Raw genomic sequence first — 138,604 nt, forward strand, 5'->3', positions numbered from 1 at the left:
TTAACTCATGGTTTGACTTTTTGGTTTGCAGGTGGCATCAATTTACAAAGTACATATACACTACTGTGAGTAAGAACTAACTTGTATTTCTCACATAATTCTGTAGAAAACTGAGATTAAGAGAGTGATATTGCAGCCTGTGTCATGTTCTGCATGAGAGCTACAGAAAACTACAAACCACATTTGATAAGAGCATCCTTCCTGCGTGTTCAGATTCAGCACCTGATAAACATGCAACAACACATTGCTTAAGGTCAGATCACAGTGAGACTTCTCTGTGTTTGCACCATCTTTCTAAATGGAGTTGATTAATTTTCTTGCTTACTCGATTTTAGCTTTTCCACCTGTGATGTGGAGCTGCACAAGAATGATCCACGTTCCTTTCATCTGCTTTTGTTTGACTACCGGACTCTCTGTGTCGTCTTCTCTTAGGATTCTGGACAATCGTACGGACTGCAGCCAGATGGTAAAAGTCAATCTGTTAAAAAAGAAACACAAGTGATCTTATGAAAGTAAACTGGGAGGAATTTATGCTCCTAGATTCACTTTTTAAATACTTTTATCTTGTGCTTTTTTCCAGGGTCTTAAGAACTGCAAAATTAGTGAGTATCTACTTTCTGAAATCAGTAGAATAACATTAAAATACATATATAGAGAGTAAAATCAACCAATATGTTAAGGGCGTATTTTGGGCAATAGTCCATATCTTTGCATTGTAATTCCAAAACTTATATGTAGATTTATATTTATTTATATATATATTTATATAGTTTATTCTTAGCACATTGGAATAATTTGTGCTGTAAATTATAATTCTTATTTGGCATGTATGTGATTCATCTGTCCAGGTACCTTTTAACATATGTTTAATATTTTCACATTATTATAATAAATACACTGTTTTCTAAATGTCAGATAACTGCTCAGTCAAGCATAGAGATGTCCTACGTAGAGATGCTCCTCTTGGCCCAGACTGGGAGCCTGAGCATGTGGGAGTCTGGATGGACCAACATGGGCCTGTTCCTGTTGTGAATGTAACATGGAAAATAAAGTCTGATAGTAAGTAATGTTATAATCGTTTGTTTTAAAAAATACAGTATTGTTTATTGTTAATTAAGACTTTATACTTTATATTGCATTTATATAAAACAAACATTCTCTTCTTTTCACAGGAGGTGCCCTGATCCTTAATGGATCAGAGATACATATTCTGGATGAAAGTACAAATCAAAGTTTTTGTTTCCAGTTTTCTTACAAACTTGACCATCAGGTGAATCCATACCAAGAGAAGGTGAGATTGCCACATATGTTCTTATTTATCCATTGCATTAACAGGAGCAAGCAGCATAGTTGTTACAGATCTGCTTTTCTTTGTTAGTGGAACTTTTCCTTGGCTGGAGTCGTGGTTGAGCCTGGGCATACATACAACGTGTCTATTTTCAATCTGCCAGAACCTGTAACTAAAGACTACAGGATTAATGAGCCAATTACAATCCCAGGTGAGTTACTACCAGATCCTAGCCTGGCTAACACCAGACTAATCTCAAAAGAGATTAGCAGCCATGTTGGATCTGTAAGAAAACTACAAGCTTCCAAGTGCCGAGTAGTACGCGTCATCGTCTTGCCGTCCCTCCCCGCTCTGTGATTGGATCCCTAAAACAGGGCTAAGAAACGGTCCTGGTTGCCAGACTGGATGGAGGTTCGAAATTAAATTTGAGCGCGCAAGGCAGTCTGGGTATACCCAGGCTAACCAGATCCAGAGACTTGACTTAGAATCTAGTATTAGATTACATTACATTACATTACATTACAATGTAAATAGTAGTGGTGTGAATGAAAAATGAAAATATAAATACAGATCAAGATCATTTAAAAGCTATGGTGAGTAGTGTAATGATAAGTGCTAACAAAGGTGTGGTGGTGATCTGAACAGAAACTACAACATGGTCAGGTGGTGCAGGTGTTGTAGAGTCTGACAGCGGCAGGGATATATATTTAAGTATAACTATATATACTTTTAGTATATATATAACTGTATAAGTTATAAAAGTTTGCTGTACAAACATGGATATAAGCTATATTGATATTTGTGTTGCTACAGGGTGGTGTAGTGGTAGTAGAGCACTCTTCTGTGTGGAGTTTGCATGTTCTCCCCTTGTCAGCGTGGGTTCTCACCTGGTCTTCCAGCTTCCTCCAACAGTCCAAAAACATGCAGCTTAGGTTATATTGGTGAATCTAAATTGTCCATAGGAGTGAATGAGAGTGTGAACGGTCTGTCTCTATGTGTCAGCCCTGTGACAGTCTGGCGTCCTGTCCACAGTGTACCCCGCCTCTCGCCCAATCAGCTGGGATCAGCTCCAGCCCCCTGCGACCCAAGTGCGGATTAACGGTTAAGGAAAATGAATGAATCTGTGTTGTTGTGTAACAACATTGTGCCTGACGTTGGCTGCGATATTATTATTACAGTGAAAATATGTAATGTGAAAAGATTTGAATCAGGAAGAAGTAACAACATAAACCATCCCCAAAAAGAATATGGTTAATATATAATGTGACAGTGCCTGTTTTACCAAAGCTATCACTGTTCGCATTTGTCACACGTGCCATACTTTTTTGCTTCTTAAAGCGTCCAATCAGAGTTCGGTGTGATTGCCACAATTCACAGATTGATTTGATGCTTCTTGTAAATCCAATACAAAAGAAAACATAAAGATATAATATATAACACTTCTGCATTAGAATGTCAAACACTAGACCTATGTTATATATTTTGTTGAGGTCTTACATTATCCGAAATGTTTCGGACAATATTCAAACCCAAACGCAACTTTAATATATAAACTCATCTGTGAACATTATTTATGCATGAGTCATATCCGAAAGTTTTTCATTGGCAGTGGAGGTTTTTTATCAATGAAGACAAAAACTCCCATGATCCTATGCTACTGCACGGCATCATCAAAGTCTGTCGTTTGTAATTGTTTAGACTGGGAGACCCCTAGTGGCGGATTATTAACATACTGTGCCTTAAAAATGCTCTAATGATCTGTAATATTTTCTGTCATGGTCAGGATGTGATGATGAGAGAATCAAAATGGCCCGAACGTGCCAGGAGAATGGTAAATTTTACATAATTTACATCTCACATGGGGTAATGGACCATTGTAAAGAGATCCTGGACTATTTAAGCATTGTGCTCTGCATGTTTTGTTCTTTCAGGTAGCCTATGGGATCCTCAGCTGACCACTAATGTGTTTCTTAATAGTAAACGTAAAACCTTTTCCATTGTTGTGGGTTTTGAGGCAGCACAGTATTCAGAGAGGTATCTGGTCTCCATCAAGAACCATGATATCCCTTACTCAAAAAATGTCTCAAAGGTAATTAAAATTAATTTGTCACTTAAATATAACTAATTGTGACTATTTTGTGAGACCACCAGCATATACTGCTTTTTTTCATTGTTGTTTCCTTCCTCCGTAGGCAAACAGAACATCGCTGAATGTGACATTTGAGATAAGTTGGCAGCAGCTCTCACAATGTGAAATGTTGGTCATGGTAAGTTGATTTTTTTCTTCAATGTTCCCATCCCTGTAGTTGATAAAGTAGTGTTATGTGGAAATATATAACATTAAAGTCTCACTTTACCCTGCTTGTGTTTAAGGTTCAGCCATTTTTTGTTCGATGCAAGAATGACTGTCAGCTTTCCGAGAAAACACATAATTTTCACCCTTGTAAGTACAGTCGTTCATTGGTTTGTGGACTACCGCCTTGACGGGGTTTTTTTTGTTTGTTTTTTTGTTTGTTTGTTTGTTTTGGTGGTTGTTGTTTTTTTTTTTGGGGGGGGGGGGGTGGATGAGAGGGTGGAGCACAGCAGGACGACAGTAACTTTCCAACTACTGCTAGCACTAGCTGGCTAGCTTGAGTAGCAAGATTCATCCATAATTCATGCTGACTGTTATATCAATAGCTTTTTCTGCTAGCAGAATTAGGGTGTAAACAAAAGGCACTTACTTGGAAAAATGAACATACAACTCCTTAGAGTGTCTGTAATGCAACCAAATGACATCAAGACATTTTAAGGTGAGCAAAATGTTGCAATTAATTTTCATTAACTGAAAACACAAAGGGAAAGGCTCACTGTGGTATCAACTTCTCAATCACAAGGTTGACATACCCGAAAGTATCAACTTGGCCATTAGAAAGAAGGCAGGTTTAGGGCACTTCAGCATTGGCTTCACCTGGTCTCATGTTGGTCCCAACCCCCGGGGAGGGATCCCCTGAATATTATTATTTGAGTTCCATTTTTGTATTTGTTGAGGTATTTAACAAATTATATGTATTTGTTTGTTTTTAGGTTATCCAACACGGACTTTTATTATAAAGGCAACTGTGGGGCTACTTGTCCTTGGGTGTCTTGCTTATTTACTGTGGAGAGCCTCTTATAAAGGTTTGCCTTCTTATAAATGCACAGTATTGATTAGAAAACGCAGCATGAATTGATTATCAATCAACACCCTTCTATCTCTCTCTCTCTCTCTCTCTCTCTCAGATCCTGTGAACACATCCACATCTGATGCTCAACAACAACAACAAGAAGGTTTTCAACTGCAAGAGAGGAGAAGAGTCTTCGTCATCTACTCCCTTGATCACCCATTATACAAAAACATTGTCCTCAAGCTTTGTGCTTTCCTGGCAACCAAATGTGGCACTGAAGTGGTCCTGGATCTGCTGGACTCTAGAAGACTGGGCGTGTTGGGAAGCATCCAGTGGTTGGATTGGCACAGAGAGCAAATAGAAAGCTCCTCAGATAAGATACTAATCCTGTGCTCACAAGGAGTGCAAGCCAAATGGAGAGCCATGTGTGGTGACAGACATGTTTTTCTCAGAGAGGACGCCCGCTCAACTTCAGGTGACATGCTCAGTCCAGCCCTCAGCCTCATGGTCCCACACTTTATCCGATCTGCGTCATTTGAAAAATACATTGTTGCTTATTTTGACGATGTGTGCTCTGATGAAGACGTTCCTTCACCTTTCAACATCACAGTGCGATACAAGCTGATGAAACAGTTCGAGGAGCTCTTTTTCAGAATCTTGGATGCTGAGAAGCACGAGCCAGGCAGAGTGAATCACATTGTAGGGCTTTCAGAGGACGAGTACTATCGCTGTCCCTCAGGTGGAGCCCTGCGGGACGCCATAGAGGCTTTTCATGCACACCAGCTGGAACATCCACAGTGGTTTGAGGAGGAATTACTGGAAATCTCAAAGACCTCAGCTGAAATCTGTGGCGATGCAAAAACAACCACAAGCCTCATCACGTATTGTGTACCTGACTCAACCCAAGTCACCAGTCATGCAAAAACTCAAGAAAGTGATTCTACTGTGGACCGAACAGTACTTTGTGACTAAAGAATTTCAAATGTGAACCTTAGCTGAGTTCACCTTGCTTATTATTGCTTAAAACATGGCCACCCCTTTGACACAATTGCATTAGTTTTTTTGAGACAAATCATTGTCAATCATCAAAGCAGTACATCAGATGTTCAATTTGAAGTGATTCAAGTTCTACAATTACCATCAACAATATTGATACATAAATCTGAGAGAACTCACCATTGGACACAAGCCGATATTAAACTCATATTAAAGAAAATCAGCTGGTATGTGGCTAAAGGATGTAGATGGATGATTCTGTGTGACAGTACAAATTCATGGTTTCCTTAACAGTTTAATTTTTATTTTATTTTACCCTGCATCTGCTTGTCTTCATATCAATTCTGCAGTTATTTGTGCGTGCTGCATTAATGTTAAATATATTTTGCTTTCACTCAGAAGACAAACCCAGAGTAGTTTGGACTGGTTTGGAGATCTGTGGTTGATGCTTTTGGGCTGTGTAAACAGAGTTTGGGTCAAAGTTCAGCCTTCTGGGCAAAGTTTCTGGCATTTTTGTTGCACTGGAGAAGGTAAGCACTTAACCCTGTTGTGGGACATTGTTTTATTGTAAAAAAAAAATGAAGATTTAATGTAATATGCTTGACTTTTTAATACAGCAAAGCATAAATCCTGTTTAGTTAATATTTCTACAAAAGGTAAATTGTGCCCCTCCAGCTGCATAGAGCCTTTTTTTTTAGACGTGAGGAAATGTTATGTCATTTAAATTGATGCAACGCTTCAGATGTTTTTATTGTAGTTTAAAGTGTTTGTTGTCTCTGATCCTCTTAGTGTCATTGATGATATGTCAGATTAAAGACAGTTTGCACAAAATCAGTTGTATACATCGACTAAAAATGCTTGGTTTTCTGTCCCGGATAAGTTTCTGACAATGTAACACATTTCACTTGACAATCTTCAGTGCATACATGCAGCAGAGTTGGAAAAAGAGATAACAAACAGACCCCAGCTCTGGAATTTGGTCGTTTTCAGTGAGTGGCCCCAAAAAAGGGGGGAGGGTGGTGGGAACTAACTGGAGCAAAGAAAATCCTCACAATGGCTGAGTTGGACTTGTGCCTTCCAGTGACAGAGAACACACTGCAGGGTGTGATTAAACTGGGGAGCCTATTTAAATTTTCCTTCAAGAGGCTGAGGTAATGTTGTTCATTGGTTTGATTTTGACAAGTAAGGTATATGTGACCTGTAAAGCTCATTCTTTAAGAGTTGTCAACAAAAGTTTGACATAGATGTACCGTTTACCATTAAATGTTTTCCATCAAATTTACTCTACAGGGGGTGAATTTAGCTATACAATCCTTTAATGCAGTCTTGCTTGCTTTTTATTCTGAAGAACAGTGAAAATTCAGCTTTGATTGAGATGTTTTTCTCACTTGGATTAAAAAAAAATCTTCATGTTTTCAGGGTTTCCCTCAGTTTTGGACAGAATGAGGATGCTGAAGAGAGCCTCTGCACTCATCCTGAGAAGAGGAATCACAACTTATCAGAGCAGAATGTGCAAAAATGGTAAATGCAGCCTCTCATTATATATGACAATGTAACACATGCACAGTTCATAATAGACTGGTTGTAATAATGATGATATGACACCTCTTCTCTTAGACAGCCTCTTCAGAGTTCATCCATCTGTATCTCAGGCGCTGGCAGAAAACAAACCAGTGGTTGCACTTGAGAGTACTATTATCACACATGGCATGCCCTATCCACACAACCTGAGGTACCTGTTTTAAGTGCCAGTAAACTCCGATACCAGCAGCTACAACTTGCTTAAATCATTGATAATGAATGGTACTGATGTTTTAATGCAGCACAGCGAAGGAGGTGGAGGCCATTGTGAGAGCTGAAGGAGCCACTCCAGCCACGGTCGGAGTGATCGAGGGTAGAGTGCATGTAGGTCTGTCCTCAGAGGAGCTTGACCACCTCGCTCGCTGCAAGAGCTCGCTGAAGGTGTCCCGCCGTGATCTGCCCTACGTCATCAGCAAAGTGGGGCTGCAACACACTCATCTCACAATCATTTCTTTTTTATGCTTTTATTATTAATATTATTATTAGTGATGCAAACATTTACAAAAGGAAAAAAATCTCAGTCTAGAACACATGCCTGTTGACACGTGGCATCTTTCTTGATTTCCTGTCTGTCGTTTATGGTGTTTTTTTTGTTTGTTATCCTGTGTTGTTTTTCTCAGGGGCTCTCTGGAGGAACGACAGTATCAGCCACGATGATAGCAGCACATCGAGCTGGCATCCCCGTGTTTGTCACTGGGGGCATCGGAGGAGTCCACAGAGATGGGGAGAATAGTAAGCAGACTTAGAATATTTTATTCATATTCTCACTAAGAAACCATGAAGATAAACTCACTGATTGATCAGTGATGAGGGTGCAGATATGATAAAACGGAGAGAGAGGGACTTCACTCTGAGGAAGGCCTCCATGTGTAAAGACACCCAAACTGTTGGTATGTTAAAGCAGCTACAAGGAGTTTTTAACTGCTTATGAAGTTTAATACTGATGTCTCTATTTGCCCTACATAGCAAACAAGACCATCAGCAAGAAGATTGTCTATTTCTATATAGTTATTCTTGATTTTATTCTATTATTATTCCTCCAGGTCTGGACATCAGTGCAGATCTGACAGAGCTCGGCAGGACTCCCATTGCAGTCGTCTCTGCTGGTGTCAAGTCTATTCTGGACATTGGTCGCACCCTGGAGTTCCTTGTAAGAATATTGAAATGATGATGTAACATCACAACAACAACACAAATTAAAGAGACTAGGGAGGGACCGTAATGTGTTTCTGCTATTGTATTTTTTTTAGGAGACGCAGGGCGTCTGTGTGGCCACTTATGGAGCGTCAAAGAACTTCCCGGCCTTCTTCTCTCCACAAAGCGGATTCACTTCTCCGTACCAGGTCTGCAACCCTGAGGAGGCTGCAGAACTCATTGGTATATCAACATTTTATATCCCTGACTCTAAACACATTGAGGTCAAGATTCAATTGCTACTAACACTTATTTTTCAGTAATACCTGTTATGACTGTGGATCTGTCTTTCAGCAAGCACCCTGTCACTCTGTCTCCAAAGTGGCGTCCTGTTAGCGGTGCCCATCCCAGAGGAGCATGCAGAAGCCGGCCTGCTGATAGAGGAAGCCATACAGGCTGCAGTAACAGAGACAAGGTACAGAAGGTGTCTTTGGTTTGTAATCTGTTGGCCTAATGCTTTCTCAAATTATTTAGTTACTAGGCAAGGCAAGGCAAATTAACTCATATACTGTCGCACATTTCATACCAAAAGGTTCAGATTACTGCGGTAAATGCACCAGAAACAAATTATTCAAACAATCAAAAGCACATAATATGAAAATAATGAAGTCTTACTAGTTCAACAGGATCAGAGGAAGTTTTCTGTCTAAATCTCATCATGGTCATCTCAAAGTGAATCAAATGAACTGTTTTATCTTAGCTGATCACTCTTTTTTCCCTCTTTTTTATTTACTCAGTGCTAAAGGTGTAACAGGAAGAGATGTGACGCCGTTCATTCTTCAAAAGGTCAATGAGCTGACTGAAGGAAAGTCCCTTCAGGCCAGTATCCTTCTGAGAACATGATCATATCTAATTCTCTGAAAAGGAAAAAGAAAAAAGGGTATTCATAAGGAAGCTTTGACATAGTATAGACAGTGTTACAGTGCAGTTCATAACAACAACAATGTCCTTAACCTGTTGTGTTCTCAGACATTGCTCTCATTCATAACAATGCTAAAGTTGGCAGTCAGATATCCTGTGCACTGTCAAAACAAATAACTGAGAGAAAGTTAAGAGGAAAGACTTCCCATAATGGAAAACACTCAGACATTGTGAGTATAAACACTTATGATGAACTTTTTTAGTCAAATATTGGCACTACACACTACCCACAATGCTGTTCTTCTACAGGTTGTCATAGGAGGAATAAATGTTGATTTTATCGCAAAAGGAAGACAGAAAACACTTCATGTAAGTTTCATTTATCCACACTAGTATGTAGCATACTTCTGAGAAAACTTGTTGTTTCTCTCTCAGTTTGGACAGACCAACCCAGGAAGTGTGTGTCAGTCATTTGGTGGTGTAGGACGCAACATCGCTGGTGTGTTTTTTTTAATCTTTTCATGTGCATGAACGTATTAATCAGTGCTTTAAATCTAATTATCACACACTGACGTCTTTGGTGACTTCCTCCCAGACTCTCTGAGTCGATTAGGCTGTCAACCGCTGTTCATCTCAGCTACTGGAGCTGATTCACACAGCGAGGCTGTGTTAAACTATTGTAAACATATGGTATGTGAACATAAACACCTGTTTAATACACAAGAATAATTATAATCCATTTTAGAATAAAATATGTCAATGTTAACTTGACTGTTTGTCTTATATCTGTAAGAACACAAGTGGTGTTGCGAGGCTAGAAGAGCAGAGCACAGCGACGTACTGCGCTGTAATCACTGAGAGTGGAGAACTGAGTCTGGGTTTGGGAGACATGGACATTCATCAGCAGATCACAGAGCAGTATGTAAGTATCAGTGTCAGAGTTATTCATTTATTAGCAAGGCTAACCGAGGGTTTGTCTTCTAACACCATATTTAGAACCTTGTACACTATTTAAAGGTACAGACCTGAAATTATTCATCACATCAAACTCAAATCTTAATACAGTTATGGTTGGTATTTCTTCTGCTATGGCCAATAAATGTGCACTATGGTAATGCTAATTAATGCTAATTATATTCAAGATCGTTATTGTCACTCTGGTCATGCAAGTACAATCATGTGAAATATGTTCACTTGGTGGCGCCATTAAAGAAAAACAGTAAATTTAAAAATACATATAAATTAAGTACAGCAACAAAGTATAACAAGCCATAAAAAACCCATTAAAGAAAACAAAAAAATATATAAAATATAATATAATTACAAAATATAACGAGCAATTAAAAACATTTAAGAAAACAGTAAATATAAAAGCATATATTAAGCATAATAAAACACATGCGAATACACAATACAAGAAGCAATACATTTTAATTGATAATACATAAAAAATGTTTTCTGAAATATTACAGACAAGAAATGATTAATACAGAATTATTATTTGATAATGACAATAATTATTAGTTGCAGCCCTAGCTTATTTTTATTTTTATATTTGACCATTCCCTGTCTAAATGCACCTGTTGTTATGAAATATGCTATAAAAATAAATTTTTCTCACTTAATTATTATTGATTCATTCTATCTTTGATTATCTTTTTGTAGGTTTCACAGTTTGAGAAGCAGCTGTCAGCAGCCACTCTTGTGTGTCTCGATGGAAACATTCCCGTCCAAACCATCAACTATGTTTGCTCCATTGCCAATAAACACAACGTTAATGGTAAGCATGGGGAGCTGCTCACTGTGAATGATTGTGATAAGAAGCTTTCGGTCATTTTAATACAATACAAACAATGTGTGTCACAGTTTGGTTTGAGCCAACGGATTCAGATAAAGCTTGTAAGCCTTTCCTGTCAGACGCCTGGAAGTCTCTGTCCTATTCATCCCCAAACCTGGCAGAGTTGCGCACCATGAACAAAACACTGGGTCTCCAAACACCTGAAGGTAAAAAAGTCTGCTCCTTAATCTGCATTTGGTGCTTCAACTTCTTCTCTTACTCCTACATACAGTCGTCACAGTTAGGGTTCTTGTGAAAAATGCAAATAGTGATTGAGGATGTGGTTTTGTGGGGCGGCAGTGCTGCCGAGCTCTCTGGAGGAGATGCTGAGTGTTGCTGTGGCTCTCTCACGCCCCCTGCTGGAGCATCTCCACTGTCTGGTAGTGACTCTGGGGGCTGGTGGAGTGCTGGTGTGCGGAGAGCATGATGCAGGCTCAGTCAACCTGCAGCCAAGAAAACAGAAGACGGTGAGGGCAACTTACATTTGAACTGATAATGATAATGATGATTGATGAGTGAAAGTGAAGATGTTTGCTGCACCTGTGTTTGCAGAAGAGGCAGCTTTGTGCTGTCCACTACCCAGCACTGACCGTGACAGCAGAGGAGACAATGAATGTGTCTGGAGCAGGAGATAGGTGCTAAAATTTACGTGACCTACTTTCTCCACCCTATTATTTTAATTGCAAGCTGCTTCATTTTCACCCACTTTTCCTTTCCCCATGACCTCTTTCTCTCCCTGTTGCTGTCACACTTTGTCTTACTGCCAAAATCATTGAAACTCAACAAAATCAAAACAAACGACACTCATTGCTGCTCTGTCTGCAGTCTCGCAGGTGCATTAATAGCTGGGATTTTCCAGCGGCGAGACACAGACAGCTGTGTCCGGATGGGGCTCCTGGCTGCACGGCTGTCGTTGGCATCACCACACCCCATCGCCCCCACGCTCACCTCAGACTCTGTGGATCCCAACAGAGTCCAGACTCAGGACTGGCTCACACCCAGGTTCATGTGGATAGATTAACAAATATTTTCAATTCTTTTTTGACGAATTACTGAAGAAATGTGCGAAGATTGGATGTAATATTCATTGGTGTGTTTATTTTATTCCACTTACTTAATTCCAGCCTTAATATTTGTGATTGGATTCTTATGACGGAGTGTTAGGGCCATCATAATTTGTTGGAAATCTGATTTAGCAATAAAGAAATAAAAAACTTATTTTCCAAGTTTTTTTCATACATTTGTTTTTCCCTCTAATTTTGACATGTTAATCTTCTCTTGCAAAGCAACCACTTTAATGTCCGAATATATCCAAGTTTCTTTCTCATAATTTTACAACTTTGGTCATAAAAGAGTTTTCTCAAAATATAACTCCTCCCCACCTTTTTCTTTTCTTTTCTTTCTTTTTTTTTTTTTTTTACCTACAGTGGCCTTTTTACACCATTATAGGATTCTTCAAACCAACATGCAAAATAGTGACTAAATAAATGAATGTAAGAAGATGGCACGGTTTTGAATCTAAATAGAATGTAATCCTGGCAATATAAAGGTGAAATGATAAAGCAAATAAAATAAACAATGTTAAGTAAACACACTTCAAATATGTACTAAAGTATGATACATTTTGGTATCTTTTTTTTTAATGCACCATTCTAGATGTTCCACCAAAAGAGAATATTATTGTGATTTGTGTTATTTTAATATGCCCTTGTTATTCCATTTAAAAAGAAAATGTGTTTGAAGAATAGAGACTATGACAACAAAGCCGGATGATAATAAAAGCAGATATTTTCACAGGAATCTTATCAATATCATAGTTACAAACAAGAAAAAAGGTTTTAGACAATTTAGATAACATATAGGGAGATACAATATTCCAAATGGAGGTAGAGATTCTGAATACTTTGTTTTAAATGTATTCTTCAATGTATGAAAATCACAAAAATGAAGCCAACCACTTTTTCCTTCTCTCATTATCTCTCATTCATCTCATTGTCTTTTTTGATATGTGCATATACATAAAGTCATCCTTATGTATTCCTACTTGTGCATAAAATTGATTTTGTTTCTTGTATGTGTATTAATGTTTTCCTTTTTATTGTTTAAATACACTGAGAATGCTTTGGGTGTGGCTGTTTTTTTCTGCCTATTCAGATAAACAAAAAGCCAATAATCATCTTGTGAAAAAAAGTAAAAGTAAGTACCGTTAAGTACTGTTTTCTTCAGGTGAAGAGTCCTATATTTGCATTTTCATTTATTTCTCTTTTGGGGGGAGTTTTGTCAATCTTTTTTGGTAGTTTGCTACTGGTCTAGCTCAAAGTCGCTGATCCACTTCATTTCCCACAAAGCACCTGGGCCTCCTGCGCAGACTCAGTCGCACTGAACACTTGCCCCCACTCCCTCCTCCCTACTTTAATGCTAGCTAAGATGGTGGTGTGAACGTAAATTGTCTCCACAATACCAAGAAAAGAAAGGGGCAAAACATCTTTATAGCCTTTTAATTACAACAGAACAACACAGCTACGGTTATCTAAAGTGGCCGGTTATATAAATCTTGACATTTCAGATACATTGGCTTCAGTCCCCGCCCAGTTTGGTGTGACTCCCTCGGAGCTAAATACGGACAGGGTGAGTAACGTTAGCCGAGCGGCTAGCTGGGCTAGCCAGCTCCTATTCTCCCTCATTAAATAAAGAGCAACTGTGTCTGTCACGACTTTACACACTGCCACTAGAGTATTGTCGGTCTCATTAGATCACTGTCTATGTAATCTAAATACCGTGGAAGCAATGTCAGTTGTTTATAGTGGCAACAACTTGCTCCCAGCTCTCGTTAGCTTGTGTAGGCCGCGTCGTAAGCTCGGCTCTGTACATGTTGATGTTAAGGTAGCATGTAGCTACGCCGATGCTAGCGGTTAGCATGAAGCAAGCTGTCAGGTAATATGTAGGAGAAGGCGTACCGTTATGGCATACGTGTTTTCAAAACGGTTTAAAGCGTTTATGTCAATATCAAGTTCGTATTAATGTCTTTATGCTCCTAGGTACTTGCTATTAGATAGACCGGCTTCTATTGGCTGCTAATGTTAGCTTAGCCTAGCGTCAGTCAAATAACATCTGTCATAATGTAGAAGACAGAGCAGCTAAAGTTACCAACTACCTATTCTGGCTTCATACTCTAACAATCAACTCATATCTGCGAGCGGAGCAGGAACAGCTGTGACTCTCCTGTACGTGTTAATTTAGCAGTAAAATGCTGCCTAGTGTTTGAAATGTTGGCATATTTCTTTTATCGTTAAATTCAATTTAACGCTGTGCGTTTTTTACAAATCTGGGTTTGTCATGAGTTCGCCTGCTGGCAGCAGTGTTGTCGTGTAGAAACCAGACTGGTTTTAAATGCTAATCGCAGAAGGTTTCATTTGTAAATAAACGCAGTTTGTTGCAATCCCTCTAACGTCAATCATGACGATGCTTCTACTACTGTCAAGCCTTGAAAGACACCACAACATCCGCATTATCGCTTTAACATGATGACAGCTGTTTCTGACTTATTATATATCCTGTACACTCAGTTGTATTTTATGAGACACATCCAACTCAAACTAATGCAGTCCAAGCCAGAGTCCTGGTATGACTCAAACCTTTATGTGTCAGTTTTTGTTGACTCTGTTTCAAAGAGGCGTGGATTCATCTTTATGGTCATTTTTTTGGTGACTGTAGTTTGAGACTCGTCACAGTTTCCCAGAACCCAAGGTGACTTCCTCATATTTCTTGTTTAGTTTAATTAACAGTCAATTAATATTCAGTTGACTATTAAAGATGACTTTGAAAACCACCAAGTATTCACAGTTAAGAATGCAGCAAGCAGTGACTTTGTGACACTTTTTCTGTCCGTCGCTTAATTGTTTCAACTCTCAAATGTACTGGGAGCAGTATAAATGTGGTAGATGAAATAGTAGGAACATCTCTGCTTACAGGACGATGCTGTACAACAGCACCACAAACTACAGTCACTGAAAGCACCACACAGTTGAGTCAGCTCCTCCCTGAAAAGTTAAATAAAAAAGTGAACATTATCTCCATCATTAAAGTGAGATTTATTGCTTAGACTGCAGTAGTTTAGTTAGGTGGGCCTTATAAACTGGCGACTATATGTAATGTTTCCTTTGCTGCTGTAAAGGTATTTGTGAATATATTTTTTGGCTTGCTGTGTGATTTTTGTGACCTTGGTCGTCTTAAAGTCTGTTTCAAATCACATACCGCTATTAAGAATGTGTGGGCACAACAAGTTATTATTTACATTCATGTCCTGATGGAGCTTTTAAACTTAGCTTTTTCATGTTTTTCTTTTCTTAGCCCAGTGCTCTGTGACCAGTGTCAACACTCATCCTTGCCGCACCATAGGATGTCCCACAGCCCTGAAATGAAGGATGACCCCATGGAGTGCCCTCTGTGCATGGAGCCACTGGAGATTGATGACGTCAACTTCTTCCCCTGCACCTGCGGCTATCAGATCTGCCGCTTCTGCTGGCATCGCATCCGCACAGACGAAAATGGCCTCTGCCCCGCCTGCAGAAAGGTGAGGAGATGGACATGATAGCAGAGAAACTCATCACAACTGAAGGGCGATTTTGTCTGCTGTGACAAACTGAGGGGATGCTGATGTTGTGTGTACAAATATTAATATAGGGAGGAGATAAACTTTTGATCCCACCTTCTGAATTAGCTTGTTAGTTAGAGCATCAGCTCATCATCATTTACAGGTTATAGCCTTAGCGGTTAACTACCATATTGACAACTAAAATATCCTTTCCAAAGCTACGTAATTTGAACTATGGACGGTTTTTGTCGAGCCATGAAAATCATCAGCATAGTTTTTCATGTGTGTGTTTTTGTGTAGCCGTACCCAGAGGACCCTGCTGTGTACAAGCCTCTGTCACAGGAGGAGATCCAGAGGATAAAGAACGAAAAGAAGCAAAAACAGAACGAGAAGAAGCAGAAGGTGACAGAAAACCGAAAACATCTGGCCAGCGTCAGAGTGGTCCAGAGAAACCTGGTGTTTGTAGTCGGGCTCTCACAGCGACTCGCTGACCCGGAGGTGAGTACATGATCTCTATCAGAATACTTGATTAGGTTCCTTGATGTAGATGAGGCTGGGACAGACTCAAAGCACTAGCTCCTAGATTTATTTTGGACTCTTCTGACTGATTAAAATAAAAATCTTTAGGACCCTACCAACCCAGAGTTTCCAGCTGTTAGATGTGTAAAAGCGGCAAGTCTCTACAAGTCTTAAGTGTAACGAAAGGAAATGTTTTTATATAACTTTTCTTTTTTGAACAGAAAAATAAAATCATACACCTTCTGTCTTTCACCAAGCCATGACTAACGGTAATTCCCTTGATAACTCATCGTAAAAAAAGTTCATTCAAACTCAACAGAATAAAATTACACTGACCAAACAGGCTTAGTTACTCTTTCCAAACAAGCTCAGGTTTGGTCAAAGTAAATCCTAAATTAACGAGTTAGGTTTGAGAATACACTGGCTCTACTGTTGTTTTTCACCACTGTCTCTATCTCTGCTGTTGCTGACCTCTTTATGAGTCACTGCTCAGCAGGCAGCTCGTTCTTCCAAGGCAGACTATTAAATTAGCAAAATGAAAGACAGAAATTGACGCCCCCCCCCCCAAAAAAAAAAAAAAAAAACACCAGCCATGTACTTAGCCAATCGCTGATTGCTGATACCCAAACCAACTGCAGCACTCAAATGTCATCTGAGACGTTTCAGGACAGCCCTAAAAACCTCCCTCTGAAGTTGAAAATTGTGTGTAAGCGTTTACATTGCACCCAAAACTTTGATGTTTTGCATTGTTCCCACAGGTCCTAAAACGACCAGAGTATTTTGGGAGGTTTGGGAAAATCCATAAAGTGGTCATCAACAATAGCACATCCTACGCAGGTTCACAGGTAAGATGTTCGATCTAATCGACAGCATGTACTGATACATTTAATAAACATCAGAACTTCATTTTTATAATAGAAGAATCATTTGTCTTTTACCAAGCAAGAGTGTGAAACCTTGTGCTGTTTACAAATACTTTATATAATTTGTATAATGATTTGTTTGTGTCATTTTCTCAGCTGTCACTGTTCCAAGCAAATCATCAGTAAAGAGAAAATTGTTCATTGCTGCCCTTGAACAACACTGTAAACAGAATGAACCGCAGCTGTAGAAGTGTTTGACTTGTATATTGACTTTACTTTTCTGTTGATGTTTTTTTCAGGGGCCGAGTGCCAGCGCTTATGTCACTTACATCCGCTCTGAAGACGCTTTAAGAGCAATACAATGTGTGAACAATGTGGTGGTTGATGGCAGAACACTCAAGGTGAGAAGTTAACAGCTGTTGATCTTGTATGTTTTATGATTAGAAGTTTTATTTGCATAAAAGTCATGTGATAGCTTTATTCCCTGGCAGACTGTAAAACATAAACATCCTTTTTGACCAACAACGTGCAGTGTAAAATAAACGGATTTAACTAAAAGTGCTTGAAAGAATTGTCCTTAACCATCATTTTCTCAGTGCTTCTTTTTCTGTCCCTCTGTTACAGGCTTCTTTAGGCACAACAAAGTACTGCAGTTACTTTCTCAAAAGTATGCAGTGTCCCAAACCTGATTGTATGTATCTACATGAGCTGGGAGATGAAGCAGCTAGCTTTACTAAAGAGGAGATGCAGGTAAAATGGATTTTTTTTTTTTTTCTGAAAGGTGAATTTATGGTTTAATATTTAACTTTTTCTTATGGAAATGTCAAGAAATTACTATATGTTACATATTTTTGCTAAGATGTGTCCTTGCATTATCCCAAATATGTCTAATGATTTTTTTAAACCTAAAGACATCCGTATTTTCAGGTCTGTTTAATTTGGTCGCCTGTCAATGGCGTCATAACCCCCGGCACGTCTCAGCATTGTGGTTGTCTACCAGAAGCTGTTATTTGAGTCAAATTTAAAGATGCACTTGTTAAAAAGTTTTTTAACCATTTAATTTGAACTGAATGAAGGATTTCTGCATTGGAGAAACAGTGATTTTTAACGTGAAACAGATTTATTGAGTGGTTCTGCCATTCTGATTGGCGTGTTCGTTGTTGTGGCAGGAGGAGATCTTTGCGAATAATTGGCACCTGGTAAAATCCTCCTGAACAATAAACACAGAAGGAATCCTCACCTGGGGGGTGTTCCATCAAGGCAGATTAAGGAAAAGCTTGGCTTATTTTGATAAGTTTCGCTAACTTAAGTGAGAGATGCGTTCCATTAAAGTGGTTGATGTGACTCCCCGCTCAGTAACCATGGTAACAAACCGCTGAACTAGCCTGCTCAGTGGCAAACTAACTGACGAGCTTACTTAAACTGCGTGTCAAATAATTCCCAATGGGCGGACACAAAAATCCCAAAAGTCAGTTTCGTCACGTTTCTTTTTGCACGCATGTCACTTTTGTCATGTCCATGCGGAAAGTTTAGACTTAGTTTTTTCTGTGTACAGTCTGGGTAAGACCCTTTTTTCTTATCACAATGTGAATAAAATAAGTGTGGAAAAAATGACACACCCATTTCACTTACATCATTCTGTAGTTCTTTTATCTCCAACTCAATTTATTACATTTTTAGCTTTTTGTACTCCAAATCGAGTTTTTGGTTTTCAGTTCCCATAAGCATATGACACTTGCAGATCAAGCCAACATGCTGTGAAAGAAAACGTGTCAGAGTAGGCTTGGCTGATTATGTAGTTGCCAATTATTATTTATTTCTCAGTTTCATTATTGCGTGTAGGTGTATGGTTATACACAATCTTTAGAATGAAGATACAGCCCAAACATTATTACGTTTTCACTTGCGGCCAAGTCCTATTTAGCGGTTCAGATTGCTCCTGCCAAGATGTAACAAAATAATTAATATAGGTCAGGGTTCCCTCACCCAGTTAGGCCACTTAACTGTAAATTCATTGTAGTTGTGAGTTCTCCCAAGTTAGCCTATAGCATAATTGTGAACATAAATCTGTTATTAGCCAGCCTACTGATAATATAACCAGTCTTATTGTATCTATTGATCTAAATGCTGATTTATTAACAACTACAAATGACACAATAAGTAGGATTACTCATTAATTTAATCAGTCCGTATTTTTTTTTGCCATGCCATTTCCCTGGCTCTGTTAATAGCAGCAGTATTGTCTGTTATTTTGACCGTCACTTTATATTCTTCATGAAGCTCCTTTAGCGATGCTTTTCATCTCTTATTGCGGCTGTTCCACGATCGATTAATATGGACTGCTTATATACTCGCGCTCAGTGCCGGCTTGTCTGGCCTGGGTTGAGTTAGCGTTGACTAGACTCAGCTGAGCTGCGATAGTGGAAAGGCTTTAGCCTCAAGTGAAAGTTGGCGTTAATTTTAACCGGGCTTTTTCAATTAAGCTGCGTTGATGGAACACCCCCTAGGAGACGCTGCCTTCAGGTGTCAGCGTTTTTAGCACCTAACTCTGTCTTTGGCTATTGTTTAGATTGAGTGACACCATTGCAGCAGGAAGTGACATGTTGTGCATTTAAATCCTTGCTCTTTAACTTGTGTTGATTGTGGCTTGTGCTTTTTTTGTGAACAAAAGGATGTATTTCGACTCATGTTGTGTCTGTTTGTTTTTAGGCGGGGAAACATCAAGAGTATGAGCAGAAACTCCTCCAAGACCTCTATAAAATTAACCCTAGCTTTCTACAACCTCCTGCATGTGGAACAGAGAAGTCAAAGAGTAAATCCAACTCCACACAGAGGTTTGTTTTTTAATTCTCTTCTATGTTGTTCTTATTACTTTAACTCGTGCTATGCTTGATTTGTATTAATTTATATTTCTGCTGTTTTTCTAACAGATCCAACAGTAGCAACGGTAAAGATGGATGGCCGACGCTGTCAGGACACAACAAACTTGCCAACGGGCTTTCAGAGGACCGCAAGTCTCCTCCGCTGCTAGACTATCTAGACCAAGAAGTTATTACTTCAGATGGATTAGAAACAGACTTGGGTCCTGGTCAGCGTACTGCCATGTCCCCCTTCTCCTCTAACTGTGACAGTAACAGGTAATATAGACTTCCTTGACAATAGCTCCAACCTTAACCCCAAGCAGTTTCACTGAAATATTTCATTTCACCACTGCTATGGAAAAACAGCAAAATCATGGCTAGAAGAAGAAAGAATTGTATTATTTTTTCCAAACTCTGGTTAGTTCATTTTTTTGATGTTTGCTGTTTTTCCATAGCGGTGATGTCAGCTGGGATAGGACCCTAGTGCGGATAAGTGGTTAACGATGATATATGTGGATATGTGATGGATATATATATACATCACATATCCATATATATGTATATAATGATAAAAGTAATGATGACATTATTTGTATAGCAAATATCTAAATTGGCCATCTCTCCTTATGGAAGCATTCATCACATGTTTTATTCAAGGACATTCAATTCAAGGAAATTCAATAAGCTGATGACAATTTCTATTTTGACATTTTCTGGCTGTGATAAATTTTGTTTTTGTTCCCTTTTTGTTTTTGTTCCCTTTCAAACCCGTTGTTGGATTCAGAGGTTCAAAGAAATCTGTTTCTATAAGCATTTTAAACTATGTCTGAATTCTATCTTCAGTCCGAGTGATAAACCTCCAGAGTCGATCGGTATGGTTAATGGAGAAACTTTACAACAGGTAAAAAGACCTTAATGTTTTATTTACATATACATGAAGGTGAAACAGGTCTAAGAAGGACAATCTTTCAAGTGTTTATCTCTCTCTTTCCAGATACCCACCAGTGACTCCCCCTCTCCTCCCCCGGGTTTAACCAAGCCCAGTCTGGTGGTGCCCATCAGCGTGTCAGACCTCACAGCCCGCTCGCCCTTCGAGGGAGCGGCAGCAGAGTCCCAGTCGCTCTTTTCAGACAACAGTAACTTCAGACATCCTAACCCTCTCCCTGCCGGCCTGCCCCCCTTCCCCAGCTCTCCCCGTGGCAACTCTGACTGGCCCATGACCCCTGAACCACAGAGCCTCTTCACGTCAGGTACAATGGAGATTTAATTAGAAAAATACTGCATGTCTTTAGCGCTCCATTGGTTGTGCTTTTTTTTTCATTTTTTAAATAGTGTGTTGACCTTTAACCCACAGTGTTTTCATTATACTGACTGAAATAGTGGTGTCATGTTAATTTAAGAGTTTTCCATTTCCCTGCTAGTAAAAATTAGCCCTCTATAGATAACATTAGCTTCATGGTCTTTCTTTATGGCAAATGAGCTTTAAGTCAGCAGTCATTACTTGAATGGGGGATCTGTGGCATCCCTGTGGTGTTGACATATATATGTGATTTGTATGTGAGCTTTAGATTTAATAAGATCCTTCTGGATGATGACATTTAACTTAGAAAAAAACATAATACCAGAGAGACAGTTTAAGTGTTCATTTAAATCAATAATATGATAGTACGATTACAAATGCTGATACAAACCAACGATGAGATCATCAAAAACAATGATTAAATCAAGATTATAAGGAGATTATTTATCATCACAACAATGGAAAGATAAAACCATGAGAAACAAAGGCCCTTTGTCCCAGTGTTTGTACAAGTTTGGAAATTGCTTACATTTTTACCCTTGTTTTTTTATTTGAATTTACCCCTTGACAATGCTGTTCATCTATACAATAATTTATGTAGATCAAAAATAGTTTAATATGTAAGATGAAACAATTCCATTGCTGTGGGTTTTTTTGTTTCTTGGTGGCTCACTCCAGACAAGCTAAGCAAGCTAATAGCTAGATAAGTCCTCTGTTTATCCCTTATTTAGATTGTATATTAAATAATCATGATTAAGAATAAACAAAGTTAATATTAGTAGCTGGTAAGATAAAGACAGTATCAATATAGACTGATTGCTGTTGGTATAAATTCATCCTGGAAACTTTATTTTTTGCATTTATAGTAATAGTTTAGATGTGATGGTAAGGGCTTTTAATATTTTTGGTTAAAGTACCTTGAAAGTGCCTGAATTTGACTCCTAAAAACTAATGAACCAGTCAAAGAAATCCTCCCGAGTAACTCCAGTAACGTGTTTCTCTTCGTTCCTCACAGACACAATACCAGTGTCCTCCTCCACAGACTGGCAGGCGGCGTTTGGCTTTGGCTCGTCCAGCAAACAGCAGGACGACGATCTGGGCTTCGACCCCTTCGACGTCACCCGCAAAGCCTTGGCTGACCTGATAGAGAAGGAGCTGTCAGTGCAGGATCAGAGCCCCTTGTCTCCAGGCCTCCACTCCCATGGTGGGATAAATCACGGCCTGCCTCCCCTCAACCCTAACCCCGGCGCCTCTCACCACTTCCCCAGCGGCCTGCCACGCCTCCCCCAGCTCCACCACAGAGCCATCTACAGCTCCTTCAGTTTCCCCGGCAGTCAGAACAGCCAGGCCAGTCAACAGCAGCAGCAGCAGCCAGCCGCCAGACACCCCTGGATGGGCGTCCCGACACGAAATAACCTCACACACTTGAACCACTCAGCCAGTGCTGCCTCACACAGTAATTTCCTGGACCTGAATCTGCCCCCTCAGCACAACACAGGGCTGGGAGGGATCCCTATCTCAGGTACCAGACACCTTGGTCCCTGCGGCACCTTTCTGTTCATGTTAAGACACAGTGTTGCTTAATGTTGTTATTTAATATCACATGTACTGCCACGTAGCCACTTGTTTGATTAGCGTTTATTGACAGAGGGAATGCTGGTACATGCAGTTCTGCAGCTGACCACTAGTGTGTGATCAAAGCACCTGACGCACCTGTTTTGTCCTCTTTTGCAGAAAACAGTGGCTCTATAGACGGCTTAAATGTGAAAGAGTGGCAGGACGGCCTCAGAGCTCTCCTGCCCAACATCAATATCAACTTCGGGGGCCTCCCAAACTCCTCCTCCTCTTCATCCTCCTCATCCTCCAACAGTGTTAACCACATCGGTGGGCCGGTGGGGCCGACAGGGATCTCACACAGCCTGAGCTGGGATGGCACAGCCAGTTGGATGGACCCTGCTATCATCACAGGTAGAAACTGATACATAATGAATTAAGCAGCTAGTAAGATGTTCAACAGAAAATTTAATTAACAATTATTTTGATATGATTTATTGTTTAAGTCATTTATTAAGCAAAACTGCAGCTATTTTCTTTTATAAATTAATCTACAGCTTATTTTCTTGATTAATGGCCTGGTTTATTAAAAAAAAAAAAAAAAAGCAAGAAAATGGTGAAAAATGGGCATTCAGTGTACTGAAATAGAAAGAAAACATTGGAGAAGCTGCAGCCATCAAATGTGAAGAATGACCAGAAATAGTTGTTAGTTAATTGGCTTATTCTGTCAGCTCTAAAGTAAAATTTTGTGTTTTGAACTCTAGAAAATTGTAAATATTTTTCTCAATATTCTCACCCTTTTCATTGACTTTTATAAAACCAGAACCAGTGAATGGTTCCAGATTACATTTCTCTTGCTTGACTATGAAACTTATCAAGTGCAATAGTCTAGAGTATTTATCTGTTATGACCATCACAATTCCTCTAAATGAATCGACACAAAGTAACTTACAGTAGCAGAAGGCCACATTGAGTCAACAAAACTGAACTTAAAATATCTTCACATTATGTGTATTTAATCATAAAAGCGGGGTAGAAAATAAAAAATAACATAGGACAATTTTTGCTGGTTTTTGTCTGTGATTGAAATAAATAAATACACAATCACACATTTTCTTTGCACACTTGATTGTATTTAATGGGGAAAACACCTTTAATTTAGGGCAATTTTTCCCTTTGACCCTGATTATTTTTGACACTGTTTCTCAGGTATCCCAGCCACAGCAGGCAACAGTTTAGACTGTCTCCAGGACGAAAACCCTCCACACTGGCTCAAGTCCCTGCAGGCGCTCACAGAGATGGACGGCCCGGCCAGCGCAGCGTTGCCCACTCCTCCCCAGCCCCTCCACAGCGGCCTCCTCGACGGCCACCTCCCCCTCCACCACAGAACCGCCGGCGGCTGGGCTCCCTACATGCCCCCTCCCACAGCCAACCCCGCCAGCCAGTTCCACTCCCCTCCCCCCGGGTTCCAGACCGCCTTCAGACCCCCGGGACAGCCCGCCACAGAGCTGCTACAGAGTGCCGCTGTGGACCGCCACTGAACACAGACTACAGCAGACACCCATCCATTCCCCCCACTACCACTTTATACCCACTCATCCTGTACCCCGCTCCCCCCTCCCCTCAATGCAATACACACCAATCTGCAGAGTATGAAAAATTATTAACAAAGTAACAAACATGCTTTCTTCTTTTTCTCTTCCTCCTTCCTTTTTGTCTACTCCGACGGCCTATTTGTTTTTGTTTGTGGCACACAAGTTATCGGTACCCTTTATCTGCTACCATCACCACTCCTTAGACCTAGTTCTGGGCATAACATGGGATTCATTGTGTAGCTCACTTTTAATGGGGAGAGCACAAGAAACAGTATAGCATTGAGCGCCCAGTGGTGACACGAGTTAACTCCACAAACCGACGAAGAAACAAATTAGCTGAGGGGAGATCTTTTTTAAAAAGTAACTAATGATTAAGCATGAACAACATTTGTGTTTTTGAAAGTTGAAGTCACGATTAGTTTTCGAGGAATGAAGCAAGCTGTGAATCTGCTCTTTGAAGCTTTGCCCCAAAGACCCTCATCCTCCCCACTTTAACAGGAGACTGTGAAGCGGTTAACCCTTAGAGCTAAGTTGTGAATACGGCGAGGTGAGAGAGAGAGGGGTTGGCACTTAGCTTTTCTTTCTTTTTTTGAGAGTGGTTTTTAAAAAAGAAAAATGTTTAAAAAAGAAGCTGAGATTTGGTTATTAGAGAGTGAATGCAGATGACACAGGGGAGTTGAGGGCACAGGCTATGCATGGGCTCCCTGTTAGGTAGGGACACAGATGGCCTGCTTGAGAGGCCCACATTCCCTTTAGTGGAGGGCTCCCACTGGCCCCGTCCTGCTGGAGGGAAAATTTTGCTAAACCTCTGTATCAGAGGGTAGAGCACTGCCTAACCGCGGGGCGCCAGGGCTTTGGGAGACCGTGGCACACATCCTGAGCACTAGGGTTAGACTCTTACTCACAGTGCCACTGTGTGGTACCTACAGTAGCTAGCCCTAACATGGACAGCCACCAAGTAGATAGGACAATGACTGGATGGATGAGGATATGTCTAAAATACTAAAGAGGGTAGCAACAGGGTTAGCAGGTCCCTTTGTTCGACCCGCGAGGGCTTAAATGAGGCCTTAACATGGACAGATGAGAGAAAGGAGCTCGAGTGATTGGAGGGGGAGTCTAGCGTCAATGATTGCTGAAAAATATGCAATATTGTATGTGACTTCAGCAACTGTATGTGAGTGTGTGTGTCCCAAAAAGGAACGTGCTGCAAGACAATACCAAGTACTGTAGTAGTGATTTAAGGAGCTCTCAGCCTTTTTAGGATTTGAAATTGACCTCTCCGACCACCGCCTTTTTTTTTCATTTTGAAGTCTTAATTATGATCCATGTTTGCTCTGTCTCTCTTTCTCTCTCTCTTACCCCCGACTCCCCACCCCCACCACACCCACACGCCCTCCTGCTGTTCCCTATTTAACAGTATTTCACAAAGATGAACAAACTCATCCAGGAGAAACCAACACAGTCATACAGTGGGTTTTAACATGATGTTGCGCGCAAAAAAAGAAAAAGAAATGAGGCGCTTAAAAGGAAGTGAACTGTCCTCTGCAGGTCTGGAAAAATGAACCTTAAATAAAACTGAAAACTCAGAGCTGGTGTTTGTCTGCTGTTGTGTTCTCAGCACCCCTGATTCAAACATGTGTACTTATAAATATTTAATCTTTAAAGAACTCACCACCATACTGTGAACTACTCCTTCAGGAAGGTCACCATAAATCACTCATGCTTGCTGCTCCAAAGTCTTCCACTAGAGGGCGGATCACTTTCTGTCAGTGATGAAGCTCTGCAGTCAAACTTCAGTCGAGCACACACACAAGGTTACACAGAGTGACTCTGATACTACAGTTTTTCACAAACGGCATGTTTTTTTTCCTCACAAAACAATTTCAACATATATTTATTAGGCACATTGACTGATTAAATGCAACTATAATGCTGATAAGAATGAGGTGTTATCACATTCTTCATATGTTTGTCTTCTCAGTGGGAGCAGAGCACGTGTGCATATCGCAGCCCTTCAGTTTGCAGCTCTGCGCTCTCCCCGGCCAATGCAGCAGTAGATACCTGCAGCAGAGACTGCTTTTTTTGTCCTGTAGGTCTTCAGAGAGACACAGGGAGGAGCACAGTCGATACTCGCACAGAAACTTCATTATTATCTCTACTGTTGGGTATCTGAATCAGGTGACTCTATACACACATGATTTCAGATATCATTGTTGGGGTCTCTGCAGTGCCCAAGGAGTCAGTCCAAAGTTATTCCTGGCTATAGCTGCAATTTTAGATTTTTATTATCGATTAATCTGCACCTTATAGTTTCAATGAGGCTTATTTTAGTCGAGTCCGACACTGTGCCAGGAGGAATTGAGACAACTGCATTCTCATAATTTTCCGGCTGAGAGGATGTAAACAAGAAGCATGTTGTCCTGGGCTAACCCCTCTGGTTCCAGCCCCCCTTATGTTAGCCCCTCTGGTTTTACCCTGCAGTTTCAGGCCCCTCTGGCTTTAACCCTGTGTTGTTTCAGGTCCCTCTAGTTTCAGGCTATCTGGTTACAGACCCATGTGTTTTAAAGCCTCTAGTTTCAGGCTCCTCTAGTTTTAACCCCTCTGGTTTTAGGTACTCTACTTTCAGGCTCCTTGTTTTTTAACCCCCCTTGTTTCAGGCCCTCCAGTTTCAGGTCCTGTGAGTTAAAGCCTGTCTACTTTTAACCCCTCTAGTTTCAACCTGTCTATTTTCAGCCTCTCTGATTTCAGTCTGGTCTCTAGTTTTGACTCATCTGACTTCAGGCCCCTTTAGTTTTAACCCCTTTAGATTCAGGCTCTCTGGTTTTAGCCCATCTGGTTTCAGCTGCCCTCTAGTTTTAACCCCTCTAATTTTAACCCCTCTAATTTCAGGCTCTCTTGTTTCAGCCCCTCTGGTTTGAAGCTCGAGGTGCTGAGGAGGCTCTATGAGAGGAAGGTGAGTGTGTGTGAATAATGCAGGCAGGCAGCAGATTCAGGAGCTGTGACAATGAGTCAGCAGCAACACCGATAGGGGGGAAAGCTCTGCTGAGAGTGTTCCCGGACCAACACACACTCATGCAGACACTGCACTGAAACATAATGGAGGTATCTTTGAGATGATGCATACCTGACAAGAATAGCATCTGTTTATTTTCCACAGCTACAGAAAATAACTCCAGTGATTGGTGGGCCTTTTTTCTGCTCTAATGCAAAAAAATCAGAACAGAATTTGCAAGCATGCAAAGCATGCCAGACTTAATTATTAAGTGCACTGTGACATACAGTGTTGCCTTAAAACGAATGATTAGTTTATTGACTTGCTTGCTTTGCTGAAACTGCATATTCATGCTCATTATCATAAGGGGAAGGGGAGGACTGGTGAGTGAGGATGAATGATGAAGCAAAAGAGGTTAGAGGTAATTCATGGAGACGAATCACCTTTTAGTTGCATATTGCAAAAACCAGGGTCAAACAGTAGCAGTAAATTGTTTTGTTCATAAAAGCACCAGAATTGGGATTTGTGCAGCATTGGGACTTAGAATTACTGCCTTAATGCCTAACAGAAGTATGCTGAGTATTTGCAAATAAATGTCTACAAACAGCATTTCACTATGGCCAGGTGTTTCATCTGGACAAGCAGAAAAAGCCCTGATTTTTCACTCCGCCCTCTACAGGGGGTTCAGTCTGTTAAACTGCTGAAATCTCGCTTTCCTTGAGGACTGCAGCTACGAGGGCATGTGGAGAGGGCACAGTAGCTGCAGTGGCTGCCGGTAAGAGTGAGCTGCCTGCGCTCCGAGGCATTGATGGATTATAAGACAATACACAATAGCATGTCCTTTAGTCTTTTTTGTCTCTTTCAATGACCTCAACTCTCAGGTGCTGCAGTTGTACCTGGACTTAAGTATTTAGTTCACACTGGAGATGAAGAGATGCTGCCATAAGCTTCGTGCAACAACATATACACAACACTGCAGCATACTATATTTACTTAAGGGAGTGTATGAAAATTATTGGCTCTGGGAGGGGGGTGAAAAAAGCAAGCCTTGTTAATATTTTTTTTCGTCCCTCCCCTTCACTTAAAAACAACTGCAATATAGCAGCATCAATACCTCCATCAATTACTTTGACAGGACCTGACCTTGTGTGCTTCTAAACCCTGCTTTATATTTATTTGTTTGTTTAACCCTCGGGAGTCTTTGATCATGCCAGCATAATCAAATCACATGACTTCTTCATAACATCATGATGTAAAACTCTATGAAAGGAAACATAATTTTCTAAATCTGTTTTTTTCATTCAATGTTAATCCAGTAAGTCAAAGTGATAACAAAATGAATATTAGAATAACTATTAGGTCATATAGATGAGGTTGTGCTGAAGAAATGATGCCAACATGGAATGGTTACCATTTTTAAAGTGGTATTTACAGGCAGTATGAAAAATTAAAAAAAACTGACAAAATAGCCCAAAACTAGCTTACCTAACATCAGCAGTTATTGAGCTACATGCTAAAAATCCACATGCTAACATGTTCACAATGATGATGGTAAGCAGATATAATGCTCAATCTTTAGTTAGTATATTAGCATGCTAACATTTGCTAATTTGCACAAAGTACATCTGCAAAGGTTAAGGGTCATTAAAAAAAAAGATGCAAAACAATGCAATAGTTGTTGCGATATATTTAAGACACATTGTCAGTCCAAATCAGGAATAGAAATATGTCTGGAACCTCTCAGTTCATTATTAATTTCCAAGAGATGTTATCAACAGACAGAGCAAAAGGCCTTTTGACTCAAATTGGATAGATGTACCAGCAGTTAAGGCTTATCAGCAATCCAGTGTTTAACTGCAAACCTTCATCTGTGTCACAATCTGAACTTTTAAGGTTATGTGGTTGTCATATGACAACATTGTTATGGTTGTTGATATATTTTATATACATATAATTTCCTGGCCCTGGTCCGGCTGCCTGCATGGGAAACCTGTAGGGACAGCTCTCAGCAGAAAGCACTCTCTCCATTTGTCAGCGTTTGACAGGCTCTCTCACTAGTGGAGCTGCCTGCACTGCAAGAAATTACCATTTTGACAAGTTATGTGGCCTCCTATTAAGCCATTAAAACTGGAGTGGGAAAACAATTAGTCACTTAATTGATTAGTTGGTTTACAGAAAAGTAATCTGGAACTACTTTTGAAAGCAAAAAATGAGATTACTCTGTGGTTTCAGCTTCCACAGTGTACAATTTTGCCACCTGCCATCCTCTTGAGGAGAGTTTTAATATTTTAAAAACTATTAATTGATTTATCAAAGAGAAAAAAATACCAGTGGCTTAGTAGATAATAAAATACATTAGTCAAGTTAGTTGTTGCTAAAATTGAACACTGTAAACCAGAATAATAATAAAAAAGGCTAGCACGACTAAATCATTCCCATTCTCTGCAGGGCTTTACATTTACACTTATTTAAGACAGGAAAAAAATATATAGAAAAAGGTGATTACTGTAAGTTAACTTACACTCAAAATGCATTAAATTATTTACTCTTAATTTTCTTTTTCTTGTTTGGATTGATTGAATGATTGAAGAAGGTGGATATTTTTTGCAGTGTGCACACAAGCCTTTACTGTAAACTCCACCAGCAGTCCTGTTAATGTGTCCTGGCCAGGAAAACTGACATGCTCCTCCATCATCCTACAATATGTAATGGCCCTGCTGTATGGGGTCTGTATGTAGTGCAACATGGAAAGTGGGTTCTGTCCAACAATATCTCCTGTCCTGAAACCTTAGAGAAAAGACAAATCTGATGCATGTTTTTATTCTCCTCTTTTGGCTTTTACTCTAGAAGACATGACGGCTATATTTATGGGTCATCGATATCTGACCTGAATATCAGAAAGCCTTGATATGATATATAACATCTGTTCTCGAAAGAAGTTTAGGACGTGATAACAAATCAATAGAGTACAGTAATGTGTTGCAGGAGATGAATGACTTTCAGGCTGTAGGTGAGACGTCCACTTAAATAAATGAGACTGAGCTACGAGGGAAGGGATGGTAGTGGAGGCTTCATGGCCCAGTGACTTAAAGGAATAGCTCAATAATTGGGAAATGTGTTTTCTTGAGTTAGATTAGAAGATCTAAACCAGAAAAATATACTGGAACCTGCAGCTGCTCAGCTCAGCTTAGCTTAAAGACTGGAAAGTGGGGGGACAGTTAGCCTGACGAGGTAACAAACTGTATATAAGAAGCTGCTCTGAAAAGTGAAGCCACTGTAGAAGTTTCTTAAACCTTCATTGTTCCTAATAACCAGCAGGGGGCGACTCCACTTGAAGTCAGCTTGAATAGAAGTCAATGAGAAATTACCCTATTCTCACTTGATTTATAGCTCAGTAAACAGTTTCCCAATGAGTTTATGGAATCAGTTATTACTTTCAAGAAAGCGGCACCATCAGGAGCTGAAAGGTGAAGCCAATGCGACTCATATAACTCTTGCAAAGAAAAACAAATTTCCCAAAATGTTGAACTATTCCTTTGTTCCACTTTCCCTATCACTAACTCTGAAGGTATCATCTACTCAACACCCTTTTCCATCATTTCAGTGACCTTTGGTGGTGGTTCAGACTGCAGTCAGCATGTGTATCTCAGCACCGCCCTCGTGCTTCATGGTGATATCCTTTTGTGGTTTTGTATTTTCCAGCCTCCTTGAGCGCTATGCGGTGATGTAATTGAAGCGGGAAGGTCACAGAGCCGGTTTTCGTTGATGTTAAGTTTTGAATTTTCTCCCCCAGACAAGCACGCTGACACTGCACACTGGGCAGGAGGAGCATGTAAACTGAGATCCACATCGCCTGATACCACAAGGACGCATCCAGACTGGGAGCACTGATAACAGATTCTACCACAGCTGGAGAGATTGCTGGAAAGACATTAACAAGTAATTAAATGTCAGTACTTAAATCTCAAACTAACTGAACAAATATTCCGTATGGGAGAGATATTTCTGCTTTTTTAAGCTATGCTGGTGGCTCGCTTCCATAGAAAGTGAATTGATCGGTCTGTAAAATCTAAACAAATATTGGATGTATTGCTTCAAAACTTTAATTTCAACAACTATTGGCTAGATTGTCATAAAATTTGGTTGAAAAATTTGGTCGTGTTCCCTTCAGGATGAAACTTTGATGATTACTAAGGCTTAATGTAGTGCCACCATCAGGTCAAATAGTTTGTTTTATGACTAAAAGCCTGCTAAAACTAATGGCATTCCCATCAGCCGCAGCTGTACATTTAGTGCTATTAGCACTATTTAGTGCTAACTAGCTCATTTTAGCTTTTTAACACGTCAAACTAAGATGGTAAACATTGTCCTGATATCAATCAAGATTGTCAACTATTTGCACTCTCATGCTTTCATCAGTCAGTCTGATTATTTTCTCTTACAAATCAGACTCTGCTATATCAGCTTGACTCTAACATTATTTGTTGAAACTAATGCATAGCAATTGCCGGGGTTATAAGAAGGTGATGTTGGGCAACACTGAGAAGATATGCCGTCTATGTAAACACAGCTTGACAACAGAGTTAGTGCTGCCTGTGAGGCTGATTGGCTGATCGTAAGTCCCCCCATGACGGTCACTGGATCGACTGTTTTTGGCCGAGAAATCGCTCTTTCATGTCATAATGCCAGACTGCCTGCATCTCCTAAAAATGATGCTCCCATGCAACTAATTTGCTTTGTTAATTATATTTTGAGCTAAACGTATTTTCAGTCAGATTGGGTTTGTTCCTAAAGCTGTCCCAAAAACGTATTAAAGTGTCAGTTAATGCAAGTTAAGTTAAGTTATTTACGTAACAAACAAACTAATTTAAACTCTAACAGTGATCTTTTACAAAACCTAACCAAGTAGATTTGATGCCTAAACCAAACCCAACTGTTTATAACATTGAACCACATGTTAAAAAACATCTGTTATCCTTGAGTAAATAAGTTTTTCTTGAACTGTAAATTAGAATGCAGTTTTATTGTATGGGAACATAATTTTTAGTAGCCAGTAGATGGATTCAAAGGACTGGAAATAATAAACACGTTATCATCATCATGTCATGTAGCGTGAAGCAGCACTGTGCTGCAGTTGGACCTTACAGAGCTGTGAGCACGGCTGTAGACTCCAGCACTGTTTCTTTTCATGGATGAGTGGGTGAATAGATGGACTCATCAGTTTATAGATTGATTGTTTTATGAGCACATGGAGGGATGGCGAACAATCAGACATATCGATGCTTGTTTATAGTTAATGTACTCCGTCATGCATTATTCCTAGAACATGGTGTGACAGACACTACACCACAGGATGTGAGAGTGTGTCTACATCAATGGAAATTGAATAAATGGATAAAAAGATGAGTGGGTAATTCATGATGAACTCGTCCCACCACCACCTCTGTCTCCTCCGTATCACTACAGTGATGTAGGGCTGTCAGTGGCCCGAGGTAAAGAGGTACATTTAACTGGCCTGAGTTTCACAGAGACCATTTGTGGACTTCCACAAAGACGAGGAAATTATGGACGTGCCCTTAATTATTAAACAAGTGTGTCAGCAGCCCGGCCTGATGGAGGTAATGCAAAGAGGAAGTGGGCCAGAGAGAGGGCCTCGGGGATCGGGGGGGGATAAGAGAAGCTGGTGGGCTTGGACCTGGGGGTGGGGTGGTGTTAGGCCCAAGGGCTTTAGCTCAGGCATGGGAGATCCAATAATGCTGTCAAAGCTATTTTGCACATTGTTAACATTCAGAACCTCCTGCATATGAGGCTGTTAGAGGTGGACCACTGTGCATTTGGTCGTCCACCAGAGGACATTTGTGATTTGATATAGAGTAACCATACGATACTGTGCATGCACAGCTCGTTGGGCCACAATGAAAAGGCCCTTGAGAAACTTTTTTTGGTGACGTCAACAGGAATGGCATGGCATTTTTGTACAAGGGATATGGGATGAGTGTCTGTCTTCAAAGAAATCGATCGGGGAATATCAAGTGAGCCAGAGGCCTGACTCAGGCAAATCGGCCATCCTTTGTGTGTGTGCGTGCGTGCGTGTGCGTATGTGTGTGTGTGTGTGTGAGAGAAACAGAATGAACAACAGAGGTAGAGAGGGAATGCAGCCACATTGCATTTGTACGCCTGCATGGCTGTAAACACTCACTCCTTGATAAGTTCATAAAATCTTCCTAACAGCTGACAGATGTTGTGTTGAGGCAGTTGTAAGATGAGGAGGAGGAGTAGGAGGAGGAGGAGAGATGTCAAGCTCGAAGGAGGCCTACTGTACTACTGACCGACAGCACCTCAATTAGTCCAACACACTGATCAGGGATTACCAAGACAGTGGCTTAAACCACAGTTTCAATTACATGCTTCTCATTTGCATTGGAGGCTGATACCTGGGGGCATGCGTTGACTTGAAACCCCCAATAAACATCCACAAGGAACTGTGTGACGTCATCGTCACTGAGGATGAGTTGTTTCCTATTATGTTTTTGTCTTGTTGCAGACAAATCCATAAAAAACTCTTTGAGCAAATGCTGCACCATCCTGTTGCTGTAAATACTAACTAGAGCATCAAATCCACAGCTGGAAGTAGTGCACAACAAATGCAGATGTGTAGAATTTTTTTCAATTCATGCTTTGTCAACTCTGTCATCTTGCAGATAGACTTGACAAAGCACACGCGCTTCATTTATTCATTTTCCTTAACTGAGCTCCCCGCGACCTGAGCATCCGCACTCAGGTCGCGTAGGGCTGGATCCTATCCCAGCTGATTGGGCGAGAGGCGGGGTACACCCTGGACAGGCCACCAGACTATCACAGTCTGGTACATAGAGACAGACAACCATTCATGCTCTCATTCACTCCTACGGATTCTTCTCTACAATTGAGAGTCACCAATTGAACCTAAGCTGCATGTTTTTGGACTGTGGGAAAAAAGCCAGAGAACCCGATGAGAAGCCACGCTGACACAGGGAGAACATGCGTAGTAACATATTTGTTTATTCCTTTGTTGATGAAAATATTGATTATAAAATATTACAAATGATCATGGAAATAGTAAACATGAGCACATAGACACAGAAAAGCTGCATGCCAGAGTCAAACCAGTGACCCTCTTGCAGGGAGGCAAGAGTGCTAACCACTACACCACCGTGTTGCCCTCGAATGCACTTAAAATGCCTTTTTTTCTAAGTGGAATTTGGAGCTATGCTATGCAGGAGAATCTCAACACTGCATGTGACACAGCATGCATGAATATGCGAACATTGCATATTCACGTTAGGGGATTGGGAAGGAAATTTGGTGTTTCCTGCATAGTGGGCCATGAGGTAGGCGGCGACCTACTTGATATTCAAGACACAAGGCATTGTGGGAACTGACTCTGTGAACTTAACAATGATTACACCATGAGAGAGGGGAACATGTAGACCAGTGAGCTCTGTCCTGATGTGATATATAGGGGGGAAGATAGGGCCACATTGAGGCTTGCTGAAGAATCAATGCTGGGAACTACAACAGATATAAGTCGAGCGGTGTATGGGACTTTGTTGTACTGTAAAATAGCCATTCTGAATTGTGCGGTGTATGGAATACGAATGTGCTAATAAAACTTGCTGAACAGAGTATTGAGTGCTTTGTGTTTGGCCAGCTCACCCATTAACTTAGTGCAGTTGTCAAAATTGCCACGACAGGATTCACAATGCCTGGTGCAAATTATGCAATCCCACATCTACTTGCTTGTAGTTGTTAGTTGCGCCTTGAGAAAAATCCTCCAGTTTGGTGTAAACACACCATTTTGTACTGAGTGGGGTGGTAATTCTCTGTGGGTTTGTCTTTTCACACTATGTGTAGTTGTTTATTCATTTGTTGATGAAAATATTGATTAAAAAATATTACAAATGATCATGGAAATAGTAAACATGAGCACATAGACTGTTATCTGGCAGTCATGGTTGGATGTTTGAATCCCTTTATGTGTGTGCATGCCAGTAAGATTAGTAACAACAACAGAGAGAAAACTAATAAAAGCAGGTGTGAGCTCCTCTACTATGAGTGAGCTTCTCTTTTGTCTGATGCTCTGTACTATTACAGTCCAGTGGAGCTTCACAGCACTCAGGAGAGAGAGAGTATGTGTGTGCAAGAAGAGTGGGACCGGCGCCAGCTCACCCCACCCTTACTGCTGCTGCCTGCAGAGTGAGGAGTGCTGCATTTCCTGAGGGCAATGCAGAGGACAAGGAAGAAGAAGAGGCTCACTTCTGTTAAGGTCACCATACAGCAAACATAGAGCCGGGCTGCAGACAACAGAAAGCCTGCGGCGGACAGAGAAACTGAGAGGGACAGAGACACAGAGAGAGACAGATGGACTGATAGAGAGAGATGAGCTGCAGCATTCAGCGTGATGCCTCTGCTGTCCAATGTTCTCCACAAATATTCAGCTTCACGCCATCACAGGACAGAAGTGGGAATGAATCATTTTCACACCCAAAAAAATTGCGCCCACTTGTTTCAGTTTCATGGCCGGACCGTTCTATGATTGGATGTGTTTGTTTGTTGGCTGTTTTAGGGTTACTGCCCTCGACAGCTGCACGTATTTATTATAATTTTTTTTTAAAGAGACCTCACGTTGAGGCTTTATCTGACATGTTGTCAAAATCACACTCTTTGAAACAAGATGCTTTAGAGTATGCTGCAGGTTATATTCTAAGTAAATGGATGGCAAAAACTATCTCAACTGTACTCTGAAGAAACTATTTTGATTATCCATTTATTCATTTGTAAGGGAACATTAATTAAAATTACTTAATCAGCAGTTAACTAACGTGTCTAGAAATAATTTATTAATGGTGTTCATGTAAGCTGAGATTTTCATTTATACATTATTAAATAGCGTATAAAGACACGATTAGCCTCATCCTACCAACATATTTAACATGCAAGGAGGACTGACTGATGTCTCCAAGAATAACAAAACAAACGTCAAAACAGTAAGTTATGTCATTAATGTCTTCTGAAAAAACAACAAATTATTAAGATTATTTTAGGTAAATTGAAGTGAATTTGGAAATTGCGTAACACAAAAATATTTACACAAATAGCAGCTTTTATCCCAGATACAATCCACGTTAGTAATTAAAAGCTTTATTTATGATCCTCTGATTCTAGTATAATTTATGGTATAGTTACAGTTATAGTTATAGTTATAGTTATACTGGTATAGTTTTCAGTCACTGAATTAATAGTTCAATCTATTAAAATTCAGAAGAAGAATTTGGTGCGTATGACTATACAGTGGTATTAAACGAAAAAAACACTGATTAAATCAAAAACAGTGATATGAAGTAATAAGGGACAAAATTATTGACAAAGTCATTAAAAATCCCTTACACCAGCTTCTCAAATCAAAGATTTGCAGCTTTTCTTCGCCTTTGTGATAGTAAACAGAATGAATTTCAGTTTTAGACAAAGCAAGCAGTCTGAAGACGTCGCCTGGGTCTTTGGGATATTGTAATGGTCATATTTTACTTGTTTTATAGATTAAAATAGATTATTAATGAGATAATTGTTAGTTGCAGCCTTAATAACTTCCTAATCCTAATCCTGCACAACAGCTCAGAGTCACGCTGTGATGGATTTAAGAGATTGTTGTGTGACTACAGGATGGAGTAGAGAGTAGAGGGGAGCTCTTCAGGCCCCTGAGGTGTGTAACCACTCGTAGGGAATGACAGAGGTAAGCGGGGTTCCCCTGGGACGGGAGGATTAGTGTGGAACCATTACTTTAGCCCCGTGAATCACTGCTAATGGCTTTAGTGAGAGGGTACTGTAGCACAGAGGTAGGACACGTTTAGTTTAAGACCTCGACTTCTGTAACAACGCGCACTGCAGCATTTTTCTGCAGATGGTTTGATTTATGAAGGTTTTTGTGCGGGTGACAGGCCCCTATAGTGCAGATAAACATACACCCCCATCCCGAGCCAAAATGAGCATACACCAGCAGATCCTTAAAAATTTATTGAAGGTAATGTAAGATGAACTCATAAGTGATATAAGAAAAAAAAAACAAATAACCCTTGCATAGATCACAGACCATGCCTTTGTCATCATCTGACAAACTGAACACATTGTAGCATAATCCTTGGTAAACACAACATGACAATGACGGCTGGATCAGAGAACACAATCAGAGTTTGGTTTGGATGAAAAGAAGAGCAGAAGAGTTCAACAGTCCTTTTTTTTGCGCTTTGCTCCAAAACTTCCCTACAAGCGATTAAATGTGCATTCTTGACAGGAAAGACAAACTCATAGCCATCATACATCGAACACAAACAAGATCTTCTCACAACATCCCAACATTTGATCCTGTTCCGCGCCTCCTCAACAGGCAGAAAGCAGTCCAACACCTTCAACAAACAAGAATGCCTTAAAACCAATGTAGTACAGAGGAGGGTGTGTGGCACAGGCCCTGTTTAGACATGATGGGCATGTTTCCAACAACACAGTATCACTACAGTCTAGACTGAGATAAGAATGGGCAAAATGTCACTTGAAAGAGCGTTTCAGTCCGAGAATAGAGATAAAGTTTGAGAAACTAGCCCTTAAATGTCCTTGCTCACATTCAGAGCCTATAGCAAGCTCAACCTGAAAATCACACACGGACGCTGAGCACGGCTCGGATACCCAACGCCGTCTTAGTGATGAGGTCAGCGCTAAGGTGCTTTTTTTTTTTTTAAAGAAATCCAGCAGCAGAGGACACGTTTCAGGACAACTTCTGAACAGGGCCTTACAGGAAGCCTTGGTGCAGATGAAAGCAAGGGTTTCTTTTTTTTTCAATGATGCAACTGTATTATAGTTGATCCACAGTTTGAAAGGCAAAACTCATGCAGTCTTCCATCGACCATGCAGTTTTTTGCGATTAGTAGGTTTCTGTAGAGATACATTATAGCAGAAGGTTCAGCAGTGGAGATTGGAAAAATGTGAACATGGTGATTGAATGAATCCTGGTTTTTTTTCTTAAAACCAAAAAGCCGTATCTTTTATATAATAGTACACTTCTTGTCCATATCATTTAGTGTAGAACAATTGATCATAATACAGTAGTTTCAATATCATGGCTTGCCAGAGGAACATATTGTCTTTGATATTCCAGTATATGGCATGTTCTTCCTAAATCAGTCATGTTACAGTGCCACCAAAAAATAAATAAATAAATAAAAACACACATTGAAATTGTTTTTCATACGTAATTGCAGTATATAGTGGTTACTTTTTCTCTATCTTATTGTAGCTAAATTGCATTTTTCATGTTTTTTCTTATAGTTTAATTCGGTTAATGTCGATTTTTTTTTAAGATCTTCTCACTCGTGTTTGTTTGCAGAAGCATTAACATCTAACAGTACGCAAAACAAATGAAAATGTAAAACAATTTAGGCACCTTCTCTGACTTTCTCTCACACAGCTGATCAGTCCGGTGAACTGATGATATATCCTCTCTAAGTGCATTATGGGCTGTTCCTTTGGGACCGTGTTAAAGGTTCGACTGAACCCTTCAGCAGCCTTTGTTCTTAACTGCAAAACAACTTCAGTCCGACCTGGGTGGTTAATGGGGACTGCCGCTATTACAAAGTCTATATTTGGACTTTTCACGGGTTTCTCTCAGTAAAATTTCGACCACCACTGACCTTACAAAATCACAGAACAGAGGGTAAGAGGTTGGTACATAAACAGCCCTGTTGTGAGTTATCTGTCAAGTGATCGCAGTTTCTCCAACATTCAAAATAGATTTGTTTTCCTATATATATATTTTTATTTATTTTTTTACAAAAAGCATCTAAGAAACAGGTTATCTGTTATTCTATTGCTGTTAAGAATGCATGTTTCTGTTGGGTAATTGAATGCATAGCACCATCCATACATGCCCTCACAGCACTGCTAATGTGAGGTCACTTTCAGCTGCTTCCTGCAGGACATGTTACACACATCACTACTTTCAAAGCATCAGTCGCACAAGAAACTCGTGAACAAAGCGAACAATTTCCTGATAGCTGCATTAATGAGACTACTATAATTTCCGTGTATCTATATACTACAGTTATATAATATATGGTGTTGGGTATTATTGATGTCCTTCTGTATGAGAAACCCTATACAAATTGAAGATCCCTGACACAAATGTGTATCTTTTTTGCTCTCATGATAAGTTACTGACATCTAGCAAGGCTCTTGAATTTTTTAACCTCGCCTGAGGCAGACACTCTTCAGCAGTACAGTACAAAGATCATTCAAATTAAATGACAAACAGTGCCCTAAACTAACCAACCAGCCACCGATATCAAATCAGGAACAAGAATTAGAGAATGGAAAAAAGTCTTGTCCAAAATAACGCGTGATGGTGACAAGACAACACTGGTAGTCCTGTACTAGCACCACAAAGGATAGCCAATGCACCAACAGAAACAACTATGTGACATTCAAGTAGCACTGCAGTGGAGCTTTTTTTTTTACTGGTCAGGAGAGTGCTGAATTAAAAGAAAAAAAGGCGTACAGTACATTAGAAAATCTTACTATTATTTGGGTGAATCTATCTCAATACTGAGTGTAGACTGATGTACAGTAGCTGGAGATTTTCAAGTAGTCATTACAATTTGTCCAAATCTATCTGCAGTAGTCTGTCTGCAACAATATGCTGAGAAACAATGCACTACATGAGCAAGCACAGTGGAAAAAACAAAAACAAAAAAAACACTAGCAAAATAAATGGTTCAAGCAACAGAACAAAATGATTGTGCAAAAAGACGGGCTGCACGTCATCGTGCGTCATAATGCCCAAGGATCGCAGGATGACAAAAACTATAGCAAACATTTCCGCCGTCTTAAACACGTGTGTTGGAACACATTCAGGTGACACAGTAACTTTTAATACCATTGTTTCAAAGAAACCAACATATAAACAGTCAATCTCATCCTGTTAAGGAGAGTCAAGCAATCTCTACAAACTCTCTACATATGAATGCTCTGATTGTGCGCAGCTTTAAGTGAACAAAAGGAGCGGGATTGTGGTACACTATTTGCCCTAAGTGCTTGTGTAAAGGCTATGCTTTGGGACTCTCACATTCAATGTTGCATGACTGCAGTTTACACTTAAGGTTCCATTTTGCATTATGGTATAGGAAGCCCTGCATTGAAGCTTGCAGCTCTGCAGCAAGTTTGCAATGACCTCACTGAGGTAGAGACCCTGAAAGGATGCATGGTGCACAAACGAAAACAACAGATATAAATAAAATGATGTTAAAAACCTATGGATATTCCCTTTTGAGTTGGATTGGTAAACATGCAGAGTACAATACATTGCTGTTTAAGGGCATAATTAAGTGCGTGACAGCATGGAAACTGGGTTGTGCATAACAGCCACATGGATCATCTTTTGTTTTTGTTTATTTTGACCACAATCACCTGCTGTTTCAACCTTGCTTATCTGGCATCATTAACATCATAACCAACAGTGTATCAACACTGGAACAGAAGGTAAACCAGCTCTGCTCAAACCTCACAAATCCCATCGTACACAGAGGCACTTTCACTGGTCCTGTTGGTGAAAGGGATAAAGGCACTAGCAACTAATGTCGGAATAATTCTCTGTAATATGAAGTGAAATTTGGTATTGATTCTTTTTTCAGTGGATTCCAAACCAATACGTACTCAAATTTGACATGGAGATGGAAGCATGACTAATGATATGTTAACTTTTCTTGTTCAAAGAAGGTCCATGCACTGCACTATTGACGTAATACTGTAATTGGTGCTTATTATAATTATATGCATTTTTGATAATACTTATTTAGTTTCTTTGACTACTTTTAAATTAGAAACTCTGCATCCTCAAGGTGGGTTTGGATATATTTGATCGCAATTCGGAAACATCCAGAATTTGATTTCCTTAGCTTCCCTGACAATAGGGCACCGCAGAGTGCCTGAATTGCAACAAGCTGAATACTCATGTCATGCATTAAATATACCAGGATACAAAAGTACCTTAGTCGATTGACCATAATGCAGATTACTTTTTTCATGCTATGATCTCATTTATGTACTGTTCCCTTAAGATTTAACATTCAAATTCTATACTTCTAAATGATTAGCATTTCAAATTAAAACTCATCCAGTGCACTCGTATGAAAACAGATGAGAAGGGGGGGATGGAGGCAGGTATCCAAAAGAACATCCTTTCCATTATGTGAGATATGTCTCGTGCATGCCGATATCAAAATGGAAAGTCTCTAATCATGCTCGTGTGAAGCTCACTTTAACATTGTGCTGTGTTGCATCTAAAGGGCATGGCATTGAATCACTTGGTGATATCACAATTACAGCATCTGCTGGAAAACAGCAGCATTGCGGATGTCCATGAAGCGAGTAGATCACCATCTGTTTACATCCAAACAAGAGAGATCAGTCTTCCTCCTATAAGGTGCTTTGCAGAATAGTAGATATCCTTTGTAGGGAGAGAGGAGAGAGGAGGAGGGAGCAGAGGGAGGGGGGTCACCTAACTTCTTGGCGCTTACCACTTGGCTGCAGGTGCTTGCATGTCTCTGCAGACTTTTCTGGTGCATTGTGCAACTTGCTGAAATGTTATCTGTACTCCATGCATAAGATTTTAATTATCACGCCGTCATCGGATAAGACAGTGTGTGCTCTGCGTCCTCCAGGGAGCCATGTATATGCGTAATAGTTGATGTTTCTTTTTGATGTACCTATATATTTGTAGGATCAGAAGAATTAATTATTCTATCTACCTGTCATATACTCTAAGAGCTTTGATTTTTCTGTTCCTTTCTATATATAGTGGAGCATAGTTGTAGGCCTAATGCCATAGAGCGCTTTGGGGAGGTAAATGAAGCATTCCTAACTGATGGTCTACTCCACATATGACAGTCCCATAGAGATCCCAAAGTTCCTAACTAAGAGTCTAAACATCTGTAAGCAGCTTGCTTTTATTTACACAGTTTTGGTTGGCTATAGTGCAATTGCCAGTTCTGAGGTTTGCCTCCCTAAAGTTGTCGATGCTATTGTTTATGTCTCCATCAATCTCCATGTACTCTGACTTGCTGACGGTGGATGAACTACGGCGGCTGGAGTTGGTTTCAGAGGGGATGTTGGGATTGCTGACGTTGAGCAGCTGGGCCTGCTCTTCTCCCTCGGTCTCCCTGTGGTAAAAGTAGTTGAAGTTGGACACAATGACAGGCACTGGGAGTGCAATTGTTAACACTCCAGCAATGGCGCACAGGGACCCTACAATCTTGCCTCCTATAGTGACCGGCACCATGTCCCCATAGCCCACAGTTGTCATAGACACAACAGCCCACCAAAATGCATCCGGGATGCTGCCAAAGAAGGATCCTTCCTCCTCTGCCTCGGCAAAGTAGACAGCGCTGGAGAACAAGATGACTCCAATGAACAGAAAGAAGATCAGCAATCCCAGCTCTCGCATGCTGGCCTTGAGGGTCTGCCCCAAAATCTGCAGTCCTTTGGAGTGTCGTGACAGCTTGAAGATCCTAAACACCCTGACCAGACGGATCACCCTGAGTATGGCCAGAGATGTTGCCTGCTCCCCCACTCCCTCTTTCTCCGGGTCTTCGGCCAGCTCGGTGCCGAGTGTGATGAAGTAGGGGATGATAGCCACTATGTCAATCATGTTCATCATGTTTTTGAAGAAGGCCGGCTTGCTTGGGCACGCCAGAAAGCGTACAATCAACTCAAAGGAGAACCAGATAATACAGAGTGTCTCAATGACGAAGAAGGGGTCAGTGAGGATATTTGGCTTATAATAAACAGTAGTGTTCCCAACTGGTATCATTCGACCCCTTGGGTCCTCCTTCAGTTGTGGTAAAGTCTCTAAACAAAATATGACTATTGAAATCAGGATTACCATCACAGACACGATGGCAATCCCTCTCGCAGTGCCTGAGCTTTCCGGGTGCTCGAAGAGGAGCCAAATCTGACGCTGGAACTCCTTCTCAGGTAAAGGACGCTCTTCCTCCCTGATGAAACCCTCGTCCTCACGAAACTTCTCCATCGCATCCACCCCCAGCTCGTAAAATTTGATTTCTTCTGAGAACATATCCAAAGGGACATTCACTGGTCTTCTCAGCCGACCCCCTGACTGGTAGTAATAGAGGATGGCATCAAAACTAGGGCGGTTTCTGTCGAAGAAGTACTCATTTCTCAGGGGGTCAAAGTACCGCATTCGCTTTTTGGGATTGCCGAGCAACGTCTCTGGAAACTGAGAGAGAGTTTTCAACTGTGTCTCAAACCGGAGACCGGCTATGTTGATGACCACCCTCTCGCAGCATTCGTGGTCATTGTGGTCTGGGGGGTAGGTGTCCTGAGGGTGGCCCGGGACAGCCGAGGTCTCGTCCATGTTATCTCCTGCAACCACGGTCATTTTGGGAGGAGGTGGAGGTGGAGGGGAAGAGGAGGAGGAGGAGTTGTGTTGGGATTAGTCTGACTGAGCAGGCATTCAGGTTCGGGGCAAATTTTTCCACTCCTCAGCTTCCCACACCCCTTAAATTGTTGGAGACGTCCCCAGATACGAGGGGGCTGGTTGGCTGCTTTGCCTCAGTGCGGCTCCACTGCGGTTCTCGCTGACTTGACCATTGCTGCTCTCCAGTGCATCTGCTGCTGTTGTTACTGCTGCCTCTGTCACCCAGAGAGAGAGGGAGAGGGAGGGAGAGAAGGAGAGAGAAAGAGAGAGAGAGAGAGAGAGAGAGAGAGGAGGAGGAGGAGGAAATAATATGATCAAACAGCCAAGATATTTGCTGGCTCAGCATTTTTTGCAGTTTATTTATTTATTTATTTACATCTCTCAGCCTGCAATTAGTGCAGTTATCCAGTAGTAGAGATAAAAACACTACCTTAAGGGAGATATTTCTGTCATATAAACATGTATAATCTCTCTAGGACTTAGTCGTGAGTATAGGATGAGCTTTTACTGCATTGTGTTTTCTACACTCCTGTAGATGATTCTATGGGCATTTTTATCCTGTTTCTCTGATACACTTATTCTCATAGTTTCACATAGAAATGCTGTAGTTCTCTTTCTTAAAGGAGCATGGCAATGATTTATCCTACGCCACTCTAACCAGCCTGAATTATAATGTGACGCATAACATCCGATACTGATATTACACCAACTACATGCATACAGCCTACAGGCCTACTGCGGGGCAAAAAGACGCAAAATGCACCTGCCACATAAAAAAACAATGCAGTATCTGTCTATGATATTCGCATCGGCATCTGCTGAGAAAATCTAACCAACACGATTATTGTATAAGTCAGCAGTTTCGAGGCTTACCGTGGGCTGATCTTGAAAGGTCTTGAATGCGTCTTATCCTCGAGTAAAATCATCCAACAGCAGGGCAGCAGTGGGTGTCATGTGGCAACTTTACATTGCACCTACCAAAAAGAGGAAAAAAAACCTTCCTGTGCTCATCGCCATCCTAACTGTGTCCGCCACAAAGTGCCATCAAATGTCTTTAGATGGAGAAGGAAGATGAGATAAAAACAAGATGAAAATCAAGTGAGTCTAATGAGGGAAGCCTGAGATGGAAAAGGAGCGAAAAGAGAGAGAAAGGCAACGCTGCAGGGTCGGTAGTTGCTCGCTCGGCGGCACGGTGGTGTGAACAGCTTACAGTATACCGCAGGAGAAAATCTTGCGCTGCAATTCAGGGGGGGAGATACATTAAGGGGCAATAAGCGAGCCCTTGACATTTCCAGACATCACTGCATCAGCAGAAATCTGCTGCTTTCAGCGAGTAGACAAGATGACGGGCAGCATGTGTTTCAGCGCGCCTCGGAGGGCAGATTAATAATGACAAAATTTAAAAAAAATCAAAATTGAGAGAGTGCAGCAGCGAGGTCCAAATGTTTTCTCCACAATGTCAGGCAAGTTTGCTGTGTATTTTACATGCAAGTGCAGGGGAGGTGAGGGAACAGAGAGGGGAGGGAGGGATGGAGGGAGGGCAGCAGGAGGAGGAGGAGTTGGAGGGTTTCGACGCAATGCAGACCGGCTCTACTAAAGCACGCCGCCAGAAGTTCTCCACACACCACAAAAACAAGAGCGCTTGTGTGCCAGCACTGGCGCAATCAGACTGCAAAGAAGGACAGTTGGTGATCAAACCCTCTAAAATCTACATTAGATCATTTTCATTATTTATAAAAACCAAAGAATATCATCAATTGGTTAGAGATTAATACACAATTTATTTCCATCACTACAGAAATTAATGATGATGTTAATTCGATGTGTCAACATCGAGTCTATGTGAGACCAAATTAGATTTTGTAATCTTTATCATTTCACTATTCAGTAATGAGAAAGATAAAGCTGTCCATGTGTTTGCAGCCCAGATGGCTATATGAAACATCACATCAAGGTGTGCTTTAATTCAGGATGTACAGACTCACACCCAATATCTGATAACTTAAAGTATCTTTTTTAGTCTCCACTTATCTTACATCCCAAGAAGCTGAACAGATCTGAGACAAATGCAGGATTTTTGGCTCTGCAGTGGAAGGAGGATCAGTTTCAGCACCACGGACAGCTCATATGATTGATTTACCTCATGGAAAGCTGCAAATCCTCCAAAAATACACTCAACTCATTACCATACACTCGCTATAATAACAAATAAGTAAATATATTTGTCCACCCTGACTCTGAGAGCCTCTATAAGTGGAGGGGTTTTCTGGGCCTAAACACAGTTCGGGGCAGAGCTGGAAACAACTGTCGTCTAACTTTCTAAAAACACACATTCAACACAAAATCAGGTCATCAGACCGCTTGTCTAATTTGTTAAGATGTGCCTCCAGCCAATTAAATCCCCCTACATTTATCACTTTGACATTTTATTAAGTTAATTGGTTTTGTGGCAAGACAACACAATGTCTGGTTCTGCGTTTTCTCGATCATTCAGCACCAAAAGTGAGGCACAGTATTAAACTATAATTCATGGGCATGGATTTGTAGTTTTTAAAAAAATGTCATACAGAGGACTCTGACCTGTATCTGAGAGTGAAAAATAACGAGTTGTGTATATTTTCTGATTCATAATTTATTTATAAAAAGGATTAAGTTAAGTTCACATACATGTTTAAATTAGAAAAATAAATATTTTATTACAATTAAAATGCACAATGCATTCATGTCATGCAGACATTGCATAGTAATGTCTTAGGGCTATGTTGTTGTTTACAGCGAGCTGCGGTGCAAGCTGAACGGCTGTAACAGCACAGAGGGCAAGTTGCGATTCCAACTTTGCATTAAAAGCTGCACAAGAAAAAAAAGGAAAAAATCAGAATTACAAAAACACAGTATACACATGGCTTTGTATACAAAGAAAGCGTGGTCTTAAAAAAAGCCTACACAAAAGAATGTCGTTTTTTCTCTCTACTGATGATACACACAATGTCCATTAAGGCAGATGGAGCCTTTTCAAAGCGATTCATCCATGAGGTCTCTGTAGGCTACAACACTGGCAATGCACGAATATCCGTGAGAAATGATCCAATACTTGGAGAACAAGAGAATCCCACGCTTGTATTTTGTTGCGACTCTGAGGGAGAAACAAGCTTCACATAATCGTCTGCCTCCTGCAAGTAAGCAGAAAACAAAACTCACTGCGTTAATAGAGAATGAAGTCAGGCTTCTGTTGAGCTTAGTTAACAATCACAAGCATCCGTACAGAGTCAGATAGAATGATCTCAGGGGCTTATGCCTAAATCAGTCAAGGCCAGCTGCAGCAGTGCAAAGATACCTAAGCTAAAAATTTAACTCACAGTAGAGCCTGAACACAAGTGCTGTCTGCAGGGACATTTATCATCCACAGAGTGGCGCTCAGAGCTCACTGTTTTTTATTTATTTTAAAGCATTACAAGCGCCAAAGAAAAATCAAGTTGGAGTTTATTTCTGTCTATCATAGTGAGACTGTAATAAGTACGAGAAGTTTATTTTTTTAATTATGGAGAACTGATGTCGGTATTATGAAAAACGTGTACACTTTGGACCATAGCAGACTGTGGAACAGAGGCTGGAGTTAATCCAACAAGCCTCTAGTCCACACAGACACGACGACGCTACGATCAGAAATGGGAGCAGCGACGGAGGTCACAAGACATAGATACACATTAGGCCTCTACAAACCCTCAGTCTTAACTGTAGATGGGTAGACGTCTTGGTTTACGTGTCTGTTTCGCCATGCTGTGCAGAGCTGCTCGTCTGGTGCGTCATGGGCGCTTTTACGCACGGCTGAGCTCTCCTCTTGTCCTTTATTCAAAGCTTTAAGAGTCTGCTATGTGATTTAGAAAGCACTTGGTAGCTCTTTTTTAAAAAAAAACGTATTAACTAAGAATTTAAAGAAAAGAAAACATCTCCAAATGTTTTTTCTTTAGTTATTTCCCATCATGTTTGTTCTCTTATGACTCAACTACTGTTGGTGGTATTTCAAGTATTCCATGCGTGTCACGGGGATTCCCAAATGTTTTCAAGTAGGGGCTCCCAAGTATGACGTTTTGGTGCAAGGTTTCACACTTTTTAACCCCATCATTTTCTATTGGCATCCAGTGACTTAAATTACTGTGAGTTTAAGCAAGTCCTCATTTGTAGCATGAGTATCTGAGCCCCCATGCTTGGGAACCACTGGAGACAGCGTGCGTAAAGCAACTGCAGCATCCAACATAAAGGAGCCATACTTTTATGTCCACTGGAAGACAACTCACCAAAAGTCTTCCAACGTTTTATACATCCGTCAGTTTCCCTGCGTATGTCTCCACTGAGGTTACCCTTGGATAAGTCAAAGTTTCCAATTCGTCGCTTTCCTGAAAGGAGTCAGTTTTGGAAAGCGACCGTTCACTTTTGTTTGAGTCACATTCACCCAATAAGGAGGGCGGCTGCTGCCCACATGTCACGTGAACGTACTGAACATTTTCCTCATCCTCGTTCTCTCTGTGGTAGAAATAATTGAAGTTTGACACTATGACAGGGACGGGTAACGCTATGGTTAGCACCCCGGCGATGGCGCACAAAGATCCAACAAATTTCCCCCCCATGGTGGAGGGACACATGTCCCCATATCCAACTGTGGTCATTGTCACCACAGCCCACCAAAACGCATCAGGTATACTTGTAAATCCTGATTCTGGGTCGTCTGCTTCTGCAAAGTAAACAGAACTGGAGAATAAAACGACTCCAATGATCAGGAAGAATATGAGCAGTCCAAGCTCCCTGAGGCTGGCGTGAAGCGTTTGGCCGAGAATCTGGAGACCTTTGGAGTGTCTGGAAAGTTTAAAAATCCTGAAAACACGCACCAGACGGATGACCCTCAGGATGGCCAAAGACGCAGCCTGCTGGCTGCTGCCCTGGTGCTCAGCCAGATCGAGGCCCAGCGTGATAAAATAAGGAGCTATGGCCACAACATCGATCAGGTTCATGATGTTTTTAAAGAAAGCTGCTTTGCTGGGACAGGACAGAAACCTCATGGTGAATTCAAAAGAGAACCACACGATGCAAAGTGTCTCCACCATAAAAAATGGATCTGTGAACGGACTGGGCTCCTTGCCGTGAGCACTTCCATTGGGCTGATTTTCGGGCAGCGTGGAGACTTCTCTGAACTCGGGTAAAGTCTCCAAGCAGAATATGATTATGGATATTAAAATAACCATAACAGACACAATGGCATTTATCCTAGCTGGTCCTGAACTCTCTGGATACTCAAACAGGAGCCATAGCTGGCGTTGGTAGATGTTGTTAGGCAGGGGGCGATCCTCTTCCCTCGCCAAGCCTTCATCGTCTCGGAAAAGTTCTATGACCTCGTCATCCAGTTCATAAAACTTGATTTCTTCCAGGAAAATATCCACAGGTACACTCACGGGCCTCCTAAGCCGCCCTCCTGACTGGTAATAATAGAGGACGGCGTCAAAGCTCGGCCTGTTCCTGTCAAAGAAGTATTCATTTCTCAGCGGGTCAAAAAAACGCATCCGTTTACGCGGATCTCCCAAAAGCGTGGTCGGGAAGCGGGACAGGGTCTTTAGCTGCGTCTCAAAGCGCAGCCCTGAGATGTTGATGACCACCCTCTCGCTGCACTCCTGGTCCGCTGGTTCCAAGTCAGCAGCATCTTGCAACAAAGGAGTTACGACCACACTGTCGTCGTGGTTCTCCTGGGACACCACAGTCATCTTTTTTACCCCTCCGAGGGTAAATCCGTCACTCACCTCCTCGGTGTCTCCCTCTTGCCCTTTCGCTTGTGCGTCCTCCCAACTCTCTTTCTCATGCAGCCCAGACACTCAGGCAAAGTCCACTTTTTTTTTTGCTCCCCAGCTGTTTTTGTTGTTGATATCCAAAATAGTTGTGCTGTTGTTGATTTACACCGCCCTTTTGTCAGATTAGTGCCTCCGAACTGTCAACTTTCAATGAGGCAGACAGATCTCCACTTGCATAAGCTATACCGATGGCTATGGCTATCATATTCACACCATTTTAAACTCCAAAGCCCTCCCCAAGTTGGAAGACCAGATGACACTTTGCTGCTGCTGCTGCTGCTGCTGTCCCTCTCCCACTCACTCACTTCACTGTAGCAGTGTAGTGATTTCCAAGTGAAGGGGTAGCCTTACCAATGTAATCTTTTTTTAAATTTGAATTGCGAGTTAATGTCTTCTTAAAATATCACACATCAAAGTCCTTGATGTTGTTTTGTTCGGCGAAAGGTCCAACAAGTTTTCCTGATCCAGAGATGACTCAGAAATGGAGTCTTTTACCCTGCCGGTCCCTCATTCATGAAATCATGGGGCTATTCTTGTCACAAGGGGAACCTCCAGGACCTGGCCCGGAACTACTTTGTGTCACATCAAGATTACAGACAAAGGTGACAAATAGATCCAACTTGTTAAGTGTTTTGAGTTTTTTTTTCTCACTCTGCAGCTACATATTAAAAGTGTTGAAATAAATAAGATGAAATAACCTGAATGCTTTGGAGCATGGGGCCTCGTATAACCAGGGGCCCTCCTGGACCCGGCCAGTGGAAACTGCTGGCTTGACTGACACTTGAGTAGACCAGAGAGGATAGCATCATGAAGCCGCAGCCAAAATAACATTCACCGTTCATAGCACTTAAAGGGCTCAATTGTACAGCTTGGAACATGGGGACCCCCAGAAGACAAGTGACCTGGCCCTGGGGTCACTGAGAAACTGAGGTGTAAAAAAACAAAAACAAAACAAAAACAGCTGCAAGTACTTCTACTATCTTATCAGACCCTGCAAGTCCTCAGCAGTCAGAAGTGAGTGTTTTATCCAACACTCATTCAGGGCCCACTTTCTTTACAGTTTAATTATTCTATTACTGTTAGGATTAACTGATAAAAACTTTAGATGAAGTGACCAGAGTGTACAGAGAGAAGTTATATGTGTACTGCTGCATTGTGAGCTATTTATAGCACAGTTTTTTCCACTTTCATTGCCTTCATAAAGCTGCATCAGGTATGTCAGTCAAAGCAGACACAGGAGCTCAACAATAATAGCCCAAGGGCGCTAATCAGTGTTACTAAAACCAACCTGGGCGGTTAGCATTATTACGTGGATGCGGGCAATCTTTGGCGAGTATAACATGCCATCACAAACTTTTATGTCAGAGATGGGTTTTTTTGTTTGTTTTGCGATCAGGTTAACAAGCATGATCCCCAGAGGAGCACAGTTTTTTTGGGCTGGATGTCAGAGTCAAATGTCAGTGTCAGGACACAGTGCCGCCTGCTGCTAATGTGTTAGCATATAGCGTTCACCAAATGACTGTCTGGGTCATGCCAAGGTGTCAGTCCTTGACCGTAACCAAGGAAACAAACAATAACAAACAAGCTGAGGAATGGACACGTGACTCTCGTATATTGGCAAGACAAAAAATAAAATAATCAAAGATTTAAGCTTCATCATTCATTAATTTATCATTTTTTCAAAACTAATCAGTGGAACATCTCATTTTTGTGGGACTGAAACATCTTATTTGAGTGCATTATCCATCTCTTTTTTGATTATTAAATAACAGTGCTTTATACTCCATGGTCTGGTTTTGCAGTAGTACCCTCTATAAAAATCTGCACATTTAGACATGCACACAGATATGCATGTATGTGCATACTTCACAGTGACTGCATGTAATGAGATGTAGCCTGGGAGACACATGCCATAAAGCCTGCAGGGTGCATGAATGCTGACAGCGAGGAACCTCCGGTCGTTATTAATGGCTCGACCTATAAACGCAGGAGACCCCCATGGAAACCAGATACCTCGGATTCACTCCCACCGAGAAAACATCTGCTTTCTCATCATTCTTCAGAAAAATCAATTCCTTGAGAAAATCAGTGATCTCCCCTTATATTTATGTCATCATGATTCAAAAACTGTGATAGTATGCTGATAAGTACAATAAACAATCTATAACTCTACAGCAGCATGATGAAAAAAAATATTATGACTACAAATTCAGTTGACTTCATAGTTGATCACTATGATGTCAATATTATACTGAATTATAATATTAAAAATGTTCTAATAATGCGTCAGTAAAGCAAAGGTCAGATATTCTGGAACACAATAACTTTATTTTGCTAAAAGCTGATGTTTAGTTTAATTGTTTTAATTGCAATTCTTCCTGTAAAGCTTTTCTTTGTCTAAATATAGACAGAATGAGGTTCCTTCCTAACTCATTACAGACGTGAGGTAATCACAGTAGCAACTTGTGTCAGTGACTCCCCTTGGCTTTCCTCCTCCCAAATCCCAGGCCAAGTATTTGCAAAGTGTGTGTGTGTATTTCTGTAAGTGTGTATCCGGCGTCGCCATTAGTGCCATTGGTGAATGAACGCATGTGCGTATAATGTTTGTGTGTGTGTGTGTGTGTGTGTGTGTGCGTGTGTGTTAGAGAGAGTGTGTTATAAATTGAAAGAGGAGTTTTTAGAAGGTCAGTTGTGCTAGTCAACAGCTCCTTCGGATCACATCGTTCTAGTGCCAACTACTCTGCTCGAAATGAAATAGGGGGCATTTGACCCAGTCTGACGTATGCTCTGTAGGGCTGGTGATGACAGCACTCAGTCACTGGAATGGGTCTTAAAAGGTAGAGCTATATCTGGGAAGCCTCTCATTCAAGCTGCTTTACATTAACCCTAAAGACTTAAATTTAAATAAAGGCTCACTTGTAATTATTCCAAATAACAAATTATTAAAAGCAAAATGTAGCACAAAATTCTCAGTGAGCAGTGATTTAGTGATTGTTGGGTCATCTAGGTTAAAAATAAGGTTGCACAATACGACGTTATGTGTCATGAGATGGTATAAATCCGTCTATTACTGTCACTGAAATATATCAGAGTGTATTAGTACTCTGTAGGCATGTGTGTTTGTGTGTTATAAATCACGGAGCGAGACTGCTTTACGACAATATTGAATTTTACATGATTTTTGCATCAAAGTGATGGAGAGTTCTGATTTATCACGGATTCAAATTACAAGATTAGCTAAAAGCAGATGTTCCTGTCTGTTTATTGCACAGAATCATGATATACAAGATATTGTGATATAATAATACAAAAGTACTAGAGGTAGACCGATATATCAGGCCAATATTTGCGTTTTTAACTGTATCGTCATCAGCCGATACGTGCGTGCGTTCACCGATCAATTAGCCCATTTCACTGAGCCAACACCAGGCAAGGCTCGGTGCAACATCTGCCATTCTCTGGTGAGCTGCTGCTGATACCGGAAAAAAGAAAAACACATCAAATATGTGGAGTCATCTGAGGCGCCACCACCTCGAGGCCTAGAACAACATACACATTGTTTGCTATCCAACTTTTTGTTTTTGTTTGTTTTGTTAATAAATGTTTCTTTTTTTGTTTAAATTGAGACTTGTGTAACATTTGTTATCATTGTGTCATTTTTATCATGTAAATAAAGGGAGAAAAGGCAATATCGGCTTCAAGAATCGGCCCAAAAAAATCAGCAGCACATATGGGGCATCGGTTAAGACTGATGTCAAATTAATCTGTATCGGCATCGGCCTTAAAAAACCTGTATCGGTCGACCACTAACAAGTACACTATGATAGAGTATTTTAATTCATATTACTAATCCCTAGTTAAACATGGGCTAAAGCGAGTTGATACATTTTAGTAAAACATTTTTACATATGTGGTTTTAATTGACTTTTTATCACTATGTTTCGGTGTCAAGCAGGTCCTCACTCCATGTTGAAATAAAGTAACTGGAATGCTGTCAAAGTGATGGTTATAAGTAAACTAGACATCTAAAGTGTTAAAATTTAAACTATATTCAGTTTTGAGAGACACTATAGCCTAGCTAGTATCACATACTGAATTTACAGATATCTATATTTATACCTATAGGCCTATAGTTCCAATAATGATAAGCCAAAAGGATTTTTTTTTATAAATGCATAGCAGTAAAGGAAAAAAACTATCAGTGCCAGTGCTAATTTTGTCAGCTATATCTTTTTAGTCTGAGTCCTGTGTCAAATGTCCTTATTAGCTTTCATATTAGTTATCATATTAAGTCAACTAATAGCCTAGCCATTTCAAGTTTTTTCCATTTCCAAGTCCTGTCTTCTGTCACTTATTTTGGCATAATTTAAATGAATGAAGGCATTTCAGTCAGTTTAGCCTAGCCAAAACAAAAAAAATGTCATTTTTAGTCTTTTTTTTTTCCAAATAAACTTTTATCTTATCATCTGATGAAAACAAAAACAAAATTGAATGATTAAGAATGCAGCTTTGCAGAAAGAGTCTGGTGGAATATCAAATCTCCTCTTGTTTGTCAGGAAAAGATTTGAAGATGGTGAAGTTTTTATTTTCTACACATTAAGTTTCATCTTTTTTCATCTACAATAGTGCATGTTGATATGGTCACAGTGTTTAAAGACATCAGGGCCATCCCATCTTAGTGATGGAAAAAAGTCTCTCTGACAACATTTTGTTGTAGTCTTTGTGTATGAAATAAGCACTGATCAGTGTTCTCGTTAACAAACAATGTAATGGTGATCCTTTCTAAAGCATCTTAAGATTTTTTGTGGAATTTCTGGACTGCAACTTCTTATTATTTATTGGCTGACATATTAAGTGATGTGACAATATCTAATAATAACCGTATACAGGCCAATAAATCAGCCCTGGCCAAGTGTAGTTCTACTAGACACTTAGAGATCTTTTGACCTGCAAATGATCAACACCATACTTGCTTGGTTGGCTTTGCTCTTTTCAAAGATTTATGTTTTCATGTTGCTGTAGTGGAATGTGACAATGACCATGCTGAGTCAATAATACAGTGACAGTTAACACTTCTTTTCAGAAATCTTAAACCTATACTGTAGAGTGAACTTTATATCTTACAGTATACATTTTAGTCTTCAATCATCACTGAGTGCATATGGCTGAGACTTGAGGAGCATGTGCAGCTGCATCTAATTAATAGTGTGAAAGTTTTTGCCTAATAGAGCCTAAGCTGTGTTTATGCCGTCCCCATTACCATCTCTGCAAGTGAGTGGAGCAAACAGTCTCCTCACCCTGTGGTGTTTGAACCCAGGGCTTCCACTCCAGAAAGTGGATACTCCAGCCAAGCTCCTTGCCAGTTCCTGGGTTTTGATATCCACCAATTTTAGCCTGCTGTCATCTGAAGTTGATGTTCATGTTTTTGCTGATAGGTAACAGGGCATGCAGCGAGAGATGAAACTGGATACCTCAGATCCGGAGGGCAGGGTTCTTTGGAATTACCTCTGCATGTCTCATCCCACGCCTACTTCGGCTTATCATTTCACTCCTTGATCGAGCCTTTCCCTTTTATAGTAGACAGTGTCGTCCATAATCCAGGCCGGGGGCAACTGCAGGGGGATCAGTTCACAGGAAAACCACACGTAGGTAATTAATCAAGCATGAATTCAAAGGTCTCAAAGTTTCATTTTTATGGGTAGCTTTATGTTTATATGATTCAACTGTCAGACTCTACTCTCTTGGCATTTGGTTGCACACCACCAGGCTGACTGAGTTCCTGTTGACTTCTATCAGCATCAGTGTGTAACTGTTGCTGAGACTCAACCAGAATATTAAAGGGACACTTCACCCAGAAATCAAAATACATATGTTTTCTCTTACCTGTGGTGCCATTTATTAATCTAGATTGTGTGGTGATCTATACAGAAAATGTCATTTTTCAGGCATTTATCTGGTTCCCCCTTCTCAAATGTGACGATGTACTGCTTTTTTCTGTTGCAAATTGCTTTAAATTGAATAACTTTGGGTTCTGGAGCGTAGATCAGACAAAACAAGACATGTGAAGACACTACCCTGGGAAATTTTGATGGATATTTTTCACTATTTTCTGTCATACAATATCAGTATTGATTAAATGATTAATCGATTGATAAAAAAACCACACATTATTATTACTTGCTGCCCTAATCCCTACACCCTCAGGTTGCAGGAAGAGAGCTCTTGTCAAAAAATTAAAAAAATAATTGTTCTCCAGTCTGCTTTAATTGTCACTTACACCACCCATTTATAATACTAAACCTTGCATTAAATTATTTCCTACTCCATTGGTGGTCACAATAACAATGGGTTTTTCCCTGATGGATGAAACGCTATAAAGACAAAAGCCACCTGGTGGAGTTGTTGAGTTTTAGGATAGATTTCTGCCAACATTTCTTTGCTATTACTGTCAGTAACTCCTCTTTTACAGATATATGAAATAGATTTCCATGCTCTGCTTCACATCCTGACTGGTTTCTTTTCTTGGCAAGCTGCTGAAGACTCTCCAGCCAAATCATCAAAAATATTCTGCCTGTACAAATAATTTCATTTGAAGTAAGTGCAGGTTTCCCTTTTGCTGATTATTTTCTTTAAAGGAAGAACCGTATTTACACTGGCACTTACAAGGCCTCTCTTGTTCAGAAGCTCAGAGGTTTACTCAGTGTTAACTCAAACATTTTCCTTTTTTTGTACCCCACCTGCCATGTCCCTACATGTCACCGTGCGTGTAGTGCATTTACAACGTAAACAGACTGCTGAACCGTGATATTAGGTCAGGCCGGTGCTGACCATCTGGACTGCAAGTAGTTGCCATGTGTCTGATAGCATTTCTCAACCCCTTTGCTTCCTTGAAATACATACAACTTGTGCCTGCTCATTAATAAATCTTTGATTACATCCTCGTGATCACAAACAAGGCCAATTAAAAGCACAGGGGCTGATTTCTCTCCCTGATTTCCCTTTAAATTAAGGTTCTGTCTATTTATTCTCAGCTGCTGCTGCTGCTGCTATGGATGTATTCAGTCAATTTTGCTGTTCTCCCATTGTGTATCAAACTTAAACTTTGAGTTTAAGACTGTATGTTTTCAAGTTCGAAGGACTTGTGGGTTCGTCATGCAGCCACTGGTTTTGGGGTGATGACAGCGCATGCTGAGTTGATCTAATAATTAAGGGTGCTGTTGCCATTATAGTTGCCTTATATTCATACATAATCCTTCTATACCCACAACCTATTTTAATGCGAGTTATCATCCATAAGCTCCCCACATATCTTTCAGAATACACAGAAATGAAATAAGAAGCCTACATGAATAATCGAAATGTAGCACTAGTGTTTAATATTGCATTTGCAAGCTATATTTCTCTTTCTCTCTGCTTCAACCGGTGTAAATAGAGCACAATAAACGAAGCCTACTTCATAGATTCATATTAACAATTTATACTCATGTTTGTGTCTGTATATAGGCTGTATTTTCGGCTTTCACCAGAGCTGTAATTGAATCCAGCTCAAAGAGCAACCCTCTGCTGTGGAACCTTAGAGACTCCTATAAATAAACAGGCAACACTCCTTCAACACTTGCCTATATGGCACATGGAATGATTAGCTCATGGCAAGGGCCCTCTGATCTTACAGTGTGTAGCCACAACTATTTTCTGTCAGCTATGTGCATTGCTTAACTCGAGGAGTGTGTCAAGAATGTGGTCTCTTAGGAATTCACAAAATTTAGTTAGCCTATAGCGTACATTGGCCTTACATACATTTGGTAATCGATGTTGCTGTATAATGTTGTAGCTTACATGGTAACTTTTAAAGAAAAATGGCTGTATGTAAAGGGAATATCTGGGTAGGTCATTATGGATACAATAGTATTATTATTTGTGTAAAAGACGAAAAGCTGTATTTTGATTACTTTGGGGAGGCAGACATGTAAACAATGCTCTTATATAGTACCATTGGTTTAGGAAACTGTTAGCAAACAATTCCCTACTTAGTTTGAACTCTTCCCATTTGGATTCATATTTCTGGCCATTTGGTGAATATTATCCAATATTTGCACACCTTTTAGCTTTGGATTTGCCTCCAACAGCCACTTGTTACCTAATATAAACTAGCTTCTCTTCTTCTGTGGAGTTTTACAGCAGCCTGCATCCCTAAAACTAGTTTAGAGTCTATTGCCACACTGAATAACCAAAACAAGGAGCTAAAAGTGACTAAAACATGCCAGATTTGTAGTGGTTTGCTTAATATTATGCCAATCTGAACAACTGACAACGGCCATGGTGACAGACCGTTGGACTTCAACGGTTAGAAGTTAACGGCTCCCGAGCAGATAACGGTCATTTTCTCTCCGTAAACCGGGCCGGTGGACGGCGGTACTGCACGGCATTTCATATCATTCACCAAGACGCTCGCTCAGGTAAAGGCGGCGTCTTTTTAATTAACTAATAACTTAATTTTACTGAAAGAAACCGTTCATGCGGACCTCTGTCAAACAACGGCACCTTGGCTTCACATTAATGAAACCATTGGAAGTTAAATAGCTGGTTAATTTAAAATGAAACATCCAGTTAGCTTGTTTTACATCAGCTAACGTTATACGCATAGACTGTATAAAATATACCGTGTTTTAACGATGCTAACGGTTAGCGCTAAGCTAGCTACCTGACTGAGAGTGGAAAAGGAGAAGCTACTTCCAAAATGGACCTGTGGACACACTGTAAAAAATGTCTGTAGATTTTACGGTGAAAAACTGCTAAACCATGACAGTAAAAGACCGTAAAATGATAAATGGGTTAATTCAGTTGCAGTAACAATGAAACACTCAATGTAGCCTATATACAATAAAATACATAAAATACACTGGCACCGTGTTTGTAGCAAAACTATACTGTAATATATATACAAGCCATCATTTTTGCATTTATTTTTTGTAAAAATACTTTTTTACTAACTGTTAAATGCACTAAACGCCATATCTCTAACAAAATATACTGTAATATTTAATGGTAAAATCTTTAATTCAGCATTTATAAATTATTTTCTTGGCAATTATATGGCAGAACAGTGTTTCTTTTGATGGAAAAACTTTGTATTTTAGACGGTAAAATATGGAATAAAATGGCAATCTTAAACAGGAAATCAACAGTGCCAATATATTTTTACCGTAATATTAAAACAATGTACACCGTATTTATTACGGTAAAGTTCTGGCAACCACAGCTGCCGGTTTTTCACCAACAGACAGGGGTTTTACCAACAGACAGGTTTATTTTTACAGTGCAAATGAGAAAGTTGGCGGACACAAAAGAGTTGGACAGTGCTAGTTGGAGACGCCTATGGAAGAAGACCTAAAGCCCAGTAGGAAATCTGCTTCAAGCGCTTCAAACAGGTGAGGCAGACAGTCCCACTTTGCTCTCTGGCTCTCCTGAAGAGTCCTGATGGTAAAATCTTTCGCCTGGATCAACATATTGTTACCGTGAAATTGCTGATGTTTCTATGTTGCTTGTAGTAAAGTGTGTGCCTAAAATGAGCTGTTGAAGTTTGACAGGGCTTGCCAAGGTGTTGGACAAGTCTGGCATATAGTTACATATGTCCTGTGTGGTTTGTTGTTGTTTATAATCTGTGCAGAGGTCTAGAAGTATTTTTTAATTCCTTTATCCTTGGCTTGGATTTAAGATGTTCTGTATAATCAATACTCTTTATAGCCTATGGGAAATTCGTTTATTATGAGTCATTAGCTTTCATAAGAATACTTCATGTGTAGGCTATTTTGCATTCCACACCATTTATTTGATGCATGCGTTGATACAGTCACATATACATTTCATGTAGCAGTTTAATTCAGTTTTCTTATGAATGAATAATATAATATTGTTGCAGAATAATTGCCTCATTTGTGTACTTTACCAAATGATCCTTGATGTCATCTGTGCCAGAGAATATTTCTGATCTTTAATTCTTGAATTTCAGACAGCAGAGAAACAATTCTCTTATTTGTTGAGTCCAATATCAGTTTATTGAAACCATAGAAAGAGGATTAGGATAGGATCAGGTCAAAATAGGCCGGCTCACACCCTTGTTCCATGTTTGTTTGTTTTTGTCTTACCTTACAAATTGGAAATTATTGGTAATTTTGTGCTATCAGTGTTGTAGCACTGACATGTAGCACTTACTTTCTCACGTTTTCAGGCTGTTATGACAGTAGTTTTACCTGTACAGTCAGGTGCACACATTTAAATCTACATATTTGTAACATTTAATGCATTTTAGAAGGATAGAAACTTTAGTAATATTAGTAGTTTCTCTAAATGTGTACTGCTTCGCAGTAACAACAACATTATGTCTATATAAGCACAAAATAATGTACCCTCTCCATTGAGCAAGAGCATGATTAAGCTGCAACATTGTTGAAAGAGATTACGTTGTATATTTTTGCTTATCTGATAATACATATTATAATGATGCACAAGAAAGTGTAGCGGCTGTCATCTAAATAAATGAAGATCTATCTGGAAAGGCTGCTTCATGTAGTAGATGCATAGTGACCAGGCCCAGGAGTTTTAAGTGACAAGGTTATTGAATTACATTCTGGCAGCCTCAGTGTAGATATTCTGGAAATAGGCCCACCAACCATTACAGAAATTGTTTAATTGTGCGCTTTGCTGGGTTTTCCTGACTCAAAGGTATTGCTGGCAAACACTGACATAGTATCAACTTAATAAAACTCTCCAGTGGAACATGCTGACTCAAGAAACTGATGATGAGAAGTCCCAGAAAACAGAATATTTGTATCTGATGGTTTGATGCAAACATGAGGATTTTATATCACCAGAAGAAATGACTCTATTACCAGTTACAGATTCCTCCCTCAATATGAATTAGAACAAGTGTAATGCAGAATTTCAAGTCAAATGATGATGACCCACTTTTTGCAAAGTAAATTGTTTATATAACATGCAATGAAATATAAATCACACTTCAATTCATTACCAGCCAATAAGGAAATGGCAAGAGTATTCAGAAGTAATGGGTAGAGGCGTACATCATTTAATAAATATCACATGATTGCTGCTTTAATATTGCCTGATTATCGAGCACCTCTTGCTGATCGATTTTCTTTGAGAAGCAGATAATGCCTCGTGATGAGCCCCACAGGATCACAGGCAAAGAGGGAAAGGCAGGTAGCAGAGAGAGCAGCGTTAAAAATTGATTAACTTTGTGATATGGGGTGTAATATCACTGCACTGTAACCAGTCACACCTGAGATCTAGCATAGATTTATTGTAGATGCATAAGAGCTGCTACAAATATGTAGTTTCCAGAGTTCAAGGTCTTAGAATGTCAAACAATCAGTACATTTTAGAAATTAGTTTTTCCTGATTCTTGTTTATACATTTGTTGTCCATCAACTTTCTGTCAATCAACCATAATTGTTTAATCTCTAAAATTAATCAAAATGGAAGAATATCATCAGAAATGGCAGAAAATGCTGTTCTCAGCTGACCTTATTCCTATATAAATATTGTATTGAACTGAATATAATTGGGTTTTGGACTGACCAAACAATACTTATACATTAGATTAATTGAAACTGGGATTGACATTTTTCACTATCATTAATCAAAATAATCATTAGTTACATCCCTACCATTGTCTACTTCAGAAAAGAGGTCAGATTAATCAATATAAAAAAATATTTGTAGGCCTAGTCTTTGGGAATCAAAGCAAAAATTAGCATTGGCATTTGTAAAATTCAACCAAAAATCTGTTGATAATAAGATGATAATTAATAAATAAAGAAAGTATGTTCAGTGGTTTTCTTTAAACGCCTGAGCACGTGTTCTTTATTGCTTCACTATATCCGACATGCTGATGGTCAGATAACGGTCTGTACGAGTGAGGCCAGCTGCCCTTGCTGTACGCTAAAGAGAAGGCCAAAAGTCAGGGGGCAAGCTGACAGAGGGAGGGGCAGGTTGTCTCCTATTACTGCAACGGCCGCCTCAGCTCAGCCAGACCTGTTATTCCCTTTCCCAATTCCTTTGCGTTCTGTATAACTAAAAACACCTGCTGCAATGCCCTCTTCTTACTCCTCTCCAACCTGCTGGCCTACAGCCACCTTAGAAAAAAGTCTGTTGTTTGCTTTTTATCTGATGTGTGTATGTGCTGCTAAGAATGGCACACTGAAGCTAGTGGTGTTACTGTTGATCCACCCAGGGGGCAGCCAACAGCTCCTCTGGGATTTAGCTAATTTTTAAAGATGCAGTCATCCCTAAAACACTTAGTTTTAGTTGTTGGTAACATCCCTTCAATTTATGTTTTTTTTTTCTCTAATCTTTTTCTGTCAATATGTGACTGACTGAAAATATATTTAACCGCATTCTGCTGTAAATGATTAACAGGGCTGTGTATTTGCATTTGAATCTAGCTTTACAATATGTAAATGATACAGGGTTTACATTTCAATATATTGCAATATATTGTGATTTTCTAAATCTAATTTTAGCAAAACTGTCTTGGGTAAAGATCACACCACCTTATGCACCGTATGAGTTTAAAAAGCTGTATACTTTATGTGTAATCTGTCTGCTGAAAAGTCATTGCATATAAACTATTAATTTAAATTTGATGCAGTGTTTATGAGATTGGATAAAGTATCACAAAACATAATATCGCTATACTCAGGTGTACCAATATTTTTGTGTATACCACTAGACCCCTAAAGAATTGTACCTGCTCTTAGAAAAAACTATTACTTCAAGAAACACAGAGACAGTACAACTGTATTTAGGAAATCACACTTTATCACTATATTATTACAACTTCCACATTACAGTTGCAGTTATTGCATCATTATAATAATCTCTTGTGACGGTGCCTCACCATCTCTTTACTTGCGCGTATGCATCTTGCTCCATAATCATATAACAATTCAATTCAATCAATTCAGTATCGACTCATGTAGTAGATATTTAGAAATGTGAAGAATATAAACAACATGTAATAATCCACTGAGACACTGAAACAACTGTTATCCCAGAATCTTGTTACTCTGTGCAGCATAGTTGAAAAGCCACTTTTGATGTCTCAATTAAATTGTATGCAGGCTCATCTCGACTGCAGCTCATCTTGACTGCAGCCACAGTGTGGTTTACAATTACTAGTTATGTGTAATACTAGTGGATTATATATCTCATATTTAATGACTGTCCTCTGCCAAGGTAGCAAAACCTACTGAATGATTTGTTGCTGCTTGGAAGAATAACCACTCTGTGAAGGTTTATTTGTCATTTGAGTATTTGGATGTTTTTTTAGAGCTTGTTGTGCTCAGATTTTCCAATATGATGGAACACTGCAGCACAGAGTCATACAGCTATGTTTTTAAGAGTAACATTGGCATGAAATTGAGGTAAAGGAAATGGAGAACAGCTTTGCTCTGGAGTAGGAATATGTCAGTAGATCCACGTCTTTATTAAAGTAAATTAGCACGGGGCGTCCCGGTGGCTCACACTGGTAGAGCGCGTACCATTAAAGCCTAGTCCTTCCTGCGGCGGACCCGTGTTCGAATCCGTCCTGAGGTCCCTTTGCCGCATGTCCTCCTCTCTGTCTCTCCCTTTCTATCTATCACTTTCAATAAAGCAAAAATGCCAAAAAAATTAAAATAAAAAAGTAAATTAGCACAACGTCAGTTAGGTCTGCTATCCTGTCCCATAGAGTAAATGTCTGGGATTTTTTCTTGGAGGCACTCATGAAGAGATAAACACATGAGAAACAAAGACACCAGAACCTCACATACTTTGTTAAATAAAAAATGGCACAAATGGAAAAGACAGGACACCAAGCTACTCCACCGTTGCTATTTTTTAAAATACAAAACACTTTAAAAGTACAATGTTTTAAATGTGAAGGAAAAAATAATTTTAAAAAGTTACAGTTTCTTGCTATAACAAGACCATTGTCTTGCATTAGTGATGTTTTCATTCAAAGGATATAGAAAATAAAAGTTATTTTAAGTTAATGCAACATCATGTTTTTCTTAGTTAACAAATAAAAAAAAATTAAGCTACAACTGTCACAGAAGACTAAAAAGATTTCTTAGAAGTTTGTAATTATGGTGTTGAAATAGAAGAAATTTCCTGTTGATTAGATTTGATAAGATTGGTACACAAGAGGCGTAAAAATACAATACAAAAGTCTCCATAAGGCTTATTGTCATTTTTCTAGCAAGTAAACTAAAATGAAAAAATATACAAAAAGAGGAAATTTGCAGAGACAGAAACATCAAGTGTATGTATGTAAATACAGTGTGAATTTTATCATCATGATGCCTTAAAATTGTATCAAGCTCAATTTTAATTACTTTTAAAAGACAAAAACTGCAGCATTATGAATGTATCAACATTTTTTTCAGTTTCCTGCATTATAACGTGTAGAAAGCTGGGGGGGGGGATCTGCTGTTACACTTTTCCCATATTACTTGTACATCAAAAACGGAAGGGAAATCTGGAAGTAACTGGAAGTAATTACAAAAACATCCATCTTATTGTTCACAAAAGCAGTTGATTTGTAAAAAGAGTAAATATATATAAAAGAGTCAAAAAGTCCCTGAATGCCTGTCACCTGTATTTAAAAGCTGTCTGTGGTGACGCTGATGACCTGCGGCTGCACTCTGTTCCTGTTACAACTGAAGAGCCAGGCTGCCCTCCTGTGGCGGTATCGCTTTGACAGCAGCACATAGAGCACAGGGTTTATACAGGGGTGCAGGTACTGCAGCACAGTACAGATGAAGTAAAACATCTCCCAGGCCTGTCCGTGGCGGTACAGACCCAGGTACACACACAGCTCCAGCACATAACCAGGCAGCCAGCACACTGAGAAGGTAGCGGCAGCCAAGAACACCATGACAGAGGCACGGCGGGTGTTCCTGGCACTGGACACCGACATTACAGGGCTCTTGTGGAGAAAAAGAGCCAGCCGGACATAGTTGAAGGCGATGACTAGCATTGGAACAAAGTAGTAAAGTACAAACTGGCTCAGGACCACTTGGTAGTGGTGCTCATGAATGGTTGGAAGGCAGAAGGTGAAGTTAGCCAGGCTTGGCCCCACGCTCTCTTTGTTGGCAAACATACGCAACGGCAGGCTGATGAAGAAGCTGAGGGCCCAGACAAGGACAAACATGAGGATGACCAGGTCCATGGTGGGCGGCTGGTACGGGTTGGTGATGATCATGGCACGGGTCATAGAAACAGCACACAGAGAGTAGGTGCTGGCTGCGAGGCTGAAGGCCAGAAAGAACTGGTAGACCTTGCAGGAAGTGTCGCCCAGAGGCCAGGAGTGACTGACGGCGGAGTGTAAGGTGAAGGGGATAAGCACGAGGGTGAGGAAGTCGGCCAGGGTCATGCTGAGGAGGAGGATGTCAAGGCGGTTTTTACGTAACGTGTTATACTTTGCAAACAGAGAGAAGACCAGCAGATTGGCACAGAGCCCAATGCCCAGGATCACTCCACAGGTACAGGCAAAGATCAACACATAGGTATTGGGAATCGCCATATTATCACCTTTTAGAAAAAAAACACATCATTAATTATTTATATTTATCATTAATTAATTGATGAAATTAATCAGTGACTTTTTTTTTAGAATTTCTTAATTGTTTTGGGGACTGTTTCAGCATTTCAGGATGAGATGCTTCTCTTTGTCACTGTTGTATCACTGTAAAACTCCCCTTTTTAGCTTAGAGGACAAACATGTCTGTGTCAGAAATTAATATTATTTTCCACTATCACTTAGTTAAATTTTTAATTCAAGTTTTATTTTTTAACCAACATCAACCACCAGATATTCATTCATTTTCAGAATTTTTAACCCTATTCTATGGTGAAAAAGTATACTAAATTCTGGGGGGGGATTTATGTTTTTTCACAGTCTGGGATATGTTGATGATTCGCAAGAACTCTTTGCATCAAACACTGCAGTGCTCCAATACAGCAGAAATAATTCTAGAGTAAGCCAGGAGAATAGCATGTATTTGTCCCATAGGGAAAACATGAGGAAAAATGCTGAATCTGATAGAAAATAGTGAAATCTACAATTCTGAAGCCAATGCTTTGGATTGAAAGTCTGATACAATATTTTGGCTACACATTTTAATATAATTATAAATGTCATGCAATATGCATTAATACAGCCAAAATGAGGGGTTCTTAAACAAAAACAAGACATTAAAATGTATCATTTTGTGACTTTTTGTATCACATAGCCACAGTTTTTTAACTTAGCATCTGCATAATGGTTATCTGCTACAAAATCTCTTATTAGTAACATTTTGATTCTTGCTGTATATTTCAATTGATGATGTAATTAACTGTGTCTGATCAGAGGTTGTTGCATTTTAAATTGATGTCAGATGAAACAATTCTCATTTCGTCCTACTCACCATCGTTGTTCCTCAAAGCAGTATCTTCAGGCTCATGTTTGTGAGAGAACTAATCTCATAATGTAAACTTCTGTATTACTGGTGTCCATCCTGTTAAACTGGACTGTTGGAGAGAGAGGTGGCAGCCTCTTAGGACTCATTACAAAATGTGATAGCTGAATGTGAAGGGAAGAAAGGCAAACATCACTTGGGTCAAATTGATTCTGGTTGATTTGGTTTAAAGAGAAACTGCCTCACACCAGCTGTTCAGGGAATAATGATGTACCATAGGGGCCTGTTTGTTGTTACTATTGTCATTACAGGATCCAGTGTATGTTCATTCTTTTAAGTTCCTTAAATTTTTTGTAAAAGCTACACTTGACATTTTGAATTATTGTTGAACTAGATCCGTCTTTTTGGGAATATAAAAATGCCTTATGGACTGAGACTGTGTTGCTGTTGGTAAAAACTTCTATTGACCTTTCATGACCTCTTGAAAGCTTTTTTTGTTTTTGGGGATTTAATTCATATTGTATGAGTAATATTTAAAAATGAACTCTCTCCAAATAAAAAGAGAGCAGTTCATTGATTAGGTCCTCTGTTCCTCCCCTTCTCTGGAGATATTAATCTCTCTCCATTGTTTGATTGATTTCTTCGGTGTGAGCTGCAGGCTCCTGACGGCGGCTTTATCAGGCTTTCCACAGCATTTATGACTCTGTGTCAGCTAATGGCCTTCGGTGTACACTGCTGCTCTTAGCACAGGATATAGCTGATGCTGATGCATTTGCTAACCCCTCCATTACCAGTGTCCGTGCCGTTTAGTCAGCGGCTGTTAAAAATGCCACATGTTCTCAAATGGGACATTAACAGCTTCATTGTGTTCTCTCCGTGCTCGAAAGTCAACAAAAACATTGATGTTTTTCACCTTTTATAGCAATTTTTTTTTGGACCAAAATCTTGAACTTTCTTTTTTTTCTTTCCAGCTCTATGGCCATGTCAGTGGTTATGATGTAATATACAAACCAACACATCAAGAACTGAAAGGGATTTAATTACTTACTCAAAAACACTAAAGCATTAGGGCTGAACTATTTGGAAAAATATATATAATTGCTTTTATTTGAACTGATTCATGATATTGAAGGGAATTTTGCATAATTATTCTCATTTTCATTGAAAAAAAATATTAAAATGATCATTCAGAATTGTAATTTAACACATATTTTTCCTTTGACAGATATTATATTATTGCACTTGTCCATATTGTGGTTTTGTTGAAATTGAGTTGCTAGAACAAACAAAAATGCTAAAAGTCATGTTGTGGACTATGCATTTCTTCCTTTAGTGGAGTGGAAAATTTATTTCACAGTTTGAGCATGATGTTATTTAGATGCCCAGGTCAAGCAAAGTGCATACATATGATACAACTGTATTATTAACAGTTTAGTTGTTTAAGAGAGGAAAAAAGACTATCAGATTGCTTTCGTTATCAGCAGATACTCACTTTTGCTATATCAGGGACATGACATGAAAAAGTGGCATCAAGCCATCACTAAAATAGTAAACTGACTCATATCTGTGATTACTATGAATTGCAGTCAATATACTGTTCGTAGAATGGATTACTCTAATAAATACAACTAGAATTAAGTGTATCAAATGAAACATTTTCTAAAAAATGTAAGGAAGTAAATAAGTAAAGTAAAAAGCACACATACTGTTTATACAGTCATCAGACAGTGACAAGTTTCTTTCTTTCTTTCTTTCTTTCTTTCTTTCTTTCTTTCTTTCTTTCTTTCTTTCTTTCTTTCTTTCTTTCTTTCTTTCTTAAGAACAACTAATAATTGTATTATCAATTAATCTACAAATTATTTTCTCAATAAACTGTTTGGTATATCAAATTTAAGAAAGAAATGTAATAAGTATAATTTTTCAGGCAGTTGTACTTTACCTGAGTATTTCCATTTATGTAACGTTATACTTCTACTCAAGTACATTATAGATGCAGATATTGTACTTTTTACTCAACATTGTGATCATTTTAAAATGATCACACATTTGAATGAATCAAACCATATATCAGTATATTAAGTAGTTCCAATCAGCCCTACCTTGACGAAAATAAAATGTTGCTTACCTAAATGCATCATTAATAATAAGCCAATAATATATTTGGAATATATATAAAAGTGAGTGGGGCCATCTACTTTTTACTTTTTTACTTTTACTTCAGGAAGGTTTTCAATGCAGAACTTTTACTTGTTGTGGAGAAATTCTGCAGTGTGGTGTTAGTACTTTTACTTAAGTAATGGAACTGAATACTTCTTACATTACTGCGCCATTGTAACCCTAACTCAAAACATAATACAAACATATTAAGGTAATGTTCAGGAAAGTATCAACGATAATCCAAATAGTAACAAATGGATTTTCTGTCAATCAACTTATTAATAACTCAACTCATTTACCTATCATAAATGTTAAGATGCATATTTGAACCACATATAGTAGGTGAACAAAGACACTGTGAATCAAAAATATTTCTAAATGGCTACACTTTTAATGTTTGATTAACTGGAAACATGTACAGTATGCCCTCAGTGCAAGTGAAGAACATTGAATGAGTCCGACCGCCCGTGACTCGGGCTTGTTCTTTAAACTATAAACTATAATATGAACTGGTGAGAGTGGATTTGATGAAGCCTCCAATAAGTTACAAGTCCATGAGGGATCTAAGGTGGGAAAGGAAAGCAGGACCATCAAAAAGAAACATCAACATAAAACTCAACCACAAAAGAACATGTACAGGATATAACTAAAGTGCATTATGGAATTTAGTCAGCAGCACCGTGATACATTCACAAAATAAATACACACTTTCAAAGTGAAATAAATTACGGCAGAACAGTTCGAACAGATGTTTGCAGTGAACATTTTGTATGTAACTGTTAGTTCACGATAGTCAACAAATGTAGAGCCAAACAAAAGTAGACCATTTTGTGAAGTTACATTATATTCAGGCAATAAATAGTTCCTCCTGTGATCTACTCGTGCACACAGCTGGTTAGAGATGACAACATATGGCTTTGTTTTGAAGTCAAAGTTACAGAGCCCTACAGATGTTCCAAATAAATGTGGAACTAAGTTGTTAGGATGACAGTTCACGAAACTTCAGAAAGTATGAGATCGAAAATACAAACACAGCAAAATATTATCGTACAAGCACAACCCCTGGGCCGTGATATGAAGTGACTGAGTCAGCCATGGGTAGAGTCTCTCAGATTCCAGTCTAGTTGAACCTGTCAGTGTCTTAGTGCAGTACCATATGAAGGCTATTGGGAGTCTCTTAGCCAAGGCACTGCGTCCTTCACGGCTCTCTTGTTGTTACAGACCGTGCCCGCCTCCGCTTCTTGTCGCTCTCTCTACGTCGGCCTAACCTCACCTTTTTTTTCCTTTTGGTGGCCACTTTTAGTGGCTGGTCCTTATAAGCCAGAGCCTTGTTGGTCTCCTGGGGCAGGTTAGGGCCCTCTCTGTCCAGCCTGAACCTGTCGGGGAGGTTCTTGGTGGCCCCCGGGGGCTTCTCATGCAGCACATTCCCACTAAAGGTTTGGCTCTGGGTTCTGCTCATCGCTCGTTCATCGGCAGTGTGCACCTCCTCCAGCAGCTCCTGCAGCCACATGCGGCGCTTGAACTCCTGCAAGGAGCGGCCTTTGTCGTGCATCAGCTGGGCGTGGCTCACTGACCTCCTCCTTAAAAAATGAAAGTAAAGAGACCGTCAGATCAACTAAGAAGGTTGTATAAAGCTTATAAATAAATCCTTAAAGTGCATTGGCATGAGAGGGGAAGCAGCACCAGGTTTACTTTCATCTAAGTCTGGCAGAAATCTCTTTTTTTCTTCTTTTTTTTAATGATTTCTCTTAAATTGCCAGGGACAATTAAACCAGAAGTCATAGTTTGTAATTTAGCACTCTACAATTCTCTTTCGTTGTAATTTCATTATGGTACACCACAGTGTTAGGTTTCTGTGTGGAGCTGTTTTGGTAGCGGTGGCTGCTGAAATTTAAGGTCAGGCACCAGGAAACCTCAGTACAGTAGGTGGCAGCATAAACAAGTTTGTGAGAGCCATAACTAATCTGAGCTCCAGACTCCGAGCCAGAGTTGAAACAGAGCAAACCTCCTCTACCTTAATATAATCTGATTAATCAACTACAGTTCTTTTTTCAAAGAAACCAAACAAAAAAACAGGAATGTTTCAGAAGTCACCACTTCACTACTTTTTATTATTAACTGTCCTTTCATTTTTAAATTTCCATAGTGCATAATATTGAATTAATTTTTTTAGTCATCACAATTAATATAAAATAAACTCACGTTCTGCTACTAAGTGCATCAACTGGTCTCCCATCAAGAGTCACCGGGGAGCACAGCAAGAACACAGCCAGACTCCACTGATGAAGCATGACTATAGAGCACATCCTTGAGCCTAAGATCTGAAGAACACAAGAAACATATCAGTCATTTCAGTTAATTAGTTAAAACTTTTTTATTGAACATACACTTAACTGTTTCTCCACTATTTAATATATTTTCAGTAGCAGTGCAGGCAGCTGAAAAATGACACCGTTCCTGAGTACGTGAGATCTCCCAGGCAGCATTACTTGTGCCAACAAACAGTTTATAAAAGTAAAGTAGAAACTTACATGGTCTTTAGAGTGAAAATCCACAAAAGATTGGTCTGCACGCTCTTAAATGATGACGTTGTGGCAAAAATTAATTTACAATGTAATAAGAAAAATTATTCTGCCAAACACAATTTTGCCAGTTGAAAACGTGTGTCCAGGTCCATTGGTGTGAAGGCAGCCTGGGGAAATCCCCCGTCACTCCGCTCCATTCATTTGCCTCCCAACAGGGTGTGTGGAGCTATTTATTTCTCTCCAGCGTCCCAATTGAAAGAGAGATAAAGATGGAAAGAGCAGCAGCAGCAGCCCATCAGCTGCAGCGCTGCCACTCCACCCAGTGTTGCAGTAATCTCATGAAGAGTAACGATGAAGCATCTTCTCTGGTGGCCGCAGCCGGAGAGCAGAGCTGAGAGGGTTTTTACAGTCCAGCACTGTGTGAGTCTGTCTGAGAGAGGCACAGTGAGAAAGTCAAACTCCTCTTTGGGTGAAGATGCAGGCACTACCTTAGCCCCTACCCATTAAGTCCAGTCCTAACACCCTCCCCACCCTCCCCTCTCTCCCTCCCCCCAGCCCTTCACACACACCTGCTGTGACAAGAAGGTGGCGCCCATGCAACACAACTAAGATTATCCTTAACACAAGCTTAGAAAAGACTTTTAATCAATTTCAAATAATTTTAACCACACTTTCTAAATAAGGTCATCTCATTTTTTTTCATTATAAAGAGGTCAGAAATGACAGGTGTGCACCAATGGAGGTAATCATGGGTTACCAAGCAGAGTGTATAAGGGGAGGGGCAGGGTTACTCCAAAGTAAACAGCCAGGCCTAACCACTTTCCCAGGGGAGAATGGCCATAACCTCAGAGAAACCCAACCCACAGCCTCTCACTGCAGACCATTCAATTCACCTCCACTCTGCCTCAGTAAACCAGCTCACCACCGAATGGTTTCAGTGGGCTCTGAGGTATCTCTCATATCCAGCTAATAAGGAAAGCGGAGATCTTTGCATTGAGGCAGCCGTATACAATCCCAGGCTCACTGTATGTTTAGGTGATGAAACCAGTCTGAAGCATCCAGACACATTTGTACTTTTACTGACATCATAATAAATAAACGCATAAAGGTCAGTCTTACATCATTTGATGTAAGAGGTGACACAGTAGCTAAAAGTGCATGTATTTTTAGTATCACATTGATTGACAGCACTACATGTCCAGGTCTAGTAGTGTATGCAAGGCATTTTTTTTAAATGTGTTGTAATGTATTACAGTTGTACAAAGTTTATTTCAAGTATTGTGTAACATGTTGGTGGCACAAGATGAAAGGTGAAGGGATCACTAAAGTTATTACAGTTCATCCTGGGGGGAAACTTGTTTCCGTACCAAAGTTCAAGGCAGTCTGTTTAATAGTCATTTTAAACCTGAAGGTCACTGTGGCAACAGAGGGAAAGTCAGATCAAAGAGGACCACTGGGATCCATCCTCAGGGGACAATGAATGTCTGTACAACATTTCACAGCAATCCATCCAATAGTTGTTTAAATATTCAAATCTGAACCACAAGACAGACCAACATTTGCCATTATTAGAGCCACACTACCATGACAAAAAATGTGTTGTATAATGCGAAATTAATTAATTAACCTTTAACATTTTAAACATTTTCCTTGAATTTAAGACTGTAAACTCTACATGTTGCCCCACTTGTGAAACTTAATGATCTTGAATATTGCAGTTGGTTATTACCACAACATCCATGTTTGGTATAATCTTAAACATGTTGGTCTGAAGTTTGTTTGAAGGGATCTCAGCGTAAAATGTAATTGGACTCAAATGAAAGCTATAAAAGAAAAACAGTTGCATGGCTGTATGTGAACTCAGAGTTTGTGAGAGTCCCTCAGTTGTGGTTAAAATCAGTTTATGTCTGGCAGCAGAATGTAATCAAACCAGTTAAATGTTCCTGTGATTCATTTCTGGGTCATGACCCATCAGTTTAAGAACAATAGTACAGCCTGTACTGATACAGTCAGTACATTTGTAAGGACATCCTGCCTCTGTACAAACTACCAATGTCCTCCTTATTATATTCAACTCCTTTTTGTGTTAGCCATGTTAGCGGCATGACTCTAGGGATATCAGTGTCTTTGAAATATCTCAAAATCTATTTGATAACCTACAATAAAATTGCGTATGAACACTCATGATCCCTGGAATGTCAACTGGACTGAATTTGGTGACCCCATGGCTTTTTACAGTGCCACCAGTGGCTTGACATATTTGACTTTTTGTGCAATTTCTTGACAAATATTTGATGAATTGCCTTGAAATTTGGTGCACACATTTGTGGACCCCAGAAGTATTAATCTATATAACTTTTACGATCCTCCAACTTTTCTTATAGCTCCAGCAGTTCTGTAAAGATATTCCTTTTTCCAAAACTAAAATACCTTGGTGACCCTCTGACATTTGTGAAAAATGTCTCAACAACTGTTACTTGGATTACCATACCATTGGTACATACATCCACACCCTCTACTGGGTGATTTTTAATAACTTTGGTGATCCCTTCACACTCCATCACCATCATACCATCATCAGGTCAAAATGTCTAATACTCGGTTTATACCGAGTAGCTTCACAGGCAGTCCTGCGTTCAGTGTTGTGTCTTTTTTTTTCTTGAGTGAAATGAGACCTGAACCTATTTGTTTGCGGCTAATAAATATGAATGTGAAGGACACTCATGCACTGTGTATTATAGCAGCTGAGGATTTACGGCACCCGGCATGCCAATGTTGGATTGAAGCTATTTTCAGTGTGTTTCATTTGACAGTGTTTCATGAACAAATAACATTTTTATTTTTATGCAAATTGTGCCAGTCTTGTCTGAAAAAACTAGATTGCCAGTCACATCGACAACACATTTGAAATGATGCATCCAGTTGAAGCATCCAACCAATCTTGGGAAATATACCCAAGATTTGGTATGCAGCTGAATTATAAAAATGCTTGGAGGAGTTATTAAAACTGGACTGTTGACTGAAGTTCAGAATTCTAAACTGTGAATGTGAACCAGTTCATTTTAATCCATCTAAACTGAAAATTGAGCTTGCCAGCATTTTGATTCTTGTAATATAAAACGTGATGTATTGCTACATTAACTCTCTTTCCAATGTAACATAGATACCATATGAATACACTGCGTCTTTGCCCTTTTTTTAACTATTCATAGTTAAAATTGTTTGTGAGGTGACTAAGATGAATACAGTCCATTCAAAATCCTGAGTCATTTATGTGGTTACTGCACCTACTTTCACTGTTTTACTGGATGGAATAACTTGCATTTCTCTTCATGAATAAAACCCATAAATTATTTCTGTGAGCAGTGATGATTAGTAGAATCACTCCAGGCTAGACTGGAGACCAGTTGGTGGTAAATTACTTAATAGAGGGCTCAGTATTTTACAGGCAGTCATGATTCAATTCAGCAAGGGGTCCAGAAGGGGTTTGGGGCTGGGACAAATATATGGCAGACCCCCCCTGCTGTCTCCAAAACTCAGCTTTCTTCGGTTTCCAGTGAGTCTGCCTCAAACTTCCAACACTTTAACATTTGGTAGGGAAAAAATACCTCATTTGATTCCATTCTGCAAGGACTTTACCTGCAAAAAAATATGAAAAAATCCCATTTCCTGGCAGACAGCAGCGTAGGGAACGGGAGCCAGGAAAGCTGCTTTTGATTCATGCTAAATTGCACTCTCAACACAGAGCAGTATTCCTGTCCGTTTTTCATCCTTTTCACACTGCACCTACTTCACATTCACGCATATACAGAACATACTGTATACACACCCACCCGCCCTCCTGTTCTAAGCATCCAGCTCACACACTCTGCATCCAGAGAAACACCCTCATTTCATGTATTAATTCAGAGTTCAGCATCTATTTTTGGATGTGTTATACACATTCCCTCTTATTGGCCCGCCCTATTATGTCATAACTCCTGGCTTTAGTTACTGCAACAGTTCCTGCGTTTGTTGTGGAGTTACATTCAGAGTCACCATGTACAGGACTTGGCATGTACGTTAGTCAGTGTTAATTCCCGCACAAGTCACACTCTGGTGCTGTCAGCATTCTCTATTATTTTATTACTATTTTACAGCACCACTCCCCTTAAGCTCACTATCCCAGCTTTTAGGGGAATTTGAACATTACAGCCAAGTGAAAAGTGAAGAAATACATTACAAAACATCCAATGTATATTTAAAACGTCAGCGGAAATTATTACATTAAGCTTTTTCCATTTCTGTTGTTAAGTTGTGAAACATTGTTGTATTTGTTTGTATCTTAAGCTGGAATTTGTAAGCCTTCATCATGTAATATAGCTAGCATTAGTATAGCAACACAAAATATGTTCAATTCGCTAACTAGCCGAAAAATATTAATTTAATCATTTCAGCTAACAACATAAGCATAGCTCGCTTACATTAGCAAACTCCTAAAGTTAGTAAGTTATTTGCCTCTTAACATTATGTTACCTAACTTATAAGTTACAGTTATATTGAAATATTAAAGTTTTATTGTTTACCTTGGCATTAAAGCTGGCGGACGTTTTGGCTTGGTGATTGTGTCTGTAGCTTAAAATACAGTAGCATCCAAACATATAATACAGTGGCATCGAAACCTACAATTCACCTATTTATTAACAATAACCACGACAAAAGCAGACAACAAACAAAAAAATATATAACCTAAACGTGTAACTTAATATGATCAGTCAACTTATAATAGGTCTATTAATAGAGTGCCCTTGACGTGACACAGTGTATTAAATATACGGGTAGGCTACGAGGCTACTTTACTCTGCATTATAATATTGTGGTATGTCAATGCTATTTAGTCAGAAGGAAGCGTGATAAACACACATGATTTTCCACTTTAACACACTTGATAACATGTGATTTTCCACCAAGGTCCCAATATGGGTCCCAGCACTGGAGGTGGGCCGGGGCTTGGAGCTCTGCAGTGGGACGCTACTGGTTTATTATTATAATACTTCAGTGCAGTTTCTGTTAAATAGGACATTCAACAAACTTTTATAACACCTCACATGTCATCTATAACCATATATTTAGCTGCAGGGAACAGAATCAGAGGTTTTACAATGTATTTGATAATGGTCCCTTTATGAAGCAGGCAGGGCTTTGATCGCTTGGCCATTTGTTCTCATGAGAACTTCAGGTTTGTTATCCTGGAAAACCTCACTTGAAAAATGACTTTTGCAGAGTTACTTTCCCCTCATAATGGTTTTTTAACGGTGAGTTACTGCACGGACCGTTTAAGGCAGTTCATGTGAGGCATGCTTTATTTATAATGTCGTATTGTGGGAAGTTGGAAGAGTTTTCTTCTAATCATTCACACCTACCAATCATAACTGTCATCCCAGGAATGCTCTTTATTCCTCTTTACCTTATTCTGGTTCAGATATTTTCAACAGCTCTGCTACCAAGGCAGAGTTTTATTAATAAAAGCTCAGGAGATGAAATTTAAAATTGATGCACTCTGTTTTCTTTGCGGTCCTGTGGTTTATTGGTACTTAAAATGTGTCACATTAAATCTGGAAGCTCTAAAGTGACATGAAATCGGCAGTCAAAGAAAAGAGCTCTTCATCAGTTTTACTTTAGGACACAACAAAGTTAAAATGTTGTGAACTTCATGTGACTTTGTTTAAGTAGTTTTTTTTGGTTGTATGGAAAAGTCTGACAATGTAAATCAACTATTAAAGTTTTCTATGAAATCGTTATTTTATGTTTATGTGACAGCTAAGCCAGGCCTTTGTATGCGCTGATGCTGTAAAGGTTATTTTCAAGTATTTTCATATTTTCAGACCACCGCAATCTGTTGAGAAAGTCAATAAACTATTCAATTAATCAACTAATTGTTTCAGCTCTATAATGTTTTTGAAGAATCCCAAAATAAACTAGATCCCTGTAGAAAGCTCTTAGCTATAAGTGTATTTCTCAACGTTAAAACAGTAATGTTTAGTACAATATTTGACATGTTTGCATCCACTGTATTGCATGTATTGAATTTAAATTTACGGGTTTTGAGTCGATGTTTCCAGCAAAAAGCAAAAGCAGTCTCTAAGGTTTTGGGCCACAAAGCACAATGGACAGTTTAGTCAGGATGTCAGAGAAGGGTCACTGCTTCACACTTTAAGAGGCATACATCCTGAACATTACCTAATTCCTTCTCAGGGTTACCCAAACATGCCCTCCTCCGTCACGCATTTACTTGATCTGAAAGTAGCTGCAAGATTTGTCTGTTTCTGTTTCTGCTGCTTGATATATGATAATCCTCCTCAGGTAGCGCTTTGGGGCTGATTTCTTATTTACAACTAGATTTTTTTTTAATGTTAACCATAAATGTCAAGCTCCTGGAGACAGTGAGTCGGGGAGGTCCTACTAGGACAAAAGCATGTTGTGCAGACTCAGTCTAGAGCACAGGTACATTAAATCATTATTTTTCAGACAGGAAATATCTGCCACTGGACATTTTGCCTGCAAAATGTATTTTTAAGATGAAATGATTCCTGCCTGGCACAGCCCTACTCTCATCTGAACTGGAGTGTTTTTGCACTCATCTATTCAATGTTAGAGCTTGTTTCTTGTGAAAACTATAAATGTTGTTCATCTTGTGATTAAACTGTGCATTTGATGATGCCAAAGATGTAGTTCAGAGTGATTCAAAAAGCAGAAAAACAAGTCCAGAGTCTTTGACCTGGCCTTACGAGGTGCCCACCACATTAGCATTTCTCTCTTGGCAGATGTTGGTGCTGGGGTGTCTGACTGTGGCCGGCCTCTCTGCAGTGGCCCTGTGCTCTAGGCTCTGGGGAAGGAGGGCGGGTGGCAGGGGGGTGCTCCATACCCCCCCCCCCAAAAAACCTAAACCACAAGCTGCCCCATGTCTGATGCCCCCCTCTCACTCTCCTGACCTCAGAGGCAGACCCCAGTCCAGCTGGACACGTCCTGAAACCCCACACAGTCACCACACAGCCACCACCAATGGCCGCCACCCTCCTGCCCCTGACCTATCACCCAAAACATTACCATAAACTTCTGCGTAGTGGCCAAGCAACACACACAGCAGAGCTCACAGTCAGACTCTGCACTGCTCGTCCATGTAAAGATAGCTCTGTCTGAGGGGAGAAAGTGGAGTTGGTGGAGAGGGGTAAGCGCTCTCGGTTACGATGGCATTTTACACGCAACATAAAACCTACTGTGGTGTTTTATGTTTTGTGGCTTGTGGTGGTGCCGTGGCATTGCCTGTGGAACAGACTCCTGCCCGCTGCAACGACTACTGTGCAGTATTTGAGGCTGATGAAAAATGTGTCCGCCAGTGTGTGAACCGCTTTGAAACATGCCACAAGTCTGCGTGCCCCACGTCTTTTACACGCTTGACAAATCGTGCCGTTTCGCGTTGCCTCAGCCCTAGCGAAAATTGAAGAATCAATAGAGGTCTGATTGAGAAGACCACACACACATGGTGTTACGGTAATGACGGGCTGAGTCTGTTTGTTTGCATAAGTGAAGAGCAGGCTCAAATCGTTAATGAGTGCTTTGCGTCCAGCGTGCAACCACAGCTAAGCCAGTGGGTCAACAAGGTTGGCCAGACTAACCACTGTGTGTGTGTGTGTGTGTGTGTGTGTGTGTGTGTGTGTGTGTGTGTGTATAAGAGAGAGAGAGAGAGAGAGAGAGAGAGAGAGAGAGAGAGAGACTGTGTATACATGTTTCTGCATGTCCTTGAAAAGAAAAAAATAAGTTTACATGCAGAAACTGAAGTAATATTATCAGAAGTCCCTTGTTTTCCTTGCATGTGTTAATTTGCTCTTACATCATCTATAAGCACTCGCTGTAATGTTTCTATATTTAACATCATTCTATATTTACTTACTGTGTGCTCTGACACACAGATACAGTTTTGTTTTCCCAGTGAAAAAAAGTACACCTATGGGACATTTCAGTGAATATTTAGACACTGAAAAAAAATGCTTCACTTGAAATTTCCAAATCGTTATAATGCACAGTGTGAGCCAAGTGCACTTCACTGACTCAAAGCTGATCCATTTACTGTAAATGAGCTTGTCTCTGTTGGTTTCCTGACCAATTACTGTACAGTGAACTTAGGTCCTGTATTTATTTATCCATAGGTTATTTTAAATGGACTGCACTCAATGCAGAGGCCTTGTTGAGCGGTCTTGTCCTCCCAGCCTACCCTGGGACATGCTAGCAGCGCTTGGCAGACAGACACGGATGCTGAAGGCAGCCTCTGGACAGCTTTATCCTGCGTCGAGCGAGGCCACCCGCCTTGTGCTCACCAGGGCACAGTGACTGGCATGGCGTTCCCCGGCCTCAGTTTTTACCTCTCAATTTTCTGCTTCTCCAAGAGAACTGGAGAACACTGTGCGCTTTTTAAAGCTGTGTGACCATGAAAGGATATCAAGGCCAACCAGAGAATAGGAAGTCTCAAACTCAGAACAAATTATGAAGTAAGAATAGCTTTAAAAAGACACTGAAATGAGTGAAATATATACTTTTAATTAGCATTTGAGTGGTGGTATTGAGTACAACATGAGTTAAATAATTTATGTGCCACAAAAGTTTGATAAACCGTCGTACATGTGAACCCGAAAGATAAGACAAGAAATAATACAATGAAACTGGGCCAGTTGAGGAGTCACTCACTGGGTCACTGCAGCAGCAAATGGAATATACAACAAGGAATACAGCACAAATTAAGTTTTATGGCTGTAGCAAAGCAAATTTCAGAAGGAGCCATTTCATTGTCAGACTTTCTGGTGCTAAATAGAGAAGGGATATGTCATGTTTGATAAGTTATTATTAATTGGCATGGGTTAGTGTGTGGTCTGGTTTAGCAGAAGTCTCTTTGTAAAAGGAACTGTTAAATCTGCAATATTCAAACATGGGATTTGTTATTTTATTGTAAATGCATTCCAGTCGGTTTATTAGGCTAAAATAGTCAAATGTGGTGAACAGTGACATCATGCTGTTTTACAGAAGGCCACATCTTCACCAAACACAGACAGACAGACTTTTAAAATTCCAAGGGCTCGGTCATCTGTGTCTTTTTTTTTTCTCTGTGAGACATAATAAATTAGAGAGGCACTATAAAAGCAACCAAATACAAGAGGGCACTGTTTAAGGAGTATCTATGTCTCTTCAGATCTACACTAGAAATCAGCAGACACTGTAAACAAGCATTTCTTTCTGATGGTTGTAAAAAGCTATAACTGAAGAACAGACACTAAACAACAACATGGAATACCACAACTAATCAAAATTCAGCCTGATGCTTAAAACAAGACAGGAAAAATAAAAATACAATTTCCTTAACTTGAGTCTCATCTGTCTGACAGTAAAGTGACATATATGGTTTACTTTTCCATATAATTATAACTTATAGCTGTGTATATATTTGTAAAATTGTACCTCTATAAATGAGCCCCTATAAGGCAGGGTCAGGACTGTGTACAATAAATGCACACAACATATAGGTCCAACGTCACATCTGTCCATAGAGCTTGTAATAAGGTTGAGAAAATAGTATTTCAACATTGGCCACAGTATCAAAATTATGAAATGGTCCTTTAAAGTTGTCAATAATGTTTGCCATTAAATTTACAAGGCACCATTTTTAGAGGTGTTCTGATCTCGCTTTGACCTTTAGTTGATGAAACTGGTTCTGTAATTCTATATTTTTCAGAATGGGCTCACTCAGAGAAAAATATCCCCACCCTCTGAACAAAAACTCTAAAATAACTTTTTCTTTCATAAATTGAAAACACATGCTCTGCCTTGATGATGTAAATGTTCAAAAGTGTTAATTCACTAATGAACAGTGAGTCCATTAGACATTCGATTACATACTCTGGGCAGCAGATAAATCAACATTGAGTGTAATTCAAACATGGGCTCCGGCCAGGCGGCTTGTTTTCTGTCCGACTGTGGTTTTCCAACAGTCTAAATCCATGAAGCGGATTTGCTCACAACAGCCAACATATTTCTCCAATCTGCATCCCCTTGTAAAGCAAAGGAAGGAAGGCAGGGCTCACAACTGTTGGTTTTGTGCTGCCCACGGTCTCACAACCCTGTAACATAAGGCCGGGCTTTCATTGCCTCTCCACTGCATGAGCAAAAGGGAATTAGCTTTTAAAAGTTTGTTTTGTAAGAGTTGTAAATAAGGTGGCACTGATTCAGACCTAGATCCCCTTTCTCTCCGATGGGGTATGGCTTGTGTGGGTGGCTTTGGAAATACTGAGGCATGCTGAATATGTTTATATTACACTGTCCCCAGGGAGAGTTGAGCTTTGTGGTGCAGATGGTTTACAGGGGGAAAGGAGCTGTTGTAGACCTTTAAACTTCAGTGTTAATGGTGGGAGTGAAGTGGCTGTGTAGGTGTGATATGTTCATTTCACAGGTCTCTGGTACTCAGGTCCACGACGATGAAAGGTCAGGGGGGATTCCTATACTTGCCCAAAAATTAAGTCTATACTGAATAGTTTAAAACTGCACTAATCACCAATTGCATGATTAGTAGATTTTTCAGTTTGGAGTGTTTCAGCATCTTTTAGCTCATAGTTTGGTTTTTACAGCATGCAACTTTCCTGTTCTGGTTCACTTCTACCATCGCTCTTGTTGACCTCATTTCCAGCCAAGCAGACTTCTATTTCCAGGGAAAAAATGAGCTGAAAGGTAAATATTTCCCTTAAAATAATACTTTGACAAATTGGGAAACACGCTCTTTTTCTTTCTCGCTGAGAGTTAGATGACATTGATACCACTACTCTCATATCTTTGTAGGGAATGTGAGGCAAACCAGCTTAGCTTTGCTGAAAGACTAGAAAGGGGAGCTAGCCTTGCTCACTCCGAAGGTAATAAAATCCACCTGCCAACACCTCTAAAGCTAACTAATTTGTCTTGTTTAAGTGAGTTAGAGGTGCGCAACTATTTGCTTACATGTACATCATAACTTTACCAAACCCTATTTAACTTAACTTTTTTCTGTTGTGTTTATATGTTGCCTCATCTAAGTTTTTCTTCAGTTCACCTTTTTCATTTTTTTCAAATCCAAAGTGTTGCCATATTGGTACAGTTTTAGTTTTCTTTGACGCTAACTCTGCCATGTCTTCTCTCGTCACCCCAAGAAGTAGTAAATTGTGCAAGGTCTTTCAGACACTCGTCATTCCATTAGTCCGGTTAGAAACAAACATAATATTATGTCAATATACGCAATACAAGTTGGATTTAGCGATGTGACGACATTGGTAAAGGGTTGTTGATGTAGGCTACTTTGTACCATGTGTCGTAATGACAAATGCTAGTTCAGCTGGTTGCCATAAAAGCTTGTACACCAGACTGGACTGGCAAAACCGGAAATCGACCCAACTGAGGTGATAATATGTCACTGTTGTAGAGGGTTTTTTTTTATAAAACAAAGGCCAGGAAAGAAAGAAAAAGTACAAGGGTTAAAACAGTAAAAGATGTTGATGGATTTATTTTAACACCTCCACAGCTGTAGATATCTGTTCCCAATCAGGACTTTTCGTGTAAGAGCACACCAGCTCTCCTCTACGGTAATGAACCACAGCGAGGGCAGTGCTGTGATGTTTGGAGCGTGTGTGCGCGTGTGAGTGTGTGTGTGTGTGTGTGTATGTATGTGTATGTGTGTGGGCGGGAATGCCTGAGGTTGCTGAGCCTCGGCCTTCTCCTCAACATTAATAAGGACTTCCTTCCTACCAGACAGAGTCAAACACCTGATCACTTACCAAGGAGGACATGCCCACGCATCCCTCAGAGCTGGCAGCCTCCTGCCACTAATAAGGATCGGCCTGTGTTCTTTAGCTGCCCATCAATCAAAATGTTCACATGCCGGACATCCATACACAAATCATGTTTTCTCTCCGTACTCCACCCCTAATGTGCGAGAGTGTGTTTATGTGTAAGCTTAGAGTTAGATATCACGGGTGGCGACTATATCCAGGGAGACAGCGCAAGAAATAATCCCCCTCATACACACACCACTTCAAAAATTACAACTTTTCCTCCAATGGCAATAACGTTTGGCTTCTTTTTAGAAGTGTCGAGCCAAGATACACCAGGTGAAATGTGCATTTTCATGATGTGCATAACCTTATTTTTCCTCCTTAAATATCAGGTTTTTGAAATGGTTTTTCCGTAATTGAATTAGAGTGGCTAGTCACAACTGACTCGAGAACACATCGACAGGGTTTTCAACACAGTTGCTGTCAAAGAATCACTTGGCCGAAGAAATAGACAAGTTACTGAACATAATACTGTCTTTTTTTTTTTTTTTTACATAACTCAAGCTTGTGACTTTTATCATACTGCTCAAAAGGTCTCCACTGCAATGTAATGATTCAATTATCACTTTCCAGCTGGTATTAGATTAAAGATATTTGATATATCACGTGTGTGGGCCACACATGTTGGCTGTCATGAATCTGGCTGTGTTTAAAATTGTGTTTCATGGTTCATATTCAGTCAACATACCACACAATGTTTCAGCAGTACAAGCTGCTGTAGCAAGCGGGGGACAAAACATCCTTCAAAACCTACTGTCCTTCAGTCCTCCAGCCAGGGAGTTTATCATCATAAATTAGTGGTCCTGATATGATTGTTACAGACCAAGTTTTCATGTACTGTACACAACAGAATAACATCAATAGATGCAGTACTTGTACTCTTACTACTACTTATTTTGTTTTTATTTTTCAAACAGACAGGATAAGGACTTTGCCATTTCAGGCATAAAATTATTTGGCTTCTTAATATCACATTTTAATGTTGACATAATCGTTGTTGCATAACAAAAGGGTGGTGTATATACAGCCCCTTATTTAAAGATAAAGTAGTACGTTTATTTGTTTTTGTTATTTTTGATGATTTCATTTGGCACAGCGCTTACTGCTGTGGAAAATCAGAGTTTTTGGCTCTTCCTGCTTAATATCAAGTTTTTCTTGTATTTAAAAAAAAAAAATAATCCACTGTTTTGTCCTCAGTAGTACAAATCACTTTTCTGTTTTTTACCATTAAAGACCTTGTCTTATATCAGCAAGCAGCTGTGTGGCAAACCACATCACATGAAAATGTCATGGAGTAGATCAGTCCCAGTTCTATCATGGACGGCCACCATCGGGATGGGTAAAGCGGCAACCTCTGGAACCGCAGTTCCTCAAATGGCCACTTGAGGCTGGCTCCAAAAGCATACAAAAAGGTTATTGGTCTTAATAGGTAATTTCCCCTAATATGAAAACCGTACAGTCAACTTTAAGGCTTAAAGATGTGCATAATTAAGGGTTTTGCTGCTTCAAATTAAAGGCAGGTGCTGTCACAGGCGGAGTGTTTCAGCAACCAGGCTTCATTCAGCTCACCCAGGCTCCACCTCGTTATCTATTTTTGGATTAGACGGGAGTCAGGAGGAGTCAGCCTCTTTAAGGGCTGGAGCCACCCACATTGAGCTTCATTCTAGCTCTTAACAAACCTAAGGGTGACGTGACAGTGATTATGTCCATATTTTGTACCGTCCACAAGGTGGGTGCTGTTCAGGTAGTAAAATTTCAATAACCATAGTGTTTTGGTCCCCTCTTCTACATCAACGTCAAAGTGTTATTGGGCCAAGACGCTAAAAAATGTAAGACGCTTTGGACAAACCTATCAGCCAAACTAATGTAATATTATGCATTGTAGACATCCTAAATATTTTCCTGGCTGCATTTAGGAGAAGCATTTAGTTCCTTTACACTGAGGGGTACATGTGTTTCTCCACCTACAAGAATTAAGAAATCAAATATTACAGCAAAATAAACACTTTGTTAACTTTTTCCAGTGAGTTACCTCTCTGTCCAGAGAAATCTGGGCATTTTGTCACTTTGGAAAGCATTATAGACGACAAACATCAAATAATTTGTCAGGACTGAATTTCAAATGATTCCCTTCAGCTGCCTAAAATTGTACACCAAAACCACAAAACTCAGTTGCACTATCAAAGACAAACAAAACAAATCTTTATTGAGCTCCATTTCCATAATGCAGTTTCTTTTTGAATATCCTTCTGTGTGGGTTTTCCACAGTACAAGTCTGAACAAATTCAAGCCCGGCTATTCTACAGTGCTAAGGTGCTCAGCTCTGTTTGATTAGGGCAACACACAGGAGGTCCACTGCCACGGTGTTTTCTTTACCTGGGCCCATAACTCTTAAAAACACACAAACACTTGGGTTGTAAATGACCTGTTCATCACACAGTGACAGGAGAGGTGATTCTGGACTCTTGGTGGGCCAGGTGTGCAGATCAGGACAGCTGTGCCGTGCCAAAACCTGTTGGCATTGCGACGCGGGACCATGGAAAGTTCTGGAATCTGTCGCTGCTGGCAGGGCCGAGCTCCTGAACGGGACTGGTGTTGGCTTTGCCTCCAGCTGTTTCTTTACAGACATGCTGAACGCCAGCAACAGCCAGGGGCCAAGATCAGCCCAGCAAGTCTGGCCACACACAGGCCACTTACACACACACGCACACACTCATATATACATATACCCCTACAGTTATACAAGCACACACAAACAAACACACATTTTCTGCAATAAGCCTGTCTCTGCCAGAGCAATGCAACAAACATATGTTCACACATCTGCTTTTTCATATTCCCATATCATTATTATTTAATGTGTATGTGTACATTTTATTTACAGGTTATACTTATTTTCTACGGCACTTTTTTGTACATTTTTGAATTAGTTTCAGTCATACTTTATGTTTGTGTTTCTGATTTATTTATTTATTTATTTTGGAGTGCTGGCTCCATAGTTATATAATACTATCCCTTTGAGGGAGTATCTTAAATCTCATCTCAATACCTGCTTATTCTGAAATACATTTTATTAATGCTTCTTTCCCCCTCTTCTTGCTCGTCTTTGATTTAAATAGTTATTCAAATGCCTTTTTATCATTGTAAAGCACTTTATAAACTTGGGTAAAAGTGCAGTATGTATAAAATTTAATTAGCTTTTTTCCTCCCTCTGTAGTTTATTTTTTCTTTGTGTTTGCTCATAATCAGGCTGCATTAAACTTAATCCCTGAAAAAATAATCTAGATTTTGGTGTGGAACCAGGTGCTGTGTTTGCTGCTGCAATAATCCAATCGTATCGGTGATCGTATAATGAACAATATGCTGCTTTGTGTACCACTGTCTCAGAAAATGACTATAATAAACACATTAGTAGCTTGAAATTATACATATAAACAGCATGCCAATCAGCTTTACACTGAAACAGATGTCCTTTTTTTCTGTGACAAAATATACAAAACATGCCCTTCCAGTTCTTAACTAATTATAATGTGACAATGTAATGCACAGTTCTGGAATGTTTCCACTGAAGCTCAGTTATATCAGCGGTGCTTTAAGGTTTTGATTGAGGAACCTTTGAAGGTGGTGTCAGTGAATAATCACTCTGTTGAAACGGCCCCACCACAGAAAAATAAACTTGCCATCTTTTGTTTTCCTTGTGTGGTCGAAGGTAATTCATTGAGTAAAGAGAAATGGGAGGGAATTTCTTCCGAGGCTTTTGTTAGCTAATTCATTATGTTCTCGAGACTGGGAAAAGTGGCTGCGGAAATTAAAATTTATTGAAATCTATTTCAGTGGTAAAGTTGGCGGTGTTTCTTGAGGGGGGCTGGCCCTTCTTTAAACTTGCACAATGAGTTTTGGTCAATGAGGAGGTGAACTGCTTTTGTGGCTGTGCTCGGAGGGAGGAATGTGTAGGTTTGTGGCTGGTGGAAACCTGCAGTTAGAGGAACTGGGCATAATGGAAAGGTATAGACTGATCAGCAGCACTCATGTTTAAAATGAAAACATAGTGATCTTATTCCTGCACATAAGTGGCCATAAAATGTCCAGCAGAGAACCACATTAACTTTGAGTGGACTTAAAGAGATAATAGAGTATGACAGCACAAAATGTGTCAATCAAAAGCATCAGTAGTACAAGTAATGAAGAGCAGAGGTTACAACAATGTTACAGAGAGGAAACTATTATTGAGAAGGATGTTGCCATTTCTTTACTAAGTAGTCCATAATGCATATGTTGTCTTTTGAGGAAGTGACGGAACGCACTTTTGGCTCTCCACATAAAACCAACAGCAGAATGCATGACAATGTAAGGTGTTCTGGGAAATGTAAGAAATTATAGGAAGCAGGGATTGGAATAAACTATTGGCCATATTGAAAAGCGTCCTTGTCAATTATCAACACTAAGGCATGGGTTTGCGTTGGCGTTAATGGGATTCATTGCATGCTTAAAATGTAACAATTTTGATTTATCAGGTGTATACTCTGATTTTTGACTGGAGTGCAACTAAAGATGAACACTAGGGCTGTCACTTGTTCCCAAACTCAAGTTCAAATGAATGCAAAGTAAATGAGAATGTGTTCAAGCTAATTCGAACTCCAGCCCCAGGCCTTTTCCTAACCACAAACAAACCCAAAACAATTATTGCCAGTCTGGATAGTTGTAATTGCATATTTCTGTTGCACAGCAAGCACACGATAGAGAGAAAGACAAGAGAGAGGGAATGAGTGTGTGTGTGAGAGAGCGTGAGCCACTGGAACAATTACAAACACACAAGTTTATTGAACAATTATGACAAACAATGTAACAAGTGAAAAGATGAAAGACACCATCAACATTCTAGTGTTGCAGTGCTGCTTGCCTTTATAGAGCCATGCTTGACAGTCCAGCCTTTTAATACATGTTAGTGAATTTAGTATTTGAATGTGAAAAAACAACCTAACAGAGCAGAGTATCCTCAAATGCAGCTGTCAATCATGTCAATGACAGCTTGTGAACTGCAATCAAAATATGAATCAATTCTCATTTCAGTGCATTGCCTGAGAAATATAGTTAGTGTACAGCTTTAAATTCTGGCATTATTTTTACCTTTTTCTCAGCTTCCTGCCAACTTTAAGCTTTAAGAGTCATTTCTGCAAGATGACTTACAACAACCTGAATAGTTGCGTCAGTCCCATTCATGCTTGCCCGTTTTTCTGGGGAATTTTTCTGTCCCTTTTTTTTCTGGCTCTGGCACAGGAAGGTGACGTCGCCATTCTTAATCCCACCTGCAGAGCTTTTACTAGCTCACAGCAGTCAATAAGCACAACACCAGACCCATTTATACAGGCAGCTATTCTAAGGTCTGAAACATGGCTAATTTTGCATGTTGTTATGAAAAAAATAATCCAACTCACAACATATTATCAAAAGCAAATTCTTTCTTAGATGACTGTCTCACGTATTACCAACAATATTTTCAGAAACTGTTTTGCCTCTGCATTGTGTCACCAGCAGGTTTCAGGTGTGCATAGTTTCCCTTAAAGCCATCGTCCAGCAGCTCAATATCCTGCTGAGATGAAGTACGACCTGACTGACTGAGAGACTTCCTCCCCGCTGTCCCTCTAACTGGGCACAGAGTGGGTGGATATGGTTTGCAGCAGTCATAACAAGCATTTTTCAAAATGAGCTTGATCCGATGACAACCTCGGACATATTGAATGCCCGACAGTGTTTTCCAGTCCAACTCTCTGATGATGTTGTCCAACAAAGACTTAGCTCTCCAAATGTATAGAGAGGAAATCGAAAAAAAACATGTTTTAGGAAATGGAGCAGACATCACCCTGGACAGCAATGTTTTAACTATCTTACACACAGCTGGACATGCATGGCTTCCTCAAGTGGCTACAAAAATGTTCACTAAATTCACCCCAAATCATTATGTTGTCACTTCAATTTCAGTCTCACATACAGCATTTTATGTCCTAATGCATGTGGTTACAACACTTATTACTTTACCAGAGTGGGTCCGTCAACTTGCAAAGCCTTACCAATAAACTAATTTCCATTTACTGTCTACTGCTGATGTTGTAAGTACATCTTATCCGTGGCGACTGCCAGCAATAGCCCAACCCACCCATCTGGTCTCATTTTGACACTCAAGGGTTGCCATCTTGTAAGTCAGAAAAAGTAAGAGCTATAGGAAGGTGACAACAGTTTTCCCTCCTAGCTTACCTCCCTGCACCACACTGAGCCTGACAAGCTGCTGAAAAATAGGACCGGGTCACATTTCAGCCTCAAAAGAATGTGCAGGGGCTGTGAGTAACCCTGTGGTCTGCTTCGGCATGTTTGGTCTGGCTCTCCATAATATCATGTAGTGTGCCATTGAGGACCGAGGGCATGAACACCAAAGAGAAGTGCTGAGGGCGTTCCTACTTTGGACCAAAATTCACGCCAAAACCTAATAGTAGCACTGTAATCAGTCTTCCCCCTAATATTAGCACCATTGCTTTTTTCTCCAGGGTGGCGGTTGGTGTGTTTGGCTCAGTGCATCTTCGTTGACCTTAAATTCAGTCATGCGGCTTTGTAAAGCACCTCTTGGCATAATCAGCAGTCAGCACATTAGTAAAACTGAGCATTAACCTTTTTTAAGATAGTTTTACCTGAAGATAATGATACCAATGATTTCAAAAACATCCTTTCAGTTCTTCCTAAAAACAGGGCGGATTACTGAATTGATCTATTATGCGTCTCGGTATGTCAGATGTATTAACTTCTTGAGCTATTTTTGCCACATGGTTTTATCATCGGATTCAGGAAATCTCATGAAACTCCTTTATCAAAACCAGAAGTGCTGGCGATGGCGGGCTGAAGCAGGCGCTGAGAAAGAGTCCAGTTACACAGAGAAATAAATTACATGTCCCAAAAGGACTGGACATGAATTTAAAGATAACTTGGTCAATGCACTTCAAATAAAGGTTGATATTCAATATTGCCCCCCACTGGCAATTGTTGCACCTCTCACGCTGCAGGGTTGCCTTCTACTGTCGCACCTGTGCTGAATTTGCAGGAAAACTCACCAGAGGAGAGAAGAACTTTTCAATTAAACTAGAAGCCGATCTCTGGTCAATCAAGCCACCCAGTATGCGCTCTCACTGTGAATTAAAATTAAAATTGATATCCCCAGCAAGGCCAATATTTTTTGTTCTGCCACTAAATGTCGGCGATTTATCATTCAAACATCCCAGGGTTTTGTGTAGGTACTTTTGGACCTCAGGTTCAGTGGGTTTGATGCTCAGCCAGGGACAATATCGAATCCATGCCAAGAGTCCAAGCTGTGAACGCTTGTCTGAGAGTTACCGTAAATCCTTCTGCTTGCACCACTAAGAAGCTCAGAAAGCCACAGCCCTGCTATTTGCCACCCCTGTGGTCCTTACAGGTAGCCGCTGAGACTCCCCAAATTATGATCTCCGTGTATAGGGGAGCAATGCAAGAACAGAGCTCAATGGATAAAGGCATACCTGTTGCCCCTTATTTTCCTCAGTGGATGTCTGGGGCTGTCAGTTTTCCTCCGTGTTGATTAATCCGTCACTTTATTGGATGTGATCCTGATGATTAATGGCATATTATCCTGGAAAGGTTGCCCTTCTGATAAAAACATTGACATTTCAGATATTTCCTGGTTGAACCTGATATTTGTGCCTGTTTTTCCTTCACACGCTTAACTTATTGAATGGGATACGTGAGCTCAATTAACCATTTACATAATGTCACTGTAGAAATTGTATCAATTGATAGCTGTTCTAATGTCACAGTTGCTTTATTAAGTATTAATTCCCGTTAAATTTGTGAAATGTTCATGTCAGTACATTTGGTCTTGCCAAGAAATGCTTACAAAATGCATGCAAACTTTTATTTCCACCTTTAAAAAAAAGCTAGAAGCTATAGAAGTTTAAGTCTAATTGTTAGCATCTCAAAAGTATCATGGTTCATAAAAGTGGACTTATTATTGCTTTTCTTGATTAACAGTCTCCACAGCATTAATGTTTATATTAAATATGGCCAAAGTTTAATTTAATGCAGTAAACACTCATTCTGAACACTGTTGTTGTTTCCAACAGTTTTTTTACTCTCTGTTTGAGCTGACGGCAGTTAATTACAGAGTTCTTTATATGGTTATCTTTACCAGTTACGTTACTGTAGTGTTAACATTACATACACTACTACATGTAGCTACAACGCCAAGAACGATAATTTCTCCCCAATTTTGGATCACATTCCTGCTGGAACATGTTTGATTGTGTCGTTTTTTCTTCAGAAGGTTTTGTAGGTTTTTTGATGGGGGCTTAAAGAGACAGGCACTACAGTGTTTCAGACAGAAATGTTTTTTTTTTTTTTTTACATCATAGCATGTAAACATGTTGAACAAGTATTAACCTGAAAATTCACTCAAATGGTCCCCTTTAACATTTGAGATCCTCCGTCCTGATAGATTTCACTTGCAAATCATCATGAATTATCATAATGCCAGTATACATGATAATGTTCTTAATTTAAACTTGTTTTTGCAGATGGAAAGAGGTCCAGAGGGTAAAGTCCAACACTGCCCCCACCAGGAGTTCCCAGCAGGGTTCTGGGATCACACTTCAAGGTCTTTCGCTGGCCCTCGACCCCTGCCGAGGCCTCTGTGACGGGGAGGAGCCCAGATTGAGTGGGCAGGAGGAGACAACACACCATAGCTGTGTGCAACTGCACAGTGAGTCTTTTCGCCTGCTGCCATGCTGTAGCTGACCGCAGGATTGCAGTGTTTACTTAAGAGCCGGTGCATAAGAGAAAGGCAGACCACCGGCAGTCACCACCCGCCGGGCCCTGGGCAGGACCTGGGGCTCATCTTTGTTGAAAATGGCTCTGGAACCTGCCACCTCCCACCGGGCTGGCCTATATTTAGAAACAAACTGAAAAAGCTCTTCATTCTTAAAAAGCTGTTTAGGTTTCCATTGAGAAGGGGGTTCAGAGGAGGACGGGTGGTGATGCTGCACTCCTGTGGTCAGAGAGGTGCTTCTCTTTGCCCTGGACTCACCTGTGCAAGATATTTATGTTAACAGCTTACCTGGGATGGAAATAGTCTATGTCCGAAGGACAGCCAAGTAAAATGTGATTAAATATGAAAACAGGTCCTGGGAAATCTAACAAGAGACATCGTTATCATTACAGCTAACCAACAGCACAGAGAGAGGCCATTATATATGATATAGTGCTTAAAGACAATCATAACTACATGTGAAGCAACTCCCGGTCCAAACCAACACCTATATTTGATTTAAAAAATGAACTTAGAAAAACTGGGTCAAATTTAATCTATAAGGTTAAACATTGTCCAGAAAAAATAAAAAATAAAAAATTCACTGGGTGAATGTAATCACATAGCAAATCTATGTTATTAACATTAGTAGCTAACTGATGTTAATGTGTTATTTAATTGTGTTCATTAATTAAAACAATTAAAAACGTTCACAATATGTTTAATGCACCAGTATTTACTGGGATGGCTAGCGAGGTAGAAAAACATTTAATCAACTTGATTGTGCAGTGCACAAAACAGGACTTTGCAGTGAAAGAAAAATCTGCCACAATAAATTTCCATGGTATCTTTAATAGTCAAAACTATGCATTTCAGAAATGAATAACTAAATAATGAGCTTTTGTCAACGGTGCTACTTTTTTTTAACCAGAATATAGGATTTATGTCCTAAATCCAGATGTCGGCTTTCTCGGCTGGATTGAAGTTTCTCAAAACTATTTTCTAAGTATGTGGATGTTTAATACTTGACTAATTTTGCTCCATTTGCTAAAGAAATCAGGTTGCATGTTTCCTTCCTAATGATGTGACGATTTGCTGACTCTGCCTTTTTCTGTTTGCGTGCTCTACTACTCTTCCCACTTCTTAACGTCTCATTGAACTCGGGAGGAGGGTAAATCCAAGACAGGACATGCGTATTACATGTTTTCATTTGCCCTCATATATGCCTGAATAGTGAAACAATCCCTCTTTTCATGCCCATGGTTTCATTCAGTGGGTGGCGAGAGCACCACTATGATTGAGGATGAGGGAGCTGGGTGATTTTTTCCAAGGTGAGCACCTCATGGGAGATGACTGTTCGCTGCCATTAGTTTAAGTGCAGGAGTGTCAGTTAACCCGACACTGGCACCAGGAATACTTAATGCCAGATGGAGGGAGCTGTCCTTGAAGTCGTAACAAGCAGGCGCAGAGAAACAAGCCTTTATTCAGTGTGAGAGAACATAGAAAAAATTGATAACTTAGCAAGGTTACCACAAAGTGTATGTTAAATCCCACATAGGAAAGGGAGGGATAAAGGAGATTGAAGGGGGTGTGGAGGGGCAAAAGTCCAAAGTGGATAAAAACACAGTTTAGATGTTGCTGACTGTAATTTTTGATTGCGTTCAAAATACGCAGGAATATAAAACAAAGCAGCGGTTGTCACGCTAAAGGGTCCAGCTGCTTAAGAGGTGTCAAATTATTGTACCTCAGCTGGATACATCGGTGTTGGAAGCCAGGGGGTGAGAAAGGAGCCAAACCCAGCAGACTTTGGCACATTTGTCCGTCACCGCTGGCACGGATGAGCCACGCTGTGAGGCTTCAGAGCATCGATAGGCCCCCGGTGTTTTAGTACCCAAAACTATGAGCTGCTACAAGAGCTGAACCATCAAAACTACCTCCTGGAAGGACAGTAAACATGACGACAAGTGCTTTTTCCACAACGGTCCACCTCCTAGTCCACTGACCAAATAAGTTCTGATGTAGGTCCAGCTAAAGAGCAGTCCATTCAGGCGCTGAGGCACTATGAGGCCTGAAAGTTTCAGTTTTCAAGATTGAATAAATAAGATCATATCAGCTTGAAGTACCAGGTTTTTGGGAATGTGTCCTGGCTGCAGTAGAGACGAAGCTGAGAGCTATTACTTAAAATAACTCGACACCAGAAGGACCTCAAATCCACCAGTAAGGAAATTACAAACACAGTCATGTCAGTCTATGGAAGCGCCTCACACAAAGGTCCCCAAAGAGCTTGCTTGTTGTCAGCTTTTATAAAATCCATTCCCTTTTCTTTTTTGGGACTTAATTGAAAATTGAGCTTGAGTCCTGCCAACGATTGCAATAAAATGCTGAATGCACTGAGCTGTTGGCATGTTCCCTGATCTGGCACTTCCACCCAGGAGTGCTGCTGAGTCTCTGTTGATTGTCCACTTCTCATTCATTAGGTACGTTTAATGCTGACGCTCCCAAACGGTGATTCCTTGCCTGAGTGAGGGTCCTGTGAGCTCAGAGCCCAGGCATCCGGCAAAGAGAGGAAACAGTCGAGGGGCATGGTGGTGTCACAACCAACACATCACAGGAGGCTTTTGAGAAGTCTTTGGCTCTTCCCATACTTGTCCGGTACCAGTGTTCAGCCATGCGGACAGAAAAACTAAGCAGAGGCAGGTCTGTTGAGAGCTTCGGCCAAGTTAAGCACGGAAATATTTCTTTCCTGTTAACTCAAGAGTCTGGCAGTCACCTGTGTGAGGTTGCCCTCTCTTTTAGTCGCGAGCCATCGGCCGTTCGGTTCAGCCGTGTCAGGCACATTAAAAAAAGGCCAACCTGGTGATGAACCATGAGCAAAGTCAAATATGTGGTTTCTGAAATTCTACAGTGTGTTTTGACACTATATTGCACTGCATATTATTGTCCCTTCCCTAAGAAAATTTTCACTTTGCTGGTTGTGTTGGCTAAAAACAAATTCCCTTAGTTGTTGAAGTGTAGAGTTGCAATGAGTTCCTGAAGGCCCTGTCATGGGAGCGCCAGGTCTGCGCTCAGGAACAGTGGATACATTTCTGTTTGGGCACAGCTGGTGATTGTGTTTGGCGTACAGTAGCTCACTAACACATGCACTACTTTAAACTGCATAAACTGATTTCTTTTTTGGGCTACATGGATTCAGCAGAAACAAACTGAAAAACACAACATTAAATCACTTATAGAGTTTATTTGGGGAACTTGTCAGCAATCAGTTTTTTATTTAGACATCCAGCAGATATGGAGCAACCATAGCATTCATTTGGAGTCGTGTTTCTGGCCACTTGAAGCGAAGCTCTCTTTGGATCTAGCTGTAGACAGTGTCCTAGATAGTTTAGAGCGAAAGTTTATTTTAAAGGAAGAACAACGTTTGACTTTACACTCCTGTTTCACTACGAAAAAGGTTTTAGCCTTGCTTCCGACAGGATTTGGCAAAAGCCTAATCTACCAACTAGCCCTGCTACCGCTCGCTGCTGTAACGCCTGAGATCTCGATACGAGCCGGGGGACAGCGGAGCCGCCAAGAGACCCGCAGCAGCTTGTCTATTGCCCAAAAATCAGTGGATGTGTGTGGCTGAATGACATTAGGGAGGATAAATAATCTTGCAGAAAGCGAGAACTGGAGAAGCAAAGCAGCAAGCAACATTCTCTCACAGACACACACACACACACACACACACACACCAACACTGCCGGTAGACTGTGAGCAGCCAGAGCCAGAACATGCTGCAGAAAAACGTTGCAGAAGCAGAATTGAGCATTTTAGTCTCTAAGTAGAGATGGGCTAGTCTGGCTATGTAAACATCAGTCATGTTCATGCTCGATGCTTCCTCGAATTTCTGTCGCTCTACATACGTCATCTGGTATAACTGATACGATTGGCTAAGAGCTACCTACAGACGCTTATCATAGACATTCGTAGCGCCCAATAAACGGCTCTGGACGATCATAAACCACGCCTCCTCTACGGAGAAATGAATAGCTCGTTCCCAGACTAGATCTCATTTGTGATATAGTCTGGCGTTAGCCAGGCTAGACAATAGCTGCTTATCATGTCTGAAAATGAGAACTTCATGGAGAGTCAGGTGATAATTAATACTTTTTGGCACTTTAGGCAAAGTGATATCTGGTGTGTGTGTTTCCGATTTGGGGTGAACTGTCCCTTTGATATTAAATCCTAGATTATAGCATAACTATTTTCTCAGGGTCCATGATGTCCTGAAGTGTGAAGTGGATAAAAGATCGACATCAGTGAACCTCCTTTGCGTTGCAGTGCATTCTTAGTGGCAGAAGAGGCACTTTCAGCTGCTCTAACAGATCAAATTTGTCTCGATTTTTTTATGTCAGTGAATTACATTTTGAAGAGATGGATGGCCTACATTAAGTTTTCCTCCCAATGATCCAACATGGCGTCCCAGGGGTGCCTCACTGTGGAGACTTGATAGAAATTCCTCATTCACTACATGAAAGTTCACACACAGTTATGTTTGCTTTAAGTTCAGTGAGGACATGAGCAAGTGTGTCTCTGTACTAAATGGCCAAATAAAACGGGAAAGCCCAAATCATTATAGTAATGCAAATATGTGGAAGAGTACTTATGATACAAACAGGCAGGAGGCCAACTGGGCATCAACAAGGGTCAGAGAGGGAGTCTCATTTTTCCTTCTGACAGAAATGTCTACAACTAAGCGTGTGTCCTTTAAGTTTGGATTGTCAACAGATGAAAATATACTGTGTGAGCACTACTGGATGGTTGTTCCGAGGCCAGGACACACAAAACTCAGCTCCTGTTAAATACACTGCCCCCTCTGCCTGCATCCTACCCTCTGAAGCTGCCCAGGACTTGATTTAATTAGTTTGGCATACATAATGACATCCTCTGAGGATTAGAGATTGTTTTGATAGATTAGAGCAAAAAAACCTACGTTTTTTGGTTTTAGATGGTGCAACAAAATGCTGGGGTAATGTTAAAATCTTTAACTTGTCAAAAAAATACACCTTTATGAGAGAACTGTCTGTTAGTTATAATGTAAATGTGGATCAAGCAGCAGATGTGTGCCCATGAGGTGACATTGTGCTGAAATGTCATAACTAGGTATAACTAAGTATGTGTTTTGTTGTGTCAGTGGAATTGGATCAGACATCCTCTGGGTGGTAAAGGTTGACTTTTCCTAAGCTACTTCTGTGGTTGGCTCAATTGGGATTTAGAAATGTTTAAAATCCAAGATAAACTCAACCGAGGAGTCTGCGTTCAACATCTTTCTACATGATCAGAATTCCACATTTAGAACATGGATGTTTTAGTTTGAGACGTGTTTCTTTCCAAACACCATATAACATTTAAGTAACTACACCCAGGCCTTTATTTTCCCATAAACTGCTTTTTGTCTCTGCCAGTTGTTTCATTTGTTCTCTAGATTTATTTAACAATCATCTGTCAAGAAGTGTTGTCGATTATACTGACAGGTCGACATCAGGTGGAGCAGTTCCATTTTAAATGAACTCATTCCGAAAATGTGAATGTTGACGATTAAAGAGCGAGCTTTGATCATTTTTCAGAGGCCATGACTGTTATGCTTAAAGAGGCACTCTCTATGTTTCTTGGCCCATGCCTTATTTTCTGTATAAATTACATACAAAGAAAGCTTAAGAGGTGTTTCTCAAGGGCTCAACATTTTTTATGCTTACCCTCCATTGGCAAATGCACTATGGAAAAGCTGAACTATACTTGAAGTGCTGTATTTTAGTGTGGTTTGGAGCTGAGGTGGGGATCAATTGCTTGGTTTCTGCAGCAGCATCCCAGAAAGCCCCAGAGAGGCAAGTCTGAAAGACAGGTGGGGAGCCACACAGTGCCACCTCAAACCACTGTCCCCACTGCAGGAGGGGAAGGCCTCACCACAGGCTTAGAGACCAGCATGCTCTGAGACCCAAGACAGACAGGAGGTGGTCAAACTCTGCCATGTCTGTGTCAGGTGTAGGGCTCAAACTTTTGATTATTTTCATTATTGACTCCTCTGTCAATGATTTGCTTCAGTTAATCATTTAGTCTATCCAATATCAACAATACAAGAACTATTGCCTGGCTCCAGACCTCTGAATTGCTACCCACATCTCATAGTTGTTCAATGATTAAATAAAATAAAACCAAACAGCAATTCAGTCATGTTACTATAAAAAAAATCCAAAATGAGATCTTAAAAATGTCTGTAGAGTATAACAACATAAAAGGGACAAAAGTAGACAGTCGACTAATAAAGTAGTTGATAGACAGAAAAATAATTGCCAACTATTTTGATAATCAATTAAAAGAAGTATTTTTTCATGCAAAACTTGCAGAAAATGCTGTCTTCAACCTCTTAAACATGAGTTTTTCTTGGTTGTATATCATATTATATGAATATCATGGATTTTGGAATGACAAAACTATAAATTTGAAGACATGCCCTTAGGCCTGTCACAATAACACATTTTTTAGGATGATATATTTTCCCAGAAACTATCACGGTAAATGATAAACATTGGAATTGAAATGTGGAAAATAAATATATAAATATTAAAATATCCTAGATAAATAATACATAAATAAATCAACTAAAACCAAAACAAGTAAAATAGACTGTTGGGCTCTGTTAACAAAACATTGCAATAGGATAATCATTATGTATTATATTATCTCATTATTAAAATAACATATAAACAGCTGGAATGGCTGCTTGGGAAATACAGGGGTTTTTGGCAATTCGAACTGCCTGTCAAACATTCCCAGCATTACTTTAAACACAACACAAAAAAAGCACAAAAAGTCAATATATTGAGTCCAGAAATATCATGTCTATTTTTATATATTGAACGATAAGTCGATATAGTAATTATTGTGACAGGCCTACATCCCCTTGGACTTTGACAAACTGGGATAAACTTTTTACTCTATTTTACAGACAAAATAGTTAATCAAGAAAATAATCTGCAGATTAATCAACAATGAAAATAATCATTAGTTATAGTCCGAAGAACTGGAAGAAGGTGATTGTTGTGTCAGCCTTGCTTTCCTGTTTTGTTGTCTTGGTGATAGACCTTGATAGAATTGTACTTTTTACATATGAGTCCAAACACTTTTGTGCAGGCACAACTAGCGGTTAGGTCAAGGTTGAAAAGGTTGTTGCTCCTCATCAATGGAACAGCCTCTACAAAGTCAGATCACATCTCTTAAAAACATCATTTTTCTTTGGCTTTTTGGCCGTTTTTTTCTGGCTCTTTTGTACATTTTATTTCGTAGTTTATACACTAATTTGTTCTTTTTTCTCTTTCCTGTTTTATTCATCCGATAAATAACTTCTTAGCCATATAACATAATACTACTGGCTTTTGTACTCATATTGGTTTTTAACCAATATTAATTTTCATTTTATTGCTTTGGATAAAAGCAACACACTTTCATCATTACAATCAAACAATATAAATAATATCATAAGTGATGTGTAAATTAATTAGTTTTGGATTACTCCTTGGGCTTGAAACTAATTCTGCAATCTTTGTTTTTATCTTCTTTTTAAAAAATATATTTTTTTAACATGACATAATATTTAATAAAGGGGATATCTTGACAAGTAAGCTTCTAATATCTCCTGCACTATAGTCACATTTTTGTTAAATTATTTTTGTCTTTTGCATGTATAGACTATGTCTAGCCTTTATATACAAAAATGTTAACTAATAAATTAATATTGAACATGAAACCTAAAATAAGACCTAACCCATGTTTCTTTTTGAATAATGTGGGTCATACTGCCCTCTTCTGTTGGAGAGGCAGACTTCATCTAAATTACTTTAACATTCACTCACTGCCACATTATGTAATATAAAGATACACTGGTGAACCTTCAGTTATTGTAAATAACTACAGGCTTAACCATTTATTAATGCGACAGACACGCTGCAGGGACACAAATTGTCGCTGTACAAACGAGACGTGTACCAGCTGTTAAATCGCCATTAACGTTGTCCTCTCATCACTCTATGCAACTCAATGGAATTATTCTAACTCGCATTTGTTCACCCATTAAAAACGGGTGTGTCATTAGCGCCAGAAATGTGAAATACTATCGTAAATATGGTTGGCGGGATTATTGTAAAGCCGTTATCGAAAACACACGGCCTGCTGTTTCTTTGTGGCGGCGGCCTGCAAACGGTCCATTCATAGACAGCCAATCAGAGCGGAGCTTACTGGGACCTTCTAACCAATAGCGGGGCTGGTTTTTGTTTGGGCCCTGTTGCCACCGCGGACAGACAGAAGCAAGTGGACCGGTTTGAAGCTAAGCTAATTCAATCACATTACAGCTGGTTAATTTTTATTTTTTGCATTGTTTTTTTGACTAACGCAGGCGCGTATCTGTAAGCAAAAAATCAAAGCTACCTGTGAATAATTCATCCACTAGGCTAGGAAGCAAAACTAAGCATTTATTTTGGTAAAGAGTTTCTGCGCTGCTAGCTAAATTGGCGGCGGTTAGGCGCCAGTAGTGTTTGACAACAGCGCTATTCAGTCACGTTCCCGGTGTTGTTGTTTGTAGCTGCCGAGTGTGTGAACCAGCTAATTTCCGTTAGCGGCAATAATAAAAGAAAGCAGACCTTACGAAATTAAGAGTTAAGCATGGCAGAATTCCTCGAAGATCCGTCGGTTCTCACGAAAGATAAGCTGAAGAATGAGCTTACAGCCAACAATGTGCCACTTCCCAGCGGAGAGCATAAAAAAGAAGTGTACGTGCAGCTGTATCTGAAAAACTTAACCATACTGAACAACAAGAAGAGTCCGCCTGCAGACACCTTCTCCAGCGACGAAGAGTTACCTGCTCCCGTGGTGTCCAACAAAAGATCTGGAAGAGTAAGTTCTGCTTAATTTTTTTTTTATTAATTGCTGATGTGATGCGTAGTTTGTCTTGATTCACTGATAGAACAAGCGGTTTAAGTTGTGAATTGTTATATCATATACAATTTAAATATTTCTGCAGAAAGCTACTAAAAAGACAGACAAGCCCAGCACAGAGGAAGTGGAGGTGACAGATCTCACTGATGAAGACTTAAAACAGCAGCTGGCAAAACATGGTGTGGAAACAGGACCCATTGTCGGTGAGTTCCTACAAGCCTTTCTCAAGACTTTTGTGTAAAAACGTTTCCAACACGAGAAATACAATTACATTTAAAGTTTACATTTATAGAAAGACATGAGATTAAAAAATGTAATTAAGTCACAAAGTCATAAAGCATTTCACATAGAAAACAAATGTATTGTCCAGGTCTCATAAAAGTATGTATTTTGTTTGATTTAGCAGTATCATCTTTCTTAACGGGAACCCAGATCTGTTATACTGAGCAGTATGTTAACGGAGTCTGAAAAGACAGGACCAATGTGTTTGTGACGCTAAACATGACTCATCTTGAACAACAATAACGAAACAAAAAAAAGGCTCAAACTCATCTACTGCCAACTTTGTAATGACTTATACACTTTCCAGAGCAACTCATCAACACATAGGGTATGATTTAGGTGCACAAACAATAACTCCAGAACAAAAAAAACATTTCAAAAGATGGGTCCATTTATTTTCCTTTCTGTGTGTGTGTGTGTGTGTGTGTGTGTGTGTGTGTGTGTGTGGTTGAACTGGTTTGGCTACCCCCGGTCCCTATTGGCAAACATGATAAATATCACTTAGAAAACCAAGGGGGTGTCAACAGTGTAAATAACTAGGGGTGTGAAAAACTGAGGTATGTCAATAATTATACAGTGCATCATGTCATAAAAAGACATGGTAAACATACACTTAAATAAAACACATATGATTATATGATAAACTAAGTGAATAGCTCCTACATACCTAATAGAACAAGAATGTATAAATCCTTTACAAGTAAAATGCATTGTGTTATGTGTCTTTAATCCTTCTTTTTCTTTTTTTTTTTGGAAACTCCATTCAGCCACCACCCGTAAGTTGTATGAGAAGAAGCTTCAGAAGCTTTTGGACCAGCCGCCCGCTGAAGCTGAAGCTCCAGAGGTCACAGTGATCCCCAAGGCAGACAGTAACCAGAATGGCAACACAAATTCTGACCAGTACAGTGACAAGGAAGATGGTGAGCTCTGACCTCACACTTTCTGTGAGCTTTTTTTAAAGTACACATTACTTATCAAGATGAATAGCAATGCCTGAAAATGTCAGTAATGCAGGCATGTTGATAAACCTGCTTCATGCAACAGTGCCCTGATTAAATGTTTGGAAGACACTGATTACTGTACTGATATCGTCATGTGTTATTGTTGTGTTAACGTTGCTTGCGTTTTTTAGAGGAGATCGCGGCCCCTGAACCAGAACCAGTTCCTGTGGTCGATAAACCTGTGAGGAGCAGAGGGAAAACTCCAGTTACCACCAGAACCAGCAGCAGACGACAAACCAACGTGAGGCACTATTTGCCATTTCCAATCTTACTTAAAGTTTTATGTTTGAGGTTTGCATTGACATTGATTTTGTATTACACTGACAGGTGGTGGAGGAGATTATAACTGAAGAAACCCCTAAAAAGGCCAGTGAGAGTGTTGTGGAAGATATCCTTGCCAATGAAATAAGCACACCAACAGGCATGAGGTAACAAGCATATGAACTGCAAAATATTAACCAAAATGTAAGCCTAAAAGTTAAACACAAAAGAACAACCTTTACCTTTAACCCCCCCCCCCCCTCATTAAAGCTGTCACTTTTAATGCCAGACCATCTTTGAAAGCACACAGGCGACTTTAGTGTCAGAAGTGACAGATGTCTCCATGATTACTGAGCAAACATAAACTGCTGAAGAAAAACACAAGATATGGTTGAATACTTAGAAAGAAATAATCTAGAAAGATAATCTTGGGTTGAAATATTTTTGTGTGTAGGCTTAAAGTCTTTTTTTGTTATTTTATTTGGCTCAGTGCGACCTGCAGGCGTCCGATCAGAGGGGCAGCTGGACGGCCATTAAAACAAAGTGAATACTGGCTTGATGAGTCACGTCTGCAGCACAGCGTCCACACTGAGACCCGCTCATACTCTGAGTCTTTCTCCAGAGTGGGTAGTGGTTCCGTCTCTTCAAGCAAAGCGCCAGCCCGACGAGGCTTCCTGTCTCTTTTGCTCAAGCTCCTGCTCCTTGTTGTGGTGGGTGGTTCTCTCTTTTATGCCTACCAGAACCTGGATGCAGATCACATCAACACCGTCAAAGGCCTCCTGGACAACATCATCATCCCCATTCAGGGCGCCGTGAACGACGCAGCCACCTACCTGGGCATCGGTAGCAGCATCGGTGCCACGGAGAGCGCCGGCAAGTAAAGACCCTCAGTCTCTCGCCATGCCCACGCCACCTCCCTGTCGCCTGCCACAGCACACCTCAACTCAAGCAGTAAACTCACTCTTTTCTTCCCTCACATGGTTGGACAAAGGTTACAGATGTAATTGCATCGAGAAACGTTCTCCTCTTTGGACTCAGATTTCCTCTCCCGACGAGAGGACGCAGTAGCTTCTGGATAACACTGTTACGTGGCTGTCAAAAGAGACTCATTTTAATGTTGATTTTAATCTGTGAATTGTTTGTGTCTTTGTGTGTATTTAACCCTTGTATGTAGAAAGGAGTGCAGAATGAGGAGGCCAGTTTATCCATGCATGGTTGTAGTTTTTGAAGGTCATACTGTAGTTTCTAACTCTCTGTGCCAGGTGTTTTTCTGACGGTGAAGTGCCTGGACACTGTAAGCACGTAGTGCCCTCCCATTTTCAAACGCAAAGCAGTGCTTCTACTAATACCAGAATGTGACATGTGTTTCTGTATGAATTTCAAATTTTGCTCTGTAGCTATAGAGTTAGGTAGAGTGATTCATTATTTCTATGGTGCTCAGGTCGATTCAGCTCAAACTTTTCGATGTGGTCTGTGCTGGGAGGAGACACAGTGTAATCAGGTTTCATCACTGAATGAGGAAAATCCGCCCATGTTCAGGTAGAGGTATAAACAGTTTTTTTTCAGTGGCTGATCACGGCTTGAATCATTGTATATGATTACCACTAAAATGATGATTCTGATCAATCTGTATTATTATGATTTTCACAGTTAATGCATTGAGGAAGATAATTACCTTTTGCGATCTTGTCTTTGAATCCTCATAAATTTACACAATTCCAAATAAAATAGCTTTTTAGTATTGATTATCTACCACTTATTTGACAATTCCTCCTTCAGGAAACGAAAGATGCAGTGTTCGATCATAGATTATTGATTTTCCAGCCCTGCCAGTGTGCCCATTTGAGTTTACATGCTTTGGGTTTTAGTGCGCTGTTGTGCTTTTTTTGTTCTGTTTTTATTAGATTTCTGATCCTTCAGTCCTTTATGCAGGATTGGCTGTTGCAGTGCACCCACATAGCCCACCTCACTGACTGCATGTGTCCAGACATGGCAGATCTGCAAAGAAGACATATGGACAAAGATAATTCTTTTGGGACAGTTAATCAATTTATTCTTGTAGGAACTCTTGATTAATTCTGCCTGAGCAAATTACCACAATAAAGAGACTTTTTGTTTCTTGGGAATGGGGTTGTTTACCCAGCGGGAGGGAGGAGGACACTGGAGGAGATGTTGGGGGTGTGAAGATTTCTGGGGCATCTTTGTTTCTATTTTGATATTTTTCTAAAAATGGCGTGTTCAACTTTTTATAGCACATTTTAAGGTAACATTTGAAAGCAATATGTAATACATGAAAGTGATACTGTATCTTAATTTGAACCTTGCTGACTTAACACAAGCGATTCATCGTCAGGCAGCTCTCCCACAATCGACAGAAACGACAAGGGGTTATGTGGGTAAGGATTTTTAATCTGTTTATTTATGATAATGTAGGCAGTGTATCATAAAATAAACGTGGCTGTTACCAGATTTTTTTTGTCTTCAGTCTGTACCTGTATTAAATCCCAATATTGGGATTAATAAAATGCTATATATAGAATAATTTCACCTCTTTACCTTGCTGTTTAAGTTAACGCATAGGGAAGTGAATCCAGCAAAAATATATTTTAGTCCCCTAAATAAATGCCAAATCTGGAAATCTGTCTAATCTACAAAGAAAATAAATTGAGTAGTCAGTGCAATTTATCTTAACATTAAGGATGGTTTTAATTAGGGCTGGGCAATATGGAGAAAAAACAACTTTTTTGACCATTTACTTTGATACTGATATTGTGATATGTACACAATTAAATTTTCGATAAGATAACCATTACGAATATGGATAAAATGACTAAGTGGGTTAAGGCAAATAACAGCACTCTGGTTAGTTCAGAAAATTACATCACTTTACTGTAATGCAGTAAACCAGAAACAGACAACACTTAAAATATATTCAAATTTGCCCAGCCCTAATTTTAATGAACATTTTCCTATCATGCAAATTTCTCTCATAACTTCTGTACACCTGAATGTGCAAGTTATCTAATGTGACAGCTTGACCAGGTTAGTCCCATCAGCACCCCGCTGTTCTCCCTGTTGGGGGTTAGAGAAGAAACTCAGAGGATTAGCAGCTCTGCTGTGCCTAGTGGGGATGTACCGGAATCTGAATACATCATTCAAAAAAGCACTAACAACATAATTTGATTGAAACATATTTTTTCCCTCCGAAGTTGCTTATTATTCAGGGAAAACATGTCTGCGTCAGCATTTATTTCATTTACATTTTTTTAATATGTATATACTTTTTTATTGATATTTAACATCAGACACAATCTTACATTTATTTCAAAAGCTTACATAGCTTTTATACAGACCTTAGAGGTATTTATGTATGTCAAAAATGCCGCATTTAAATATTAATGACAACAGAAAAGGAATAGTATAAAACAAAATATGGGGAGTGATCTCTCTTTACCTCATCATAGGTGTGTAAAAATAAAGTCTGGCCTATGGGGTGTTGCATAGTTAACCCAGCTTTCCCAGCGAGAAATTAATAAATCAAATTTGTAATTAATATATGCTGGGCTTGACTTTTTATAACAATTAAATTTGAAAATGCAGCATAAGCATGACTCATGACTGGTATGAACCACACCCACTTCTGGTCCTCTATCCGAATAGAAATGCAGAGACTGATCATTTTGTTGGATAGAAATGATAGAAAAAAAAATAAAAATAATGACTTCTCTGTTGATGTTATCTTGATGTGGACAGTATGACTGTCTGATTGTCAACAAATACTAATAATATGTATCAAACACAATGTCTGTCTTGTCTGTTTCCCCCACAGTTTTTCCCTGCAGTGCTCTAACATTGATTCTCCTGCTGGCTCAGTGGTGTCTGTGCTGGACTAATAAATGTAGCTCAGCAGTCAGTGTCAGTGTCTGTCCTGGAGCAGGTCCGTGGCCCCCAGCAGCCTCCTCGCTCTGCACCACCGGAGTCATTTTCATGTCATCTCGGCCAAAACACTGCAGTTGCTCTTTACTTAACTAGTGCAGAGAAGCTATGCACTTATTTGCAACTCCAGATGAAGTGTATGAAGAATACAGTTTCAAAATTTAGTTTACCCGTCAGATGTAGTTTAACACAGGGCCAAGGTGCAATGAAATGTATTCAAGGAGAGAATACGGTCGGCTCAGTTCAGAGAGCTAGACATATAAACAACGATATAAAACAAGATAAGGTGACAATAAAAAGTGATGAAATACAATATGGAATGAGGGTTGTGTGTAGAAGTAAATTTATCCAACAGTAATTCAAAAATGTAATGGAAAAAGGAAAGAGATTTAGGGTAATATAAGAATATAAATATACATATGATATGTGCGCAGCTCAATAGCAGCAGTTATGGTGCATTTTTATGTTTTCTATGCAAGTTTGCACATGTGCCAGATAAAACTAGCTTTCTTTGTCTTTACTATTTACCAGGATAGTATTTGTTGTTGTAGGTGCACCAGCTGACTGAGGTGACCCTTGGAGTGCCAAACTGAGACTTTGTAGGGGATGGAGAGGCTTAGTCAATTAAATCCAGTAGGCTGCAGCCGGACGGCACAACAGGAAGAGGAGCAGGCACACAGTGCAGCACGCCAAGGGTGAGTCTCACTCAAGAGTTGGAGAAAGGACAAGGAGTTGCACTCAAAGTTACTGGAGCTTCGAGACAACAGGTGAATAGCCATGATTTTCTTGAAGGGTAGACATATCTGCAGAATTTAGTTGGATTTCAGTTTGTGGTTTTTTGAACTGTGGTGACAGTAATGCTTTTCTTTATAAAGTGACAGCAACTGAATAGTTTTCTCTTCCTGCTCCCTGCAGATTTTAAGTTTTTTAATTCATATCAATATTACATCGATATCATCTTAGATTTTTGATATTTAATATCTTAAGTGTTTTCTTTTTCTGGTTTGAAGGGCTGCAGAACAGTAAAGTGATTTGATTTTTCTGAACTTACCACTCCTTTCTATTATTTGCCTTTACCCAGTTAATTAAAATTCTCATTGTGTAAACAGTTGTAAAAGCACAATAGTCAACCTTGCAATCAATATTAGTGGATCTTCACATGACTTTTTTCATCGTTAGCTGTGATAGCTTCCAAGTTGACTGTTTATCTCCAGGTACTCTGAGACAATCACCATCTGAACCTTTATTTAAAAAAATATTAAGATCAAGAAATGGTATACTAAAGATACATACATTCATAGACATTTGGTAAACATGTCTTTCTGGTAGGTTTTCATCATGCTGTTTTATCTGCATCCTTGTGGCGCATCAGATATTACCCAGATAGATGAAAAGGGAAGACCTTAATGTGTGTCTGTACAGTGAGCTGTCTGTGTTCAAGTTCAAGGGTGACTTAAACTTTCTCAGTTACATAAAAACACCTCTCATCTACAACTTCTGCATAAAGAAGCAAATTCTCTGCTGATACTCAGTTATCTTAATCATTCAAGTACCAACCATGTTTTTATCTTGTGTAATTAAAAGGTCATGAAACCTACTGTCCCCACTGTGACCTTGCAGGCTAAGCCCCCTCACTAACCGCTTGTTTACATGCTTTTGTACAATGCTTTCTCTTGGTAATCCGCAGCTAATGAATGGACAGTTTGCACTCTCAATGGGACTTTTTTCCTCTTCAGATATCGAAAATTGTGAGAGAGACGGCTACTTTTTTTCACATGCATTCACAATAATAATAGATGTTCACATTAACGTTAAGTTATTCAATATCAAGCAGCAATCTCTTTCACATAAATCAGTTAAGGAGAAAATGCAGTACCTCATGTAAGGTTGTCACAGTACCAGAACTTACTTTGATACAATATTAGTGTAAAAGACAATATTTAATACCTCTCCCAATACCAAGGCGAAAAAGGAAAAAAGCCCTTAGCACACAAAATAGGTTCTTTATATGAATGTATTTTTTATTAACAACCTACACACACTTTTTGTACAGAAGAAGTCACTGAACACAAAACAACACAGTTGATTTTCTTCCCTGTTTTTTCATCTGTGCAGCCTTGAGGTGAAAATTTTATTGTAGATCTGTTTTATATTCTTTTATAGCTTTGGTTAAGGTTGTCAAAAGTTTTGAAACTTCAATACTTTTTAAATACTAAACTACTTTTAAGTACTAAAGCCATAAAAAAAAACAGATAGGTAATCAGATTTCAACCCAAGAAAATAAACTGTTGGTTTGTTTTTGGTAACTTTTTTTGTAGAAGCACTTTCTGCACGGTTTTAATAAAGAAATTTGTCTGTGAAAGCTAATGCACGCCTTTAAATATGTTGGAGACAAGTGCATAGCAAGAAATATTTAATAACTTTCTTTTTGCATCTAGTAATGTTTTTTATTATAGTAACATTAACATTCTGGTATTATGACAACCTTAGGTTTGATACTAGTGAATGTAGATATCATATCATTTTTGAGAGATGTTTTGGGAGTATCGACACTTTTAAAAACCCCAGCCTTGTGTATAACAGTGTCTACAATCTGCTGCATAAAGTTAAAATAATTCCCAACGTGCAGTGCGCAGAAAACTCAGCAGATCATAAATAATTCAGGTTTCTGTCAGTGGCAACAGTGGCAGTAATATAGCTGTAATATAAGAATGAATTATACTCCACACATCTCAGAGAGGGAATTTAGTTAACATTATCTGTAAAAAAAAAAAAAAAAACTTCTTAAACTATATATGAAAGAAGTAGTTTATTCTTTAGAGACATCCTATTAGATGCAGGGTTAATGTTCATCTGTAGTTCAGATGCAGCAGATGGAGGCAGCGTTAAGGGATTACAGTAACTCCTTTAACAGTGTGCAGTCAAGTTCAGCATCAGATTATAGTGCTCCGTCCTCCATTTGGGGAGGAGGGTGGAGGGAGAGGAGCGGAGCCGGGCTCCTGAGTCACATGTGCTCTGTGCTGCCGCTGCAGCTGACCGGATACCTGCCTCAGCTGCACAGACAGAGACTGTGGGAGGTGTTGTGGATGCAGGAGGTACGCAGCTCTGAGAGAAACACACCTTAGGTATCCATTCACTGTGCCATGCTGATTACATGTTGGTATTTATACCTCGCAGCTCGGAGCATCGCCAAAAAATGCAAGTATTGCTGCTGTTTTTGTGCCTGGCCGCTTGTCATTTCAAGGTGAACACAGATAATGTGCAGGACAAAGCTCAGTCAGTGTGTTAATTTGTTTTTCTAATGGATCTAGATGACAGAGAAGTCATGCTTCCATTAGTGCGACTGAGATAAATGTCACTCTTAATTTTGTAATCCCTCTACACTCTGAATATATAAATATATATATATTCAATGTGACTGTGTCCTGAATGCAGTATTAATGAAGTTTGAGCACGCAGCCTGCTTTTAAGATGCAGGACGGTTTCCCTCAGTTGTGTACGTGCATAGTCAGAATAATCACTTTATTGCCAAGTAGATTGACTCATACAAGGAGGTGCACAGACAAGACACATAAATATAGAATACAAAAAAAAATCCAATAAAAATATATACAATGTGATTGTTTAAAATGAGAGACCTGAAATTGAACTGTTTGATCTGTTTTTTTATTGGTATTCAGTTCAATCTTCAGTTTGGTCAATAAAACAATGTTGGAAATGTTTTTTCTTTTATATTTTAAACATTCAATAAGTAGGGATGCACAGATTGTGAAATTCTTGTCAAAAATGTTTGAAATAGCTTTCTGGTCAATAATCTGTTCCAATATCAATGTTTTTTGTTGTTTATTTGTTCTTTGTTGTTATTTATTACAATTTTTGTTCCAGAAAAAGAAAAGACATTTGTTTTATTTGGCCAAAAAATAACCAACAAAACGTAACCAGCACAAAATAACAGCGACACACCAGATACACATCGCCTACTGCTATTAGTGAATAGCAGAGAATATCGGCCGGTACCGATGTTTGGCTGATATATCGCTGCATCCTTATCAACAAGCAATTTGTTGTTTTTTAGCCATATACTGAAGTATCTGATTTTTTCATTTGAAGTTAAATTGTGCAGCCCTAGCAGGAATGTGCAAAAATATAATCAAGTAGATGTGCAAAGTATTTGGAATAAAGAGAATGCATATGTAATGCATATAGACAGGTGTAATGTGTAGCATCTATTGGGGGGCTCAGGCCTTTTTTTTAAGAGACCGGGAGTGGTGTTTGTCACTTGTCTGCAGTAGACATGTTTCTGACCATGTTCCTTCCTCTCTTTTCTTTAATTTTACTCTCTTCAGCACTGACAATGGCCTCAATTCTGCAGAAGCTCATCACCCCGCTCTTCAGTGGCCCTCCTGAGCCCCCCAGGAACAAAGTGACAGTGGTGGGCGTGGGCCAGGTTGGCATGGCCTGTGCTATCAGCATCCTGCTCAGGGTAAGAGCTCACACTAGTTCAGCCCCTGCTCAGATTACCATCACGCCTGCTGGTGTCACAGGACAGGGTAATACCCAGGATCCTCCCAGACTGACACCGGATTATTACTGATCTCTTGGTGTCTGATCTTCACTGTCCTTGTTAAGGTGTGGTGACAGTTACAGAAAAAAATTATTTGAAACCAAAGCAGCTTTCTGTCTGCACAGAATAATAACAGCATTTTTAATTTAATTGAGACATTTTAACATCCATTATGCTGTATGCAAAGCAGGCCACTGTCTGCAAGTTTAAGTATTGCCACAGGATAGTTAAATAAGTAAATACAGATTCATGATCAGGTTGATTTGCACATCTTGTTTTATCTGAATTGAGTTTAAGAAAGTTTCAAATGTAAGTCTTCACTTTCACTCATTCAAAAAAAGGCATGCTTCAAAATGACTAGTGGGTCAGGTTTGTATCCAGAAACAGACTTCATGAACTTCTATTGAAGTTATTTCACCTGGGAACCCCACCTGCAAAATCAGATAGATTTGTGAATGAGTGTGTAGGGCAGCAGTGTGATTCTGAACGTCCCTGATGTGTGCAGGAGCTGGCTGATGAACTGGCCCTGGTGGATGTGATGGAGGACAAGCTCAAAGGAGAGATGATGGACCTGCTGCATGGCAGCCTCTTCCTCAAAACCGCAAAAATAGTTGCAAACAAAGGCAAGATCATGATGCATTCACAACTTCACAGATTGTCACATTTTTCTGTTGGGAAGTCGTTTCTTCAACTTCAGTGTGTCATTCATATTCATATTGGGAGGAGTGGTGGTGGAATATGAAGCAACTTAATTGCTTCCATTCACATAATAAGTAACAAATGGAGAAAAAATAGGTATAAATAAAGAACTCTACTGGTGTCACTTTAAGGGTACTGAAGCAATACAATACCTACAATACCCAGCCCTTACTGTGACTGAACCTTTTTTCTCCTTATTGTCATTAAGTGTCATTATATATATTACATAACATAGTTATGCAAAAAAAGTAAATAAATTAATACATAAAAAAAAACAATAACATAATACAATGTTTCAGTAACGAGAATATGTCAAAATACATTTAAATATATAAATAAATACACACATATATGCATATATACCTATATATACATATACACTAGCATAGCCTGATTCCTCCCAGCTGTTTTATTCTCTGTTTATCTAAAGATACCTGGCTTTAGATAGGAATCTGACCATTACAACAAATCTGCTCCTCCCTTCTCAGACTACTCTGTGACAGCAAACTCCCGAATCGTGGTGGTGACAGCCGGAGTCCGTCAGCAGGAGGGAGAGAGCCGGCTGAACCTCGTCCAGAGAAACGTCAACATCTTTAAACACATCGTCCCTCAGATTGTCAGATACAGCCCCGACTGCACCATCATTGTGGTCTCTAACCCAGGTACGGTCCAACACAGTTCTTCATTCAGTTAATCCTCTCTCACACACAGCATGTTCTTAATCATAATGCTAACAACTCTCCTCAACAGTGGATGTGCTCACTTATGTAACCTGGAAACTGAGCGGCCTTCCCCAGCACCGCGTCATCGGCAGCGGCACCAACTTGGACTCGGCACGCTTTCGCTTCCTGATGGCCGACAAACTGGGAATCCACCCCAGCAGCTTCAATGGCTGGATCCTGGGAGAGCATGGAGACACCAGTGGTGAGGAAGCCATCTGAGTGTTAATATGTTGATCGTGTGATGTGTGCACAGAGTTTGATTTTAACATGTGTTTCAGTGCCTGTGTGGAGTGGAACAAATGTTGCTGGTGTCAACCTGCAAACGTTAAACCCAGACATCGGCACTGACTCTGACGAGGAGAACTGGAAGGAAACACACAAGATGGTGGTGGACAGGTGAGTTCACTCGCTCACATTTCCTGGACTAATGTGATGTATTTAGGTTTTGTGTTTTTTATAAGACTTGTAGACTGGAATCATAATTCAATAATGTTGTTTAACACCTCTCCATGTAATCATACGGATATCCAGATTTAAAAAAAAATTAGAATCATCATTATCACAACATTAGCAATAGCACAGTAATTTTAAGTATGTGTAGTTTTCGGCAAGTTATAGGTTCTTGCTTACACTAAACATAATTTGTCTCAATGGTATCACACATTAGTTAAAGGGATAGATCAGATTTTTTGAAGTTGGATTGTATGAGGTTCTTAATATCTACGTTGGTCGGCATGCTCCCAGTTCTGAGAAGCGGGAGAAGTACTGGCACAGAAGTAAAGTACTAGAAAATAGCATTACCTTGCTGTCAGACAGTCCTTTTCTGACAGGAAACTGAAGCTGTTTTAACGATCTCTTCAAAGCCACCAGACTCCACTGGCAAAAACAGTAATTTTACCTTTTAGAACATGAGAGTTGCTGTTGTGAGGTAAAATTACAGTTTTTGTAAATGGAGTCTGGTGTCTTTGAGGAGAGCGGCTTCAGTTCCTGTCCATCCTGCCTGTTTCTCTAACTGGGAGAGTGCCGACCGCCATCTACTGTAGGTAATACACTGACTACTTGTCATACAACCTTGCTTCAAAAAATCCAAACCATCCCTTTAAACTTTTTAGGCTCTTATTTTTAACACTCGTACAATAGCAACAGAGCCAAAGTGATAAATATTGACAGTAATGTTATCCATACTGTCACCTGTATAAACTAATATTGTGTTGGTATGAGAATCAGACAGTGAAATAGTGAAGTCATCTTGTTTTTGAGGACAAGACATAAAGAAGTTCATTATGCATTCAGCACAGTCTCTCTGTCTCTGACTCTGTCACTGTCTCCCTGTCTCTTTCATCAGTGTAGAGGACAAAAACACTCCCAAAGTGTTATTGTGTCTTATCAGCTTGTTCACAGCACTTCTAGCCTGCTTTATTACCACTAAAATGAGCTAACTGCAACAAATCCAAACATTTAGCAGTCTGAAAACCGTCCTGTTCCTCTCAGCGCCTACGAGGTGATCAAACTGAAGGGTTACACCAACTGGGCCATCGGTCTGAGTGTGGCCGACCTGACGGAGAGCCTCATCAGGAACATGAGCAGGATCCATCCTGTGTCCACCATGGTGAAGGTAAAGGCAGCTCTCACACATTTTTTTAAATTAATAATCACTTTCTGAATGGTTTGCAACAGTGCATCCGGAAGAGTGTGTACATGTGCATAAAATGATTTATGTGTGTTTCATCATTTTTCTTTGTCCCTTATTTTATATAAATATAATATTATATATTATTATTATTTTACTAATTTACTTCGAGTAATATCAGTAATATTATAATACTGTTATACAGTAATATTTCAGTAATTTTACCCTGTTATTATTTTATTAAGCTCAGGACTATAACAAAAAATGATGATGTTATAATTGATGTAAATAAAAGGAAAAATGTATTATTTAAAAAAAAAAAGATTTTAAATATATATTTCAACTTCCTGTTTTACTCATTCAAGCACAATTTTCTGAAATCAGATTGAGCTTATTATTATTAATATTATTATTTTTATTTGATTTTTTTATTTTTTTTATTTTTTTTCCTGGGTGCCACAATTAAGACAGGTATTAAAAAACAAATTTAAGACTCAAATTGTGGCTTGCAAATCACTATTTCCTTTGCTTCAACCTTTTTTAAATTTTAGCACAAATAATTCACATTATTGCAGTTATTATTCTCTCTCTTTCTGTCTTTGAGATGCATGATCTCACACAGACAGTGAGGCTGTTGTTTGTTGTGCACAGGGCATGTACGGCATCAGTGACGAGGTGTACCTGAGTCTGCCCTGCGTGCTGAACAGCGGAGGCGTGGCCAGCGTGGTCAACATGACCCTGACAGACGACGAGGTGGCACAATTGCAGGCAAGCGCCGACACGCTGTGGGACATCCAGAAGGACCTGCAGGACATCTAACTGACCAGCAGGGGGCAATGTAGCTTCGCCCTCCTGACATGTCGTCACTCTGCAGTCACTAAACACCACACAGCTCCACCTCCCACAGCTTCACCTCACTGCCCTCTGTAGATTCACAGGCGTATGGGAGTTTAATCCCGTCAGATTTAGCTGTAGGTGTCAATTTGTGACTGAGTGAAATGCTGCTCTGACTCATTTGTCCTCAGCCGCGTTGCAGTGTGGGACCGTTTGTCACTTGTGTTGCTTTGGTGTGTAATAAAGCAAGTTTGTTGTTGCTTGAACAGTAAAGTGTATGTGTTTAGTTATTTATTAGTAAAAGGAGCGTCTAAAGCTGTGCAGAGACTGGTGCACTGAAGGTTTTATCTGCAAGTTCTTTATTTATTATTTTATCATGCAAGTAAAGACTAATTAATATCCAACATAAAGTAGTTCATAATTAGTTTTAAAAGTTTATTAAATAATAATATCAATAAAAAACAATAATGAATATTAAAAAATCATTTTTTTTATTTTACTGATGTTTGTTGTGCATTTCACCCTGCCCCCAGTGTAAAGAAATAAACTTCTACGAAAGCTTTTAGCTATTAAATTAAAAATTAATACAATTCCATTGAGACCATTTTTAGGTATGACATAATACTTTTGGAGGGAACTCAAAGGAGCAAAGTTGGGTGAGGACAAATTTCACTCATTTTTTTCATGTTCCATCATGTCAATCTGTTCGTCACACTCTTAACAAATGAGGCTAAATTATGAGGAAAAGTTGATCCATAAAAAAATTGAAAAATATATTTGATATACTTACAGAAGTTCTGTTTATGTGTAGAAGGTTAGTTAGCTAAATCTGGGTCACTCAGAGACCCAACAGGTCTACAGACCAGTATAAACCAGTCCATTAGAGATCATTATTTGTGCTAGTTTGGCTAATATGTGACAGTTAGACTAATGCAACTTTTTAGGTTTAAAAATATTGCTGCATAACAGGAATGATCCATGTAGGAGAAACATCCTTATAGAGTTAAGATATTTTGGAATAAAAGCTTTGATATGGTGCACAATGGTTGCATTGTATGAGGGCATATTTTTATGCACATTGCAAAATACCAATACAATGATAATTTTATACTTCAGCCACATTTATCAGACCTGACTTGACTCAAATGAAATAAAACCATTTAAAAATGGGGTCTGGTGGTCTTTTGAGTGACAAAATGTTCAGCTGGTTTAATTCATGTGTGACCTCCAGTCAGTGGTGATCATGGTTAACATATTTCAAAACAAATAATTGTTTGAGGTGAAATTGTTTAAGTGTTTCTGATTATATTTTATCCCATATGAACACATATTCATATTATGTCAAGTGTGTTTTATTAGATTGCCATTCATGTGTTTATACACAGGAGAAGTTATAATTATGTGCAAATATATTAACAGACACTTATTTCTGCAGACAAATACAGTACATTGTGTTGTATGCTTATAAATGTTAAATAGATGACACCGTTAAGTTATTGCTGAAGTGTACATTTTAATTATAACAAACTTGACATTAATCTACCTCTGACTGCTTGGATGTATTTAAAGAAAAGTAAAATTAAGAACTTAAAAACAGATAAAATACATACATATATTTTTGATTGATAAATCAAATGAAATACATGATTCAAAATAAGAAAAAAATGGCAGTTTGATTGGCATAAAAAACCCCACATGATTTTGGAAAATTATCTTAAATGATCTCATTTTGTAAATGAACACTGACAAAACAGAATCAAATATTAATACTACAACGAATAATAATAATAATAATAATAATAATAATAATAAATAACAACTAACAGTAATAGCCTAATAAAAAATAATAAAGGCAATAGTCTCAGATAATAACTATAATAATAATGATAATGATGATACACTAGTAAATAAAATAGATGTGTTGTGCTCTCCTGCCATATGTATATGCAAATTAACTTTCATTTTGATGTATGTCTGTTAAAAATTCTCAGCTGCTGACCTTTGAGTGACTCAGTCACTGCAGGTTCAAGCTTCAGTTTCCAATCAAACTCAGAGTGCCACTTCTCTCAGACAGAGTGATGATTAGTGACTGAATGGTGTTTAGCATGGTGTTAATCACTGTGGGGTGTGAATGACGCCTGGGGCTGACTATTTTTTTCCCCTTTTCCTTAATTGATGATAAGGTGTGCAAAAGGAAATCCTCAAACAGCTCACTGACAAGGCAAGGGAATTTTATTTATTCAACATTTTGATTTAGATTGATTTCAACAAAACTCAACCAGCGACAACATGTTAATACAAGAAATGGCAACAATAAGACAACAAAGAAATAAAAGGTAGTCATGACACTTCAAAAATAGGTCAACTTCAGCTCTTCTTTGTCCGGGTAATTATCTTGATTGTCTCCACCTGAGGAATAAAAAGAAATATATATAACTTGCTCAGATGATGATGATGTGTCCATGATAACTTTCAGGGTTTTTACCTTCCTCCACAGCTCGCTGCAGCAGCTCCAGAAGAATAGAAGACAAAGACAGTCCAGGTCCATCACTGCTCTGCTGGTGAGTCACTGCAGAGACACAGAGATAGATATTTCAAAAGGAAACAAGAAACAAAGTGCACCGTAAGAGGAGAAATACATACGTTCTAAAAATGTAAGAAAATACAAATATATAGCTATGTGAGGAAGAGGAATCATCTTTATCTTTCCTGCTCTAACAGCAGAATACCAACATTAAATACTGTGAGATAAAGTCAAAGTATCAGACTGATATCATGCAGGTTTCTTTTTGACAAAAAATAATGATAAAGTGTTTATACGTTAATGTACTGAATGGCTTTATTAATGGTTAATGAATGGTTTAGAAATACTTTATAGATCCGTTACAGTATAAGCCATCAACAAGAGCACCTGTTGGCTAGCCAGGTTGTGAAAGATTTCTCTTTCTGGTCTTCTTTAATAGTCAGGTCATAAGGTCAAGACTGCAGCTATGAATATCAATAATTGTTTAAAAAAAGACATGAGTTGTAGTATATCAGTATATAGTGAAAAAGAGTAGATGGAACGAAGGACAATCTGTATCTGTTAGTTGTAGCTGTGGGGAGGCTAAACTCCACTCTGAAGCATCTGAAACTCAACATGTAAAAGATGTTAAAGGTCTGAACTAACAGCCTGTTCCTTTGAAATGACTCTCACTTCATACACATCCAAACATCATTCAGAGTGGCACCAAGACTAAGACTGCCAAACTGGACGGACTCAATAAAAGAAGAATAAAATATTTTTATCAGTGTGATATTCACATAAAAACAATTAATTCTATAGTCGTACATGTTAATTAAGTCATTTATTATAAAGAGGAATGAGGCTTTCACTCTCTAACTAGCTAGCATTAAGTCAAAAGTTAGTGAATGATCTGCAGTTATAATTGCAGTTGATTAATGTTGTTTACAATAACAAAAGTCTGCAGTTCTAATGCTAATTATAGTTAATAGTAAATGGATTGTGCTCCAGATGCTCTGCAGATTTAAAAAAAAAACATCAAAAAGCACCAACTACAGTTTTAACAACCTGTAAACATAGAAGTTGTTCTGGCTTGTATCTAATTTAAAAAGCATTAGTATTTAATTAATGAACCCTTAATGAAGTCATCATTTACAGCTTGTAAACCCTTTATAATGTGTCACTTATTGGAAAGGGGTTAAAGCTTTTATGGGTCAAAAAATAAAACTGCACCATTGTTGACATGTGGGTTTTTTTATTATTATTATTATTATTATTATTATCAGCTGAAGAGCATCACGTAAACTCACCTATATGAAAAGTGTCTCCTTCCTCTCTGCTGGTGCGCTGCAACACTGAGCGATGTCCCTCTGCAAAAAAATAATTCAAACATTCAACACAGTTTTCTTCTAACTTTACAAGACAAACCAGGTATTTTTTACGGGTTTTAAATTCCTTACGAGCTCCTTTTAGGTATAAGATGGCCTGAGGAGTCCAGTTAATGCGCTGAAACATGAAGCATAAGATGACAGTTCATCTCATTAATATATTTTGTTATTGCATTTCTTTTATTTTCAGTTAAAACATCAAAAAAACAAATGTGCTTTCACCCACCTGCGGTGCAGTCCAACACTGAGTACCCAACGCCATCACAAGCAACGTGATTATTAGGGACATTGTTGAAATCTGTAAGACATTGATTTTAATTAAAAGATATTAATAGTGCAACTAATAATAATAGAATAGAAGAAACTCCCTACCACTGCCACCTATTAATAAAAAAGACAATATATTTTAGTAAGAAACAGTATTATGTTTATTATATCTTCAAGTGTATTTTATTATATTTTCAGTAATAGTATAATAAAAACAATAATAACAATAATAAAAAAAATCATATTAACAGTGAAAGTCTAATAAATAATAATAACACCAAAATAATAATAGAGATAGCCTTATAAATTATAATAATAACGGTAATAGCAGATAAAACATTATAATAGCGATAGTCTATAATAATGATAGTAATAATAATAATCGCAGAAATAGTCTAATAAATAATAATACAAAAATGACAATAGAGATAGCCTTAGAAAATATAATAAAAACAGTGATAGCCTAATAAATATTATTATTATTATTATTATTATTATTAATAATAATAATAATATTATTATTATTATTACAATAATAATAGATAGCCTTAGAAAATATAATAAAAACAGTGATAGCCTAATAAATATTATTATTATTATTAATAATAATAATAATAATATTATTATTATTACAATAATAATAGATAGCCTTAGAAAATATAATGAAAACAGTGCTAGCCTAATAAATGTTGTTATTATTATTATTACAATAATAATAGAGATAGCCTCGTAAAATATAATAAAAACAGTGGTAGTCTAATAAATAACAATAATAATAATAATAATAATAATTGCTTACCGTGAGTTGTATGTGTTGTGTTCTCCTGCAGGCTAAATGTATGGTTTGTGTTTCCTCTGAATCTGCTGTTACATTATAACAACGGTGCCAATCACCTCTTCATGACGTCATCGCTGAGGGTCACTGATACCTTTGTCGTAATGTTCCACTGATGAGGCTGACAGGTGTTGTTAAAGCTGCCTCTGCTCATTAGTCACAGACACAGAGAGAGAGAGAGAGAGATGAACTTCTCAGACTCTTACGAGCAGCAGAGTCCCTTCACGAGGTCACTGCGTGAGGACGACACCGTTTAGATTTTATGAATGAAAGATGTGATGACAGGGGTGTCAGTGGAGTGTGTGGGTGTGGAGTGTGGCAGCAGTTCAAGTCAGTCAAAGTGTTGATGCTTTCCATAAAAAGTGTCGCGTGTCATCGTGTGTCATACTGCAAAAGTTAGTTTTTCTCCTCCACTGCAAGAGAAGTATTGCAAGGCATTGGTTGCATTCATTTAAAAAACAGTTTGAACATCAAAAACCTCATTTTCTGCATTCTGATAAAACAAATTTGCAGAAATTTATGGTGGAAATGTCTTTAAAAAACCTAAAATATTGAAATGCAGTAATGCATGCATTCCGTCGGCTATTGCTTTCAAATATATATTCTCCTGTAGATCAGATTATCAACTTACTTAATATTATCTCTGCTGAGTCAACACACATGTAGCCATGATTCACTCCTCTTGTGTCTTTTCTTTGGGAATGTAAACTCTTAAAATGTGCATGTGGCGCCTGCTTACAGCACCAATAATATAATTTATTTTAAAAAATGTAACTTAGAAACTTTAAAAGCTCAATGCAACATCCATAGAATATTCTACTGAAATATTACTATTATTTTCAATGCATTATGAAAATTAAACTGAAACACCATTTGGACTTGCAAGTTTTTTGGTAATACTAAAACTGGTAGTAGCAATAATAATTGCATTTTGTTTTAAATGTATTTAACCTCATTAAACTTTGCCAGTGAACATGCTACATGTCATTTATTTAGCTCGTTAATCATACAGATCAAACTACCTGTAAAGCCACAATTTGTCGTTTTTACTCCTTGGTTTTTGTAAATATGTTGATTAATAAGCTTTAGAGCTGCTAGCAATTTGTTTTTTGTAATACTGCTCCATTGTGGTGTTAAATGGGTGGATCCAAGTGTTTACCCAGAATTGTAATATTAGTACAGAAATTAGAGGACGAATAAACCGACAGTGTAAGTATCTAAGACATAATTTAACTGAAATGGAAATGTTGGAAAACCAAAGGCTCTTTGTTCAGAAGGACACTGGTACCCTCAGGCAATTGGAGTTAGTACATGATGTAATTAAATATCCTCAGTGGCACAAAGAACTTTGATGTCCACAGAAAATAATGTGGACTAACAAAAACGTATAAAAGACACACTTTATTCCAAGTATGCACTTACAAAAGTTACAGTAAAACATCTCCGTAACAAGCCTCTTCAACTTCTCCACAACAGTTCTTTAACATTTATCTCCACGTTATTTATTTTATCAATGTACAAAATTCCAGTAACGCTTCATTGAGGACCTCAGAAAAAAGCTCTCCGTGACGGTCGAGGCACGCAATCTGGAGGAGAGGATGCTGTAAAGACCTCCTGACACTCCGCCGAGTTAATCCACTGGTCCCAAGTTATCAGTCCATAAATATCAGACAGGAATGATACAAAATGGGAGACCTGCTTCCAGCTTTTTAAAATAAACAGAAAAATCTCTTGGCAGTCAGATACAAAACATCATGATGTCAGTCAAACATCCACAGATACACTTTGTTTGGATTCATTCACAGTTCTGGAGTGGCAATGACCAAAACATACAGTCACTATTAGGAACTCTGATAAATACTGAAACTCTCCTCCAATACAAAAGCCTTCCTCTGTTATACCATGTTGTTGCTCTCTCCAATTTTATCCACCAGCTGAAAGACAATAAGACAAAAGATTGATTTATTTGCTGTAAGGGTGTTAATATGTATCAATTAGCAGATTATATTTTATGATTAAGCTTAAGTAACTACAAAAGCAACTTTTTGGTGCTTGAATAATAAAAAAAACAATTCCCCTTTTTTCCACTAGATGGTGCTGAATTGACATGTTTTATTTCATTTAATTTCAATTTAACAGTAATTTACTGTAAAATTTCCAGCTGCTGAAGGGGCTGCATTACTTATACAATTCATGTCCAGTAGTAAACCAGTTTGTATTTTATATTATTATCATTTTTTACTGAATATCTTCAGATTTTGGATGCATTTGTCAAATACAATGAGCTACATGAAAACATTGCCTCAGGCCGTGAGAAATTAGAACACCATTTTTTACTTTTTTTGACATATTACAAACCGAATGAAAAATAGTAATAACAAAAATTGTTTGTTGCATCCATGATAATAAAACGCTAAATTTATTGTATTACTGTTTCTGTTGGCAACCTAACGTTTGGGTCAGCAGCTAGAAAAGACAGTGATTTTTAAGGATCTAACTCTCAGATATAGGATGTTATTGCCGCTTATATTAATAATAATAAATAAATAAATAAATAAAAATTAAAAAAATGTGCTTACTGTTCGGATTCCTGGTAAACTGAGCAAAGAGCCCAGTACAGGAACTCGCCTGATGAAGCCAACCGCCACAGGGAAGAATCCCCTGTTCAAAAGAAAGAGAGAGAGAATGAGATGAACAATCAAAAACAATCATGTTGATTCAGAATTAATGATGACAAAGATGTTTTTTCTGACCTGAATAAGAGGAAGAAACCGTAGAGCTCCAGAACGATTCCAATGATCGGCCAGCCGATCAGAACCACCAAAACGCCTCCCAGGAAGAAGCTGGTGGCTTTTACTTTGTGTCTCTGGAAGAAGAATCTGAACGTTCGCTCCAGGCCAATGACGAAGGACAGACCTGACACAAACAGGACCTGCACGACAAGCAGAGACACACAGTAAGATCACAAGCGAGGGAGGTGTTTTACTGACACACAGTGTGCTGCTAACAGTATTATTGACCAACTCACATTTCCAATGGCGAGGAGAGCTTTATCGAAAAACAGCATCATCCCAAAGAAGAGGAAGAACACACCGAACCCCGTTAGCCCCATCCCAATTTCTGCAAGAAACAAAACAAAACAAAACAAACGATGAAAAAGAAACTTTTATTTCCATTAAAACGCTGAGCTGCAGACAAAAATAGAGTTAGAGACAGAGATGGCAAGATGGCAAACTCGTGTTATTCCCACAGAAGGTTATATGAAGAATATTTTTTTCTGTTCTTTTTTTTTAACACAAACGTTCTTGTTTTTTCTCCTGCACTTTTGCTGTTTGAGAAGTGTTAGAACATTTTGAAAAAAAAACTACTTTCTTTGAATTGATAGTGTGTTATGTTTGGATCCACACATTCATAATTTTCACATTTGAAAAACACAAAGGCATCTAGTGTTTGCATTGATCAATTCATAGTTTGTGCTTTGTGTGCTTATTCAAACAACAAGGGTTCGTGTGTTTGAAGAGTTTTGCAAGAATTGTTTGCAAAGGATACAAATTGTTTCGTTGGTTGGTGTAAGGTTTTTTTTTGTTGTTTTTTTTTTAAATAGCCTGCAGTTTCAAAGTTAGCGCCTAAGCAAAAAAAAAACGATTACCAATTCTCAATTCTCAATTACCAGTAGAATCAATGAATTATTGATGTATGATGTATAACAAAACTTTATTGCAAACTGCTATAACCTACAAACAGAAAACACAAAAGCAAGTAGTGTTTGCATTTATAGGCTATCAATGCGTAGTTTGTTTTTAGTTTTTTATATTAAAATAAACAAATCATTTCTTCGTTTAAAAAACACTTCGCCGTGACGTGCCGCTAAGTGACGTAACGATGCTCTCAGCCAATGATGTTTGAGATGCTAACCTCACACATCCAGCTAACAAACCGGGCTACTTTTCACACAGAAACGCTACAAAGACAAATAACGACGTGGAAAAACAACACAATCCAGTCTTACTTTGTGAATCCGTGAGGGAGATCATTTTGGCGGCTGCTGGTGGGATTTATAAAAAGAACACAAAGCTCGTAACGGGTCAAACCGGCTGCTTTCTGCCGTTAGCGCTAACTGATGGGATACAACAGTAGCAGAGTGAAGGCAACGCTAGTGGTACATTACGTCCATACGCCACGTCGTCCGGAGCCACGCAAGCACGTACTTTTTTTTTTTACAAAGATCGTCTATGTTACACTTCTATAATAAAAAAATAATCGCCTCAGTCTTTTTGTCAAAAAAAAAATGTTTGCCTAAATCATCTCCTGAAGCCGGCCACCTATGGTAAAATCGCCTTCATCCTCAGTTGATCAGATCATGTGATTTTACCCCTTTAAGATAATTAAGATAATGGCCTATGTCAAGTGTGTGACTTAAGCGGATTTATTATGCCTAAGTCAAAATAAAATGTGACTTAGGCCATTTTTTTAACATGCCTTTGTGACTTAAGCAAGATATGGTAACACTTTATTTTGAGCGTGTCATAAACATGACATGGTATGTGTTATGAACATTAATGACACTTTGAAGTAACATTAATGCTCATGATACTTGTCATGTCATATTTCTGACAGGCTTGTGTGACTTATGTAGACACCTTCAAAATAAAGTGTTACCATATCTTGCTTAAGTCACAAAGGCATGTTTAAAAATTGCCATTTATTCCTCTTAAATTACATAATTTACACACAGTGTTATTACTATGCCAATAGCCATCCTTTGATACATCCTTTTTGAGTGAAATTATTAATAAATGTCATATGTTACACTTTTGATCAAGTATTTTGTGTGTCCTGCAAAACTTGAAAAACTGAGTTAGGCGATTATTTTAACAGAGTGACGACTTGTTGTTGGTACATTTGTTTCATCGGTACAACGTTCTTTTATTTACGCTACTTTTAACTTAACACTTGTATTCTATAGTTTTGCCTATTCTGTACAGTTCCCACAGTCTTAATTTTTAACACAGTATACTTTCCTGAGCCTATATTTTCCACACCAGTTTGGTTTTAATTACCAAGAAATTCGATCAAAGTGAGAGCTCTTTCACATGTTTTTTTAACGCTGCTACAGACCTGCGCATGCGTGTACAACGATCGATCGTTTATATGCGTCACGACTGCGCAGTTATTGCGCCGTTAAAGCATTCATTTACGTTTTCTGTTCGTTATTTGTCACATATTTACTCATAACATTGTTGCCCAGAAACAGTATATGTATTCAATTCATAATGTGTTAAATACAGAGGACATTAAGCACACTGCGTACTTCGCCTCCATACTTGGAGATGAAACTACAACTCCCATATGCCCACGCGGTAAGGAAGAGTTTCATTCTGAGATTCAGACGTGTTCAACTGAAGCAGGAGTTTGTGGAGAAGCAGAAGATCTCCCATTTAGCACAACCCGCTGCTTGTTTGCAAATATGCAACAATCTGAAATACGCTTTATAAAGTGACACATTTTTCGCCGAGTTTTTGTCGCCAGTGAACCGACATGGGCACTGCTTTTGCCATTGTTCTGGTGTTTGTCGGATGCTGTAGCAATGTGGTGTCTCTGGAGCTACTTGTAAGGTCAGTGTCAAACTTAGACTGCTAATAAACTCCTGCCGACTTCCCTGCATAAAGACTGTAGCAGGTCCAACTTGTGTTTGTTTTGTATTCCCACTGCACAAGTGATTTTTACTACATCCAAATATGAATTGAATCAGCTGTGAGGTGACATATGAACTTGTTATCAAAGGTGGAAACTAACTATTTAGGTACTTATCTAACTGTCTTTAAGAAACGTTTTCATGTACTTCTGTAGAAGTTGTGTATATGTTTATTAAGTGCTCTTACTGACTTCCACACTGGTGTTTTTATTAAACAGACAGAGGTAACTTAATTCATCCCAATGTTCTGCATAGTAGAATGAACAGATACATGGTATAATATAATATAATGAACATATACATAGTATAATATTATGTATGTATGTTGGGTTTTTATATTGTCAGGAATCTGGCGATACGATATGCTTTATGATACAGGTGTTATGAATCAGTATATTTAACTGTATTGCATTACAAGCAAGAGGAAATATTACATTTTTTAAATCAAATTTTAAGAAAACAGACATAGTACAAAGAACACCCCCATTTGTATAATATCTCAGTAAAGAAAGTAAAACATTTTGATGCTATATTTGCATTCATCACTGTCCCTGTAACATCCAGCATGATATTACTATTTTATGTGCAATCTGTCTGCTACAAATCTTTGCATGGAAAATATTATTTGAAAAACTGTGACAGGGTCAGTATCAGAGCAGATAATATTGCAATACTTATTCGTACTTTTTCTTGAATAAGAAAAGTAGGAGAATTAAGTAAAGAATGCTCAAACAAGGGCACTTGAAATATGTCCAAATTAACCATTGATGCAATAATGAAAGCAAAGATCCAATAAAAAAATTAAAACAGATTAAACTGACTGAAGCTGCAAATCTGAAATCAACATACCCAAATCAATAATAACATTAAAACTATCACCTATATTATTAATGTATTAAAATGTAACAAATAAACCTGTTGCTGTGCTGTTTTTAGTGGTTTTTTTTTTTTTTTTTTTTTCAATTTCATCGTTATTTCAACAATATTTTTTGTTTTTTTGTACTCCAGACAGTTTCCAGGATGTGGCAACATCGTCACCTTCGCTCAGTTTGTTTTCATCGCATTAGAAGGTTTCATATTTGAAACAAACTTTGGGAGGAAGAAACCAGCGATCCCTATCAGGTAAAAACTCAACGATGGGGTCTGAACTTTTTGCTGCAGGAACAGATGTAGAACTGATTATAAAACAAACCTGTGTTTTCCTTATTTTTTGCAGTAACTATGTGATCATGGTGACCATGTTCTTCACAGTCAGTGTGATCAACAACTACGCTCTCAACTTCAACATCGCCATGCCGTTACACATGATCTTCAGATCGGTAATGACTGTTTTAATTTTCCCTTCATCACATCACCTCCGTCCATCCACTCAATCAGCCTCAGTCTGATCCCTGTCTCGTTTATTTGCAGGGATCACTAATCGCTAACATGATACTGGGAATAATCATCCTGAAGAAAAGGTACACCTGCTCCCTCACAGCTTGTACTGATGAAATCATGTCTGCGGGTTTAAAAGTATCAATATGCAGTTTGATTGTAGTTGTTTGTGTTTCACTTCTTGTCGCCCTGCAGGTATTCAGCGAGTAAATATCTGTCTATAGCTTTAATTTCAGCTGGTATCTTCATCTGCACCATCATGTCTGCCAAACAAGTGGTGAGTCCTCTGCAGAACACATTCCAATATAATGCAGTAATACAATGTTCTGAAAAAAATCAGTATCTGTTTAAGTGTACACTATATTTAGATTATTTTTACTGCTTTACTTTACTGTCAGACAGCCTTGTTTACATTTACACAGGGGCAAGTGAAGCCGTTATCTATGCTCTCCTCAAAGCCACCAGACTCCTTTGACAAAAGCAGTAATTTTACCTCACAGAGCACAGGAGTTGATTGTGTACTGCTGCCTCTAGCAGTTCACCTGTTTCTGTTCTTGTGTGACTTCTGTGTTTTTAACGGTCAGTTCAGATTCATCAAAGTCACACAAATAACACAAACAAACCAGCTTGCATGCCTGTACTCCTGCCTGCTTTTTTGACTCACTGACTATTAATAAGTAACTTTTACAACTCCTCTTCAGTACATCTAAACTATCACTAAAGTGTATTTTATGTATGTTTTTTGTGCAGTAAGTTCATTATTCAAAGACTGAAGCTCTCTTGGAAAATATGCAATCTTGACCTTGACCATTTTGTCTTTTGGTTTCTGCAGAATGTGTCCAATGAGGGATCAGAGGAGCAAGGCTTTTATGCCTTCATGCACTGGCTTATCGGTGAGTAAACTGACATTTCATGTGGAAAAGGCTTTTTTGTCATTATTATAGATAGGATATTCCTTTATTAGTCCCACAATGGGAAAATCTTCTCAGCATTACAGCTGGAAATGGATAACACAAAAATAGAAAAAGCATCAATAAAAAAACAGAATTAACAATTTAAAGAAGAAGAAATATGAAAAAGTATTAACAATTTAAACAGTAGTTCAGTTCCGCGATCCGTTCATTTGTTCATGATGATTTTTTAATTAACAGTTTATCATTTGACATATAAAATTAAAATTCTGAACACTTCCATCAAAACAGCCACCAGTCCAACATTACATTAAAGAGAGAAAAGCAGCTAAAAACAATAATATTTGTTGTTTTTTGCTTAATTAATGACTTAAAAGAGCAACACAATTACTGCAGATAAATTCTCTGTTCATTGACTAAACAATCAACTGGTTTCAGTTCTAATTCGCTTGCATGTCCCTCTATGACAGATAGATAATAAACTGCAGTGTTACACATGGATTTAACGCCAAGAGCTGATTTCTGTCCGTGCAGGTATCGCCATGTTGACCTTTGCTCTGCTGATGTCTGCGAGGATGGGAATTTTCCAGGAGACGTTGTACAAGCAGTACGGCAAACACTCCAAGGAAGCTCTCTTCTACAATGTGAGCTTTCTCTCTGCTCTGACACGCGGGACACTCCCACAGGATTAAAAAAAAACATCTTCAGGGGAAATTCCTGCTTCAGTCGAGCTTTAGGAAATGCTTTCTCTTGGGAACAGCTATTGATCTTTTTATTGTTTTTGTCTTTTTGCAGCACTGCCTGCCTCTTCCGGGCTTCCTGCTTCTCTGCACAGACATCTATAACCACTGTATCTACTTCAGTCAGAGCAGTGAGTCCTGTCCATTCCTTCAGGAAAGGTTACGTTTTCTATCTTTACTCACAGTAGTAAACAAACATCCTGTGTGTGTGTGTCTCTCTCTCTCTCTCTCTCAGCTCCTACAGTTGTTCCTGTGGTTGGAGTGACTCTGCCAATAATGTGGCTCTACCTGCTCATCAATGTCATCACACAGTATCCTGTTAAAACAAGTTTAGTTTACTGGCTTGTATTTATTTATCAATATTTATCACCAACCTTCACAAGAGATCACACGATAATAGAAAAAATATAAGTTCTGCTGCACAAATTATTTTTGTTGCTTTCTTTTTGTGAAATTCAGTTGAACATTAAAAGTTCAGTTTTTATTTTTTTATTTTCCCACACTCTTGTCACAGACTTTAACCAGTTTTTTCAGGTATGTGTGCATCCGCGGTGTCTTCATTCTGACCACAGAGTGCGCCTCTCTGACCGTCACCCTGGTGGTGACCCTGAGGAAGTTCCTCAGCCTCATCTTCTCCATCATGTACTTTCAAAACCCGTTCACCACATGGCACTGGGTGGGCACGGCGGTGGTCTTCCTGGGCACCCTGCTGTACACGGAGGTGTGGAGCAGCATGCAGGCCGCGCTACGTGGACCTGATGTCAAGGAGAAGAAGGAGGAGTGAAAAAAAAGAAGAAGAAGAAGAAGAAGAAAGGACTGATGGTCGAGTAGAAAAACAGCCACTTTGCTGGACTTACAGATCACTTCAGTCGACTATCCTACAGCGCTTTTATACAGTAACTTAATTTTGTTTAGGCCGTAGTGAATCTCTCTCTCTCTCTCTCTCACACACACACACACAAACACTTACAGGATAAGGCTGGTGATATTCTATATTTTCATTGTGTCAGTCTGTATCTAAAACAGCAGACAGAAACAGCGACCAGCAGGTGAACACTCAGGAGTTGGTGGTAGAGACTAAAACCGAGCTAAAAGAGAGTAAATGTTGCACTGAAAGGGATACTTTGCTAACTTTTTAACTGACTTTGTGTCACAGCAGTGTGGGTAGTAAATGCACTTCCCTCTACATTGACAGCGCCGTAATGCGATTATCATTTAACGCCTAGAATGAGCTAAGTGATGTTGAAAGCACTGCAGTGACAAAGAGAAAATCTGAGAAAGTTCACTGTAAATTCAACAAGTGGCCATGAACACAACTTCAAATGAATTACAAATTAATAATATACATCCGTTTCAAAACAATATTCCAAGCATTTATTACCTTAAGCTTCTCATAGGGGAAAAAATATGTTAGATTAGAGTAAATTGATGTTTTTTCAGGCTTTAATCTGTTTTTTTTCTGATCTTTTATAGAGCAAACAATCAATTGGTTAAATTAGACTATTTTCAGCTGTTGTTTCTTACACAATTGTTGCACTGATGAGTATCCACAGCAGCAGGGCTGTGTTTTTAATTAAACCACAGGAGCATTTCCTAAATCAGTGACCTCACCAATAGCAGGCGATTGACATGAGACACTAGGTGACATGATCGCCATTTTAAATAAGTGGTTAACGTTGTCAAACGGTCACAGTTTCAGTTAAGTTTAGGCAACAAATCTTGGTTTAGTTTAGGAAGCAAAACTACTTTAACAGAAGTTAACATACATTTATGACTTTGGTAATAATGTTGACTTTTGGTTTCACTGTGGACATGAACATGAACAGCGGTCTACTGGATCAAAGTTTGTGTTTGTATGACCCACTCGCCCTAAGTGAACTTTGTTGTTCTTCACACTTTATAATGTCACTTCCTCCTTGGCTTCCATCATATTTACTACGGCCACGAGAGGGCGCTGCCTAACAATAACATGTTTATAAAAAAACATGAATAAATAGAATGTAGATCATCACCAGCCCTATTCTTAATATAAGTACCTCATTAGCATTCATAGATGTAAAATCAGGGTGCAATTTTTTGTCTGTAATGTTATTTGAATATTTATTTTCTAACATGACTCCATATAAACCCTTAATCAGTGGGTTTACAGTGAACAGAGTGATGTGATGCTGAATGAAATTGTAGAGATCATGTATTTGCTGTATTTTTTCCCCTCATGTGTCAAACTGTCTCAGGTGTATTGGACCAGTATTTGTTAACCAGAAACATCACATTGTATAAAACAGTAAGCCCTTACACTCCCTGCGCACTGAAAATAAAATGTCAACCTGGCTACTAATATACAGTAGTTTAAAGCGTCTCTGCAGCTGCAAGGTCGAATAATTTGTCATAACAAGAAATTAATGTTTTTATAGAAGCAGTGGAAAGTAACCAAGTACTATTTCCTCAAGTACTGTACTTTGGTAGGTACTGTGGGTATTTTACTTGAATATTTCTATTTTTATGCAATTTTTAGGGCTTCATTGTATCCCTTCACAACATGATTAACATGGCCAAAATAAGTCACATTAGCAATATCGTCATATCTAGAGACATTGAAATATATAATAATTTTATCATTCAAACTAATCTTTAACATTGTTTATTGTGAATTTTGTCTCTTTTTTTGACAAGTTATTGCACTCAAAATGTGAGTGTAGAGAGGTGGAGACAGTCCAACAAATTACTACATTAAGTGGGAACAGAAAAAAGGGAATGGCTCTAAGAGACAGTAGGGTTTTTACACAATATGTAATATATGTGCATTAATTACATGATCACGATATTTCATGATTTAAATATCACGGTTATCACAATATTGTGATTTCCCTCGCTCTGTTATACTTCTACTTTACTATGTTTCTGAAGGAATTATTTTTATTTTTACTCCTTTACATTTCTTACAGCTACTTTACAGATTCAGTTTATTAATACCAAATATAATTAATAAAATTGTTATAGTATAATTACATATTAAGGTGTTTAAGTGGTTAAAATTATTATTATTATCAGCTACAAAATTATTATAGCTTAAGCTACCAGCAGAAAATAAAGTGATTAAAATGTTATTTTTATCAGCTACAAAATGTAAGTGATACACACAATTTTTTCATTCATCCTTTATTTATTTCCGGAGGAATCATTGAGGGAAACCCCTCATTTACAATGATGTTGAGAGCACAGAGAAAACAAAACAGCACAGATAGAACACTTGAAAAACATTAAAAACAGTTACAGTGAAAGGCAGAGTTATTGGTTATCATAGTTTTAAACTGGCCAATATTGGAAAGTTTTTCAAATTCAGTATTTGTCCAGGAAAAATTGAACATTAAGCAATCACTAGAGTGTGTTGGATAATTACTATGTGACCAGCGTAATAGTGCTGAGGTATTTATTGTGGCATGTTGCCTATCAAGAATTTATAAATGAAAAGGAACCAGTGCATGTCTCGTCTCATAGATAAACATGCCTTATAATAATTATGACACAATAATATAAATAACTTTTCTATATGTATTCTGGATACTTTTTGTACTTAATGTATATTTTCACTTGAGTATTTCTAATTGGGTAAATCATCTGAGAACTTCACCTACTTCTGGTAAAAAAGTACAATGTATTTTTTGTTAGTTATACATATTTTTGTTTGACTGGGACACAATGTTCTTTACATTTCATTGGCTTTAAGATGAGTCGACCAATCCAGAGAGGCGTTGTTCAGCTTTGTCCAATAGCAGCGGCTGGTGCTGGCTCCGGCGGTGAGAAGGGCAGATTGTTGCAGCTGTGTGTGGAGTTGATTTCACTGAGAGCTGGTCCACGCTGTGTGGATTAAACATTTTCACTTAAGTCCTGACAGAAGCTGCAGCCGCGGGTGTGTGGATGGGGGGAAACAGCCCGAGTCACCTCTCTCAGGAGGATGGTGAAGGCGGAGGAGTTACTTTTGTGAAGGGCATTCGGGTGAGTGGAGGCTCGGGGGATCATGCATGGATGTGAAGAAAGTATTCAAACACAAGGTTCAATGCTCAATGTTTGAATAGAAAGACAGCATGGCTGCACAGGGCATGCGTGTTAATTTGTCAAGTGCAACCCTGTATTATCTGCTGCTTTAATTCTCTGATATATAATCAATAAGTATTGATCTCGCCCTCATGTTTGTTTTCAGTTTCTTTACGACACTCTGCTCTGCTCCTGCTGTTGTTAAATATAGAAAGAACATGGTGGTGGTCACATTTCCAGAGAAAAACTTGAGAAGAAAATGATCCTTTTGCTCTGATAATCAATTAAGATATTGAACGCAACTACAGTTAATTTATGAAATTTTTTTTAAATCTGTCAAAAACAATATTTGTAAAGGAGATTTAGATCTATGCATGAAATATTTTAAGAATCCTCTAGGTATGTATTTTTTAAAGGCAATCATCAACCTGCGACCTTTGTTTACCGACCACTATCGGTGACCTCATGCAACATCAAGTCAACTTTTCCCATGCAGCCACAACAGGGTTTAATTTTACCCTGCAACAACAGTAATGTGTGGTAGTTCATTAAAGAATGAATCCATTATTATTATAAAACAGTTTATCATTGTTTCCCGATATTTAAATAAGAAAAGGATGAGATATCTTTATTGTCATTGTATAAATCAAATCAAAATCAACTTTATTTATAGTCCTTTAAGACAGCGTCAGCTGATACAAAGTGCTGTACATGGCAGGACAGACCAACAATAAAAACAAAACAAGCAAAAACAACTAAAACAAAGCATTGTATAAGTACAATAAAAAGCAGTAGTAGCTCACTTATAGATGCAATAAAATATTTACTATTATTTACTAAGTATATGAGAAAATATATAGAAATGCTATGATGCTGAAAATGTAAATTGTGCAAGGTAAATATACTATATAACAATATTATAAAATACGAGTAAGAAAAAATATTAAAATACACAATATGAATAAGACGGAACGTGACAATGCTAAAAGTCAGTTTATTGTATCATGTCAGGCTTTTAAAACTGTTCTTTACCCTTTAATCTCACCTCAAACTGTATTCATTAGCTGTTCTGGAGCTTTCAGTCAGTTTCTGTTTTTTTTGTAATAAAAAATAAAAAACTGTTTACAAAAGCAATCTGGAATGATATCTGGATGATGAATAGGTGCTGGGCAGAATAACTTGTAAATCACAGAGATAATGCTCCCTTGAACATTTTAGCGTAAAATAAATATATGTTAATGTCTTTTAAATGTTTCTGTTTTTTCCTCAGAACTTTAAAGGGCTTCTCTTCCATAATGGTTTAGACGTTGAGAGCGAATATTAGTTCTTAATGGTTAATGAGGTCAAGAAAAAACTTAAATCTTGTAATTGTGAGAATATGTTATCAACTCAGTACTCAGAGTTACAAACATTAACTTGATCTCACAGTAATTAATATTAGATCATGAAATAAATAAAGTGATGCTAACGATTTTTGAGTTATAGAGTTTATAGAGTTATAGTTCAGAAAATTAATCATAAAAATAACCTAGCAAGAAGATAATTTTACTGAGTTTCGGTCTATGTAATAATTTCACATCTAATGTTGCAAGTTACATTTGTGATCATGGCCATCAGATCTCTGATATGGTTCGAAAAAATACTTAAACAAGAAAAGGAAGACAGACAGGCCACCACGAAGAGTGCAATCACATCAAAACACGAGGTGTTACTACTAATTTACACAATACAAAAGTAGGAAACTGGGCTAAAAAAAGCTGAGAAAACAGGATTTTCAGGCCTTACGGCCCAAAGAAATAAATGACCATAACCAAAATGAACAGAGATGGGATGCACTTGAAAGAAAAACAAATTCCATTAAGAAGAAATGCTCATTAATAATGATTTCTCTTGTTTCTCTTTAGCTGTCAGACAAAGTGATCCAGCGGATGAAACAGCCTTCAAAGGTCGTCCGTCCTCCACCCGCACAGAATGGAAGTCCTCCATCACACTCACCTGAAACACAAACATCCACTCCTGTTCCCACCCCCTCTGTTGAACATTTACTACCTCTTCTGACGCCTCCACCTGAATTCATCCTGCCTCCCCCTCCTCTTCATGAAGCTCCATCAGTGGAACCTGCTGCTCCTGTAAAACTCGTTCCTCCTCCTCCTGTAAAGTTTCACTCCCTGCCTCCTACCTCTGTGGAGCCCGCAGCACCGCCGCAAACTCCACCTCTGACCGACCCTGTTGTCTCGGCCCCTCCTCCTCCTCCATCTGCACCTTCTCCACAAGTAGAAGCCCCTGTGGAGCTTCAGTCTCCTCCTCCACCCCCACCGGCTGTAGTGGAGCCAGTAGTTCTACCTCCTGTTGAATCCTTCATCCCACCTCCAGAAACCATATCTACACCGCCGATAGCAGAACCAGTTGTCCTCCCTCCACCTGTTGAATCGGCTGTTGCTCCACCTGAACCACCAGCTTCACCTCTGCTCTCTGAAACGCCTATTCTTGAACCTGCAGCTGTAGCTTCCTCTGTTGAGCCTCTTGAATCTGTTGCCCTGGCTGCACTACCAGTGGAAACGATCCAGCCTCCACCCATGGTTGAATCTGCACCAGTTGAACCAATTACTCCACCCTGTCCTGTTGATTTAGCTCCAGTTGAAGTTTTACCGCCACAAGTGGAAACAACTCTTTTTGAGGCTGCAGTTCCACCTGCTGCAGTAGAAGAAGTACGGCCTCCAGTCGTGGCTCCAGCTCTCGACCTGCCTCTGCCATGTGAACTTCCACCACCTCCAGAGCTGATGGCACCTTCTGCTGCTCTGGAGCCCATTGCAGCACCCGCTCCTGTTCTAGAGCTGGTAGCAGCACCCGCTCCTCCTCTAGAGCCCGTTGCAGCACCCGCTCCTCCTCTAGAGCCCGTTGCAGCACCCGCTCCTCCACCAGAGCCCGTTGCAGCACCCACTCTTGCTCCAGAGCCCGTTGCAGCACCCGCTCTTGCTCCAGAGCCCGTTGCAGCACCCCCTCCTCCTCCAGAGCCCGTTGCAGCACCTGCTCCTCCTCCAGAGCCCGTTGCAGCACCCGCTCCTCCTCCAGAGCCCTTTGCAGCATCCGCTCCTCCTCCAGAGCCTGTTGCAGCCCTTGCTCTTGCTTCAGAGCTCGTTGCAGCACCCGATCCGGTTCTAGAGCCGGTTGCAGCACCCGCTCCGGTTCTAGAGCCGGTTGCAGCACCGTCTCCTGCTCCAGAGCCCGTTGCAGCACCCTCTCCTGCTCCAGAGCCCGTTGCAGCACCCTCTCCTGCTCCAGAGCCCGTTGCAGCACCAGCTCCTCCCCCAGAGCCTGTTTTTGAGGAGCCCGTGGCCCCCTGTCTCTGCGTGGAGCTTGCCGTCGTTCCCACTCATGCACCTTTAAGTGATGAACCCCTGGTCGAGCCTGTGGCTCCATCTCCGCCTGCTCTAGCTCCACCTTCTGAGGAGCCCGCCATGATCATGTCTCTGCCCCCTGTTCTTGAAGATGAAGTACCTGCTGTCGCCTCAGTGGCACCACCTGCAGCAGGTGAGTTGATCAACACGATAAAGATTTAGAAAATCAGTTTGAAATAATCCAATTTCTAACCAATTTAACATGTTTACAGCCCCCCCTGTTTCTCCTGAAGTGGTAGAGGAAGAGTTGAGGGAGAAGATTAAAGGGGAGATGAAGATGAGTCTGGAGGAGGAGATCAACCAGAGGAGGAAGGAGCTGCAGCTACAGTAAGACATTTTGATCATTAAAAACAACAAATTTGATCAATTTATGTTCTGATTTTTTATAAAAATGTATGAAGGAAAGCATCACTACAAATAGAAAGCGTTATAAAACATGATCTGTGCGCAGGCTGGAGGAGATGAGGTTTCAGGCTCATCTAGAGGCCCAGGCAGCCGCTCAGGCTCAGGTGGAGGCGCAGGTGAAGAGGACGCTGGAGGCGGAGAAGGGTGCTTTCGTGGAGAACCTGACGGAGTCCATCATGAAGGAGCGAATGAAGACCGAGGACGAGCATCTCATGGTGCAGCTTTATGTAAGTACAGGAAGAAAAAAACACGATCTGCACACGTGTCAGGATCTCGCTTGTAAAATGTGAAAATCTTTCCTCTTATTGTGCCCCTTTTTCTTTCTTGCCCTCTTGTGTTGTTTCAGCGGATGGAGCTGAAGGTAAGACGGGAGAGAATTTATACGTGCATGACTCACTTTTTCACTTCCATTCTGCTCTAACTGCACTTTGAACAGCTGCTGTGTCATTGCTCTTTATTTCTATCATGATGAGACAAAAAAAAAGTCATTTAAAAACGTGGAAATTCTGTGTATCACGGTCTACAAAATATCAAACAGTAAAATGTTTATTTGCATGACTATAACTGTTTTAGAGGCGTGATGATGCCACTATAAACATTTTAAACTCTCTCAGGCTCATCAGCTGGAGGAGAAGGAGAAAGAGCTGAAGAAACGAGACACTCTCTATAAGGAACACATCACAAAACTTGAAGCAAAGGTAAAGAAACCTTCTGATTATTCGTCATCCTCACATCTCATTTAAGCTAAAGTTACATTAAAGCACCTGAAAACTTTGTTAAATTTTAGGTTTATCCATGAAAACAATGTTAAATGTTAAGCCCTTGAAACAATTCATTTTAATGTGGTGCTTGAATGGGAATTTAGGTAAAGTCTACTGAAAAACGGATGACACTTTTTTTTTTTTTTTTTTTTTTTTCAAAGTAAGATTTGTTGTGTTTTCCTTAACTTTGTCACCCTTCTGGAGAATGCTGTCATGAAACATGCTTTGTTTGTTTATAGCCTAATAACCCTTTAATTTAATGCGATGAGGAAGTGAAATAATCAGTATACTGTATTTTACTGTATTTTATGTACCATATATAAATATGGTATTTATCACGGCTGTAAGGTGCTGGAAAATCTTGAAAATGCAGCTTTGAGAAATGCTTTAATTTGACTTTTGGAAGGATGCAATAACCCTGGTAATGGGGTCCCTGGTGGTGATGATCTGCAGCTTCACAGAGATTTATATTGAGCTTGAGCTCATAGTTTTAGCTGTCCCAAAAGGTACTTTTTTAGTTCACTCTCACTGCTCTCATCGTGTCATTTTCAGCCGCAGCACTCGGCTGTTTTCAGCGAAAAAAGCTCTGAATATTTCATAGATATTTGATGGTAACTTGTGGTGTTTTTACCTCTCTGACAGTGCACTGAGTTTTACAAAGTGACTGCTGAGAGCTATCAAAAGGGCAAAGAAGAGACTCACAACCGATTTGCGTAAGTTAATGTCTCTGTTTGTATAAATGCAAAAATCATATGGAAAAATGAAAAACTTTCTTAATGATGCAGTCTTAGTTTAATACAAATGTTTTTAAAGTTTAGTAGTGACACATGGTACAAAGACAAAGGGACTTGACATTTATTATTAAGAGACAAGTTTATCAATTAGATAATAGATAAACGGGGGGGGGGGGAGCCAACATGTTGAAGACCTGCAGTTGATGAAATATGATGGCTTTTTTATTTATTCAAGACTTTAATTATTTCCTTCCTTCTTGTTATTTATTCTATATTTTAGCGTGTCTGGAATATCCTTTTCTTGTTTTCCTCTGCTTTTTAAGAGCACCTGACATCTTTTGATCTACGGTTGAGTAAAAATAGCATCCAGTCATTTCTTTTGCCTAAGAAAATGGGCTAATTTGCATGTTTTACAAATATGGTGGTTTTAGCTACCAGAACAGCATGATGTTTGTTTGATATTTGCATGTCTCTTTCTCTCTTGCAGACGTTACAACATCCAGCCTGTGTGCGGTGACCTGCAGGGTCAGATTTTAAAATGCTACAAAGAAAACACTGGACAGACTCTGTCCTGCTCGAGTATCGCCTCGGCCTACATGCAGTGTGTGGACAACGCCAAGAAGGTAAGACTCCACAAATATAAACTGATTTTGTCCTTTTGAAAACCAGAATTACTTGTAACCTCTCACAATCTTTTTTTTAATTTACTGTTGGTAACATTTGACCCCTTTTCTCTCCTCTGGCTACAGAATAAACTGAGCACTGGAGGTTAACGTGGACCACCTGATGAGGAAAGAAGTTGATGGAAAGAATTCAACAAACAGATGAGTGAGAGGAGAATCTACTCCTTCCTTCACATACAGCTGGAAGAAGTGCCATAGACCCAGCCCAGCAGACCGGTCCGCTTCTGGTAACGATTTGTCTTCACCCTCTCTGGTTCTCGGGATCATCTTAAAAACCAAATGTGCCGCAACAACAGCAACACGAACAGATGGATAAAATCATTTAAAGGAGCAGAAAAGCAAAACTTGTGAATTTAAGTAAGGTATCTTTGTGAGATAAATGCTGAACGACTCAATCATTATGTTTGTGTGCCTTGAAGTTACGAACGTTAATCATGAGATTGTAAATGCATGATGTAAAGAGGAACACAGTGTGAAGAAAAAAACACTTGTACGTGTTGCAGGTTATTGTACTGTATATAAATTATTTCAGGGGTTATTTCTGGTGCATGCAACACATTTAATTAAATCACAATAAACTTTATTGTGGAATCACATAATTGA

The 138,604-nt window shown here is 39.2% G+C and overlaps 12 protein-coding genes across 17 annotated transcripts; 7 read left to right on the forward strand and 5 right to left on the reverse strand.

Moving 5' to 3' along the window:
• The first annotated feature begins 367 nt into the window (after positions 1–367).
• On the forward strand, positions 368–6,261 carry LOC131972690 (interleukin-17 receptor A). The gene is made up of 11 exons (XM_059334359.1): positions 368–466; positions 581–602; positions 916–1,059; positions 1,173–1,291; positions 1,379–1,499; positions 3,072–3,119; positions 3,220–3,377; positions 3,481–3,555; positions 3,662–3,731; positions 4,355–4,447; positions 4,550–6,261. The coding sequence occupies exons 1-11, from the start codon at positions 368–370 to the stop codon at positions 5,404–5,406; spliced, it is 1,806 nt and encodes a 601-aa protein (XP_059190342.1). The 3' UTR covers positions 5,407–6,261.
• Positions 5,710–12,002, forward strand: zgc:136858 (uncharacterized protein LOC678543 homolog). Of its 4 annotated transcripts, none has more exons than XM_059335393.1 (19): positions 5,710–6,086; positions 6,850–6,951; positions 7,048–7,162; positions 7,254–7,428; positions 7,632–7,743; positions 8,055–8,161; positions 8,262–8,388; positions 8,500–8,620; positions 8,943–9,028; positions 9,175–9,296; positions 9,376–9,435; positions 9,502–9,565; positions 9,662–9,756; positions 9,860–9,988; positions 10,732–10,846; positions 10,933–11,070; positions 11,204–11,370; positions 11,456–11,538; positions 11,729–12,002. In XM_059335393.1, the coding sequence occupies exons 2-19, from the start codon at positions 6,873–6,875 to the stop codon at positions 11,922–11,924; spliced, it is 2,091 nt and encodes a 696-aa protein (XP_059191376.1). In that variant the 5' UTR covers positions 5,710–6,086; positions 6,850–6,872; the 3' UTR covers positions 11,925–12,002. The 4 variants fall into 4 exon arrangements, with proteins under 4 accessions (XP_059191376.1, XP_059191378.1, XP_059191377.1 ...); XM_059335395.1 differs by having other exon boundaries at positions 5,710–5,960; XM_059335394.1 differs by lacking the exon at positions 5,710–6,086 and adding an exon at positions 6,548–6,581.
• Positions 12,003–13,268: 1,266 nt separating this feature from the next.
• On the forward strand, positions 13,269–25,172 carry cnot4a (CCR4-NOT transcription complex, subunit 4a). Its single transcript, XM_059335866.1, has 13 exons — positions 13,269–13,531; positions 15,254–15,476; positions 15,798–15,995; positions 16,775–16,861; positions 17,179–17,280; positions 17,504–17,629; positions 19,589–19,713; positions 19,810–20,016; positions 20,584–20,641; positions 20,735–20,990; positions 22,056–22,562; positions 22,775–23,008; positions 23,804–25,172. Exons 2-13 carry the CDS (start codon positions 15,303–15,305, stop codon positions 24,133–24,135), a joined length of 2,406 nt encoding a protein of 801 aa, XP_059191849.1. The 5' UTR covers positions 13,269–13,531; positions 15,254–15,302; the 3' UTR covers positions 24,136–25,172.
• A 12,044-nt stretch (positions 25,173–37,216) lies between these two features.
• kcna1a (potassium voltage-gated channel, shaker-related subfamily, member 1a) lies at positions 37,217–45,137 on the reverse strand. The gene is made up of 2 exons (XM_059335602.1): positions 44,571–45,137; positions 37,217–43,912 (listed from the first exon to the last, which is right to left on the reverse strand). Exon 2 carries the CDS (start codon positions 43,656–43,658, stop codon positions 42,183–42,185), a length of 1,476 nt encoding a protein of 491 aa, XP_059191585.1. The 5' UTR covers positions 43,659–43,912; positions 44,571–45,137; the 3' UTR covers positions 37,217–42,182.
• A 1,223-nt stretch (positions 45,138–46,360) lies between these two features.
• Positions 46,361–49,447, reverse strand: LOC131973435 (shaker-related potassium channel tsha2-like). Its single transcript, XM_059335434.1, has 2 exons — positions 47,993–49,447; positions 46,361–46,867 (listed from the first exon to the last, which is right to left on the reverse strand). Exon 1 carries the CDS (start codon positions 49,445–49,447, stop codon positions 48,011–48,013), a length of 1,437 nt encoding a protein of 478 aa, XP_059191417.1. The 3' UTR covers positions 46,361–46,867; positions 47,993–48,010.
• A 9,410-nt stretch (positions 49,448–58,857) lies between these two features.
• On the forward strand, positions 58,858–114,708 carry ldhbb (lactate dehydrogenase Bb). Of its 3 annotated transcripts, XM_059334727.1 has the most exons (9): positions 58,858–58,959; positions 91,144–91,328; positions 110,167–110,303; positions 110,890–111,007; positions 111,572–111,745; positions 111,834–112,007; positions 112,084–112,201; positions 113,297–113,420; positions 114,087–114,708. In XM_059334727.1, the coding sequence occupies exons 1-9, from the start codon at positions 58,907–58,909 to the stop codon at positions 114,252–114,254; spliced, it is 1,251 nt and encodes a 416-aa protein (XP_059190710.1). In that variant the 5' UTR covers positions 58,858–58,906; the 3' UTR covers positions 114,255–114,708. The 3 variants fall into 3 exon arrangements, with proteins under 3 accessions (XP_059190710.1, XP_059190711.1, XP_059190712.1); XM_059334728.1 differs by lacking the exons at positions 58,858–58,959; positions 91,144–91,328 and adding an exon at positions 108,868–109,018; XM_059334729.1 differs by lacking the exons at positions 58,858–58,959; positions 91,144–91,328 and adding an exon at positions 108,897–108,915.
• Positions 64,194–65,117, reverse strand: LOC131972919 (galanin receptor 2b). Its single transcript, XM_059334731.1, has one exon. The coding sequence runs from the start codon at positions 65,115–65,117 to the stop codon at positions 64,194–64,196; it is 924 nt and encodes a 307-aa protein (XP_059190714.1).
• On the reverse strand, positions 69,350–70,457 carry LOC131972920 (parathyroid hormone-related protein-like). Its single transcript, XM_059334732.1, has 2 exons — positions 70,354–70,457; positions 69,350–69,731 (listed from the first exon to the last, which is right to left on the reverse strand). The coding sequence occupies exons 1-2, from the start codon at positions 70,455–70,457 to the stop codon at positions 69,350–69,352; spliced, it is 486 nt and encodes a 161-aa protein (XP_059190715.1).
• Positions 99,149–103,629, forward strand: tmpob (thymopoietin b). Its single transcript, XM_059334730.1, has 6 exons — positions 99,149–100,298; positions 100,426–100,543; positions 101,390–101,542; positions 101,755–101,864; positions 101,951–102,051; positions 102,375–103,629. The coding sequence occupies exons 1-6, from the start codon at positions 100,068–100,070 to the stop codon at positions 102,763–102,765; spliced, it is 1,104 nt and encodes a 367-aa protein (XP_059190713.1). The 5' UTR covers positions 99,149–100,067; the 3' UTR covers positions 102,766–103,629.
• A 5,936-nt stretch (positions 114,709–120,644) lies between the features above and the next one.
• LOC131973466 (vesicle transport protein GOT1B) lies at positions 120,645–123,431 on the reverse strand. The gene is made up of 5 exons (XM_059335472.1): positions 123,272–123,431; positions 122,291–122,382; positions 122,016–122,194; positions 121,842–121,923; positions 120,645–121,196 (listed from the first exon to the last, which is right to left on the reverse strand). Exons 1-5 carry the CDS (start codon positions 123,294–123,296, stop codon positions 121,158–121,160), a joined length of 417 nt encoding a protein of 138 aa, XP_059191455.1. The 5' UTR covers positions 123,297–123,431; the 3' UTR covers positions 120,645–121,157.
• Positions 123,432–124,327: 896 nt separating this feature from the next.
• On the forward strand, positions 124,328–130,332 carry slc35b4 (solute carrier family 35 member B4). The gene is made up of 10 exons (XM_059335153.1): positions 124,328–124,877; positions 125,966–126,079; positions 126,174–126,276; positions 126,368–126,417; positions 126,530–126,611; positions 127,167–127,227; positions 127,780–127,889; positions 128,041–128,116; positions 128,221–128,296; positions 128,520–130,332. The coding sequence occupies exons 1-10, from the start codon at positions 124,801–124,803 to the stop codon at positions 128,767–128,769; spliced, it is 999 nt and encodes a 332-aa protein (XP_059191136.1). The 5' UTR covers positions 124,328–124,800; the 3' UTR covers positions 128,770–130,332.
• A 1,498-nt stretch (positions 130,333–131,830) lies between these two features.
• On the forward strand, positions 131,831–138,594 carry LOC131972996 (uncharacterized). The gene is made up of 9 exons (XM_059334832.1): positions 131,831–131,981; positions 133,925–135,551; positions 135,631–135,745; positions 135,870–136,050; positions 136,170–136,184; positions 136,438–136,521; positions 137,227–137,297; positions 137,806–137,941; positions 138,068–138,594. Exons 1-9 carry the CDS (start codon positions 131,904–131,906, stop codon positions 138,089–138,091), a joined length of 2,331 nt encoding a protein of 776 aa, XP_059190815.1. The 5' UTR covers positions 131,831–131,903; the 3' UTR covers positions 138,092–138,594.
• Positions 138,595–138,604: the final 10 nt, after the last annotated feature.

This window comes from Centropristis striata, chromosome 6, assembly GCF_030273125.1.
Source record: "Centropristis striata isolate RG_2023a ecotype Rhode Island chromosome 6, C.striata_1.0, whole genome shotgun sequence".
NCBI classification, from domain to species: Eukaryota; Metazoa; Chordata; class Actinopteri; order Perciformes; family Serranidae; genus Centropristis; species Centropristis striata.

Bases quoted from the DNA above. Each gene is read 5' to 3' on its own strand.
- LOC131972690 (XM_059334359.1), top strand. From the start codon at position 368: ATGATCCACGTTCCTTTCATCTGCTTTTGTTTGACTACCGGACTCTCT. The intron at 467-580 runs GTAAAAGTCAAT...GCTTTTTTCCAG, and splicing joins GTACGGACTGCAGCCAGATG to GGTCTTAAGAACTGCAAAAT. The intron at 1,292-1,378 runs GTGAGATTGCCA...TTTCTTTGTTAG, and splicing joins TGAATCCATACCAAGAGAAG to TGGAACTTTTCCTTGGCTGG.
- zgc:136858 (XM_059335395.1), top strand. From the start codon at position 5,876: ATGCTTTTGGGCTGTGTAAACAGAGTTTGGGTCAAAGTTCAGCCTTCT. The intron at 7,429-7,631 runs GTGGGGCTGCAA...TGTTTTTCTCAG, and splicing joins TGCCCTACGTCATCAGCAAA to GGGCTCTCTGGAGGAACGAC. The intron at 11,071-11,203 runs GTAAAAAAGTCT...GTGGGGCGGCAG, and splicing joins GGGTCTCCAAACACCTGAAG to TGCTGCCGAGCTCTCTGGAG.
- cnot4a (XM_059335866.1), top strand. From the start codon at position 15,303: ATGTCCCACAGCCCTGAAATGAAGGATGACCCCATGGAGTGCCCTCTG. The intron at 16,862-17,178 runs GTAAGATGTTCG...TGTTTTTTTCAG, and splicing joins CATCCTACGCAGGTTCACAG to GGGCCGAGTGCCAGCGCTTA. The intron at 23,009-23,803 runs GTAGAAACTGAT...ACTGTTTCTCAG, and splicing joins GGACCCTGCTATCATCACAG to GTATCCCAGCCACAGCAGGC.
- kcna1a (XM_059335602.1), bottom strand. From the start codon at position 43,658: ATGACCGTGGTTGCAGGAGATAACATGGACGAGACCTCGGCTGTCCCG.
- LOC131973435 (XM_059335434.1), bottom strand. From the start codon at position 49,447: ATGACTGTGGTGTCCCAGGAGAACCACGACGACAGTGTGGTCGTAACT.
- ldhbb (XM_059334727.1), top strand. From the start codon at position 58,907: ATGGAAGAAGACCTAAAGCCCAGTAGGAAATCTGCTTCAAGCGCTTCA. The intron at 58,960-91,143 runs GTGAGGCAGACA...TTGTTTTTGCAG, and splicing joins GCTTCAAGCGCTTCAAACAG to ATGGAAAGAGGTCCAGAGGG. The intron at 112,202-113,296 runs GTGAGTTCACTC...TGTTCCTCTCAG, and splicing joins CACAAGATGGTGGTGGACAG to CGCCTACGAGGTGATCAAAC.
- LOC131972919 (XM_059334731.1), bottom strand. From the start codon at position 65,117: ATGGCGATTCCCAATACCTATGTGTTGATCTTTGCCTGTACCTGTGGA.
- LOC131972920 (XM_059334732.1), bottom strand. From the start codon at position 70,457: ATGTGCTCTATAGTCATGCTTCATCAGTGGAGTCTGGCTGTGTTCTTG. The intron at 69,732-70,353 runs GTGAGTTTATTT...TCATTTTTTAAG, and splicing joins GATGCACTTAGTAGCAGAAC to GAGGAGGTCAGTGAGCCACG.
- tmpob (XM_059334730.1), top strand. From the start codon at position 100,068: ATGGCAGAATTCCTCGAAGATCCGTCGGTTCTCACGAAAGATAAGCTG. The intron at 100,544-101,389 runs GTGAGTTCCTAC...AACTCCATTCAG, and splicing joins GGAAACAGGACCCATTGTCG to CCACCACCCGTAAGTTGTAT. The intron at 102,052-102,374 runs GTAACAAGCATA...TATTTGGCTCAG, and splicing joins AGCACACCAACAGGCATGAG to TGCGACCTGCAGGCGTCCGA.
- LOC131973466 (XM_059335472.1), bottom strand. From the start codon at position 123,296: ATGATCTCCCTCACGGATTCACAAA. The intron at 122,383-123,271 runs GTAAGACTGGAT...TGTTTCTTGCAG, and splicing joins CTCCCTCACGGATTCACAAA to AAATTGGGATGGGGCTAACG. The intron at 121,924-122,015 runs GTCAGAAAAAAC...TCTTTTGAACAG, and splicing joins GGTTTCTTCCTCTTATTCAG to GGGATTCTTCCCTGTGGCGG.
- slc35b4 (XM_059335153.1), top strand. From the start codon at position 124,801: ATGGGCACTGCTTTTGCCATTGTTCTGGTGTTTGTCGGATGCTGTAGC. The intron at 127,890-128,040 runs GTGAGCTTTCTC...GTCTTTTTGCAG, and splicing joins AGGAAGCTCTCTTCTACAAT to CACTGCCTGCCTCTTCCGGG. The intron at 128,117-128,220 runs GTGAGTCCTGTC...TCTCTCTCTCAG, and splicing joins TATCTACTTCAGTCAGAGCA to CTCCTACAGTTGTTCCTGTG.
- LOC131972996 (XM_059334832.1), top strand. From the start codon at position 131,904: ATGGGGGGAAACAGCCCGAGTCACCTCTCTCAGGAGGATGGTGAAGGC. The intron at 135,746-135,869 runs GTAAGACATTTT...ATCTGTGCGCAG, and splicing joins AGGAAGGAGCTGCAGCTACA to GCTGGAGGAGATGAGGTTTC. The intron at 137,942-138,067 runs GTAAGACTCCAC...CTCTGGCTACAG, and splicing joins GTGTGGACAACGCCAAGAAG to AATAAACTGAGCACTGGAGG.